At 48.6% G+C, this 143,627-nt stretch overlaps 1 protein-coding gene across 1 annotated transcript; it reads right to left on the bottom strand.

Annotated features, from left to right (window-relative positions):
- Nucleotides 1–45,298: 45,298 nt before the first annotated feature.
- LOC137428136 (uncharacterized) lies at nucleotides 45,299–140,754 on the bottom strand. Its single transcript, XM_078777469.1, has 13 exons — nucleotides 140,628–140,754; nucleotides 137,657–137,937; nucleotides 131,854–131,961; nucleotides 121,888–122,085; nucleotides 121,444–121,557; nucleotides 121,164–121,217; nucleotides 120,951–121,040; nucleotides 110,482–110,573; nucleotides 103,316–103,388; nucleotides 91,455–91,736; nucleotides 83,695–84,372; nucleotides 80,473–80,646; nucleotides 45,299–45,442 (listed from the first exon to the last, which is right to left on the bottom strand). The coding sequence occupies exons 1-13, from the start codon at nucleotides 140,752–140,754 to the stop codon at nucleotides 45,299–45,301; spliced, it is 2,415 nt and encodes an 804-aa protein (XP_078633595.1).
- Nucleotides 140,755–143,627: the final 2,873 nt, after the last annotated feature.

The following is a 143,627-nucleotide window of genomic DNA, read 5'->3' as shown; positions in this document are numbered from 1 at the left end:
CACAGAAACACACCCACAGGATAACCGAATCCGGAAAGAATTCTCAAACTACACATACAGCCGGTAGGGAGCATTATTTACAAGACTACGCTGCTATTTACACTACGATCCAGGACCTGTTTTTGGAGGAACACATGCAGATGTTATGCATAGAGAGAGAGCGCGCTTGCCAACATCGATACACCAACCCACGAGTGCTCTGTGGCCGACGGCCTTTAATAACGTGCAGAGCACCCTTCCCGAGCATCAAAAGCACCACCCCACCACCAATCGGTGCAGTCACCATTGTTCATTGGAATAAAAATAAATTCGACAACCCCTAACCCTGCAGGTGTCTCTTGCTCTTCTTGTGGTGCACTTGGTGTTAACTAAAGGTGGTTCACCTGTATGGCATAGGTGCCACGTTGACCCATAGGTCCATCCCCGGGTGGTGCTTGGCCGCAAACGAACTGCGGTCCATTGTGGGTGGCCACAAACATTGCGGTCCATATGGTGTATCGATCCCGGCAGCAAACAGCGAAAGTGCAGGCCCACAACTGCGCAGCCAGCACCTCTCTCTCCTCTCTCTCTACCCCAAAGCCAGATCCTCGGAGGTGGGAGACAAAAGAAGCAGACAAGTGAGTAAGGTGGTAAGGGCGCAAAAGTGCACGCAATGTAAGGTGATGCACACTGGGGGCACATGGGAACCAGGTGAGACAGGTACGTTCCTATCGTACGCCCCCCCCCCCCCACCAGGTAACCTACATGGCCCCTCCCTTACCCCTTACTGTATCCACAAAACACAACACTACCCATAAACATCTACTTTACAAATCAACAAACATCCCTACTGTCTTCCCCGTTCCTCCCATAAACCAAATTCGTCTTCTCTCCCTCCTAACCAATCAAATTTGCCATTTTCAACTCTCATCAAAATTTGCCATCTCCAACTGCACATCAAAATTTGCCATTACCAATTCATCATCAGTCCCTCCTAGGGAGGGAGAGATGGAATCACCCCAATGTCTCATCCACGTCGTGATGCGTCTCACCAATCCACACAGCAATTCGCATTTCCTGCAACAAAACAAAGAAAACACAGGTGTGGAGTCATCATCATCACCACAGGTAAGTGGCTGCGTATGGTGCGACAGGTTCATCAATCCTAACTATTTCCTAAATGACTTTAACAACTTTACACTACCCGGGGTCTTTCTCCGGCCAAACCATTGGCCCTCTTACACTATGGGTTCTAAAAACCAATTCCCATTGGCCAAACTGTGGTGCTCTTCAATTTGGGGTCTCACTCCCCCGATTCATCTCCCGGTGCCCTCGTACAATTTCTGGGCTGCGACGTGTACCTCTCCCAGTGGGTCTACCCACCTGCACACCTCCACCACTGCAGTTGCCTCCGAGCTTACCTGCTCCTTACCCTAACCTAACTACCAGGGGAAGGCCCTCTGGCACTCTCCCCACTCGGTGCCCTCTCTGGCACTGGGCTACCCGGGTCCGTCCTCCGGATCCTCGGGCCCCATCCACAACTCTACCGGCTCCCAGAGCCCACCTGCGGCCTCACCTGGCCGACATCCTCACAGTGGTGGAGTGCCCAACCAACTACACACACTAACAGGCTACACGCCCAGCCATTTCCACAACACTAATGCACCCATCCACAACACCATTCTGCAACCGCACCACAAATGCCAATATCCAACCACAATTTACCTGTACCCTCTACCTAACACTTACACTACCCGCCCCGGGTATCCGTGATAGGGGTCCACTCTTCCCCCATCCACACCTTCGCACCACGCACACCACTCCGTACCACTTACTCCAGCTCTCTCCACACACCTGTACTTGCACACCTGTGCTCTCACACCTGGTGCCACCTGCACCCTTCTCTCCCCAAGCGCATTCGCGCTGATCCACAACACTCATTACTCACACACTGCTCCACACACCTGTCCAGTTGCACACCTGTGCAATCACACCTGTACAATCCTCACACACACAGCATCATCTCAGCTAACTACTCCCTTCTGAAACTTGCGCTTCCCAGTCGTCCCTTTAAACTATTGCGCTCCCACGTCATTATCATCCATACTAATCTACCTGCGTCCCCACTACAGGTATCAGTCACTAACTAACCTTAACGTTACCTAAGGTCATCTTCTCTAGATCCCTACACACAATATCCTAACCCACCCGGGCTAGTTTTCACTGCCATACACCCCATAATCTAGTGCTCCTTTGCCCCCCCACATGGAAAGGGTGGCAGGGATGCCATCCCACCACGTCGGGGGTCTCTCACTACCAATTTTGCACATCAAATTTCAACAAATCAAAAATTTGCCAATCACTACCCATCATCTGCCAATCACTACTGCCAATCCCTTGCCAATCATCAAATTTTGTTTTTCTCTAATTTTGGGTCCAAAACACTAACCTCATCACCCAGTCGACTCACTAATACCTCTCGGTGCGCCAATTCCTGTCCAAAGCCCGGCTTCGTAAAGCCAAGCCATGGATGCTGGTTGTTTTGTGCCTGCGGCTGGATGCGTCCGGCATTCGGGGCAGGGACGGGGGCTTACCCGTGCCGAGATCCCACGCACCATCTCGGCACGGAGCCATCCAATGTCCCGCTCTCGACCTGCCGGCACGTCTCACCAAAAAGTGGTCGCCATGACGACCCTTTCTATCGGGCTGCCAGCTCCGCCTAGTGGAGCACGGACGCGGCCGTTCAAAGCGAGGCCCGGCACGCACCGAGGGCCCGATTCGGCTATAAGTCGTTCTAAACTCTATCCCGTCTAACGTCGATGCTTCACCTGGACGCTTACACCCCGCAGCCCGTTCCTTGCTCACACATCCAGCCGTGCCCATGCTCCTCGTACCTTTCCTTACACACCCAGGTACCCTCATTCCACTCACAGCCTTGGTCACACACCTGACCACCGAACACTTTGGCACACATTCGTTGCTCGCACACCTCACCAATACACCGCTTCGCACCCCCTCCTCGGTCACCTCCTCTGTGACAATCACAGGTGTGCTCTCATTCGCACACCCAACCACGTGCCTCACCACCAACTCCAGCGTGCATTCCCACTCACGCTCTACCATTCCAGGTGTGCATCCTTCCATCCCAGGTGTACATCCTCGCTCACCTGTCACAACTAACTCACGCTCCATGTCACTCTCACTACTCTCACCTCCATTCCTGACAGCGCACTCACCCTTACTCTTGACAGCGCACTCTTTCCTCATGCACCTGTCCATCACACACCTTTCTCGCGCACACTCTCCCGTTACACCCTCTGTAACACTCACCACAGGTGTGCATTCTTCCTTGCCTTTGGCAGCGCACTCTTTCCTCATGCACCTGTCCGTCACACACCTTCCTCGCGCACACTCTCCCGTCACACCCTCTGTAACACTCACCACAGGTGTGCATTCTTCCTTGCCTTTGACAGCGCACTCTTTCCCCATGCACCTGTCCGTCACACACCTTTCTCGCGCACACTCTCCCGTTACACCCTCTGTAACACTCACCACAGCACGCTTCCATGTGCTCCCTCGCACACGCGCTACGACCGACTCACTCTCGCCAGCACCCTCACTCCTTGGCACGCACTTTTTCCTCACACACCCCAGAGTCGGACTTCCTCGCACACCTCCTTTTTCGCACACCAGACCTTTCGCACACTTCACCAGTGGCCTCTCACGAACACCCGGGTCCATCTCGACCCCCAAGCTCATTAAATCCCCTGGCGCATCATACGCACGACCATATTGGTCACCACTTACACCGGGTCCTCTTCCTCTTCGCTTCTCCTCCATCACCTGCGAATCCCTCATCCGGTTAATGAGCACATCATCACGATCCAAACACAGACTTTGGACCAATTCTTTTATCTCCTCTTTTATCTCTTTCTTATCCCCTCTCCGTCGCTTCTTAATTTCGCTCATCCCTTCTTCCACTTCTTCTAATTTGTGCTTCACCTCTTTTATTCCCCGGTACGTCTCCTCAAGCTCGTCCTCCAAGGCTACCTTGACCGTTTCCATGTGCGTCCTCACCTGCCGGTCCTTCGTCTCCATTACCTCTATCACCTCGTCCAGCCTCGTTGTCAGTCCCTTACGTACCATCTGACATTCCCTCTTCGTCGCTACCAAGTCATCTTTTAGTTCTTTCTGTGTCGCTTTTAAACCTCATATTACCGCTGTGTTCTTCTTTACCTGTTCCCCCAACTCCTTTTGTCCCACTGTCAGTTGTTCTACTCCCAGCGTCAACTCCTCTATACCCCCTTGCAATTTTACAGTCCCCTTTCTCACCTCCTTCTCCATGCGCTCCTTACAGTGCCTCACCTCCTCGCGCACTCCTCCGACCTCCTCACTCACTCCTCTTCTGATCTCCTCTCCCATCACTTGCATCTCCTGCCCAGATGCCACCCTCATCTGCTCCATTTCCTCCCTGTGAGCATCCAGTTTGGCTTCTACCCCCATTCTGACCCCCTCTATCTGCTGCCCCATTTGGTTAACTTCCCTTTCCGCTTGGTCCCTCATGTCCCTCAATTTGCCTTCCATGGTGTTTTCTAACCCCTCTAACCCTTTTTGCATCCCTTCCATTTGATTCTCTTGAGCGGCCATTCTGTTTTCTACCCCCGTTAACCCATGTTTCACTCCCTCTATCTGATTCTCTTGAGCGGCCATTCTGTTTTCTACCCCCATTAACCCATTTTTCACTTCTTTTATCCCGTTGTCTAACCCCTCACCGGTACCCCTCGCTTCGTCCCTCATTACCCCCAATTGCTCACTCTGAGCCCTCGCTTCGTCCCTCATTACCCCCATTTGGTTACTCTGCAGTTTGAGGGACGCCTGCATTTGCGCCATAAATTGCTCCATGAGGACCTGCATCTGGGCCATCCCTCCCACTTGTGCAGCGGGTGCGGCCGCCGTAGCGATGTGCGAGGCGCCATTTCGCGCGTCTGCTACCCCCGCTGTTTCGCTCTCCTCACGTGTCTCAATTTGGTCCTGGACCGACCCTGCTTCACTCTCCCCTACCGGACCCCAGCCGTCTTGATCCGCCATAGCGCGACTTTCAAAATTCGAGTTTCGTAACACAAATCCAAATTTTGCTGTTATAATTTCGTCGAGCGCAGTAACCGCGGGACCGCGCTCCGGATCGATTTTGTCGAGCGCAGTACGCGCTCCGAATCGATTTTCCCTCCCAAAATTTGGGCCTAACTAATTTAGTCCCGGGTCCGAATCCCACTCCTGACACCAATTGTTACAGACACGACTTTGATGTTAAGGTGGGCCGAGCGGAATGGCCGTCGTGTCCGCACAAATTACCCGATTATACTCGACGTTGACGGAGCCGCGCTACGCTGGATCAATAAAGGAAAAGAAGACACCCGGCTGGATTATAATGACAGACACCAATGTTTCGATTCTCAATTATATTCGTACGGAAAGGTTAGATTACAGGGGCTAGAGGTATATCACAGGAAGACAGGCACTTAGACACACTCTTATATTGACCCCGGACAGACGACAGATAAACGGGACAACGGCTGACTCACACGGGGGTTGATGGCAGGGAAAGGCAGGTATCGGTGGCTCCAGGTGCGCCTGGGCTCGGGGGCAGAATCCACACGGTTCGGTCCGGTCCAAAGATGCGGGGAGGTCACAGCGCTCGGAGGTAACGTTCTTTCCCAGGCGGGTTCGCTTCCTCTCAGCGATCGCAGGCAACGTTCTTTCTCAGGCGGGGCGCATCTGACTCAGCGCTCGCAGGTACCTCTTTCTCCAGCTGGGGCGCCTCTGACTCAGCGCGCGCAGGTACTTCTTTCTCCAGCTGGGGGCGCATCTCACGTCACGTCCGCTAAGTCGCCACGTATATCCGGCGGGGAGTGACACGCCCTCGGCTCGTTAGCTCCGCCCCAGATGGAATCGGTCCGCCCTTCTGATTGGGTGCGGGGGGTTACCAGGCTCCGCCCTTGAGGAGGAGCTGACAGCCAGCCCCTCCGTGGTAACCCCGTGGAGCGCGTGGTCAATGGCGCTAATCGAGCCGGTGTGAGGACGCATCCTCCCCCGCGCCGCCGCCATCTCCTCTGTTGTTGTTGTAATTGTTGGGGAAGAAGATGGAAGGAGGTATGGGAAAGGTCCTAAACTCACTACTGATGCCATATAATCACATTCTGGTGCAACGAAGAGTCAGAATTAATGGAAACGAGTCCTTAACTGACATAGATTAAGAATAACTAGCAAGATGTCCGAAAGTTGTCTACGTGTGGTGCGGTGGACCTGGGCACGACATTTAATGGGGGAATAAGGGGAAGGTCGGCTCTACTGAGTGTTATTTACATGCAATGGGACTAGGGAATGGGGGATTGGGGAAAGTTGGGGAGTATTGGAGAAAGAGGGGAATATTTACAAGCGGATATGGAGGCCAAATTCCATATTCGCAACAATATATATATATATATATATATATATATATATATATATTGTTACGGACGCGGTTTGGATGTTATTTTTGACCGAGCGGTTGGTATGACCGCGACCGAACAGTTATTCCCCGACTAGACCCCGATTCCACCCAGACGTTGACCAAATCGCGCTATGCTAAATCAATGATGGAAAGGACACAACGACTGGGATAGATGAAACGACGCAAGGGTACAGTTCTCAAGACCTCCGGAGGAGGGTATAATTACAGTGGTGGAGAAAAGGGGGTAGATTACACGGTAGTGAGGTAAAGACACAGAAGAGATAGGCACTTAAATACCGTCTTATCTTAACCCAGACAGACCACAGACAAACGGCACAAAGCTGACTTACACAGGGATTGATGGCAGGAAGGGACAGGTAGTCGATAGCACAAGGTGCACCCTGGCTCGGGGACAGGATAAAGCACGGTCCAGTCCAGAGATGCGGGGAGGCCTCACAGCGCTCGGAGGGTACGTCTTGCTTGCTCCAAGCTCAGCGCGCATCTGACGTCACCTCCCTCTCCCTGCGCATGCTCAGCGGGGAGTCACACGCCCTCGGCTGGTTGGCTCCGCCCCCCTGGGGCCGGTCCGCCGCTTCCATTGGGTGCGGGGGTTACCGGGCTCCGCCCTTAATGAGGAGCTGACAGGGAGCCCCTATTTGGTAACCCCGTCGAGCACATGTTCGATGGCGGCTCGTTGGGAAGGCCTCATGCCCTCCCAACACCCCCTACCAACCAAGCCGGAGTGAGGACGCGCACTCCCTGTGCACGCCGCCGCCGTTGCTGTTGTTGTTGTTGTTGTTGCTGAACCGTGAGGAAGAGCTGCGGGGAGGTATTGGGAGGTCCTAAACTTCCTAACGGTGCCATACAATCACATTCTGGTGCAACGAAGGGTCAGAATTAATGGAAACGAGTCCTTAACTGACAGAGACTAAGAATAACTAGCAAGATGTCCTATAGTTGTCTTACATGAGATGCGGTGAACCTGGGCACGACATTTAATGGGGGAAATAGGGGGAGGTCGGGTCTACAGAGTGTTGTTTACAGAAAATGGGACTAGGGAATGGGGGATTGGGGATAGTTGGGAAGTATTGAGGAAATAGGGGAATATTTACAAGCGGATATGGATGGATGCAAATCCCATATCCGCAACATTGCACCCTTCTCTACCTCGGGGCGTCCCGACCCGATAAATTTTTACCTACTTTAGTGTGGCACTCAGATGTAGTTCCCTCTACTATTAACTCAACCCTGAGTGCGACAGTTTTACAGATGTTCACAAATGAGTAAATATGTCCCCCTGCGACGTTGCACCCTTCTCCTAACAGAAACACACCCACAGGATAACCGAATCGCGGAAAGCATCCTCAAACTAAACATACAGCCGGTAGGGAGCATCATTTTTATTTACAAGACTAACCCAGGACCTGTGATTGTTCTTTCTGGGGGGGGGGGGAGACAGTCTGCTCTGCATCAATGCACCATTAAAGCACCCAAAAACGCACCAATACACACCCAAGCACCAATCGGTGCAGTCATCACTGTTCATCAATGTTCAATAATAAAAATAACCAAACAACCCCTAACCCTGCAGGTGGTCTCTTGCTCTTCGGCTCCCTCTGCTGGCTATTTACTTTCTTCCAGATGTTGTCATTTCCTTTCATTTTCTTACTGGCGGCCTATTTGAGCATAAAATGAAATGCACCCAACGTGTCCATTTTTATTTATTTATGGCCCACAGGGCCGACTAGTGTGGTTCACCTGTGGGGCATCGGTGCCCTGTGGCCAAGGTCCACCAGCAAGATTTCGGGCCCTCATGGCCGGTTCCAGCAGAGGGGCCATGCCCCAACCCATGGGGTCCATAAGTGGTGCTCGGCCACAGACATGTGGTCCATAATGTGGTGCATCGATGCAGACAGCTGGTTCTGAGAGTTCCGGGCGCACAATGGCCGACTCACGCACGCTCCCCTCGGCGCCCAATGGCGCACAGGTCATGTGGGAGAAAAAAAGGGAAAGACAAATGAGCGAGGGGTAAGGTCACAAGGGTACACGTCAATAAGGCAATGCAAGGCGAAACGCGTACGGAGAGCGAAATGAGAAAGCTCGTCCCTACCGTACGTCACCCCCCCTGTCACCTACACTACCCTTGCCCTTACCCTATATTTACAAAATCTACACATTTACAAATTCGTCGCTACTGTCACGTCTTCCCCACATTTCCCTTACACCAAATTCATCACCACAATCCCTCTAGCCAAAATTTGCCATCACCCAATTCGTCATCAATCCTCATAAGGAGGAAGAGATGGAACATCAAGCACAATGTCACACCCACGTCATGATGCGTCTCACATTCCAAACATCTGCATAATAAAATAACAAAACATGGCATGGTGTGGAGGTACGTCATCTCAGGTGAGTGCATGTAGATGGTGCGAGGAGACTTCAATCCTAACTATCCTCTAAATAACATTAACACACTTTACACTACCCGGGGTCTCTCCCTGCCAATCCATTGGCCAACTTACACTCTGGGTTCTAAAAACCAATTCCCATTGGCCAAACTGTGGTGCTTCTCAATTTGGGGTCTCACTCCCCCGATTCATCTCCCGGTGCCCTTGCACAATTTCTAGGCTGTGACGTGTAGCTCTCCCAGCAGGTCTACCCACCTGCACACCACCACTGCAGTTGCCACCCGAGCTTACCTAGCTCCTTAACCTAACCTATCTACTGGGGAAGGCCCCTCCTGGCTCTGTCACCCCTTGGTGCCCTCTGGCACTGGGCTACCCGGGTCCGTCCTCCGGATCCTCGGGCCCCATCCACAACTACCGGCTCCCAGAGCCCACCTGCGGCCTCACCTGGCCGACATCCTCACAGTGGTGGAGTGCCCAAACCAACTACACACACTAACAGGCTACACGCCCAGCCATTTCCACCACACTGATGCACCCATCCAAATACCATTCTTCCACCCGCACCACAGATGCCAATATCCAACCACAATTTACCTATACCCTCTACCTAACACTTACACTACCCGCCCCGGGTACTCGTGAAAGGGGTCCACTCTTCCCCCATCCACACCTTCGCACCATGCACACCACTCTGTACCACTTACTCCAACTCTCTCCACACCACTCATTCTCTGCTCCATATATTTCACACACCTGTACTTGCACACCTGTGCTCTCATACTTGGTGCCGCCTGCACCCTTCTCTCCCCCAAGCGCATTCGCGCTGATCCACAACACTCACGACTCACCATGACACTCATCCGCAATGCTCTCTCATTCATCACTTGTACACTCACACACACCTCGGAGCATTGCCTCACCGATGCCTCATTTGAAGCTGCTCACCAGCACTTCCATTCATATTGCATCATCTGCTCTGTCTACTCCCTTCTAAAACTCGCGCTCCTCTGTCTTCCCTTTAAACTATTGCGCTCCCTCATCTATCTATATTGCGCTCCCTCCCTATCTATCTATAATTCCAGTAATCTCTGTGTGTATGTTTGTATGTTTGTATGTTTGTATGTTTGTATGTCTGTGACCGCTGTTTCTCGACAACCACGGGTCCGATATACTTTAAACTTGCCAGGTATATTGCTGGGGACCCGTGGATGTGCCTTTTCAAGGTTTCATATTAATCGGACAAGTAGTTACCGAGCTATGTCCAAAAAACGATTCAACCAATCAGAGAGCAGCGAGCTATCACGTGTGCCGAACGTGGCGAACAGACTCTGCCTCAGACGGCACATTTGAGAGCGTATTCATTTATTTCACGTTGGAAAACTATGTTGCCGTTAAACTATGTTTTAAAACTAATTAAAACTACTATCTATAATTCCACGGGTCCGATAAAAAACACCGTACTCGCAAGCCGTTCGCTTTGGACCAAACCATTTCATGTAAATAGAGGGGGGGGATATAATTTTAGATATATATATAGTACGGGCATGCCCTAGTCATTATAATCCACACTAATCTACCTGCGTCCCCACTACAGGTATCCTTGTCACTAACTAATCTTAACGTTGCCTAATGTCATCTTCTCGGGCCCTACACACAATATCCTAACCCACCCGGGCTAGTTTTCACTGCCATACACCCCATAATCTAGTGCTCCTTTGCCCCCCCTCGCCGTGAGGGATGGTGGATTGCCCATCCCACCACATCGGGGAGGTCCCACTATCAATTTTGCTCGTCCAAATTCCAACCAATTTCAAAAAATTTCCATTTACTGCCAATTCTACCCACTATTATAAATTTCGTATCAAATCACTACCATCATCATCACAGTCCGCTATATCCTAGCCTCGGTGCGTCATGACATCATTAAACTCGGTTCGTAAAGCCGAGCAATGAATTCGGGTGGTTTGGTCGCCTGCAGGTTGAATCCGTCCGACTTTCAGTTCAAGGGAGGTGGTTTGGTTGGGCCGAGGTTCCACGCACCATCTCGGCGCGGCACCTTGCGGTCCCGGGCCCGATGGCTCAATCTCCCCCGGTCGGAACCCCGTCCCCACGAGGGGGCACCGTTCCGCTTCCTCCCACTCGCCCTTGAACCGGACCGGTCGCCTCGCCCGCCAAGGCCCGGACTCGACCGTGCGGGGCGGGGCCAAGCCCGAATCGGCAACGACGCTTCGAAGAGAAACGACGCAGCTTCGATCCGCGCCGGGCCTCGTATCCAACAAAGCACACCGCGCCCCGAGTGCTCGCATCGGCTATCCGTCGCCCTAACCGCTAACCCAGTTACCGTCGATGCTTCACCTGCATGCTCACACGCATACGCTACCCCTTTTACCCTCACAAAACCCGGCGTTCCAACGCCGTCCGTACATTCCACTCTCCCTGTTACACACCACACCTCTCGTGCACACCTCGGTCCACACCTCTCCTCCGTTACGTCCTCCGTAACACTCACCATGGGCGTGCACTCTGGCATCCACCCACTAACGCGCTCAGATGGGCTCTCCCACACTCGCGCCATGACCAACTCAGGTGTGCTTCCTCGCACACCCTCAACCATTCCAAGCGTGCATTCTCGCACCCGCTCCACCACCAACTCACTCCTCGTGTCACTCTCACCCTCGGACGTACACTCCGTACACCCCGACGTGCATTCTCGCTCGCACTCGGTTTCACTCCCATACGTTATAACACACCCACTCGCCGACGCACACTTTTTCCTCACACGCGTGCCATTTTTACTCACACGGGACCCTTCACCAACGCCCGGGTGCCATATCGATCCCAATCGCGCGACAATTCTTTTGTCGCTAAACATCCTTTTACAAAATCTCCCAGCACAATACACAGCACGTCTCACCTTCGGGGTTCTTCTTCCTCCCTGCACCAAAACCTGCAAACTTCCATTCGGGTTAAGCACAGCATCGTGATGTGAGCAGGGACTTTGCACATTTTCCATTTCTCCCTGCAATTCCCGGGCTACCTCCGTCATCTCTTCAATTTTAATTCCCAGCACTGCTTTGTCTTTGTTCCCCTCGACGACCGTTGGCTTTAATAAAACACCCTCTACCTCATCGGTCGCCGGCTTTTCCAAACCCCGTGTCGCGATTTCTACCCCCGTCATTGTACCTGCGCTTTCCTCCGCTTCGCTCAACCGGCGCTTCTCGACCCGCGTTACCTCCTCATGCACCCCTGGGACCCTTTCGCCCACCATGCGATCCATGGTCTCCCCACATTTTTGCATGCGGTCACCCATTCTGTTGGTTATTGCTTCAATTTGGTTTCCCAATCCGTTCGTTATTGCTTCCATTTGGTTTCCCAATCCGTTCGTTATTGCTTCCATTTGGTTTCCCAATCCGTTCGTTATTGCTTCCATTTTATTACTCAATTTCTCCCCCACTATTCTCAGCATCTTGGTGAATTGCGCCATGAAGTCCCCCACATCAAAGCCCGCTGCTACGGTCATCGGCGCGGCAAAATTTGGTGCCGCTGTAACCACGTGCGCGAGAGCGCCATTTTGTGCACCTGATACCCCCTCAACCACACCTTCTTTACTCTCCTCCACCATTTTCCCCACTTCTTCCCTGGGGTCCTGGGTCGATTCTACCCCACTCTCCTCTACCGGAACCCAGCCGTCTTGATCTGCCATAGCGCGACTTTCAAAATTCGGGTTTTTGTAAAACAAAAGCAAATTTCGGTACTTTATAATTTTGACCAAATTTTTTCCTAGATGTTTTAAAAAAAATTTGGGTCGGACCTCGAATCCCACTCCTGACACCAATTGTTACGGACGCGGTTTGGATGTTATTTTTGACCGAGCGGTTGGTATGACCGCGACCGAACAGTTATTCCCCGACTAGACCCCGATTCCACCCAGACGTTGACCAAATCGCGCTATGCTAAATCAATGATGGAAAGGACACAACGACTGGGATAGATGAAACGACGCAAGGGTACAGTTCTCAAGACCTCCGGAGGAGGGTATAATTACAGTGGTGGAGAAAAGGGGGTAGATTACACGGTAGTGAGGTAAAGACACAGAAGAGATAGGCACTTAAATACCGTCTTATCTTAACCCAGACAGACCACAGACAAACGGAACAAGGCTGACTTACACAGGGATTGATGGCAGGAAGGGACAGGTAGTCGATAGCACAAGGTGCACCCTGGCTCGGGGACAGGATAAAGCACGGTCCAGTCCAGAGATGCGGGGAGGCCTCACAGCGCTCGGAGGGTACGTCTTGCTTGCTCCAAGCTCAGCGCGCATCTGACGTCACCTCCCTCTCCCTGCGCATGCTCAGCGGGGAGTCACACGCCCTCGGCTGGTTGGCTCCGCCCCCCTGGGGCCGGTCCGCCGCTTCCATTGGGTGCGGGGGTTACCGGGCTCCGCCCTTGACGAGGAGCTGACAGGGAGCCCCTATTTGATAACCCCGTCGAGCACATGTTCGATGGCGGCTCGTTGGGAAGGCCTCATGCCCTCCCAACACCCCCTACCAACCAAGCCGGAGTGAGGACGCGCACTCCCTGTGCACGCCGCCGCCGTTGCTGTTGTTGTTGTTGTTGTTGTTGCTGAACCGTGAGGAAGAGCTGCGGGGAGGTATTGGGAGGTCCTAAACTTCCTAACGGTGCCATACAATCACATTCTGGTGCAACGAAGGGTCAGAATTAATGGAAACGAGTCCTTAACTGACATACACTAAGAATAACTAGCAAGATGTCCTATAGTTGTCTTACATGAGATGCGGTGAACCTGGGCACGACATTTAATGGGGGAAATAGGGGGAGGTCGGGTCTACAGAGTGTTGTTTACAGAAAATGGGACTAGGGAATGGGGGATTGGGGATAGTTGGGAAGTATTGAGGAAATAGGGGAATATTTGCAAGCGGATATGGATGGATGCAAATCCCATATCCGCAACATTGCACCCTTCTCTACCTCGGGGCGTCCCGACCCGATAAATTTTTACCTACTTTAGTGTGGCACTCAGATGTAGTTCCCTCTACTATTAACTCAACCCTGAGTGCGACAGTTTTACAGATGTTCACAAATGAGTAAATATGTCCCCCTGCGACGTTGCACCCTTCTCCTAACAGAAACACACCCACAGGATAACCGAATCGCGGAAAGCATCCTCAAACTAAACATACAGCCGGTAGGGAGCATCATTTACAGTTGACGCTACTTTTATTTACAAGACTAACCCAGGACCTGTGATTGTTCTTTCTGGGGGGGGGGGGGGGAGACAGTCTGCTCTGCATCAATGCACCATTAAAGCACCCAAAAACGCACCAATACACACCCAAGCACCAATCGGTGCAGTCATCACTGTTCATCAATGTTCAATAATAAAAATAACCAAACAACCCCTAACCCTGCAGGTGGTCTCTTGCTCTTCGGCTCCCTCTGCTGGCTATTTACTTTCTTCCAGATGTTGTCATTTCCTTTCATTTTCTTACTGGCGGCCTATTTGAGCATAAAATGAAATGCACCCAACGTGTCCATTTTTTTTTATTTATGGCCCACAGGGCCGACTAGTGTGGTTCACCTGTGGGGCATCGGTGCCCTGTGGCCAAGGTCCACCAGCAAGATTTCGGGCCCTCATGGCCGGTTCCAGCAGAGGGGCCATGCCCCAACCCATGGGGTCCATAAGTGGTGCTCGGCCACAGACATGTGGTCCATAATGTGGTGCATCGATGCAGACAGCTGGTTCTGAGAGTTCCGGGCGCACAATGGCCGACTCACGCACGCTCCCCTCGGCGCCCAATGGCGCACAGGTCATGTGGGAGAAAAAAAGGGAAAGACAAATGAGCGAGGGGTAAGGTCACAAGGGTACACGTCAATAAGGCAATGCAAGGCGAAATGCGTACGGAGAGCGAAATGAGAAAGCTCGTCCCTACCGTACGTCACCCCCCCTGTCACCTACACTACCCTTGCCCTTACCCTATATTTACAAAATCTACACATTTACAAATTCGTCGCTACTGTCATGTCTTCCCCACATTTCCCTTACACCAAATTCATCACCACAATCCCTCAAGCCAAAATTTGCCATCACCCAATTCGTCATCAATCCTCATAAGGAGGAAGAGATGGAACATCAAGCACAATGTCACACCCACGTCATGATGCGTCTCACATTCCAAACATCTGCACAATAAAATAACAAAACATGGCATGGTGTGGAGGTACGTCATCTCAGGTGAGTGCATGTAGATGGTGCGAGGAGACTTCAATCCTAACTATCCTCTAAATAACATTAACACACTTTACACTACCCGGGGTCTCTCCCTGCCAATCCATTGGCCAACTTACACTCTGGGTTCTAAAAACCAATTCCCATTGGCCAAACTGTGGTGCTTCTCAATTTGGGGTCTCACTCCCCCGATTCATCTCCCGGTGCCCTTGCACAATTTCTGGGCTGTGACGTGTAGCTCTCCCAGCAGGTCTACCCACCTGCACACCACCACTGCAGTTGCCACCCGAGCTTACCTAGCTCCTTAACCTAACCTATCTACTGGGGAAGGCCCCTCCTGGCTCTGTCACCCCTTGGTGCCCTCTGGCACTGGGCTACCCGGGTCCGTCCTCCGGATCCTCGGGCCCCATCCACAACTACCGGCTCCCAGAGCCCACCTGCGGCCTCACCTGGCCGACATCCTCACAGTGGTGGAGTGCCCAAACCAACTACACACACTAACAGGCTACACGCCCAGCCATTTCCACCACACTGATGCACCCATCCAAATACCATTCTTCCACCCGCACCACAGATGCCAATATCCAACCACAATTTACCTATACCCTCTACCTAACACTTACACTACCCGCCCCGGGTACTCGTGAAAGGGGTCCACTCTTCCCCCATCCACACCTTCGCACCATGCACACCACTCTGTACCACTTACTCCAACTCTCTCCACACCACTCATTCTCTGCTCCATATATTTCACACACCTGTACTTGCACACCTGTGCTCTCATACTTGGTGCCGCCTGCACCCTTCTCTCCCCCAAGCGCATTCGCGCTGATCCACAACACTCACGACTCACCATGACACTCATCCGCAATGCTCTCTCATTCATCACTTGTACACTCACACACACCTCGGAGCATTGCCTCACCGATGCCTCATTTGAAGCTGCTCACCAGCACTTCCATTCATATTGCATCATCTGCTCTGTCTACTCCCTTCTAAAACTCACGCTCCTCTGTCTTCCCTTTAAACTATTGCGCTCCCTCATCATTATAATCCACACTAATCTACCTGCGTCCCCACTACAGGTATCCTTGTCACTAACTAATCTTAACGTTGCCTAATGTCATCTTCTAGGGCCCTACACACAATATCCTAACCCACCCGGGCTAGTTTTCACTGCCATACACCCCATAATCTAGTGCTCCTTTGCCCCCCCTCGCCGTGAGGGATGGTGGATTGCCCATCCCACCACATCGGGGAGGTCCCATTATCAATTTTGCTCGTCCAAATTCCAACCAATTTCAAAAAATTTCCATTTACTGCCAATTCTACCCACTATTATAAATTTCGTATCAAATCACTACCATCATCATCACAGTCTGCTATATCCTAGCCTCGGTGCGTCATGACATCATTAAACTCGGTTCGTAAAGCCGAGCAATGAATTCGGGTGGTTTGGTCGCCTGCAGGTTGAATCCGTCCGACTTTCAGTTCAAGGGAGGTGGTTTGGTTGGGCCGAGGTTCCACGCACCATCTCGGCGCGGCACCTTGCGGTCCCGGGCCCGATGGCTCAATCTCCCCCGGTCGGAACCCCGTCCCCACGAGGGGGCACCGTTCCGCTTCCTCCCACTCGCCCTTGAACCGGACCGGTCGCCTCGCCCGCCAAGGCCCGGACTCGACCGTGCGGGGCAGGGCCAAGCCCGAATCGGCAACGACGCTTCGAAGAGAAACGACGCAGCTTCGATCCGCGCCGGGCCTCGCATCCAACAAAGCACACCGCGCCCCGAGTGCTCGCATCGGCTATCCGTCGCCCTAACCGCTAACCCAGTTACCGTCGATGCTTCACCTGCATGCTCACACGCATACGCTACCCCTTTTACCCTCACAAAACCCGGCGTTCCAACGCCGTCCGTACATTCCACTCTCCCTGTTACACACCACACCTCTCGCGCACACCTCGGTCCACACCTCTCCTCCGTTACGTCCTCCGTAACACTCACCATGGGCGTGCACTCTGGCATCCACCCACTAACGCGCTCAGATTGGCTCTCCCACACTCGCGCCATGACCAACTCAGGTGTGCTTCCTCGCACACCCTCAACCATTCCAAGCGTGCATTCTCGCACCCGCTCCACCACCAACTCACTCCTCGTGTCACTCTCACCCTCGCACGTACACTCCGTACACCCCGACGTGCATTCTCGCTCGCACTCGGTTTCACTCCCACACGTTATAACACACCCACTCGCCGACGCACACTTTTTCCTCACACGCGTGCCATTTTTACTCACACGGGACCCTTCACCAACGCCCGGGTGCCATATCGATCCCAATCGCGCGACAATTCTTTTGTCGCTAAACATCCTTTTACAAAATCTCCCAGCACAATACACAGCACGTCTCACCTTCGGGGTTCTTCTTCCTCCCTGCACCAAAACCTGCAAACTTCCATTCGGGTTAAGCACAGCATCGTGATGTGAGCAGGGACTTTGCACATTTTCCATTTCTCCCTGCAATTCCCGGGCTACCTCCGTCATCTCTTCAATTTTAATTCCCAGCACTGCTTTGTCTTTGTTCCCCTCGACGACCGTTGGCTTTAATAAAACACCCTCTACCTCATCGGTCGCCGGCTTTTCCAAACCCCGTGTCGCGATTTCTACCCCCGTCATTGTACCCGCGCTTTCCTCCGCTTCGCTCAACCGGCGCTTCTCGACCCGCGTTACCTCCTCATGCACCCCTGGGACCCTTTCGCCCACCATGCGATCCATGGTCTCCCCACATTTTTGCATGCGGTCACCCATTCTGTTGGTTATTGCTTCAATTTGGTTTCCCAATCCGTTCGTTATTGCTTCCATTTGGTTTCCCAATCCGTTCGTTATTGCTTCCATTTGGTTTCCCAATCCGTTCGTTATTGCTTCCATTTTATTACTCAATTTCTCCCCCACTATTCTCAGCATCTTGGTGAATTGCGCCATGAAGTCCCCCACATCAAAGCCCGCTGCTACGGTCATGGGCGCGGCAAAATTTGGTGCCGCTGTAACCACGTGCGCGAGAGCGCCATTTTGTGCACCTGATACCCCCTCAACCACACCTTCTTTACTCTCCTCCACCATTTTCCCCACTTCTTCCCTGGGGTCCTGGGTCGATTCTACCCCACTCTCCTCTACCGGAACCCAGCCGTCTTGATCTGCCATAGCGCGACTTTCAAAATTCGGGTTTTTGTAAAACAAAAGCAAATTTCGGTACTTTATAATTTTGACCAAATTTTTTCCTAGATGTTTTTAAAAAAATTTGGTTCGGACCTCGAATCCCACTCCTGACACCAATTGTTACGGACGCGGTTTGGATGATATTTTTGACCGAGCGGTTGGTATGACCGCGACCGAACAGTTATTCCCCGACTAGACCCCGATTCCACCCAGACGTTGACCAAATCGCGCTATGCTAAATCAATGATGGAAAGGACACAACGACTGGGATAGATGAAACGACGCAAGGGTACAGTTCTCAAGACCTCCGGAGGAGGGTATAATTACAGTGGTGGAGAAAAGGGGGTAGATTACACGGTAGTGAGGTAAAGACACAGAAGAGATAGGCACTTAAATACCGTCTTATCTTAACCCAGACAGACCACAGACAAACGGAACAAGGCTGACTTACACAGGGATTGATGGCAGGAAGGGACAGGTAGTCGATAGCACAAGGTGCACCCTGGCTCGGGGACAGGATAAAGCACGGTCCAGTCCAGAGATGCGGGGAGGCCTCACAGCGCTCGGAGGGTACGTCTTGCTTGCTCCAAGCTCAGCGCGCATCTGACGTCACCTCCCTCTCCCTGCGCATGCTCAGCGGGGAGTCACACGCCCTCGGCTGGTTGGCTCCGCCCCCCTGGGGCCGGTCCGCCGCTTCCATTGGGTGTGGGGGTTACCGGGCTCCGCCCTTGACGAGGAGCTGACAGGGAGCCCCTATTTGATAACCCCGTCGAGCACATGTTCGATGGCGGCTCGTTGGGAAGGCCTCATGCCCTCCCAACACCCCCTACCAACCAAGCCGGAGTGAGGACGCGCACTCCCTGTGCACGCCGCCGCCGTTGCTGTTGTTGTTGTTGTTGTTGTTGCTGAACCGTGAGGAAGAGCTGCGGGGAGGTATTGGGAGGTCCTAAACTTCCTAACGGTGCCATACAATCACATTCTGGTGCAACGAAGGGTCAGAATTAATGGAAACGAGTCCTTAACTGACATACACTAAGAATAACTAGCAAGATGTCCTATAGTTGTCTTACATGAGATGCGGTGAACCTGGGCACGACATTTAATGGGGGAAATAGGGGGAGGTCGGGTCTACAGAGTGTTGTTTACAGAAAATGGGACTAGGGAATGGGGGATTGGGGATAGTTGGGAAGTATTGAGGAAATAGGGGAATATTTGCAAGCGGATATGGATGGATGCAAATCCCATATCCGCAACAATATATAATTGTTATGGATCTCCGACGTCGGCTCTCCCCTTTTCAAGGGGGGATTAATCCCCTTGTCTTTTATCTGGCCGACGGGATCCGGAGTTATGACGTTCCTTCTGGACGGCGTTAACTAGGGTTGTAAGCCGACTTCTTATTACCTACTTTCTAACGCCGCCCAGGAAGCAAGAGATAACTCACGCCCGAATCACGGATATTGATGGAATATTGTCAAGCGGATAGCAATCTGCGATCCGAGCTGTTAACCAAGACTAGACCCGATTATAGCGGTTCCTAATCGTGCCACGCTAACCCAATGGAGAAAAGACTAGGATGATCGAATTTAGGAAGAACAAGGCAATTTATTTACAATGTACAAAGAAGAGGAAAAGAAAGAATGTACAAGAAAGGAGGAAGAAAAAGTACGCAGGGCAGCCTTAATAACAGTCTTAACTTATTCCCTGGACTCGGGCCCGTTCACTCTCAGATTCGGTCTCAGACTTCAGACTCACGCGGGGACGTAGAAGGTCGGGTGGAAGGTCCGGCGATGGCGTTCCCAGCTCGTCCGGTCCCCGACTCGTACCAGCAGACGATGGTGGAAACCCGGCAGGCAGCTCTCCACGTAGTGTAGCGCGAGCGGACAATTATAGTGACGGGGAAAGGTAAGCTGGGCTATTGGCGTACGCAATATGTGTCCCGGCGCTTTGACACACGCTACCGGTATTACTCGCTGCAGGCGCCCCTCCCCAATGTCCTTCTGCACGCTGCAGTTCTCGGCAATGCATGCCATATGCTCGCCCGCTGTAAAGCTGGTTGCCACAACGCGTCTCTCCCTCTCGTAATCAACTCTCGTACCAGTTCTTTTGCACAATGCGCTCGCCCATTCAGCCCTCTCGTAAAGCGCAATTCCTTCAAGTCTTTATCACGCGAGTCCTTTACACACTGCACTTTCCTCACGAGGCCGCTTAGCACAAGCTCCCTCTGTAAGTCCTCTTTAATGAGCACTGCTGCGTAAGTCCTTCTCATCAGTACTTTTGAGGGCTTTGTGTTCACGCTTTTATAAGCCACGCCAGCGAACGCCCTCGAAGCCAAAAACCACGCCCGGTCAGGCGACCTCACTTTAGCCCTGGTTGGCTGGTGATGGTCTTACCGGCTCCGCCTTGATGGCCGCTTGACGTGGCCACACCTCCTCCCTCTGCTCCGCTCCGCCCCTTGGCCAGACAGAAGCCAGACAGTTCAATCCTGGTTTCATCAGACCACAGAATCTTGTTTCTCACAGTCTGAGAGTCCTTTAGGTGCTTTTTTGCAAACTCCAAGCGGGCTTTCATGTGTCTTTCACTGAGGAGAGGCTTTCGTCTGGCCACTCTGCCATAAAGCCCAGATCGGTGGTGTTGCAGTGATGGTTGTCCTTCTGGAAGTTTCTCCCATCTCCACACAGGATCTCTGGAGCTCAGCCAGAGTGACCATCGGGTTCTTGGTCACCTCTCTTACCAAGGCCCTTCTCCCCCGATTGCTCAGCTTGGCCGGGCGGCCAGCTCTAGGAAGAGTCCTGGTTGTTCCAAACTTCTTCCATTTAAGAATTATGGAGGTCACTGTGCACTTGGGAACCTTCAATGCAGCAGAAATTTTTTTGTAGGCTTCCCCAGATCTGTGCCTCGACACAATCCTTTCTCTGAGCTCTGCAGGCAGTTCCTTCAACCTCATGGCTTGGTTTTTGCTCTGATATGCATTGTCAGCTGTGAGACCTTATATAGACAGGTGTGTGCCTTTCCAAATCATGTCCCATCAATTGAATTTCCAATCAAGGTGTCGAAACATCTCAAAGATGATCAAGAGAAATGGGAGGCACCTGAGCAAAATTTCAAGTGTCATAGCAAAGGGTATGAATACTTAAATGTCAATGTGATACTTCAGTTTTTTATTTTTTATAATTTTGCAAAACTTTCTAAAATCCTGTTTCCTCTTTGCCATTATGGGGTATTGTGTGTAGATTGATGAGGGAAAAAATGAATTTGAACGATTTCAGCATAAGGCTGCAACATAACAAAATGTGAAAAAAGTGAAGGGGTCTGAATACTGTTGCGCAACCGCAATTAACACCACAGTTGCGGAGGCCAATTGCGAGGCTTTAAACTCCCGAGGCGAAAACTCAATAGCGGGTTCCAATCAAACCAAAACCAAAGCGCACAAGATGGAGGGGAACGGCAAGGGTCCCGCAGCCTTAACTATTAAAATCAAACAGGAAACTGCGTTCAGATATATACAGAAAATAATATAAGGATTTATTAACGGTTCCGAGAACAAAGAAATGTGATTCTCTAAACCCCCTATATGGAGTACTCCCACTCAACAGAGTTATTAAACAAACCACAGGGCAGACGACGAAATGAACAAAGAGGGTGTGTGTGTGTGTGTGTGTGTGTGTGTGTGTGCATTCTTAGCTTTGATCGCTCGGGAGCGTGGCGTGGAGATCGTGCAGGCCTCGGATGGCTAGGACCTGACACGTGGGCAGGAGGGGTCTCCCCGACGCGACTCGCTCGCCGGCCCCAGTCCTCTCGCCCCGCAACTCTCAAATGTTCACCCCGTCCAAAGGACCACGGTTTCTGGGGCTGTCGTCTCTGCCCGGCGCTTTGGAGATCGTGAGTGGTTGGCGATGGTACGCAAGAGGCCACGAATACGGCCACCAACGGGGCGAACCTCGGCACAACAACCACCCATGCAAGCACGCGATCCGATCGTAGGGAGGATGGAGGGAACGAAGGCAGGAAAGAACGAGAGGGAAAAAATGTCCATTGCACTCTATCACGACTGAATCCTCTCAGCTCCCCCAAATGGTGTCTGCTCTGCCTCGTGTCCCACTCCGAACTCCTCTTCTTCTCCTTCATGTCGTCACTTCCCTCACACACCGTCCCGCCCTCTCGTGACGTCCATTCGTCCGCCCTCCCCCATGACGTCAAAAGATCCACCCCCTTCTCATCGTGTCTCAGCCTGCCCGTTTTGGTGTGTGTTGTTTCATTGATGTGAAAGGGAAGGGAATTAATTAATGTAGGTGTGCTAGGGGCATGAATTCCTACTGTCTAGGTGTGGTGCCAAAAGGGACATTGGATTGACCACAGGGGTGGGAAAACACACAAAGTTACCCTTATCGTCCTAACTACTTAGCACTTCCTGTCCCCGTACAGGAAATATATACGCAATTATCCCGGCATACGCCTACACATACTAACTTAAAGGTACATAGTGGGTTCTAGCTATCGCGACATCCCGGAGCATTTTACCTACTCAGATCTACTCTGCTCTACATATTGCTCTACCAAATTCATAACAATACTTTCTGCATGCACTGTATTTACTCTTCTTGTCATGCCAATCAAAGTTAGTTCTTGTCTTGCAGATATGAAGTAGGAGTAGAGCTTGAATTCAGAAATAGGAATGCGCCACACAGATGAGGATGAGATCGCCAATTCTCTGGAATGTCGACGGTGGGATTTCTTAGGACTTTTGACAGCAGAATCTCTCACAAGATCAACATTCCCTTGTGTTACGTGGTCCCCTCGGTGACTACCTGGTCTCGGTGACCCCCGGACCGTGAGAGGAACTTCGCCAGAAAGTTGTATCATATATGCGCTTTCGCCACGCAATCCATATGAATTCCACCCAAGGGAAAACTGAGTTTCAATGATATATTTCAAGGGTAATGATACCATACAATTTCAATGCTACAATCAAGGATATTTTCCCCGAGCAATCCACCATCAACAATTCACAATCCACAATCAATCCCCTAGATGATTAAGATGGCCATCTTATATATGTGTGTCCCCGTTTGTACTCACGACCCCCTTTGGTCTCTGTCCCTCACAATGTCTCTGGGCCCCTCCTGACCAAGATGATGGTCGGCTTCGCCGCACTCGGGCGGTTGAACGAACCCCGGGTGGACGTGTTTCCACCGGGCCTGTATCGTACCGGGAACCCCGGCTGCAGCCCCCTCGTGGCCACGCGAAGCGGGTACTGTAAAGCAAGCAAAAGCCACACGCCGCTTGCAACGCGTGTTAGGCCCCAACGTGCGACCCGTACGCGTCTTTGTAGACAGTGCCGCGAACAGTGCCAGACGCTGGGTCGGTGCACGGCCCCACGGCAACTTGACGTGTCCACCGGGTAGGTACACGTCCCGGTAACTCCTCTCGCCAGACGGGCTTGGGAACGCCGCTTTTTCCACGCGGCTCAAGATCGATCCCACCTTTCGTCGGAGCGGGGCGAGGAAGAAGAATCCTCGTCGCTTCTCTCGACCTCGTGTCGTTTCTTCTTCCGTTTCCGGTCTCTTTTTCCCGAAGGGCTCCTGACCCTCCAACCACAACAACCCTTAATCGACTACACAGTGATAAGCAAAGACCTGAATAGGAATTCACATACATTCCCCTAAATATGTAACACTTGGTCCTTAGTAACACTTGGTGGGCAGCTGCTGTTGCCTTTATTTTGGTTTTACATGCTTCCATGTGCTTGGAAGTGCCCCACAAACCGCTGGATGCTCCCATTGGAAGGTCCATTACGGGTGTGAACATGGTAAATCTGACAGTATCGTCGGCACACCTGCACCTAGGATTTTGTCTCATACCATAAAGTCACGATTTTCCCTTTTTGTTCCACTGTGAACACCATAGTTGACATAGGGTCCTCCTGACTACTTGTTGGAAATGGCATACCACCACCACCTTAACATGCAGGAGAGAAGGGTATGGCATTAGAAACGACAGAATATCAGGCTGCTCAAATAGTCCGCTTGTTTGAATCACCTTGTGTGTGCTCTTCCACTTCAACAGGTTTACACTAGTGGGGTGGCTTAGCCCAAATATTCAAAAGAATTGTGCATTTTGTGAAACAAGCACCATATTTGGCACAAATGTACATTAATATGTTGCGAACATTTTCCGATATTGGGCCACTTGAAATTCCGTAATTTTTTTTTTCAAATTTCGTAATTTCAAAATTTTCGGGTGACACCGTCACAATTTCGGTCTTCGAGGCCGGCCGATAGGCAAAGTGTGACCGGAAGGGACGAGGTTCTCCTGACCACGTGGCCCTCGATCTGGGAAGCGAGAGGCGTTCCATTAGTGGACGCGCCCCTCACGCCCGACTTTTGGGCGGCCCCGGCAGGCCGTTTGTTTTGACGTTCCGTGACAGGCCCCGCACCCCCACCTCCGGGCCGACCGGAAGCTTGTGCTGAGTACATCATACCTGAACAACTCAGTGAGGCAGAACACAGCAGTGCACACCAGGGTGACCCCTTCAGTGCATAAACCAATTAAGCTGTCCACTGCAGGGCATATAGAAATGAAGTTATTTTCTGCATATAATAATAATATAAGTTCAGTTCTATATAACAATTTCTGTTATCACCACTACCACTACAACTACCACTACTACAAGCTTTGTCTGGAATTTTGTGGACTAACAGACAAACAGACATACAGACAAGCTGGGATCAAAACATTACCTCCTTCCACCATTGAGTGTAGAGGTAAACATCATGGAAATTATATCATGCCCTAGATTTAATTCATGCTTACCCGTGTATTTGCTTCACTGGTTCACAAGGTCTTTTGCATACATGTAATTCAGACTCTCGTCTTCATTGCTGACCACACAATGTTCGCAACATATTAATGTACATTTGTGCCAAATTTGGTGCTTGTATCACAAAATGCACAATTCTTTTGAATATTTGGGCAAAGCCGCCCCACTATATCGGCCGGCCTCGAAGACCGAAATTGTGACGGTGTCACCCGAAAAATTTGAAATTACGAAATTTGAAAAAATTTGAAAAAAAAAATTACGGAATTTCAAGTGGCCCAATATCTGAAAATGTTCGCAACATATTAATGTACATTTGTGCCAAATTTGGTGCTTGTATCACAAAATGCACATAAGGTTTGCTATGCTGCTACACTACACTGAATAGTCAAAGTTTAACGTCAAAGGTCGGGGATTGTGAACTTCTTTTTGGCGGTGCCTCACTCACAGACCTCTGGCATCCTGCACGCTTCATCCTCTTTGCATGTGTGTTTGAGTGTGTAATTTGAAACGCAGTTATTATGGAATTTGATGGGCAATTTTGGATTTTTGTCCAAACGTTTTCGCAAATCTATTTGCAAAGCGTCTTCCCGTTCAATGCTCGATTCAGTGATCTTCATGATCCTTGCATGTAGGCCAGTAATAAGTACACCTGTTTTGCTGCCTCTGCATCCATCTTGAAGATTTGCTCATTGTAATCCTGCAAGAAGAGGAAATGCACGTTAGTAGGTGGTGCAAGCAATAGTCTACAAATTATATACTAAGAAGCTATCCACTCACTATTTACTCATAGATTTTTTACTACAATCATGGCCATTTCAGAGGTACTAAAGCTTGAAAGATGAACTTAAGTAACAGGCTGAAGTGTCATTAAAATTGTGAGCAAATATATTGCTGAAGCGCGGTGCTACGCGCGCTACTTGCTTACCAAGAAGGAAGCGGACAACGCGGTAAATCAAAAGAGTCTTTATTGAAAGAGCCCTACTGTAGCACTGGAGTGCTCGGGGCTGCGCACTCCGTATATATCCCGAGGCCACGCCTACCCCTCGGGCGTGGCCGACGCCCACTTGGTGCGCGGAATGATGCCATCACGCCAGTGAGCTTTCGTGTCCGCCACACGCGCCCCCCCAGAATTCCCGCGCACCTGGAGGGTCCGTTTGCAGGGCAAACGGATGACCCGGCCGAAGCGCCCTCTGGCGACTGGCGGCGTCCGGGGTGCAGGGATGCCCGCTGGAATGCCTCCGGCTGCACCCAGGATGGGGGCCGAGCCACCGGCGGTGGGTGGTCCACGTCGAGGTGGGCCGGCTTGAGGCGGTCCACGTCGAGGTGGGCCGGCTTGAGGCGGTCCACGTCGAGGTGGGCCGGCTTGAGGCGGTCCACGGAGACGCGGTCAGGAGTACCGCCGATGTCCAAGGTGAAATGTTTCACCCCGGTCTCCAGCACGCGGAAAGGCCCGTCGTACGGGGGCCGCAGTGGTGTCCGGTGGGCGTCGTGCCGGACGAAGACGTACTCCGCGGTGCGAAGCTCCGGGGCGACGTGCGTAGGTGGGTGCCGGTGGTGCGCCGTCGGCACCGGGGCGAACCTCTGGGCGGTCTCCTGCAGCGCGGAGCGCTCCTGCGCCGCGGACCATGATGCCGTGGGATCGGGGAGGAACTCGCCCGGCACCCGCAGCGGTTGTCCGAAGACCAACTCCGCCGCGGATGCGCGCAGGTCGTCCTTGGTCGCCATCCGGAGGCCCAGCAGGACCCTGGGGAGCCTGTCGACCCAGCCGTCATCGCGGAGGGTGGCCCGGAGCGCGGCCTTCAACAAGCGGTGGAAGCGCTCGCACAGGCCGTTGGCCTGGGGGTGGTAGGCCGTGGTTCAGTGCAGCTGGACCCCAAGCCCCCGCGCGACCGCCCCCCAGAGCTCCGAGGTGAACTGGGGGCCGCGGTCGGACGAGATGTCCGAGGGGGCGCCGAACCGGGCGACCCAGGTGGCGATGAACGCCTGCGCGACGTCCGCCGCCGTCGTCGCCGCCAAAGGCACGGCCTCCGGCCACCGGGTGGTGCGGTCCACCATTGTGAGGACATGGGTGAAACCCTGCGAGGGGGGCAGAGGTCCCACCAGGTCCACGTGAACGTGGTCGAACCTACGTTCCGGCACCGTAAACGGGGCCAATGGGGCCTGGGTGTGTCGGTGCACCTTCGCGCGCTGGCACGCGAGGCATGTCCTGGTACAGCCGCGGGCGGCCTTCCGGAGGCCATGCCAGACAAACTTGTCGGCGACCAACCTCTGGGAGGCCCTCGTGCCCGGGTGGGACAGGCCGTGGATGGCGTCAAAAACATGGCGCTGCCAGCCCGCGGGCACGATGGGGCGAGGCCGCCCGAGGGAGACGTCGCACAAGATGGACGTGCCCGCACCGTCGAATGGCACCTCGGTGATGCGGAGGCCTGTGATGGCGGTCCGCAAGGCCTGGACGCCGGGGTCGGCGGCCTGGTCCGCCGCCATCCGGGCATAGTTGATGCCGAGGTGGACTGCGTGGGCGACGGACCGGGAAAGGCAATCCGCCACCGGGTTGTCCTTCCCCGCGACGTGCCGGATGTCCGTCGTATATTCAGACAAGGCTGAGAGGTGACGCTGCTGCCGGGCCGACCACGGCTCGGTGACCTTGCCCATCGTGAAGACCAGTGGCTTGTGGTCAATGAAGGCCGTGAACGCACGGCCCTCGAGCAGATGGCGGAAGTGCCTGACCGCCAGGTGAAGCCCAAGCAACTCGCGGTCGAAGGTACTATAACGGCGTTCGGGCGGGCGAAGCTGCCGGCTGAAGAACGCCAGCGGTTGCCAGGCACCACGCACCCATTGCTCATGCACCGCGCCCACCGCGTAGTCCAAGGCGTCGGTGGTGAGGGCGATCGGTGCATCGGGCGCCGGGTGCGCGAGCATGGTGGCGTTAGCCAAGGCGAGCTTCGCGTCCACGAACGCCGCGTCCATCTGCTCGGTCCAGGTAATGTCACCTTTGCCCGGCTTCACTCGGAGGGCCTCGTGCAGGGGGCGCAGGAGCTGGGCGATGCGGGGCAGGAACCGTTGGTAAAAGTTTACCATGCCCAGGAACTCCTGGAGCCCCTTGATCGTGCGGGGGCGCGGAAACCCCTTCACCGCCTCCACCTTGGCTGGTAGGGGGACGGCCCCATGCCTGGTGACGCGGTGCCCCAAAAAGTCGATTTCGGCGACGCCGAACCAGCACTTGGCGGGGTTCACGATGAGGCCATGCTGGCCCAGGCATTCGAAGAGCATGCGGAGATGGTGGAGGTGCTCTTCACGGGATGCGCTGGCGACGAGGATGTCGTCCAGGTAGACGTACACGAAATCCAAGTCACGCATGACGCTGTCCATTCATCGCTGGAATGCCTGAGCCGCATTCTTCAACCCGAAGGGCATGCGAAGAAATTCGAAAAGTCCGAATGGCATGATGACGGCCATCTTCGGGATGTCCTCCGGCCTGACGGGGACCCGATGGTAGCCGCGTATGAGGTCCACCTTTGAAAAGAAGGACATGCCCGCCAACCGGGCGGAGAAGTCCTGAATGTGGGGGATGGGGTAGCGGTCGGGGGTGGTGGCGTCGTTGAGGCGCCGGTAGTCCCCGCACGGTCGCCATCCCCCGCCGGGCTTTGGCACGATGTGGAGCGGCGACGCCCAAGCACTCTCGGAGCGCCGCACGATGCCGAGCCGCTCCAGCGTAGCGAACGCCGCTTTAGCTACCGCGAGCTTCGTCGGCTCGAGTTGGCGTACCCGGGCGTAGACCAGTGGCCCGGCGGTGGGGATGTGGTGTTCCACCCCGTGCTTGATGGCCCCCACCGAGAAGGTGGGCCGCATGAGGGCCGGGAAGCTGGCGAGGAGGCGGGTGAATTCGTCCGCTGCCGGAAGCGTACAGATCAACCTGGCCAGAACCGAACCGCTCAGCAAGCCGCTCGGCGAGCCGCTCGATGAGCCGCTCCGTGAGCTGCTCAACGAGCTGGGCAGCGCGCAAGCGAGCGAGCTGAACGTCTCGGCCTGGACGGGCCGTCTGTGCTTTACGTCCACCAACAGCCCATTTGCACACTGGAAGTCCGTGCCAAGCAATGCCATGGGCATGTCGGCAGTGACGAACGACCACCGGAAAACCTGCCCTCTGAACCGCAGAGAGAGGCAGCGTTTTCCGTATGTGTGTATGGATGTACCGTTGGCCGCAAGCAGCGCGGGGCCCCGGCCCGCGGTTTGCTTGTCGGACGTACCGGCGGGAACGACACTCACCTGCGCTCCTGTGTCGCACAGGTAACAGCGCCCGGACAAGGTGTCCATTATGAACAGTAGGCTGTTTGAACGGCCGGCGCTCAGTGCCACTACCGAGGGCCGGCTCGGGCGTTTCCCGACCTGCTGAATGAGCACGGCGGGCGACACTGCCGAGCCTCGTGGCCGAACTTGGTGTGAAACCGGCACCAGGCTTGCAGTTTTTTCCGTGGCGGCGGAGGTGGGCGTGGCGTGGCGGCCACCACGAGGCGCCCCTCGGAGTAGGGGTGGTCACCCGCAGGAGGTTCAGCGGCCATGCAGTGCGTCGCTTAGTAGGGGTGGTCACCCGCAGCAGTTTCGGGCTCGGAGTAGGGGCGCGCAGCTGCAGCCGCCGCAGCCCCGGGAGCCGCGACAGCCGCACCGAAACTCACCCGCATGTCTAAAGCCGCGAAGAACTTGTCAGCCTCGGCAGCGAGAGCTCGGGGTTCCATTATCATGGAACCGGCCAACGCGAGGCATACTCGTGCCGGCAGCTGGCGTCGAAATAGCACTCGGAATAGAAAATCCGGGGTTTCGTCGCCCAGCAGCGACAGCATATGGTCCATTCGGACCGACGGTCGTGTGTCGCCGAGCTCGTGGAGGTCCAGGAGGCGGTCGGCCCGTGCGTCCTCCGTGAGGCCGAACGTGGCGAGGAGGAGACGCTTGATCGCCTCGTACCTGTGGTCGTCCAGTGGGTTCCTCAGGACAGACACGACCCGGGCGGCTGTGCCGGGCCCGAGGGCGGAGACGACGTGGTAGTATCGCGTCGCGTCACCTGTGATGCGCCGAAGCTGAAACTGGACTTCGGCCTGCACGAACCAGACCTCGGCTTGGGCCTCCCAGAACTCAGGGAGCTTGACCGCATTGTTTGCCATTGCTATGGCATGTTCGGATGGTCAGCGACGGCTGAGCCAACGTCGGGGTCACCAAATGAAGCGCGGTGCTACACACGCTACTTGCTTACCAAGAAGGAAGCGGACAATGCGGTAAATCAAAAGAGTCTTTATTGAAAGAGCCCTACTGTAGCACTGGAGTGCTCGGGGCTGCGCGCCCCGTATATATTCCGAGGCCACGCCTACCCCTCTGGCTTGGCCGATGCCCACTTGGTGCGCAGAATGATGCCATCACGCCAGTGAGCTTTCGTGTCCGCCACATTGCAGTCATTAGGCCAACAGACACACTTCGGGGCTATAATTACATTTGTCGTTCTCTCTCTCTCTCTCTCTGTCTCTCTCTCCTTAATAAAGCAAATTTTGTCACAATTGTAAGGAGTATATCACATGCTTAATCCTTGTGATTGCAGCACAACAAGGGCTCTTGGACAATCGAGGCTTTTGGGTAACATCCCTTTGGTATAGCCAATTGGGCTCATGAGACCCTACCAAGACTCAAAAACTGAAATTCCTTAACACTTCTGTGTGTTTGTTTGAATTCTCTGCCAAATAAGGAGCTCATCTTGTAACCCGGATAAATTAAATGTTAGTATCTACAATAACTGTTGAGTGGCATTTCAGTGAAATGGTAGAGAACGTGGTAGAGCAGCAAAAGATCACATGAAAATCAGTGAGGGTTTTAGCATTGCACTCAGTAAAAGCTCAATAATTATAAATGACATCCATGTTTGTCTGGTATTGCAAGATATTGTTACCCCACATATGTTAAGTGATAAGTTATTAGAATTTTTAATAACGTGTGTGTGTGTGTGTGTGTGTGTGTGTGTGTGTGTGTGTGTGTGTGTGTGTGTGTGTGTGTGTGTGTGTGCACGCACGAAATATGTGCAACATGTCATGCACAAGAAACACCACCACACAACATGTCACACAAGTGTGTATACAATACAACATGTGCACAATATGTATACATGTATATAACGCATAAAAATAGTGTGTGCATACAATACACAGCAGATGATGGCACACAAAACAAAACAAAACATGCCAAAGCAAAACCAAAAGTAACACCAAAAGCAAATGTGTGTAAACCATAATCGTGCATGTGTACATGCAAATCACAATCCATGCATGTGTGTGTGCGTGTGAGCTTGCATGCATGCATCATTGCCACAGGTCCTCATTTTTCTCAGGCCCCCCTTCCACTCGGGTCTGCCAAATTTCAGGCCCCCCTTCCACTCAGGTCCTCCAAATCTCAGGCCCCCCTTCCACTTGGGTCCTCCAAATCTCAGCCCCCCTTCCACTCGGGTCCTCCAAATCTCAGGCCCGCCTACCACTTGGGTCCGCCAAATCTCAGGCCCCTCTTCCACTCAGGTCCTCCAAATCTCAGGCCCCCCTTCCACTCGGGTCCTCCAAATCTCAGGCCCGCCTACCACTTGGGTCCGCCAAATCTCAGGCCCCTCTTCCACTCAGGTCCTCCAAATCTCAGGCCCCCCCGTCCACTCGGGTCTGCCAAATTTCAGGGCCCCCTTTCACTCGAGTCCTCCAAATCTATATATATATATATATATATATATATATATATATATATATATATATATATGTGACTGGCTCTGGCAAAAGCAGACGCCTGGGGGCATTTCTATTTGCGAGAAAAAGCCAAAGAGAGTCAAAATATGATCACAGGGACCAAATTGAGATTTTTATATGGATAGAAAGAGTAACTTCTCTAGATTTTTATGCACCAAAACATTTTTTCAAGAAACAACAGAAAAGTTGTGAAATTCGACGAAGAATCTAAAATGTCATACTCAAAATGTGCTCAGAAAGTCACGATTCCTCGGTCAAAAAGACACGAAGATCGCGAAATTTCGATGATTTACTACGAGCCCTACATCGCAACTTGAAGGAGATCCATGACATACATGTTTGGTATGAATGAAAAGCTCTACGTGTGCACATTTGTGCGTGTGAACTGTATTGTGAACTTTGAACCTAATTATCTCCATTGTTTAAACGAAAATATAATTGTCATTAAAATACCATAACTTCGTTAATTTTCGTCCAATTAACATAATGAATGTATCAAATGAAAGAGAAAAGCATGGGGAATCAGATGATATAAAAATGTCAATTTTGATTTTTGCCCCCAAGTGTCTGCTTTTGCCAGAGCCAGTCACATTAGTTGCACGCAAAATGTAATTTGAATTGTTGTCTATCGGCCCCCAAACTCTGTATGCCATCTTTGAAAGTTTGACAAGCCCTGGTAAAGGGGAATTTTGTATTACAGGGCAGCTTTCTACCTTAGTGACAGAATTGCTGTTTATGGCAAGGGTTTCGTACGCCATTGGTCAAGCTTCATACTCGTCCCACCTAAACCCTGGAATGACTGGATAGATATTACACTCCAATACCTTCTAATATTTGGCTACGAGATGTGCTATGCACCTGACAGTGAACACATTTTCTGCTAACAGAACTACTCAGACACTCAGTCCGACTCTCTCTTCCATATCTCTAACAATTCCAACGGTTACCATGGCAGTTGCATGTAAATTGACTCCAATTGCATGTAAATTGACCCCCTCCAATCCCTCCCTCTGAGATGAAAAGGTTTCTTAAGGGCACATTCCGAAAAAGGAATGTTGTTATAGGAACCTTTTTTCCGGAGCTACCTGATTTTATACATTCCGCTAGATTGATGGTAAAACGGCCCCATGTTTTTAATTTCAATTCCTCCCAACGTCACCGGTTAAAGAAATGTATAGAAAAAGCTAAGAATGAACTGCTACCAAAAAATTGAGTGGTTGTCACTCCTCCTTGTGGTTGTAATGAGTTTTTCCATTTGTAGCTTGAATATCAACGGCGGATGTAGCTCTGTCCGTAAAGTTCAAGTAAGGGATTTTTTAGTACAGAAGAAAGTTGACATTGCCCTCTTACAAGAGACCCATGCCAACGACTGCTGTGTCGCAGAGTGGTGTAGGCTCTTCCCTGGCCTTTCCTTTTTTAGTAACAGTGACTCCCGTAAAGGCGGTATAGCAATAATTCTTAGCCCTTCCTTTTCGCCCTCATTGCTTAAATTTAACGAAATACACAAGGGATCCCTAGCATCCCTGGAATTCCACGACTGCAGAAAATTTTATACTATTTTTAATATCTATGCCCCAAGTACGCCTGTAGCTCGGCGAGATTTTTTAAATAACCTTGGGACACACCTGACGTCCCTCGACAGCCAAAATTCCCTAAAAGACCAAGACAATCATGTTTGTATTGGTGGAGATTTTAATTGCACCCTCCAACCCCAACTAGACAGGAATAGTGCAGAGCCCCATCCTGCCTCCACAATCCCCCTCACCAAATTTTTAAAACAAATGAATTTCACAGATATATGATGGCTACAGCACCCATCAATCAGGCAATACACATGGTGTCGATGCATTCAGAATAATATTGTACTCGCTCGCTTGGACAAGTTTTACGTTAATCCTCCACTTGAACGCCTCGTTCTGTCATCCCAAATTTGCCCATCAGGATTCTCGGACCACAGTGCAACATTTCTCAAAATTTCTGCCCCCTGCCCGAAACACAAGAGTGCTTTTTGGAAATTTAATAACAACTTACTTGATGATAGTACCTTTAAGGACCTTTTTCCGGAAATTTGGAATATCCTGGTTGCCTCCCTAGGGAATTTCTCAAACCTCAGACAATGGTGGGATAATGCCAAAACGCACATCAGACTGTTCTGCCAACAATATCGTGCGTATGGTATTCAAGAGGGGAAAAAAACAACCTTACTTGAAGATGAAATCCTGGAATTACAGGAACAGCTCCAGGGAACTGCAAGTGTGAGCTACCAGGAAGTGAGGCAGCAAATTCATGGAAAAACGGCCTTACTGAATTCCATATCTGAAAGGCGAGCACAAAATGCTTTATTGCGCCTGAAGATGAGGTACATACACGACCTTGATGCTCCAACCAAATTCTTCTTCAGCCTTAAAAGGGGGGCCTCTTCGTCAATGATTACACGCTTGCTGCATGATGGGGAACTCCTTTATGAAGATGGCAGAATCAGGGAATGTGCCCGGAAGCATTTTAAACAACGGTTTATGCGGCATGACATTAACCAGGAGGCAATATCTGAACTTGTTTCTAACCTTCCAACATTGGCGGAGGATCAGAAGCAGCAGTTGGAGGATCCTCTTAGTTTACCTGAGCTCACCGCTGCCTTGAAGGCCTTGGAACCCGATAAAGCCCCTGGACTGAATGGGCTGACTAGCGAATTTTCCCAGATTTTTTGGGACGCCATTGGACCTCACCTACTTCAGGTATTGAATGAATGTTTAGAGGACGGACAACTGCCGTGGAGTTGCCGGAGAGCAGTCACCACTTTAATCCCTAAGAAAGCGGACACTCAACTTATAGAGAACTGGCGTCCTATTTCTGTTTTATGTACGGATTATAAAATTTTAGCCAAAGCCTTGTCTAATCGAATGAAACCTTTTATGAATGTACTAATAGGAGAGCATCAATCCTTTTGTATTCCTGGGCATACTATTTTTAATAATGTTTTTCTTATCCGTGATACCATTCGGTTTTGTAACAATTTTAACAAGAATGTTGGTCTGTTTTTCATTGACCAAGGCAAAGCCTTTGATTGTATTGACCACATGTACCTTTTTAGTGTTTTGGAGAATTTTGGTTTTGGACCTATTTTTATTTCGTATGTTAAACTTTTGTATTGTAATATATCCAGTGTTCTTAAAATTAATCAAGTATTGTGTAGCCCCATTGCTGTGCAACGGGGAGTACGGCAAGGTTGCCCACTATCTGGACTTTTATACTCTCTTGCCATCGAACCTCTTCTGCTCCAATTACGTACGCACGTTTCTGGCTTCACTGGATAAATTCTTACCACACCGCTAAAAGTCTCTGCTTAAGCAGATGATGTTTGTATTTATATAAAAAATATTGCTGATGTCACTGCGGTGGCCCAGGCATTAAAGACATATTGTCAGGCTTGTTCAGGCCAGGTGAACTGGAAGAAGAGTGAAGCCCTTTGGATAGGACCTGGAGATTGCCCGCCAATTGTCCTACCAGGAGGAGTGAACTGGCAGAAAAATGGCATCAAATACCTCGGTATTTTCCTAGGAGACAACACCTTTGAGCAGCAGAACTGGGTCGGATTACCGGATAAGGTAATGGCAAAACTGGCCCGTTGGAAAGGACCTCTCTCTCAACTTTCTTACCGCGGAAGAACTCTCGTCATTAACAATCTTGTTGCCTCGATGCTATGGCATAAGATGATATGCCTACAACTGCCCGGGAGCCTTCTTATTACACTCCAAAAGAGCATTGTCGATTTTTTCTGGAGCGGGAAACACTGGCTCCAACCCCCCGTGGCATACTTACCACTCACTGAAGGTGGCCAAGGTCTCATTGATATCCGCAGCCGGATTATGGTCTTCCGGCTTCATATCGTGCGCCAACTTATATATGGAGATGAAGCCCTACTCTGGAGGCCCCTGGCTAGCTGCATATTGCAGCTTACATGCAAGCTGGGCTACTGCCGAGAACTTTTCTTGATGAACCCTCATCAAATCGATTCATCCTTGCTGCCCACCTTTAACAAGGGGTGATGAACGCCTGGCAAGCCCTGTCCTTTTCCCGTGAAATGGCAACATACAACATGGAAATGTTGTTGAATGAGCCCCTATGCTACAACCCCTTCCTAGAAAACAGCTTAAATAATAGGGGACTCGTTCAACGTTTTGTTGATGCCAAGCTGCTGCGAGTGAAAGACCTCATGACAGAGTCTGGGAGCTGCTGGTTGAGTGCTGCTGCTGTGGCACAAAAAACTGGAATAAAATCTGTCAGGATCATCTCTCGGTTCCTTCAAGGGATAGCCACAACGTATCATAATACCTGCGAGGAACTTGGACCTTCCCCCGAGGAAACAACAGGTGACTTCCCCAAACTCCTGGTCTTCAGCCCACCACTTAATCTGTCCCCTGGCCTGAACAGCCCTGATGATACTGCATTATCCCTTCCCTCCTTTCCAAAGAAAACTTTGTACAATGCGTACGTTAAAATTTTATATGCAAAAACATTTTCTGAGCACCCGAGGCTTCGATGGCGGGACCTTTTACCCCCAATACCCCCCAATTGTCCCAATTGGTGAAGTTTTTATCTCTTGCCTACTCCAAAGTATGTTGGAGATATTCAATGGAAGCTTGTACACTGGATTTTACCTTATAATGTTTTACTGAACCGGTTTTCTACTGCTAATTCTAATCTGTGCCCTTTCTGTGCATCCGTTGAAACTTTACCGCATATATACCTTGAATGTGAACGATTACAACCTCTTTTTAACTTCCTCCAGGAACGCTTTGTGAAGCTCGGTTCTCTCTTCAATCACAATGTTTTTATTTATGGTGTTCTAGGACCGTCTTCCCTTAGGAATGTGGTTTTAATGAACTTTTTAATTGGTCAGGCCAAGTTTGCAATTTACAAGTCCAGGAAGAAAAAAATGGGAAACGTTTCTGGTTCTTCATATGATGTACTGCTCACCTTTAAGGCTCTTGCAAGTGCAAGATTGCTCTTGCAAGTGCAAGTTGCAAGCCCACTCCTCCCTCCAGGTCTTTAAAACAGCTGTTCACCACCATCTCTTATCTTCCCCCATCCAAAACCTTGATCTTTTCTACCCCCGCTAATTCACCCCAGATCCTCCTTGTTTGAAATTCCAACTTCTTTCCTGGAAGTCCTGGCAGTGTCCATATGTTTTATACCTCTCCCACTGCCCCCTTCCCACGCCCCCCCCCCCCCCCCAAAGCCCTCGCCCTCTCTCAGATCTCTCGATGTCTCCATGTCTCTCGGTCCCTGCTCTCAAATGTTGTGTTTGTGTCCTTCCCCCTCTCTCCCCATCTTGTCTACCGCTCCCTATGTTATATGTTTTATGTGTCGGTTTGTCTTTCTGTGTGATTAATGTTCGCTTTTTCACGAGCCTCGATCTTGTATACAAAAAAAGAAAAAAGAAAAAAAAAAAGAAAAAAAAAAAAAAAGATTAAAGCTAGAGTACCGGTGTTTTAAAATGAACAAGAATTTAACATGTTTTAAAGAAAAATAGGCTTTTAATGATGTCATATGCAAACTTGATGATGATGATGTGATAATAATTTCTCCTTGAGACCATTTTAATTATTGTGTTTCTTTCTTTGTGACTGTACATAACTGATCCTTTTCACTTTTGTAATAAAAGGAAGAAACAGTCAGTCTTTCTCTTTCTCTCTCTCTACACACACACACACACGCACGCATGCACGCACGTTTTTTACATCTCATTTGACACCAGCCTTCACAAACACTACTCCATTAGCAACTGAATACCTGAGCCACAGTTGGTCATTTTGCAAGGCTTGCAATAAATGTGTGTCCATCTTCATACGAGCCAAAAAACATAATGTGGCAAAACTAAAGGATGAACTCTAAATGATGAACTTCCTTCTTCATAGCAGGGTTTATTAGGCTGGGCCAAATCGGAGGTGATTTTCCTAATTCAATGTAATTTACCTAAAAGTTGTGAGTGAGTATCAGGAACAAAATCATGAAAAAAAATTTCAAAAATATTGACGTTTTACGGTCAGACAGCCCGTTACCATAGCAACAGTTACAGACGACTCAAAAAATGCCTAAATTGACGATTTCTCAAGCTGTGTTTGACCCCCAGAGTTGATTCTGGTACCAAAAGATGCAGAATTGAAAGCCAAGGATGATTGGATAGCTTAACAATGTCTGTGACACAATTCAATACCACGTTTATCCAAAAAACAGATTTTTGTCTGAAATTTCAAGCATATTTATGGGAAAAAATTGAAACTTTTGCTTTTTAATCATAGGATAACCATTAAGCAGATTAAATTTACTTTAAATTGTCTTTTACAACCTTGTATTGTCCAGTTTTTATTTCTGTTATAACGTTGTTTAAATTTGGCCATCTTCATTTCAATAAAAAAAAGTTAACAAAAGCAGCTTACAATCATTAATTTTAATGCCTGCTTTCGGTTGTTACTGTAACCATTCATCAGGGCGTTCAAGGCGCTCTTGCACACATCAAGGATAGGCGCTCTTGTCTTCGATACAACGGCAGTGAACTCTGGGGTCAAGAGTGGAGTCGTAGTAAGACTGGAGACTGAGTTTGGCAGGAGTCTTCTGCAACTGGCGTGTCGGCACCACATCCACGAATTGGTTGGAGGGGCGTCTTGCTCAATAGTGTATGGCCCCACCACAGGACCTAATGAACAGCTGTCCAAGCGACTGCTCAACACTTGGAGTGAATTGGACCAGGGCAACTACACATTGGTCGAGGTGTCTGCTCAACAGAGAGAGCTGGCTGGCCATGTACATGCCACCATCACCTTCCTTCAGACGTGGATGGACAATAGCACAAAGGAGACTCTTCGACACGACTACCTGGAGCTGGCACACCTCACACTGCTGTTTCTTGGAGGGACTGTCCCTGATGGTATGAGGACCATCACTATCAAAGCTCCTGGGGCATTCCACCACGCCCGTTGGATGAGCAAGACTTTATACACTATAAAGGTGGCACTCTTCCGTTGGCAGCTGGGAGATATCTACACACCCGAAGAGCTGGAAGACATAACCAGTCTCGCTGCATTCATGTCAGTCTTCTACACTAAAGCGTGGTTGACATGTACCAGTGCTGCAGATGCACCATCTAACGACATGTACCTGTTGAAGAACCTCCTCAAGGCTGAGGCCAGTATCGCAAAGAATCCAACAAAGTGGCCTGCCAAATTTCTGTCCTTTGTGACTGTGGCCCGAGAGAAGCTACAAAACCATTTGTGGTACCTCTCAGAGAGATTGGTCTCTTTGGCACTCTTCTCGGACAGAACGTCATCTGACAAGCAGACTATGAGAAGGGCTATGCTCAGGTACCATGGGACTGCACATAACATGATACAGGAGATGCCAGCCTCACAGCAATTGGGGAGTAAAGCCCTCAAAGACTTTGTTGGTTACGACTCTTGGAGCATGTTTGAACTCTTGGGTATTGACTCCAGTTTTGTCAAGCTCCCCGTTGCACAGTGGCCCACCTCAGACAGCTATCGTCATGGCAAGGAAGTTGTGGCCAAACTCCCAGTTGTCAATGACGCAGCAGAGCGGACACTTGGACTCGCCACAGATTTGAACACTAACAAGGCCCCCAAATCTGAGGCGCAGCTCCAGGCTCTATACAGGGTTGTGAAGGGCGTCAGGGAGAAGCTGCATGGACTGGCAACATCCACTGAGGTTGTGACTAAGAAGTCATTGGCCTCCATTGATTACAATTGGGACTAGGTTTTTTATTTTGTTATCAATGTTCAATGTCAGACCTTAAATTTGAGACAAAAAAGCTTAATCAATGACAAAAGTTAATTTAAAGTACATTTAATTTGACTATAGCTCTGATTAATGATTATCCTATGATTAGAAAGCAAAATTTTCATTTTTTTTTCAAACAAATGCCTTAAATTTGAGATAAAAATGAGTTTTTGGGATAAAAGTTGTATTGAATTGTGTCACAGACATTGTTAAGCTATCCAATCATCCTTGGCTTTCAATTCTGAATCTTTTGGTACCAGAATCAACTCTGGGGGTCATACACAGCCTGAGAAATCATCGATTTTAAGAATTTTTTGAGTCGTCTGTAACGGTTGCTATGGTAACGGGCTGTTTTACCGTAAGACGTCAATATTTTTGAAAAAAAAATTTCATGGTTTTGTTTCTGTTACCAGCCACAACTTTTAGGTAAATTACAACCTTGTAGTATGAAAAATTGAAAATCACCCCTGATTTGGCCCAGCCTAGCCGGTTTATGCCTTGTTCAGTCTGGTGTGTTTCCGCTTACAGACACATCTCAAGTTATATATAGTAGGATTGTCCTTTACCGTAGGGCACTAATCATCTATTTGGAAGATAGATATCACTCCAATGCCGAATATGGGTGCAAAATAGAATCTCTCAACTTCAGGCCATTTCTATTAGTTCCACTGACAAGAAAAGTCATGGAATCCACCATCGTATGCCAACATCGTCTTTCCTTTTCCTACCCGATTTTCGAACATCATTTTGGATTTTGCATATGCTGATTCTTCTCTCGAAACAATGATTAAAGGCCCTGATTCTCAAGCAAGATGTCACGTATCGATGAAAAATACCAATTCTGGCTCACCCATGATATTGTTGCGGATATGAGGATTGTATTTTTTTTATTGTGTTGAATTGTGGTAAATTGCTGTGTAACATTGTTTGATTCTGGCCCCTCCTGCCTCCAGTGTTGTGTAAAGGTTAAAAGGGCGTCCCGGTAGTTAATTCCATAAAGCACACATTGAAGGACATGATAAAACCCTTGTTCAGTAGCTTATATCTTTATTATGTGTTTTAGATTAAGGCTTTGTCTTCCATTAACATGACACTCCATTGCACCAAGTGAAAAAGATAGATTCCCTTCATTCCCATTCCCCAAAACCTCCATTTCCCCTTTCGTCAATTGCCATTCGCATTGCCAACCAACAATTGCCGCCATTGACCACGAGGCAGGGTTGGGGAAGAAAGGCGGGTCCCCACCTTGTCATAGAGGGGAGGAGTGAGTCAGCAACACTCAACCAACCACGAACAAGGGGTTGGACTTGGAGAGGGTGTGGAGAGAAACATCAAGGAGGTTCGCGAAGGTTGAGGGGCGGGGCCTATATAACCCGCCGCGGGACGTTCCCCAAGCAGATAAGCTTTTACGAGATGAGCTATGACAAGAGCTGAGTTGTGAGGTCCAAAAGCTGAGCTGAGCTGCGTGGTGAGGTGCAAAGGAAAGAGCTGGGTCGTCAGAGGAGAGCTGAGTTGAAAGGGCCGCGAAGGAACGGCGGCTGCTAAACGCGCCGATCGTGCTGCAGGACCCCTTGGACTTTCCTCTCCTTCCAGCCATTCCTGCCTACAAGTTCCCCATTCGTGTACGTGAGTTTGTTCTGTTTGTTCTGTCCTGGGTAGTCAATTAAGTCTGTATAAGCTAGTATTTTCACTGTCACCTGCTTTTTCATGTCCCTGTACATAACCGTGACTGCTCCTTTTTGCTTGTGTGTGTAATAATAAATCCCGTTACTCTTCTGTACGTCTTCTTCTTCCTCTCTACATTCGGTCGTTTTAGAGTTTTCCACATTGAATAGCTGTGGCGCGATTGGGCCAACGTTTGGGTGAATCGGGGAAACTGTTAGGTCGCGGGGCCTCCGCTCCGCAAACATAACATCCTTAACCGCGAACCATAACAATATTGTCCTGTCCGTGGCCGATGAAGACCGGTCTCAGACGAATAGCCGAGACAAGCTTTAACTCCAAGGCGTATTTTGAACCTTGGCGGGATTGTTTTTGGCACGCGCGGGAAAGACCCGAAGCCTTATCTGATCGGAAACACACGGTGTTATTCCAAACCCACAAAACAAAGAAACGAACAAGGACAGAAAGTAAAATTCAACAAATATAAATTTATTTACCACAATATAGAAGACAACGAAAGGTGAGGAAAACTATAATTGAGATGTCTCCACTCAGATTCGTATACAAACAGGGGGGAGGGGGAGGGGGAGGAGATAAAAGAAAATAAATAATGTTTCATTTCAAGCCGGCCAGCACTTAGGTAGCTTTGTGTCCCCAAATGGCTGGTAAGGCTTGCTGGTTGTCGCCTCGAACCACCACGCGGGAAACGCACGAGATGGCACTGAAGCGCGCCTGTAGCCTCCCCCTCAGTGCACAACTATCAGCGATCTCACCTACATTCCTTTCGGTGCACGACCCTCAGCACCCTCAACTGTCGTCTTCATAGATTGGGGAGTTAACTGGATTTTAATTCTTCATAGTCATCATCATTTGAAAAGTTGAGTTGCTCGTGTTTATGCAATAAATTTTTAAAAGGTACATACATGCTGTTGTTGCTTTTTTGTGACACGGTACGATTGGTTAAGCACATTTAATAAACTGTAAGCTCATTCCTTCAATACATTGGAAATGGTACCTGGTGTTGTCGTTTTTTAATTTATTTGTAAGCATTTTAAAAAATAAAACTGTAATCATGTGCATTCGCAGTCGAAAACATTTTAAACCTTTAAAATTGTCCCCTCTGAATCAGGAACTGCCAGGAACCTATCCCCCTTTTCCCCCATTGAAACAATGCCCCTATATTCGTCAATTCGACATTCGTGGCATTTTCCAGGAAAGTAACCCCCACGAATATCTGAGTCCGACTGTATTTGTTCCCCCTTTTGATTATGATCAATCTTTTTAAGATTCATTTTAGCCCCGTAAATTATTTAAATGGAACATTTTATTTTATAAATACGAGCTCTGAAACTAAGTCCCACTATTTTTGCTCTATAAATACAATGGATTATACTGTGACTAAAACCTTTGTTTCTCTGCCTTTCACACCTATTCCTGAACACATGAGAATAATTCCAACATAGAACCACATAATGGACATTTCTAGGTATAAGAAACTTTTCCGAAAAAGAAAGTAGAGACATCCTTGAAAATATACAAAAATTAGGGAGAAAATTGTTCTAGAAACTATAAAACAATATATTAGTACAAATTAGAAACAAAATATATTTTAATATTTGACAAATATTTCGATCATTTCTTTATTAACGGTGAACTTCTGGCGATTTGTAAAAATGTCTTAAGATGAAAAAGAAATCTCCTTGTTATGCTTTCAAAGTCTCGACTCTCAACTCAACACTGTTACATATTCGTCACTTCCATCTTTGTGGTTTTCATCTACTTGAAGCATTTTTAGTTTCAGGTACTATTATTGTTACGGTTTCGGTGTGAAATGGAGATAACTGTTTTCAAAGGTAAAAATAGTGTTTCAGAAGAAAAACGAAATGGGAGAAGAAGAAACCGGAAATAAGGAAAAGAGGCGGGCAATGGGAATCGAGAGAGATCGGAGAAGAAAGGCTTCTATGCTTCGTGGTGGCGAGCAGACGTTTTGGACATTGGTCGCGAGCGAATGTTGGTTTCCCCGGGAAAGGGATTCCCATGACAGTGTCGTTATTGCGGTTGCAATTAAACCTGTGTGACGGGTTTTGGTTCCGAGAGTGAATCATTGTTGGAGAGCAAGCTGACGCCTCCATTATCGGCCGGTCTGCCATTTCACCTCGCACAAGCCATCCGCCCTGTTCCACGTGTGTGTCGTGGGTTTTCCCGGAGCGACCTCAGCCTGGGAACAGCTGATTGTTCATGTCGGGTTCATTGTCGGTGAACGGAAGGTGTGAGTTTCCACTCACCTTTTGGGTGAATTATTACCGGACCGATTTCGGCCCGACCTCTCACCTCGCGGCTCTTCTGCGGCTTTGACTGTCGACCGACCTGGGTTCACGTCCCAGTACGACCTTTTCGTGTTGATCGCCAGAGCGGGGATCGACTTTGGCCTTGTGTCGTGACAATCGTCGCTCTTCTCATCGCTCTGCACGTCGCGCTGCCGCCGTTCTGCACGAACTTTGGGGACTGTTACAGTTCACTCACGTTGGAGTACTGTGAGTTGTTGATTAAGGAACATATTGGTGGTACCATCATAGGAATTGTATGGTTTAGGATGTGCAAGTGAGAGTTGCCTTGTACTTGCGTTAAGTGTTATTATTGTGTGAGTTTTGAATACAATACTTTGTTTTGTATCAATTGCTTGGTGTGGTTCTACCATTCGTCATTGGGACACACACCTAATAGCACATCTTTCTGCCGTGACTCCTTTCGAAGCTTGGAGGTACACTGTGGCCGGGGTTTTGGGAGGAAGCACGTAACAACACTCACCTCAATTTTCCCATACACCTCTTTTCTCACCTGGGGAGCTGTCTTTTTTTCTTTTTTTTTCTTCTTTTTTGTATACTGAATCGAGGCTCGTGAAAGAGCTGACAACCACGAGGGAAAGACAGCACAGGGGGACTTCGAGGGAAAGACAGCACAGGGGGACCCCGAGGGAAAGACAGCACAGGGGGACCACGACGGAAAGACAGCACAGGGGGACCGTGAGGGAAAGACAGCACAGGGGGACCGCGAGGGAAAGACAGCACAGGGGGACCGCGAGGGAAAGACAGTACAGGGGGACCACGAGGGAAAGACAGCACAGAGGGACCGCGAGGGAAAGACAGCACAGGGGGACCACGAGGGAAAGACAGCACAGGGGGACCACGAGGGAAAGACAGCACAGGGGGACCACGAGGGAAAGACAGTACAGGGGGACCGCGAGGGAAAGACAGTACAGGGGGACCGCGAGGGAAAGACAGTACAGGGGGACCGCGAGGGAAAGACAGCACAGGGGGACCATGAGGGAAAGACAGCACAGGGGGACCGCGAGGGAAAGACAGCACAGGGGGACCACGAGGGAAAGTCTTCCCGAGGTAGTTGCCTTGTGCACTTCCCAACAGGAAGCCATCACCATCACCTCATTGTTATTTCTCCCATTTCCACTACTAAGCTTTATTGCACACATGATTGAGATCCTGTTCCCACCCTTCTCCGACAATTTGTCTACATGCGCACTGGTGTATCCATTTGTTGTTGTCTCACCATTTCCCGTTTGCCTTGTTTTAAACGAAATTAAACTTGAGGAACAATTTTCTGGTGTTTCCCGAAACTCCTTTCCTTCCTCTTTTGGAACAATTTAACATATTCTCAAGTATATTGTTATGTCTGTGGGATAGGGTAGATGGTAGTTAGATTAAGGACTTTGACCACTTATCTTCATGATCGTTCTAAATTACCTTGGGGATGGCTGGCAACCCCTCGTTACTCAACAAAAGTCATTTTCAAGCCTCGGTTGCAAAAAGCCTCAGCTGCAAGAAGGAAGAGTTGAAGAGTCGGTTAGATAAGGTGTGCATAGTTTTATCTTGTTTCTCCTCATCAATCACAACCAGCTTTTGTCATTTTCTAGCTATTCAGTGGTTTGCTGTCGCTCAACCTGCAGATGATATGTTATGTCACATAGCTGCTTCCGACAGTGCTGCAGTTGGCAGCGCAGTTGATTTTCACGATGCTGCCGCTCCCGACTCTCACCACATAACCATTGCAAGCGTGCCTGCCAGGATGGACACAATTCACATAACCCATAAGTTGACAAAAATAAGTAACCAAACAAAACAAAACCAGAGCAATGTGCCTGTGTCACCAATATGTCTCCGCATAGTCCCACAATGGGTAGATGCCCTCGTTCACTGTCCTATAAATAAACAAGTTTGATTTAAATCCCTTTAGATTTTAAAGGTTCCAGGTTTAATCCAATATGGCTGCCAAACCATGTGACCTATGATGTCATAAATTGAATATTTCAATACAAATGTGTCACAGATCATGTTTTTTTCGTATACAAGATGGAGGGATTGGAGGCTCGTGTAAGAGCTAACATTAATCACAAAAAAAACAAACGGACACATACACAACAACAACAGGCATTTTAAGGCCATTTTCCCTGCAAGAGCGGGGGTTGGCCTTGCGGTCCCCATGACAATCTTCTCCATTTTGCCATATTTCCTGCATCTCCCCTTGTCCGCATTTCTTCTTCCACCATCTTTAGCCAAGTCTTTCTTGGTCTTCCCAGTCCTCTACTTCCTTCTACATTCATTTCCATCATTCTTCTCAACCAGTCACTTTCATCCTTCCTCAACAAATGACCAAACCATCTCAACCTGTTCCTCTTCACAGCATCCATCACAGGCTCTATTCCCATCATCTTTCACAATTCATCATTTGTCTTCCTCTCTCTCAACGATACTCCACACATCCACCGAACCATTCGCATTTCCACCCTTTCCAGCCTTCGTTGCTGCTCTACGTTCATTACCCATTTCTCGCTCCCATAAAACATCAAACATAAACACATATTAAAAATACTGTATATAAAACATAAAACATATAAAAAACAAAACAAAAAAACAAAACAAAAACAAAAAACAAACATAAAACACAAAACATAAAAGACACATATAACACATATTATAAAGGGAGCGGGAGGCAAGATGGCGAAAAAGGGGGAAGCACACAAGCACAACAGCAGAGAACAGGGACATCGGGAGATCTGTGGGAGGGAGAGGGCTTGGGGGGAGGAGGCATGGGAAGGGGGGGGGGAGGGTACGAGAAGTATAAAACACATGGACACTGCTAGGACTTCCAGGAAATAAGTTGGTATTTCAAAAATGTGGATCTGTGGTGAATTAACAGGGGTAGAAAAGATCAAGGTTATGGATGGGGGAAGATAAGAGATGATGGTGAACAGCTGTTTTAAAGACCTGGAGGAAGGAGTGGGATTGAAGAGAGTGAGTGAGTTTGTTCCAAAGTCGGGAGAAAAGAGGAATGAAAGAGTGAAGGTGAGCAGAGAGTCTTGATTTTGGCAGTTTCACCAGAAGCGGGTTGCTGGCAGATCTTGTGCGACCTGTAGGAATATTTGGGAGACAGAGCACAGACAGAGCTGGGGGAGCTAGGCCGGAGAGGAGTCGGTAGAAGACAGAAAGTCCACCAACCTGCCTGTGGTGAATGAGTAAAAGGCCCTCAGAGTTAGCTTTATCGTAGGAGATTCCAATGATTCGGAAAGCTTTGGTTTAAACAGCGTGAAGCTGAGCTAGGTGTGAGGCAGGAGCACCGGCCCAGATGGGAGAGCAGTATTCCATTGAGCTGCAGATGAAAGCCTTGTATGTGGTGAGGAGCACAGGTGTGCCAAGGAAGGACTTCGCATGATGGAGGATGCCCAGTCGGGGACTGGCTTTGGAGGCCAGCTTGGAAATGTGGTTTTCCCAGGAAAGATCATGTCAGATAGTGAGACCCAAAAGCTTGAGTGACAGAACTTCTTGGAGAGTATTGTTGAGAAAGTAGATGGGAGGGTTGTCCAGTCGGTCTTTTCGGAGAGACATCGTAAGAGTGTGAGATTTGTCAGGACTGAAAGACATGTTCCACTTGTTTGACCAGTCTGTGATTTTGTCCAGGTCTGCAGAGTGAGGAGGCTGCAGACTGCCGATCTGAGGGATGAGATATGGAGCGGCAGAGAGTAGTCATCAGAAAAGAGATAGAGACGATTTCCAGAGAGTCGGAGAGATCATTGATGAAGACCAGAACAAGCACAGGGCCCAGAACACTGCCTTAGGGAACTCTAGCCTGAACAGGTAGGGAAGATGAGAGAAATCCATTCAGGGTCACACGTTGACTATGACCAGAGAGGAATACCATCAGATTTCCATGGATACCATCGGAGGAGAGTTTGGTGAGCAGAGCGGGGTGCCAGACCGTATGGAAAGCACGTGATATGTCAAGGGAGACAGCTCTGATTTCCTGTTTCGCATTGAGGAACTCCATCCATTGTTGAGACAGCAGAAGCAGCATTTCCAGAGTAGAATGACTTGGTCTGAATCCAAATTGATGATCAGAAATCAAGCCATTGGAGAAGAGGAAAGATTTCATATCTGAAGCAATGATGGATTCCATGACTTTGCTGATAATTGGGAGCAGGCTGATTGGTCTGTAGTTGCAAGGATCTGTTTTTGCACATATTTTGTGTAAAGCGGTAATGTTGGCTGGTTTCCAAGCTGATGGCAGATGACCTTGAGCAAAAGAGAGGGTGAAGAGAACAGAGAGAGGGTGTGAAAGAGCAGTAGAACAGGATTTTAGGACTCGTGGGCTGATGCCGTCAGGTCCAGTTGCAGAATCAGAGTCAAGGTTTGACAGAAATTTCTCCACCTTGTCAGGAGAGAAGGACACAGAGTCCAGGAGCAGCTGGGTTCGACTGGGTACGGTGGGTACAGAGAGAGACAGGTTTGGGCATGCAATTTCAGATTTTTCGGATAAGGAATTCGATTAAAACATTTTTGTCTAGTATACCACTTCACCTATGATATCATCATTATTATGCTTTTGTTCCACATTGGGAGTCCTTGGAAATGTGCCAAGTTTCAAATTTTTCCATTCAGTGGTTTCCGAGAAATACTTTTTTAATGATTTGCATTAAATCCAAGATGGCTGCCATACCACGTGCCAAATGCCATCATAATTATCATAAAAAACATTCTGCATGGGTGTCACTCCTACCCTGAAAGTTTCGTCTCAATCGGACATGCGCTTGCTGAGAAAAACTAGGTTTAGCCCGTACGGACGGACAACCCAAAAACAATGCCTCCGGCCACCTCAGGGGGCGGAGGCATAAAAATCATTTCATTAAACACAATAACACAAATAAATTTGGTTCATAATTTAAGTGTAAAGATAAGCATGACAAATATAGCAAGGTGGAACGAGAACGGCACTCAGTAGAGAGCATACCTCCGCCTGGTGAACAGTTTGTTTGTATCCCACTGATAGGCCGGATCTGGATTGGAACCTGAACCAAAATATAATCGGCTTGTTCTTGTCACCTAACCAACTCGTCCACCAAGTTTATTCATAACTCGTCCATAACTTTTTTAAATAGCATGTCATGTATCGCTTTTTGCCCGATCTCTCAATAGTGAAGAATCACTTTAAAAATAAATAATTCTCGTATCTGAATGCACATTCAAATATTCACCAAAATCGAAACGATTAGTCTTTGTCACACACACAACATGTCCACGAAGTTTCGTCCAAATCCGTCCATAACCTTTTGAGATATCTGCTATGTATCGGTTTTGGCCCGATCTCCCAATGGTGAAGAATCACTAAAAAAAATTCTGGTAGGCAGATCAGAATCCGGATCTTCACCAAAATCGAAGCTCTTGGTCCCTTTCACACACCCACCTATCCATCAAGTTTCTTCTGAATCCACCCATAACTTTTTGAGATATACTGCTCACAGACAAACAACAACACAACAACATGCATTTTAAAGGCCATTTTCCCTGCTAGAGCGGGGGTTAGCCTTGCGGTCCCCATGACAATCTTCTCCATTTTGCCCTATTTTCTGCATCTCTCCTTGTTAAACCCCTTGCTCGCATTTCTTCTTCCACCATCTTTAGCCAAGTCTTTCTCGGTCTTCCCCGTCTTCTACTTCCTTCTACATTCATTTCCATCACTCTTCTCAACCAGTCACTTTCATCCTTCCTCAACACATGACCAAACCATCTCAACCTGTTCCTCTTCACAGCATCAATCACAGGCTCTATTCACATCATCTTTCGCAATTCATCATTTGTCTTCCTCTCTCTCAACGATACTCCGCACATCCGTCGAACCATTCGCATTTCCACCCTTTCCAACCTTCGTTGCTGCTCTACGTTCATTACCCATGTCTCGCTCCCATAAATCATAACACTTCTCACACATGCAGCATACACCTTTCCCTTCAGCTTCAACGACACTCCCCTCATCATCAGCACGCCACTCAATTCCCGAAACTTCTTCCATGCACATCTCACTCGAGCAACCGTTGCCGAGTCTGATCCACCTTCTCCATTCAGCATGTCTCCGAGGTAGCAAAATGTTTTCACACCTTCCAGCTTCACACCGTCTCCAAGTTCCAACTCAACATTTCCTCCATCTGCAGCTCCCTCTGTGCACACCTTACATTTGAATGTAGCTGCCACACTGGTTAATGACCCTCTCAGACCACTACATTTTTGATGAACCCACTCAGCGCACATTGTACACTGAATGGAGTTCACTCCGACACCCTTCCTACACACAGCACAGGGCCACTTCCCAGTTCTTTCCACCTCACCACATGCTTTACCACTTGCCATCACCTTTGTCTTTCTGATATTCACCTTCAGACCTTTTGTCTCCATACATTCCTTCCACGTGTTCATCTTTTCCTTCAGTCCATCCATACTTTCCGCAATCAACACCAGATCATCTGCATACAACAACTCCCACGGTAAACCCTCCTTTACGTTCTGAGTCAGCACCTCCATCACAGCTACAAATAGTAGTGGACTTAGTACCGACCCCTGATGCACTCCCACCTTCACCTCAAACTCACCACTGTTCCCGTCCTTCGTCCTTACAGCTGTGCGCGCTCTTTTGTACATTGCCATCACTACTCTGATCAACCATTCCTCCACTCCTAACTTCCTCAATGCCCATGTCAATACTTTGCGTGGAACCCGATCGAATGCTTTCTCCAGATCAACAAACCCAAGAAACAACTTCTTCCTCTTCTCCATGTACTTCTCCTGCAACTGCCTCACAATGAAAAGCGCGTCTGTCGTTCCTCTTCCTGGCATGAATCCAAACTGCATTTCGTCAATCTTCACTTTCTTCCTTATCCTCCTCTCCAACACCCTTTCCAATACCTTCATTCCATGCTCCAATAACTTTATCGCTCGGTACGAGCCACACTCCAGAGGGTCACCTTTCCCCTTGTATAGAGGGACGAGGGTACTCAGTTCCCAATCCACTGGAATGCGGCCTTCTTTCACCACCAGATTACAGATCTCTGTCATTCTCTTCACACCCCAACTTCCTGCTGCCTTCAACATATCTCCCACAACTCCCGTCGGCCCTCCCGCTTTTCTACCCTTCATTGCTTTTATCACTTCCTCAACTTCCTTCTCAGTTATCTTCTCTGCCGGTCCTAAAACTGGGTTACTCTCTATGTTGCCATCCCATTCATTCTCTGTATTCAACAGCATTTCCATATATCTTTTCCATCTTCCTTTAATGCCATCTGGGTCGACAACGATTTGTCCCACTTCATCCTTCAAACAACTCACCCCCATCACATCACACCTCTCTTTCGCTATCTGCTTTGCAATCCTGAATACTGCTTTCTGACCCTCTTCCGAATCCAAGCGTTCTCCAAACATTTTCCAAAATGCCTCCTGTGCCTTTGCTACCTCTTTCTTTGCAGCCTTCCTGGCTGCCTTATAACTTTCATGCTCTGCTGTTTCTGCTCCCGTACCCTTTGCCTTCTGCCACTCCTTGAACTTCTTCCTCTTCTCGTCAATCCTCTTTCCAACTTCATCATCCCACCACCATGTTTCCGAGTGCCTCGGTGGTCCTTTTGTCCATCCACATACCTCACCAACGGCTCCCAACAGACTAGCTTTCATTGACATCCAACCACTTTCAAGCTCAATCACATCATCCTCGACCCTACTCAGCCTCTCTTTTAATGCCTCCCTTCCTGTCACCTCTTTCAACCTCCACACCTTCATTCTTGGTTGGTACTTCACCCGCCGAGCTCTCCTCGCACCTTTCACCCTTACGTCGCAGACAACCAAGTGGTGCTGTGAAACAGCCTCCTCCCCCGGGATCACCTTTGTGTCCCGGAGGTGCCCCCTATCTCGCCTACGCACCATCAGGTAGTCAACGGTTGTCGTCGACCCACCTGACGTGTAAGTAACAAGCTTATTATCCTCTTTCTGGAACTGAGTATTACAAATCAACAAATCAGCTCCATCAGCAAACTCCAAAATCCTTTTACCTTCTCCATTTCACACACCATATCCGTAACCCCCATGAACTCCGTCAAAACCATCCATACTCCTTCCCACATGTCCATTTAGGTCTCCTCCTACCACAACAACTTCCTCATCTTTCACGTTTTCCATCAGCTTCTCTATCGCACACCAGAACTTGTCCTTCTCTTCATCGCTTCGACCAACCTGCGGAGCATATCCCGAGATGACGTTCACCAAGAGCTTTCCAATCATCATTTTCACCATCATCAACCTATCACTCATTCTAGTCACACTCACCACACTGTCTACAAACTCCTCAGAAAACAGGACACCAACACCATTCACGCCCTCCGGGCACCCTTGCCACACAAACTTGTATTTCTGTCCCTGCCTACCCTTCACCATTCTCACACCACTTCCTTTCCATCTCATCTCTTGCACACAACATATGTCCACTCTTCTTCTGACCAATACTTCCACCACTTCTCCTGATCTCCCTGTCATTGTCCCTACATTCCATGTCCCAAACCTCAGAAACCGATCTCCACTTCGGGCTGTACCCTGCCCACATGTGGTTGTAATTGTCATGGTTGTCTTTTTTTGGTTTGTCACAGACAAACAAACAAGCAAACAAACAGAGAAAGAGACAGGGTTGAAACATAATCTCCATCTACCTTCGGTGGGGGAGGTAATAATAGCTTTCAACAATCTCTGGAACAAAAAGAGCATGGACAGTATTTGCAAGTTCGGTGCATTGCTGAGATCAAGAGCAAGTCAAATTATTTTCTTTACACAATACAACTGATGGAAGAACAAGGCGACACAGGAGGTACGAGTGGACAGTGGTGCAGTGGGGAAACAATTCCTGTTTACCTTTGTTTCCGCCAGCCACCTGCAGGGTTCCACTTGTCTTTTACTCTCAGCCACCACCTGGAAAGTCAGTGTCATTGATTGTAAGAATACGCATTACATGAGGTGCCATATTTTAGGATGTTGTATTACAATGTGTATAAAGTCAGCTTCCTCGAGTATAAGAGGTCACATCAATGTATGATGTGGGAGACAAAGCATGTGACAAAATGAGATGGAAGATAGCAACAAAGCATATACAGTGCATTCAGAAAGTATTCAGACCCCTTCACTTTTTTCACATTTTGTTATGTTGCAGCCTTATGCTGAAATCGTTTAAATTCATTTTTCCCCTCATCAATCTACACTCAATACCCCATAATGACAAAAAGAAAACAAGATTTTAGAAAGTTTTGCAGATTTATTAAAAAGAAAAACTGAAATATAACATTTACATAAGTATTCAGACCTTTGCTATGACACTTTAAATTTAGCTCAGGTGCCTCCCATTTCTCTTGATCGTCTTTGAGATGTTTCTACACCTTGATTGGAGTCCACCTGTGGTAAATTCAATTGATGGGACATGATTTGGAAAGGCACACACCTGTCGATATAATGTCTCACAGCTGACAATGCATATCAGAGCAAAAACCAAGCCATGAGGTCGAAGGAACTGCCTGCAGAGCTCAGAGACAGGATTGTGTCGAGGCACAGATCTGGGGAAGCCTACAAAAAAATATCTGCTGCATTGAAGGTTCCCAAGAGCACGGTGGCCTCCATAATTCTTAAATGGAAGAAGTTTGGAACAACCAGGACTCTTGCTAGAGCTGGCCACCCGGCCAAACTGAGCATTGGGGGGGAGAAGGGCCTTGGTAATAGAGGTGACCAAGAACCCGATGGTCACTCTGGCTGAGCTCCAGAGATCCTGTGTGGAGATGGGAGAAACATCCAGAAGGACAACCATCACTGCAACACTCCACCGATCTGGGCTTTATGGCAGAGTGCCCAGACTGAAGCCAAACAGTTCAATCTTGGTTTCATCAGACCACAGAATCTTGTTTCTCACAGTGTGAGAGTCCTTTCGGTGCTTTTTTGCAAACTCCAAGCGGGCTTTCATGTTTCTTTCACAGAGTAGAGGCTTCCGTCTGGCCACTCTGCCATAAAGCCCAGATCGGTGAAGTGTTGCAGTGATGGTTGTCCTTCTGGAAGTTTCTCCCATCTCCACACAGGATCTCTGGAGCTCAGCCAGAGTGACCATCGGGTTCTTGGTCACCTCTCTTACCAAGGCCCTTCTCCCCCGATTGCTCAGTTTGTCCGGGCGGCCAGCTCTAGGAAGAGTCCTGGTTGTTCCAAACTTCTTCCATTTAAGAATTCTGGAGGTCACTGTGCTCTTGGGAACCTTCAATGCAGCAGAGATTTTTTTTTGTAGGCTTCCCCAGATCTGTGCCGCGACACAATCCTGCCTCTGAGCTCTGCAGGCAGTTCCTTCGACCTCATGGCTTGGTTTTTGCTCCGATATGCATTGTCAGCTGTGAGACATTATATAGACAGGTGTGTGCCTTTCCAAATCATGTCCAATCAATTGAATTTACCACAGGTGGACTCCAATCAAGGTGTGGAAACATCTCAAAGATGATCAAGAGAAATCGGAGGCAACTGAGCAAAATTTCAAGTGTCATAGCAAAGGGTATGAATACTTATGTCAATGTGATGTTTAAGTTTTTTCTTTTTAATAAATCTGCAAAACTTTCTTAAATCCTGTTTTCTCTTTCTCTTTGTCATTATGGGGTATTGAGTGTAGATTGATGAGGCAAAAAATGAATTTAAACGATTTCAGCATAAGGCTGCAACATAACAAAATGTGAAAAAAGTGAAGGGGTCTGAATACTTTCTGAATGCACTGTATAAGGGCAAAGGGATGGGTTGATATTATTTTTAAATATTTTTTTTGTATACAGAATCGAGGCTCGTGAAACAGCTAACATTTATTTCACAAACAAATCAAACAGACAAACAAAATATATGAAAAGAGGGGGCGGTAGACAAGATGGGGAGAGAAGGGGAAGCACATAAAAACAACATTTGAGAGCAGGGATATCGGGAGATGTGTGGGAGGGAGAGGGCTTGGGGGGAGGAGGCGTGGGAAGGGGGGGGAGGGTGGGAGAAGTATCAAACACAAGGACACCAAGGACTTCCAGGACAGAAGTTGGTATTTCAAAAAAGTGGATTTGGGGTGAAATTAGCGGGGGTAGAAAAGATCAAGGTTTTGGATGGGGGAAGATAAGAGATGGTGGTGAACAGCTGTTTTAAAGACCTGGAGGGAGGAGTGGGATTGAAGAGAGTGAGGGAGTTTGTTCCAGAGGCGGGAGAAAAAAGGAAAGAAGGAGTGAAGGTGAGCAGAGAGTCTTGATTTTGGCAGTTTAACCATAAGAGGGTTGCAGGCAGATCTTATGCGACCTGTAGGAATATTTGGGGGACAGAGCCCAGAGAGAGCTGGGGGGGAAAGGCCGTAGAGGAGTCGGTAGAAGATGGAAAGACCACCAACCTGCCTGCGGTGAGTGAGTGAAAGGCCCTTGGAGTTAGCTTCATCGCGGGAGATTCCAATGATTCTGAACGCTTTGGTTTCAACAGCGTGAAGCCGGGCTAGGTGTGAGGCAGGAGCACCAGCCCAGAGGGGAGAGCAGTATTCCATTGAGCTGTGGATGAAAGCCTTGTATGTGGTGAGGAGCTCAGGTGTGCCAAGGAAGGACTTCGCACGACGGAGGATGCCCAGTCGGCGACTGGCTTTGGAGGCCAGATTTGAAATGTGGTTTTCCCAGGAAAGATCATGGCAGATACCCAAAAGCTTGAGTGACAGAACTTCTTGGAGAGGATTATTCAGAAAGTGGATGGGAGGGTTGTCCAATCGGTCTTTTCGGAGAGACATCGTAAGCATGTGAGATTTGTCAGGATTGAAAGACAAGTTCCACTTGTTTGCCCAGTCTGATTTTGTCCAGGTCTGCAGAGAGTGAGGAGCCTGCAGACTGCCGATCTGAGGGATGAGGAATGTAGCGACAGAGAGTAGAGTCATCAGCAAAGAGATAGAGAGGATTTTCAAGAGAGTCAGAGAGATCATTGATGAAGACCAGAAAAAGCACAGAGCCCAGAACACTGCCTTGGGGAACTCCAGCCTGAACAGGAGGAGGAGATGAGAGAAACCCATTCAGGGCCACATGTTGACTAGGACTAGAAAGGAAGTCTGCCAGCCATGCGTGGAGATTTCCATGGATACCAAAGGAGGAGAGTTTGGTGAGCAGAGCGGGGTGCCAGACCGTATCGAAGGCACGTGATATGTCAAGGGAGACAGCTCTAATTTCCTGTTTGGCATTGAGGACCTCCATCCATTGTTGAGAAAGCAGAAGCAGCATGTCCAGAGGAGAGTGACCAGGTCTGAAACCAAATTGATGATCAGAGATCAGGCCATTGGAGAAGAGGAAAGATTTCATATCCGAAGCAATGTTATATTTCATTGTTACGGTTCTATGCCGCCCTTCTTCCCCTTACCAAGGGGGGATTAATCCCCTTGTTCTTGCTGGGCTTGGCCGAACCGAGGCTTGATACGTCCCTTCCGGACAAACGCAGAGTAAGGTCTCGGGACCACTTCACGCTCGTACATAATTCCCTGCGCCGCCCTGGAAGCGAGGAAGCAAGCCTCGCACGAGCCACGTGCGGTTTGAGTACGCCGAGCGGATTGAGTACCACGTGGTCTGTGCAGTCTTAATTAGTGGAACCCGATTTGAGCGGTTCTACTCGTACCACGCTTTGCCAATGAAGAAACCACAGAAATGATCGAATGGAAGAAAGGAAGAACACAGGTTTAATTATTCCCACACATATGTACAATGATCGGGGATGCAGTGACACAGAGCAGCCTTAGTCAATCTTAACTTATCCCTTGGACTCGGGCCCGTCACACTCACACAGGGAATTGCAGATAGGTAGATGGTCAGCCAAGGCGTCGACGTGGTCGTCCAGAGACGGCCCCCGTCCGGGTCTCCACGGTCCCGGCACGTCCCGCGATGATGGCAGCAGGCAATGACAGGAATCTCGTAGCGCGTCTCCCGAACAAAGCAGATAACGAGGTGGAACGGCAAAGGGTGGGACTTTCAGCGCGGCTGGCTATTACACAGCCGTTTTCCTCACTCGCGCGACTTAAATGCACTGTATAGCGATCGGCCTAAAACTCAACCGAGCGTCACGTATTAATAGCGCGTCTTTTGGTTCATGCGCATCGGGCTTCGCCCGCGTATCTCGTACAGTTCTCGGACGCTCACAACTCCTCTTCCTCGATCCTCTGAGCTGGTTGGTCAGTGTGCGCGAGTTCTTTGCTCATCAAGTCTTTCGCTGAGAGTCCTCCGCTTCAGTCCTTTGCATCGAGTCCTATCAGGCAGCAGTCCTCTCGCGAGTCCTCCGCTTCAGTCCTCGTGCAAGTCCTCTGCTCATCAAGTGTTCCCGTGCTAGTCCTTCAAGCCGTCCTTCCGCACTAGTCCTTCAAGCCGTCCTCCCGCGCTAGTCCTTTGCGAGTCAGTCCCCCCGCGCTAGTCCTTTTGAGGGATTTGCGCAGTGGGTTTTATAGCTACGCCCCCCCCCCCCCCCCGAACCTTCTGGGACACTCTCGAACCTTCTCACCATGCCCTGTGATGCAACGCCGCTGCCACCACCTCTGAGCCCTGATTGGCGGCTCGTGCTTAACATCAGCGCTTCTGCCGCTCCGCCCTCGGCTGCGCGCCGGTCTCCTAGCCTGCCTCGTGTTAACTCGCCCAAAATGAACCAACGTTAGCGCAAAAGGGCATGAGGCTATGGACGTTGGATAGTCGGTGGCAGTAGGGCATATTCTCCTGACTCTACTTCAATGCAGAACTAACAATGGAAAGGAACTAAGCTTCCAAATACTAAGACATAACTATACTATCGCGAGGCTACATGTTGCTTGTGTGACTAACTATGAGGGGGAAATTTTACCCTTTATTAAACTCACTTTACAAACTCAAAACTGCAACAATATATATACATATATATATGGTATATATTGTTACAGACGCGGTTTTAGATGTTATTTTACCGAGCGGTTGGTATTACCGCGTCCGAACAGTTACTCCCCGATTAGAACCCGATTCCACCCGACTTTGACCAGATCGCACCACAGATATTCAATCGGGAAACCTCTAAAGCGACCAAAAGAGAATGAAAAGAGAAGAAGACAGAGTACGGAGGAAGAACAGATTTATTATACACACACAAGCAATGGATGGAAGAAGCAGTCACACAGCGAATCGTTAACTTACACTATTCATTTTACTTAACCCCAAGACAACGAGTAGGACAGACGACGTTCACACTTACACGGGGGATATTGCAGGCAGGTAGGGCTTGAGGTGGATTGCTGGAGAGGGAGGAGGGTCGGAGGCAGCAGCTCTCAATTCCTCGCGGTTTTTGGCGGGAAAACCCTTCGTCGCGTATCCGCTGCCGATGCTTTAGACGTCACGCGCTGGCTCGGGCACACCTGCTCCTCTCCTTCTGGTGGAGCCGTGTCCCTCCTTTCAGCGCGTCTCTCCAAAGCTGGTTTCCTTTCCGAGTACCTCTCCTCTTTGGCTTGGAGCGTTTCGCATCTCACCGCTCCTCTTGGTGTCGCCTCTTCGCTCATCTCCCAGGTCATCTTCCAGGTCATCTTCCAGGTCATCTGGTAAAGCAGTCCCTTACAGTCGCTTTTATAACTCGGGGCGGAATCAAGCCGCCGGCTGCGAGGGCACGCCTACCGGGTCGCTCACCGCGGTGCTGATTGGACATGCGACCCTCTGGCTCACTCCTCCCCTCTATGACGAGGTGGAGACACGCCTTTCTTCTCCGAGATTAGCACATGGGCAATGGCGGCTTGCGGGATTGAACACAACTCGCACCCTTTTTAAAGGAACTTTGGAGAGCGGAGATGTTTGGGGAAATTGCAAGGGCCTATGCTTATTTTGTTTGATACAATGCAAAGTCATTCTAGTGGGAAACACATATTTAGCCTACATAGAATAAGGAAATACACTATTTAAAAAGATATATCGTGACCTGCGTGTAAGTTTCATGGAATTAACTAGGAGGACGGCTGCGACCATTATTTACATTACCAGGGTGTTACCATACTTTTGTAACGTTCACATTGTAACGTTTTCACATTCGTTACACTTCCTCCAAAATTGTTACACTTCTCAAAAAACCGTTACACTTCTCAGAACCGTTACACTGCACCCTCCTTTCTTCAGGCCTGTGCTCGGGCCTACTAAACTTTAACTTAGTGTGACACGTAGGTGTAATTCCCTCTACAATTAACCTGACCCTGAGTGTGACAATCTTAAAACACCAATAAGTATGTCCCCCTATTGCATTGCACCCTGTCTAACAGACTCAAGCCCACAGCTAACCAAATTACGGAATTATTCTCAAACTATACATTTACGGTGGGGAGCATTATTTACAATGACGTGATTTCTTATTTACAACGCAACCCAGGACCTGTGTTTTTTTTTGTTTTTTTGTTTTAGGGAACAAGAAAAAGAAATTCCTGTGGGGAGGGAGGAGACAGCACGCATTGCATCGATGCACCAGTACCAATACCACCAAAGCACCCAAAAGCACCAAAAGCACCACAAGCACCACAAAGCACCAAAAGCACCACTCGGTGCGCAGTCACCATGGTTCTTAATAAACACAACAAAACAACTGGTGGTGGTCTTCACTTTCTCTGCTGGGCCGATGTTCTTCCCGACGTCTTCTGGCTTCATGCGGCCTATTTGGACATAATAAAAAGCACAACTTGTGTTCGTTTTTATTTAGGGCCTCAGGGGCCAACTAAGGGTGGTCCACCTGTTTGGCATAGGTGCCACCTTACCGAGGTCCGCAAGCAAGATTCCCTGGCCACTATGGCCGGTCTCCAACAGAGGTGCCCTGCCCCAGAACCTGGGGTCCATCAAGTGGTACTTGGCCGCAGAACAGCGGTCCATAAAGTGGTACATCAACGCAATGCATGCTGGTTCTGGGAAACTCGGGCGCACAATGGCCACCTCACGCATGCTCCCCTCGGCACCCAATGGCGCACAGGTCATGTGGGAGACAAAAGAAAGACAATTGAGCGAGGGGTAAGGTCACAAGGGTACACATCAATAAGGCAATGCAAGGCGAAATGCGTACGGAGGGCGAAGTGAGAAAGCTCGTCCCTACCGTATGTCACCCCCCTGTCACCTACACTACCCTTGCCCTTACCCCATATTTACAAAATCTACCCATTTACAAATTCGTCACTACTGTCACGTCTTCCCCATATTTCCTCTATACCAAATTCGTCACCACAATCCCTCGACTTCAAAATTTGCCATCACCACTCCGTCATCAATCCTCATAAGGAGGCAGAGATGGAACATCAAAGCACAATGTCATACCCACGTCATGATGCGTCTCACAATCCAAACATTTGCATCATAAAAAATAATCAAAACATGGCATGGTGTGGAGTACCTGTCACCTCAGGTGAGTGGATGCAGATGGTGTGAGGAGATCCTTCTTCCTAAATATCCTCTAAATGACTTTAACACACTTTACACGACCCGGGGTCTTTCCCTGCCAATCCATTGGCCAACTTACACTATGGGTTCTAAAAACCAATTCCCATTGACCAAACTGTGGTGCTTCTCAATTTGGGGTCTCACTCCCCCGATTCATCTCCCGGTGCCCTCGCACAATTTCTGGGCTGCGACGTGTAGCTCTCCCAGCAGGTCTACCCACCTGCACACCTCCACCACTGCAGTTGCCACCCGAGCTTACCTAGCTCCTCACCCTAACCTAACTAACTGGGGAAGGCCCTCTCCTGGCTCTGTCACCCCTTGGTGCCCTCTGGCACTGGGCTACCCGCGTCCGTTCTCCGGATCCTCGGGCCCCATCCACAACAACTACCGGCTCCCAGAGCCCACCTGCGGCCTCACCTGGCCGACATCCTCACAGTGGTGGAGTGCCCAAACCAACTACACACACTAACAGGCTACACGCCCAGCCATTTCCACAACACTAATGCACCCATCCAAAGACCATTCTTTCACTCGCACCACAGATGCCAATATCCAACCACAATTTACCTGTACCCTCTACCTAACACTTACACTACCCGCCCCGGGTATCCGTGATGGGGGTCCACTCTTCCCCCATTCACACCTTCGCACCATCCACTCCACTCCACAATTTCCACCATACTCACTCCACGACCATCCATTCCTATACTCCATACCATTTATCCCACTCCTGACACCAATTGTTACAGACGCGGTTTTAGATGTTATTTTACCGAGCGGTTGGTATTACCGCGTCCGAACAGTTACTCCCCGATTAGAACCCGATTCCACCCGACTTTGACCAGATCGCACCACAGATATTCAATCGGGAAACCTCTAAAGCGACCGAAAGAGAATGAAAAGAGAAGAAGACAGAGTACGGAGGAAGAACAGATTTATTATACACACACAAGCAATGGATGGAAGAAGCAGTCACACAGCGAATCGTTAACTTACACTATTCATTTTACTTAACCCCAAGACAACGAGTAGGACAGACGACGTTCACACTTACACGGGGGATATTGCAGGCAGGTAGGGCTTGAGGTGGATTGCTGGAGAGGGAGGAGGGTCGGAGGCAGCAGCTCTCAATTCCTCGCGGTTTTTGGCGGGAAAACCCTTCGTCGCGTATCCGCTGCCGATGCTTTAGACGTCACGCGCTGGCTCGGGCACACCTGCTCCTCTCCTTCTGGTGGAGCCGTCTCCCTCCTTTCAGCGCGTCTCTCCAAAGCTGGTTTCCTTTCCGAGTACCTCTCCTCTTTGGCTTGAAGCGTTTCGCATCTCACCGCTCCTCTTGGTGTCGCCTCTTCGCTCATCTCCCAGGTCATCTTCCAGGTCATCTTCCAGGTCATCTTCCAGGTCATCTGGTAAAGCAGTCCCTTACAGTCGCTTTTATAACTCGGGGCGGAATCAAGCCCCCGGCTGCGAGGGCACGCCTACCGGGTCGCTCAACGCGGTGCTGATTGGACATGCGACCCTCTGGCTCACTCCTCCCCTCTATGACGAGGTGGAGACACGCCTTTCTTCTCCGAGATTAGCACATGGGCAATGGCGGCTTGCGGGATTGAACACAACTCGCACCCTTTTTAAAGGAACTTTGGAGAGCGGAGATGTTTGGGGAAATTGCAAGGGCCTATGCTTATTTTGTTTGATACAATGCAAAGTCATTCTAGTGGGAAACACATATTTAGCCTACATAGAATAAGGAAATACACTATTTAAAAAGATATATCGTGACCTGCGTGTAAGTTTCATGGAATTAACTAGGAGGACGGCTGCGACCATTATTTACATTACCAGAGTGTTACCATACTTTTGTAACGTTCACATTGTAACGTTTTCACATTCGTTACACTTCCTCCAAAATTGTTACACTTCTCAAAAAACCGTTACACTTCTCAGAACCGTTACAATATATTGTTGCGGATCTCAGAGTACGGCGCTCCCGTTAGCAAGGGGGGGGGGGGGGGGGTTAATCCCCTTGTCTTGTTAAGCTGGCCGTCTCCGGTCCTGGAACTATCCCGCTCCTTTGCAGGATGAGATTGGCCAGGGTGATTGGTCAAAGGTTTCCCAAATACCTTCACCAATCTCTCCGCAAAGCAGGGAGTTGAGTCCCTGCTCGAACCACGGATGTGATGGTAATTGCCAAGCGGTTTAGCAATCCACGATCCGAGCCGTTAACAAAAGGACTAAACCCGATTTAAAGCGGTTGGCCAAATCGTGCCACAGGTACTCAATTGGGGACAGGACGCAAGCGATCGGATGAGAGGAACCAAAGAATAAGAATGGTGAAGGAAGAACAAATATGGTTTATTTACTACACTACAAGAGGAAACGAAAGAAGGGAATATACAAGAAGAAGGAAATAAAAGGACATAGGGCAAGCTTATCTAAACAGTCTTAACTTATCACGACCCCAGGACAAACAGACAGACTCACACGGAATGGTAGCTGGTAGGGGAGGAAGGTCCAGGCAGATGGTTCCAGGTGATGGGATCCGTCCAGGCTCTGGGTCCGCAGGCGTAGAATGGCAGGCAGCTTCGCGTATCGCTGGCGCGCGACCGGACCTTACATATGCGAGGGGTTGGAATCTCCGTATGTATAGCGTGCCGAACACTCTCAAAACCAACGGCAGTTCGGATCACACGATCGTCCCAAGCGATCCCCCGCGCAATGTTCTTATCATTCGCCGCCTCTGTGCTGTTCTCTCGAGTTTGCCGATCCTCTGCCGATCTTCTCTCCTCGCAACTGCTGATCTCCCCCGCATCTGCGTAAAAGGGCTTCGCGCTCGCGCTTTTATTACCAGCCTCGCATATCAAGCCGCGTCCGCTTCGCTCCGCCTACCGGTGAACACGCCTCGGCCCGGATTGGTCACGAGGGTTCATTGGTACCTCCCCTCGTGACGCGTTGATGGGGCCACGCCTATGTTCCTGGCCTCTCCTCCCTTTTTCTCCCACTCTGCCATGTGGCTAATGGCGGCTTGGGGCCAGCTTCAGCTCAAAGGCAGCGAACGCTGCTGGCAATGGCAGCTTGGGCTGAGCTTTAGCTCAAAGGCAGCAAATGCTGCTGGCAAAGGCGCGCCATACAATTTGGAGAGGGTAAAGCCGCAAAATGAATAGGATGGGAATTTGAGAAGGGGGCTAGGTTATTTGATTAATACAACGCAGATTCAACTGTTGGGAACAGATGCTTACCTGAAACACATACTAATGAAATAACTAAAGAAGAAGACTATGGTTTGCTACGTGTTGCTCGTGGCCTAACTAGGGTGCGACCTTTGACCTTTGCACCAAAAATGGGAATATTTACAGGGGATTATTTATAAGGGAATGTTACAGATATTTACAAAGTGGAGGGTTCTAAAAACCACAACACTGCACCCTCATTACCTCCAGGGCCGTCCCGGCCCGAAAGAACTTTAACTTAGTGTGACACTCAGGTGTGGTAATCTCTACTATTAACTTCACCCTGAGTGCAAAATTTCTAAAACAACTAAGTATGTCCGCCTGCTGCGTTGCATTCTATCTAACAGATTCACGCTCACAGGATAACTGAATCACGGAATTGTCTTCAAAACTACACATTGACGGTGGGGAGCATTATTTACAAAGACACTACTTGGTATTTACACGCGAACCCAGGACCTGTCTTTTGGGAAACAAAAAGAAGATGTTTTGATAAGAGGAAAGGCACACACTGCACTGCACCGATACCACCAGCACCAATAAGCACCAAAAGCACCAAGGTGCACAGTCGGCACCATCCAGTGCACAGTCATCACATTTCAATTATTATTAAAGGATGACGTCTTCTTCTTCTCTGCTGGGCCGATGGTTCTGGACGACTTCTTGCTTGCTGCCTAGTTGGTAATAATAAGAAGGCACAAAACGTGTCCATTTCTTTAATTATGGCCAGCAGGGGCCAACTAAGGTGGTCCACCTGCATGGCTTAGGTGCCACCTTTACCGTGGTCCGCAAGCAAGATCTCCCTGGCCACAATGGCCGGTCCCCAGCAGAGGTGCCAGGCCCCAAAACATGGGGTCCATGAATGTGGTGCTCGGCCACAGACCTGTGGTCCATATGGTGGTGCTTGGCCACAACAACGTGCGGTCCATAAGTGTGGTACCGGTCAATGCAGGCAGCAGCGAGGGTGCGGGCACACAACTGCGGGCACCTGCACACTTTCCCCTCAGCACACAAAGATCACGGTCCATGAGTGGGGAAGGAAGACAAAGCAGGGTTAGCGGGGTGCAAGGGCGCAAGGGTACACATCAACACAAGGTAATGCAGAGGTGAGGTGCGCAGGAGAGCGAGCGGAGAAAGCTCGTCCCTACCGTACGTCCCCCCTCTGTCACCTAATCTACCCTTGCCCTTACCCCATATTTACACAATTTACAAATCCGTCGCTAACGTCCTGTCTTCCCCATATCTCCCCTCTATATCAAATTCGTCATCAATCCCTCTATCAAATTTGCCATCAATCAATTTATCATCAATGCCTCCTAAGGAGGAAGAGATGGAACATCAGCACAATGTCACCCCACGTCATGATTTGTCTTACATCCAAACATTGCAAAAATCACATGGTGTGGAGTCTTATCACTTCAGTGAGTGGATGCATATGGTGCAAAGGGATTTTTAATCCTAACTATACTCTAAATGACATTAACACTTTTACACTACCTGGGGTCTTTCCCTGCAAAACCATTGGCCATCTTTTACTCTATGTGGTTCGAAGAACCAAACTCCCATTGACCAAACTGTGGTGCTCACCAATTTGGGGTATCACTCCCCCGATTCTTCACCTTGTGCCCTCGCACAATTTCCGGGCTGGGTCGTGTGGTGCTCCCAGGTGGTCCGCTCACCTGCACACCTCCGCCACTGTAGTTGTCTCCCGAGCTTACCTGCTCCTTACCCAAACCTACCTGGGGAAGGCCCTCTGGCGCTCTCACCCCCTACCGCCCTCTCTGGCGTCGGGCTACCCGGGTCCGTCCTCCGGATCCTCGGGCCCCATTGAACTCTACTGGCTCCCAGAGCCTACCTGCGGCCTCACCTGGCCGACATACTAACAGTGGCGGAGTGCCCATTTAATCTTTCTCACTAACGGGCCACACGCCCAGCCATTCCACTTTACTCATGCACCAATCACAACACTCCTTTACTACTACACGCACCACAGATGTCAATCTCCACCACAATTTACCTAACCAATGAGGACGTGGCAAGGTGTAATATGAGCGCCCAAAAGAATGACATCAATAAAATAAATGGGAAAATGGACATCCAGAGAGACGAAGCAAGGAGGCACATTTAAAAAATGGGTGATTAATTGGAAAACAAAATGGGTGGCCAATTGAGAGAAATGGGTGGCCAACTGAAAGAAATGGGGGACAAATCCACCCGGGAATTGGAAGAGGTGAAAAACGGGCTGGGGAGCAAAATGGACACCCGAAAAAACGAATTGAGAAAAATGATGGTGGTGTCGAAAAAGGAAATAAAAGAGGCAGGGGAGGACATAAGACGCAAGTTGAGCAAAGAGGTCGCATTGGTACGCGAGGAACACGTGGAAAGCGAGCTTGGGCAGAGTGCAGTCAAGTTGACGGGGGCTATAGAGATCGCGACACGGGGTGTGGAAAGGCCGACGGCCGCCAAATTGGAAAAGCAAATTTTAAGCGCGCCGGCGGTTGTCGAGGAAAAAGAAATAATCATAGTTGAAATTGGGGTTGAAGAGACGGCAGAGTTAGGAAATGTATCGTGGGAGGAAGAAATGGGATTTGCACAAAGTCTGGATTCGCATTGTGATGTCGTGCTTCCTAACAAAAATGGAAGTTTGCAGGTGCTGCCGTGGAAAAGGGTCCCGAAGGTGAGTAGGAGTGTATATGGCGCGAAAATGTTTGGCGCGAAAAGATTTTTGGTGCGCTTGGGATCGCGACGTAACCCGGGCGCTCGTGGAAGGTCCGTGTTGCGATGTGTGAGGGTGAATGGCACGCGTGTGCAAACGGCACCGAAGCGCGAGTGTATAACGGAGTGTAAGTGGGAAGAGTGTGTCGAAGATGAGTGGGAAACAGAGTGTGCGATGGCCGAGAGTGAGAGAGGATGCACACCAGAGCGTGTTGGAGAGCGTGTGCAGGAGTGCACACCAGAGCGTGTTGAGGAGAGTGTGCAAGGATGCACACCAGAGCGTGTTGGAGAGCGTGTGCAGGAGTGCACACCAGAGCATGTGATTGGGTGTGTACCAGAAGAGTGCACACCTGTGGTTGTTACTGAGTGTGTAACAAAGGAGTGTGCGTGGGGGTGTGCGATGGCCAAGTGTGTAATGGAGTGTGCGAGTGGTGTGAGTGCACCTGAGTGGTGTGCACCTGAGTGTGCAAGAGAAGAGAATGCACGAGCGAGTGCAGTAACGGAATGCATGGGGTGTATGGGAGGCGCTGGAGCGCCGCGTTGTGCGAGTGAGGAGTGGGTCGCGTGTGGGTGTGAGAATGCGACTCGGGCATCGATGCAGACTGGGGCAGCGTTTAGGGCGACGGATAGCCGACGCGAGCCCTCGGTGCGTGGTGCACTTTGTGTACTGCGGGGACCGGCGGGGATCGTTGCCGCGGCGGCGTGCATGATTAGTGCCAGGCCCTGCCCTGTATGGTCGGTGCCGCGCCTTGGCGGGAAAGGCGATCGGCACGGTTCGAGGGGGGGTAGGAGAGGTCGGAGCTTCGCCCCCTGGCGGGTGCGGTGCTCCGACCGTGGGAGGTTGGGCCATCGTGCCAGGGACTGAAAGGCTCCGCGCAGAGATGGCGCCTGGAACCTAGGCCCAACAAAACCTCCTCCCCTGAATCGAAAATGCCGGACGGACCCAACCAACAGTAGACCAACCACCCGCATGCATTGCTCGGCTTTTCGAAGCCGAGCTGTGAAAATGTATTTCCGCACTGAGAGGCTCATAGTGCAGTGGACGGATAGTAATGGCGTAGGCGAATGGTACCCTGCATGGGGGAGTGGTAGATCTACCATCCCTCACATTTTTTTGGGGGCACATGAGCAATAGATTATGGGGTGGCAGTGTAAACTAGCCGAGGGCGGGCTAGGATAATTGTTAGGGATTTAGAAATGACAGTAGGGACAAGATTTAAGTAGGGACATGGTACAGGTAGAGGGGACGTAGAGAGATTAGATGGATGATAATGACGAGGGTGTGCTTAGTGTAAGGGAAAACGGGGGAGCATGAGTATTAGGGGGAAAAGCAGCTAGTTAGATGATGCTGTGTGTGTGTGTAGTAGTGTGGAGAAATTCTTTGTGTGGATGAGCTTGAGCAAATGAGGAATTGAATGGGAATCACTGTGTGTATGGAGCTTGAGATCGAGGCACAAATGAGGCATTGGTTGGGGATAACCAGTGGTGGTGTATGAGTGGTGTATTGAGGACAAGTGGAATTGTGTTGAGTGAATTGACTTGCATGTGGTGCAAGTGGAGAAAAGGTGTAAGAGCACAAGAGGTGTGCAAGAGAGCTTGGTGTGTGTGAGAATATTTGGTGTGGAATGCATGGTGCGAAGGAGTGAATGGGGGAAATGGACCCCTTCACGAATACCCGGGGAGGGTAGTTTAAAGTTGGGTAGAGGGTTTAGGTAAATTGTTGGATATTGACACCTGTGGTGCAGGAAGTAGCAGGAAGTGCTTGGATGGGTGCATGAGTCTGTGGAATGGCTAGGCGTGTGGGCTTTGTTGGTGCGTATGGTTATTGGGGCACTCCGCCACTGTTAGTTTGTCGGCCAGGTGAGGCCGCAGGTAGGCTCTGGGAGCCACTCAGAGTAGTGTTCAGTGGGGCCCGAGGATCCAGGAGAAGGACCCGGGTAGCCCAATGCCAGCGAGGGCATCAGGGGGTGAGAGAGCCAGGAAGGGCCTTCCCCAGTTTAGGGTAGTCGCAAGGAGCAAGGTAAGCTCGGGTGGCGACTTCAGTGGCGGAGGTGCGCAGGTAGTTGGACCTGCTAGTGGAGCCACACGACCCAGCCCCGAAATTGTGCAAAGGCGCAGTAGTGAAAAATTGGGGAGTGAGACCCAAATTGGAAGGCACCACAGGGTGGGTCAATGGGAATTGGTTTTTCGAACCACATAGTTTAAAGATGCCAATTGGCAGGGTATGACCCTGGGTAGTGTAACCGAGTTAATGTTATTAGAGGATAGGTAGGATGAGAAATCTCTTCGCAACATCCACATCCACTCACCAAGGAGACGGAACTCCACACCAGGTTTTGTGAACGATTTGAGTGGGTAAAGACGCATCATGACGTGGAAGTGTGACATTGTGTGTAATTCCATCTCTTCCTTCTTTGGAGGGATTGGAAGATGAATTTGGTTTAGAGGGGGACATGGGAGAGAGGACGTAGAGATGAATTTGTAAAGTGTAAATACAGGGAGGGCTAAAGGTACTGCAGTGTAGCTGACATGGGGGGTTACGAACGGTTAGGGACGAGCTTGCTCTGCCCCCCCCCCTCCCGCGCCCCTCATGTTGCATTGCTCCTATTGATGTGTACCTTTGCGTCCTTTCCTTTGCTAACTGTGCATTGTCTCTCCTCCCCACCCATGGACCCATTTTGGAGGGGGAGTGTGCAGGAACACTGAACTGTGCAGTTGCACCTGGCTACACCTGTGCGGCACCCCTGCTGCATTTTGCTGCACCACAATGCACATTATGGACCACACGTTCTGTGGCCTTGCCTTTTTGCTGAACAGTCATTTGCTGCAAACTTACCTTGCACCTGCGGACCACTGGTTTTAAGTGGCGTCGATGTCACGCAGTCGGACCACATGAGATTGGCCCTGCTGGCAATAAAAATGGACACGGTTTGTACATTGTATTCTGGTGTGCCAGGAAAGAAGACCTTTAAGTTTTTTTATTATTGCACACCAAAGATGAAGCAGGAAGCAAGAAGATGCAGCCAAGCAGCAAATGTGATTTTTAAGTATGACATTTGAAATGTGAACTTTTTGTGAAATGTGAAATGTGTTTTGGTGCATTGGTGCATTGCTGTTTTTTCTCCCCTCCAAACTTCTTTCCAAAAAGAACAGGTCCTGGGTTATAGAAATGTAAGTAATTAGGTTTAGTGTTGTAAATAAGATGCTACCCACCGGCTTTATGTTTAGTTTCAAAACAATTCTGCAATTCGGTTAGCTGTGGGTGTGAGTCGGTTAGAGTTAGTTACACAACGCAGTAGGTGGGACATATCTAGTGTTGTAAAACTGTCACATACAGGGAGTTAGATTAAATGTTAGAGGGGAACCACATCTAAGTGTCACACTTAATTTAAAAACTAGTCCCAAACCTTTCTCAAAACCTGTCATTCTCACTTGTGTGGGTTCGACTCGGGGACGAGTCTGGCAAGGGAGGGGGGCAGTGCTGCGGTTTTGAGATTGGCACATTGAAGGCATTAAAGGTTAAAGGTTTGCCCCCCATAGTTAGTCACACAAGCAACATATAGGCCCATTTGTAGTATAGTTATGTCTTAGTATGTGTAAGAATAGGCCATTTCCCCTCTTAGTACCTGCGTTATGTAAAGACAGGAGAGTAGGCCCCATTCATTTTGCGTCCACCCTCCAATTCTACCTCTATGGGCGTAATCCATCCCGCGCCCCATTTGGCTGTCCCCTAGTCAAGCTAACACGAGGTAGGCCTAAAAAGGTGGGGGCGGCGTTGAGTTCGGGAGCGGCAGAGGCGAAGATGGTAAGAGCCACCAACCAATCAGAGCTCTAGCGGCATGGCGTGAGAGGGCGTGGTAAGGCGCGTCTGGTGAGTTTGAGAAGGTTCGCGGGGCGTGCCTATATAAGGCGCTGCGCAAAGCCCTCAAAAGGATTTGAAGGGTTTTTGCTTAAGGACTTGAAGGTCTTGATTGAGAAGGACTTGAAGGGTTTTTGCTTAAGGACTAGCGCGGGAACACTTGATTGAGAAGGACTGGCAGAGGATAAGTGCAGTGGCGAAAGGACTTGCAGAGGATACGCGCGTTGTTTGAGGACTTGCGCAGAGAGAGAAAAGAAGAGGTGTTGAACTGTACAAAGTACGCGGGCGCAGCCAGACGCGCCGGTAACGCATATAGCGCATTTCCAGCCACACGAGTAAGCGCGGCCATAGCCGCAAGTGAATAGCCGGCAGCCGCGCCAAAGTCCGCTCCCTACCATTCACCCTGCGATAACCCGCTCCGTTCAGACGACACGCAGCGAGCTCCTGCCTTCACCTACTTCCATCTCCAAGGGACGTGCCGGGGACCGGAGAGAGAGCTGCACGGAAGCCATCCCTGGACGCGCTGGTGAACATCAACCTGCTCATCAGCAACCCCCGTGTGAGTGTGTGTGAGACGGGCCTGTTTGTCCTGGGTATTAAGAATAAGACTGTATAATCTGCACTGTGTCTCTTCATCCTGTACTGTACATATGTGTAATAGTAATTAAACCATTTGTTCTTCCTTTCTTCCCAATTCGATCGTCTTTGTGATTTCGCCATTGACTAAGCGTGGTAAGAATAAGAACCGCTTGAATCAGGGTCTAGTAATTAATAATAGCGCGAATCACGTGTACGCAAACCGCTCGGCGTATCATCAACACACATGGTTCGTGCTGGGCTTATTTCCTCGCTTCCAGGGCAGCGTCAGTACTTAGGTAACAGCGAACTTGGTCCTGCAACCCTATTTAGCGCTGTCCGGAAGGGATGTAATAGGTCCTGGGTCGCGCCAGGTCAGTCAAGACAAGGGGACTAATCCCCCCTTGGTAAGGGGAGAAGGCCGGCGGCAGATCCGCAACAATATATATGTATATATGTCCTTACTTTTTCCACATGCAAATTTGCATTTATGTTTATTTAAATTACACAATGGACTACAAAATGTAAATGTTTCATGATATTTGTTATATTATATCACCTTTATCTGTCAATATTGTTTAAATGAAGATCAAATAGCTGTTTGTTGAAATATGTTGAAAAAGTCAAAACTTTACATGGGGTGTACTTACTTTTTCACGTGACTGTGTGTGTATATATATTACAACCTCATTACGTTGGAGAACCAGATTACAGATACCATTATTAGTAACTCCCAGCCGCAACCAGGTCGACTCCATATGATGAGTGGATACCAGAGATAACGTTACCGTGTGGCAGGCGGTGCTTATCGCTCCCAGCAAGGTGCAGCAGCAGCTGTATGGGACACCTTGCTGGCGGTTCTCCACTGATGATATGAAGGTCGCATAGTGACTGATATATATATATATATATATATATATATATATATATATATATATATATATATATATATATATATATATATATATATATATATATATATATATATATATATATATATATATATATATATATATATATATATATATATATATATATATATATATATATATATATATATATATATATATATATATTGTAACGAATTTGAGAAGTGTAACGGTTTTGAGAAGGGTAACGGTTTTGAGAAGTGTAACAATTTTGGAGAAAGTGTAACGAATGTGAAAAGTATGGTTTTGTTGTGTGTAACACCCTCGTAATGTAAATAATGGTCGCAGCCGTCCTCCTAGTTAATTCCATGAAACTTACACACAGGCCACGATATATCTTTTTAAATAGTTTATTTCCTTATTCCATGTAGGCTAAATATGTGTTTCCCACTAGATTGACTCTGCATTGTATCAAACGAAATAAGCGTAGGCCCCCTTCAATTTCCCCAATCATCTCCGCTCCCCAAAGTTCCTTTCAAAAGCGGTGCGAGTGGTGTTCAATCCCGCAAGCCGCCATTGCCCATGTGCTCATCTCGGAGAAGAGGGGGGTAGGAGCCGCCAACTCACAGGCGTGGCACGTCGTCATGATCAAAGGAGGAATCGGACAGCCCTAACAGCCAACCAGCACCGCGGTTAGCGACCCGGTAGGCGTGCCCTCGCAGCCGGCGGCTTGATTCCGCCCCGAGTAATAAAAGCGACTGGAAGGGACTGCTTCGGGAGATGAGAGAAGAGATGAGATGGGAGATGACACCGGAGATGACATGAGCTGTGAGCTGTGAGCTGTGAGCTGTGAGATGAGAGACGCTCCAAACCGAAAAGGAGAGATACTTGGAGAGGAAACCAGCTTTGGAGAGACGCGCTGAGAGGAGGGAGATGGCTCCACCAGAAGGAGAGGAGCAGGTGTGACCGAGCCAGCGCGTGACGTCTACAGCATCAGCAGCGTCGACGCGACCGAGGGTTTTCCCGCCAAAAACGCTAAGAATTGGGAGCTGCTACCTCCAGCCCTGCCGGTTGCAGGGACCTGACCCTGCCTCCCTCTCCAGCAACCCACCTCCGCCATTCCAGCCTGCAATTTCCCCCATGTAAGTGTGAACGTCGTCTGTCTTGAATGTTGTCCTGGGGTTAAGTAAATTGAATAGTATAAGTTAACGATTCACTGTGTGACTGCTTCTTCCATCCATTGCTTGTGTGTGTATAATAAATCTGTTCTTCCTCCGTACTCTGTCTTCTTCTCTTTTCCTTCTCTTTCGGTCGCTTTAGAGGTTTCCCGATTGAATATCTGTGGTGCGATCTGGTCAACGTCGGGTGGAATCGGGCCAATTGGGGATCCTGTAACGGTCGCGGTTGGACCATCCGCTCGGCCCATCATAACATCTAAACCGCGATCCGTAACAATTGGTAGTCAGGAGTTGGGATTCGAACCTGGGACTAAATTTATTTAGCTCAAATTTTGGACACCAATTGTACTATTGGCCGTAACAATTGGTGTCTGGGAGTGAGATACGGACCCGAAGCGCGCTTAACGCGCTCAAAATTACAAGCTGCCGAAATTTGTTTTTTTTAAAGAAAAACCCGAATTTTGAGATCGCGCCATGGACAATCAAGGCGATCGGATGTCGGTGGGGGAGATAGACGGGTTAGGGGTAACCCAGGACTTAGGGGAAGAAAGGGAGGCGGAGAGCAATGGCAATGTGGTTGAGGGAGTATCAGGCGCACAAAATGGCGCCCTCGCGCACGAGGTTACGGGCGCGCAAAATGGCGCCTCGCACATGGCCACGACGCCCGCGACCGTAGCAGCGCCGCTGGTGGATTCGAACCTTTTTTTCCTGCAAATGAGGGCCCTTATGGGACAAATGGGAGACCAAATTGGAGGTTTTAAAAACAGTATAGAGGCTCAGGGTGAGCGATTGGAGGGCCAAATGGGGGTAATGAGGGACGAAGCGAGGGGTACCGGTGAGGGGTTAGACAAGAAATTTGGGAAGTTAGACAAAAATTTTGAAGGGTTAGACAACGGGATAAAAGAGGTGAAAAATGGGTTAATGGGGTTAGAAAATAGGATGGAGGACAAATTGCGGGAAATAGGGGAACAATCTGCCAGGGAAATCAAACGAATGGGGAACCAGATAGAGGAGGTGCAAATCGGGTTAGAAAGTAAACTGGATGCTCAGAGGGATGAATTGGGACAGATGAGGGTGGCATCTACAAAAGAGATGGAGGAGATACGACGAGGTGTAAGTGAGGAGGTTTCGGGGCTACGCGAGGAGGTAAAGCGAGGTGAGAAGCGTATGGAGAAAGAGGTGAGAAATAATACGGCTAGGTTACAGGGGGGAATAGAAGATCTGACGGAGGGAGTAGAACAGCTGACAGTAGGACAAAGGGAATTAGCGGACCAAGTGGAAAAGAACACTGCAGTACTCGGAGGGTTAAAGACGACACAAAAAGAAATTAAAAACGAATTAATAGCGACGCAGAGGCAATGTCAGATGGTACGTGAGGGACTGACAATGAGGGTGGACGAGGTGACAGAGATAATGGAGACAAAGGACCGGCAGGTGAGGATGCACATAGAGACGGTCACGGTAGCCTTAGAGGACGAACTTGAGGAGACGCACCGGGAAATAAAAGAGGTGAAGCAAAAATTAGAGGAAGTGGAAGAAGAGGTGAGTGAAATTAAGAAGAGACGGAGGGAAACTAAGAGGGAGATAAAGGAGGAAGTAATGGAATATGTACAAGGTCGGTGCTCAACTCATGATGTGCTGCTCACTAACCAAATAAAAAGTTTGCAGGTGGCAAAAGAGGTGCGGAGACGAGGTGCCAAGGTGAGTGGCGAAATATTCGGCAATGTATATGATGTGAGGAAAGCTTCAGTCGGCTTGGGGGTTGATTTAGACCCGGGTGTTCGTGAGAGGCCGTTGGTGAAGTGTGTGACAGGTCAGGTGTGCGAAAAAAGAGGTGTGCGAGAATGTCCGACCATGGGGTGTGTGAGGAAAAAGTGCGCGCCGACCAGTGAGTGTGCTGTCGAGAGTGAGTCGGTCATAGCGCGTGTGCGAGGGAGCACATGGAAGCGCGGTGTGGTAAGTGTTACGGAGGAAGTAACGAAAAAGTGTGCGCAAGAGTGTGCGCGGGAAAGGTGTGTAACGGACAGGTGCATGGGGAAAGAGTGCGCTGTCGAGAGTAAGGGTGAGTGCGCGACCGAGAGTGGAGGTGAGAGTAGTGAGAGTGACACGGAGCGTGAGTTGGTTGTGACAGGTGAGCGAGGATGTACACCTGGAATGGAAGGATGCACACCTGGAATGGTAGAGCGTGTGTGGGAATGCACACTTGAGTTGGTCGTGAGGCACGTGGTTGGGTGTGCGAGTGAGAGCACACCTGTAATTGTCACAGAGGGGGTGACCGAGGAAGGGGCGCGAGGAGGTGTGTTGGTGAGGTGTGCGAGTGACGAATGTGTGTCAAGGTGTTCGGTAGTCAGGTGTGTGACCAAGTCTGTGAGTGGAACGAGTGTACCTGGGTGTGTAAGGAAAGGTACGAGGAGCATGGGAACAGCTGTAGGTATGAGCAAGAAAGGGGTAGCGTATGCGTGTAAGCATCCAGGTGAGGCATCGACGGTAACCGGGTTAGCGGTTAGAGCGACTTTTAGCTGAATCGGGCCCTCGGTGCGTGCCGGGCTTCGCGTGCCGCGAGAACCAGCGGGGATCCGAGCCACGGCAGTTTCGAAAGGACCGCCGTACGCGATCCACGCTGTGCCTCGCTTGGAACGGCCGCGTCCGGGCTCCACTAGGCGGAGCGGGCAGCCCGATAGGAAGGGTCGTCATGGCGACCACTTTTTATTGAGACGTTCCGGCAGGTCGAGATCGGGAAATTGGATGGCTACGCGCCGAGGTGGTGCGTGGGATCTCGGCACGGGTAAGCCCCCGTCCCTGCACCGAGTGCCGGACGCATCCAGCCGCCGGCACCAAAGAACCCGCGTTCATTGCTCGGCTGTACGAAGCCGAGCTTTAGAAGGGAACTGGCGCACCGAGAGGACCTAATAAGTAGACGGGTGATGAGGATAGTGTTTTGGCCCCGAAATTAGAAAAAAAAGCAAAATTTGATGATTGGTACGGTGATTGGCAGTAAATGACAAATTTTTGATTGGTTGGAATTTGGACGAGCAAAATTGAAAGTGGGACCTCCCCGATGTGGTGGGATGGGCAGTCCACCATCCCCCCACAGAAGGGGGGGCAAAGGAGCACTCGTTTATGGGGTTGATGGCAGTGAAAACTAGCCCGGGTGGGTTAGGATATTGTGTGTAGGGATCTAGCGAAGATGACATTAGGTAACGTTAAGATTAGTTAGTGACAAGGATACCTGTAGTGGGGACGCAGGTAGATTAGTATGGATGATAATGACGTGGGAGCGCAATAGTTTAAAGGGGCGACTGGGAAGCGCAAGTTTCAGAGGGGAGTAGTTAGATGAGATGATGCCGTGTGTTTGAGGATTGAACAGGTGTGATTGCACAGGTGTGCAACTGAACAGGTGAATGGAGCAGTGTATGAGGGAGTAGTGGTGATTGCGTGTTGTGCTGACCAAATGGTCCAGGAAGAGGAGGAGGGTGCAGGTGGCACCAGGTATGATTGCACAGGTGTGCAACGACAGGTGAATGGAGGACAGGTGTATGGAATAAATGGTATGGAGTATTGGAATGGATGGTCGTGGAGTGAGTATGGTGGAAATTGTGGAGTGGAGTGGATGGTGCGAAGGTGTGAATGGGGGAAGAGTGGACCCCCATCACGGATACCCGGGGCGGGTAGTGTAAGTGTTAGGTAGAGGGTATAGGTAAATTGTGGTTGGATATTGGCATCTGTGGTGCGGGTGAAAGAATGGTCTTTGGATGGGTGCATTAGTGTTGTGGAAATGGCTGGGCGTGTAGCCTGTTAGTGTGTGTAGTTGGGTTGGGCACTCCACCACTGTGAGGATGTCGGCCAGGTGAGGCCGCAGGTGGGCTCTGGGAGCCGGTAGTTGTGGATGGGGCCCGAGGATCCGGAGGACGGACCCGGGTAGCCCAGTGCCAGAGGGCACCAAGGGGTGACAGAGCCAGGAGGGGCCTTCCCAAATTAGATAGGTTAGGGTGAGGAGCTAGGTAAGCTCGGGTGGCAACTGCAGTGGTGGAGGTGTGCAGGTGGGTAGACCTGCTGGGAGAGCTACACGTCACAGCCCAGAAATTGTGCAAGGGCACCGGGAGATGAATCGGGGGAGTGAGACCCCAAATTGAGAAGCACCACAGTTTGGTCAATGGGAATTGGTTTTTAGAACCCATAGTGTAAGTTGGCCAATGGATTGGCAGGGAGAGACCCCGGGTAGTGTAAAGTGTGTTAAAATCATTTAGAAAGTAGTTAGGATGAAGTCTCCTCGCACCATCTGCATCCACTCACCTGAGGTGACAGGTACTCCACACCATGCCATGTTTTGATTATTTTTTATGATGCAAATGTTTGGATTGTGAGACGCATCATGACGTGGGTGTGACATTGTGCTTGATGTTCCATCTCTTCCTCCTTATGAGGATTGATGACGAATTGGGTGATGGCAAATTTTGGATAGTGGGATTGTGGAGACGAATTTGGTAGGGGAAATAAGGGGAAGACGTGACAGTAGCGACGGATTTGTAAAGGTGTAAATTGTTGTAAATATGGGGTAAGGGCAAGGGTAGTGTAGGTGACAGGGGGGGTGACGTACGGTAGGGACGAGTTTTTCTCACTTCGCTCTCCGTACGCACTTCACCCTGCATTGCCTTTATTGACGTGTACCCTTGTGACCTTACCCCTCGCTCATTTGCCTTCCCCCCTTTTGTCTCCCACTTGAGGACCTGTGCGCCATTGGGTGCCGAGGGGAGCGTGCGTGAGATGGCCATTGTGCGCACGAGATTCCCAGAACCAGCATGCATTGCGTTGATGTACCACTTTATGGACCGCTGTTCTGCGGCCAAGTACCACTTGATGGACCCCAGGTTCTGGGGCAGGGCACCTCTGTTGGAGACCGGCCATAGTGGCCAGGGAATCTTGCTTGCGGACCTCGGTAAGGCGGCACCTATGCCAAACAGGTGGACCACCCTTAGTTGGCCCCTGAGGCCCTAAATAAAAATGAACACAAGTTGTGCTTTTTTATTATTTCCAAGTAGGCCGCATGAAGCCAGAAGACGTCGGGAAGAGCATCGGCCCAGCAGAGAAAGAGAAGACCACCACCAGTTGTTTTGTTGTGTTTATTATGAACCATGGTGACTGTGCACCGAGTGGTGCTTTTGGTGCTTTGTGGTGCTTTTGGTGCTTTTGGGTGCTTTGGTGGTATTGGTACTGGTGCATCGATGCAATGCGTGCTGTCTCCTCCCTCCCAACAGGAATTTCTTTTTTCTTGTTCCCTAAAAAGAAAAAAGAAAAAAAACACAGGTCCTGGGTTGCGTTGTAAATAAGAAATAACGTCACTGTAAATAATGCTCCCCACCGTAAATGTATAGTTTGAGAATAATTCCGTAATTCGGTTAGCTGTGGGCTTGAGTCTGTTAGACAGGGTGCAATGCAATAGGGGGACATACTTATTTGTGTTTTAAGATTGTCACACTCAGGTTAAAAGTAGAGGGAATTACACCTACGTGTCACACTAAGTTAAAGTTTTGTAGGCCCGAGTACGGGCCTGAAGAAAGGAGGGTGCAGTGTAACGAATTTGAGAAGTGTAACGGTTTTGAGAAGGGTAACGGTTTTGAGAAGTGTAACAATTTTGGAGAAAGTGTAACGAATGTGAAAAGTATGGTTTTGTTGTGTGTAACACCCTCGTAATGTAAATAATGGTCGCAGCCGTCCTCCTAGTTAATTCCATGAAACTTACACACAGGCCACGATATATCTTTTTAAATAGTTTATTTCCTTATTCCATGTAGGCTAAATATGTGTTTCCCACTAGATTGACTCTGCATTGTATCAAACGAAATAAGCGTAGGCCCCCTTCAATTTCCCCAATCATCTCCGCTCCCCAAAGTTCCTTTCAAAAGCGGTGCGAGTGGTGTTCAATCCCGCAAGCCGCCATTGCCCATGTGCTCATCTCGGAGAAGAGGGGGGTAGGAGCCGCCAACTCACAGGCGTGGCACGTCGTCATGATCAAAGGAGGAATCGGACAGCCCTAACAGCCAACCAGCACCGCGGTTAGCGACCCGGTAGGCGTGCCCCCGCAGCCAGCGGCTTGATTCCGCCCCGAGTAATAAAAGCGACTGGAAGGGACTGCTTCGGGAGATGAGAGAAGAGATGAGATGGGAGATGACACCGGAGATGACATGAGCTGTGAGCTGTGAGCTGTGAGCTGTGAGATGAGAGACGCTCCAAACCGAAAAGGAGAGATACTTGGAGAGGAAACCAGCTTTGGAGAGACGCGCTGAGAGGAGGGAGACGGCTCCACCAGAAGGAGAGGAGCAGGTGTGACCGAGCCAGCGCGTGACGTCTACAGCATCAGCAGCGTTGACGCGACCGAGGGTTTTCCCGCCAAAAACGCGAAGAATTGGGAGCTGCTACCTCCAGCCCTGCCGGTTGCAGGGACCTGACCCTGCCTCCCTCTCCAGCAACCCACCTCCGCCATTCCAGCCTGCAATTTCCCCTGTGTAAGTGTGAACGTCTTCTGTCTTGAATGTTGTCCTGGGGTTAAGTAAATTGAATAGTATAAGTTACCGATTCACTGTGTGACTGCTTCTTCCATCCATTGCTTGTGTGTGTATAATAAATCTGTTCTTCCTCCGTACTCTGTCTTCTTCTCTTTTCCTTCTCTTTCGGTCGCTTTAGAGGTTTCCCGATTGAATATCTGTGGTGCGATCTGGTCAACGTCGGGTGGAATCGGGCCAATTGGGGATCCTGTAACAGTCGCGGTTGGACCATCCGCTCGGCCCATCATAACATCTAAACCGCGATCCGTAACTATATATATATATATATATATATATATATATATATATATATATATATATATATATATATATATATATATATATATTTATACATACACACTACTGGTCAAAATTATTAGAACTCCTCAATTTTTCCAGTTTCTATTGAAATTTACGCAGTTTAATGTCTCAATGTACTCTGAAATTAAGCATAGAACAAATAAACAATTGAAGATAAAAAGGAATCATGGATTCATTTTGTTTAACAAAATTTAATTTAAAATTTTGACTCGGCAAAGTAGCCACCTTTTGTAGTAGCCTCCCTGCCTCCCTGGCTCAGCCGCTGTACCAGTAACACGGGCAATGTCAATTGCATTCAAAATATATAAAAACAAGACCCAGTCACGTCTCTCACCCGTAATTGGAGGGAATAACCAATCAGCCGTCACCTAATAAATTACCACAGGTGGTTCGGATTATCAAATAAATTAAGTCCAATGCCTGCAGCTGTGGAGAAACCTGCTTTCTACTTCTGGCTTTTAGTTGCAGTCTGTGAAATAATGTGTTACCTGCTGCACTGCTCCCCCACAGTCTCGGTCAACTAACCTTTTTTCTTCGCAATGTCAGCCCATCCCTTGGGAAAGGAATCAATCCATAAACACATTTCTGTTTCACTGGCGTTCATCAGCATGGAGAGTACTCTCCCAAAAGTTAAGCTGGCAAGCTTACGTCCAGTGAAAAGGTACTATTTGGCATTTAATTTGACTGGTGGACCAACAAGAACAAGGCATAATGAACGACTGAAGGTGACAGGAACTTGCAATTTGGTAACGCTTGCAGCGATAACTCAGACTCCTCACACAAGTTCCCGTAGGATTTTTAATGCCCACCACCAACCAGTGATAGCAAATGGATTATCCAGCTAAACAACCATCCAATGGGTGGTGCACATTGTAATGTATTACCTTACATTTAAAAAACACTAGAATGACAGTTTTATAGCTCGGTTGAGATTCAAACTCCAGCGAGATATCTCAATGATGAATATGCATACCTCGAGGATATCTGGCCAGCCATAGGATACTAAAGAACATGAAAATATTAATTTTACATACGTGCAGATCTGTCGAATCCTTGCACATCACTTGGCACAATTCCTGAACCTCTTGCTCAAATGTCATAATAAAAGACTCAATGTCAGCCTCCAGCATCACCACACGTTCTCGCAGCTCATTTTCAGACTGCATCAGCTTTGCGAAGCAATCTGCATTACATGCCATCACTTTAACCTAAGTGAAGAATTCCAAAATTGGAAATGTGTCAGATGAGAGGAACACTTTACTTGCACCACACTCATTTTTCAATGAATGAATGAATAAATCAAACAAACAAAATCTAAAAATCATTTGAACACTGGAGACAACACTTCGGAGATTGATTTTGCTTTAACCTTAGAAACAACACACAGCACATATGACGCTTATATGATGGAACACAGATGATGCTATTATCTTTGGCAGAGCATAATCAGCAGTACTGTAACAAAAAAATAACAAGTGGTCACAACCACGATTTTATGCCTTGTGATGGTTTCTCTGTTTTGTTTGTTTGTTGGCCACATGTTTGTCACCGTCTGTAACCTCATTGAACTCCTTCTCAACTTCTTCTTCATCCCCATTCCATTGCAATTCTCTGTACCACCCTTATTTCCATCTCCTCTATCGCTGACATTCATTCTTCTCAAAAAGTCCCGCAAAAACTCGTCACTATATAAATCATTCTCAGCTCATTCCTCATGACATTCAGTAAAAACATATATTCTTCTTTTCTCTCACCTGACATTTTCTGCCCCTCCTGCACCCTGACACTGTCAACTCAAGTCTTGTAAATGACAACTTAACATGTTTCATAGTCCTATACTATCATTTCCAATTGTCTTTTCCTATACTGCTTCCTCTTCCCAATTATTGTGTGCAATTCCTCGATTGCTCGCAAACACACGGCCCCATCTCCCATCACAATCGTGCAGTGCTTGTTTTCTTCGTGTCTTTCATTACCATCACGTAAATCCCAGTCGCGATGTCATTCTTCATCATGCTGACCACATAATCCTGCAAAAGACGTTTTGTATCCTTGATTGATCCTGTGGTACCAGGATGATGCTGGAGGATCCGGGTGATCCTGCGGGGTCAGGGTGATGAACGCCCTCCTGTCAGCACCCTTCCCTACATCTCCTTCATGTCTGTGTCCCCTCGTATCCATCCTTGCTCTGTGCCCACCTACACCATGCCTTCCCTCTCTTGTCGTGTCTCAACCCTCCAAGCCCTCAGGAGTACTTTTAGCTGTGCTTTCCTTTCTTCAACCACATCTTGTTTGCCAACGTGCTGTACTGTCCTCCTATAGCAGTGACATCTCAATTTACCTACCAGAGAGTTCATAGCACACCTTACCCCACACAGTGTTCAAGTATATACTTCAATCAAAATGGAATAATGATTTTAAAGTTTGTTTCAAAAATTCCACAACTTTAGGGTTATTGAAGCAGTCTTATGCGCCACCCTTACTTACACACCATCTTACTTAACATGTCCAAATATTGAAAAACTGGAAGATTTTAGAAGGAATAGTATTTAATGAAATTTAAATAAAATAAAGATTGTAACGGTCATAATAAACTAGAGCAATGCGACTGTGTCACCAATATGCCTCCGCATAGTCCCACAATGGGTAGATGCCCTCGTTCACTGTCCTAAAAATAAACAAGTTTGATTTAAATCCCTTCAGCTGTTTTCAAGTATGACATTTTCATCCACCAGCCATGACAGGTTTCACATCGATCGGTGAAGCGGTTTCAGAGAAGGGATTTTTTTAAATATCGGCTTTCACACTAATATGGCTGCCACACCATGTGACGTATGACCTTTTAAAAATGCACACTCTGCATATGTATGGGTAGGGGATCACGTTTGTGAAGTTTCATATTGATCGGATAAGGTTCGTTTTTCTATCCTCCCTTCTGAACCTGTTAATGACCAACTTTCCTTCCAACATGTTCCTCCACTGCTTCAATTGCTTAATCCGATCATGTTTGTGTGAGAATCGACCATTCTCTGACTGTTATCAGGGAGCTGCTTAAGTCCTGCAGGGTATGGCAGTTCACTCAGGCCAACTGGCAGTGATGGAAAGCTACCCTCTCACTTCAGGATTGGTCTTCCATCTCTGCCATCCGCAATAATAAAGCCACCAATGAAATGTTCCACTTAAGCCTGCTATCTCTCACATGTGGTTTCTGTACATGCGACTATGTTTACCTGCACCATGTAGGCGAGAAGAAAATCATTTTCATCCAAAGGAGGATGCCTCATAGCCAAAGAAAGTTGATTTCAGACCATTTGAACAAATTATCAGATCATCAGGCTGCTGTCAAAGCAGACCATAGAGGCAAAGAAGGATGCCACACACAAGGCTATATATGTAATTGACAAATTAAAAGACACCATGACTGCGGCGTTAAAGATGGTGCTGTGTGTTGCACAGGAAGTTGATGTCAATTTCTAGCTGGAACTGATCGGAAATCTACAACTGTAAAATACAAGTGAACTTCCAATATTAATTGTCTTAATTTCTTTAAAATAATTACTTGCTGAAAAGAATGCTCGTTGTCGCAAAATCGAGCAACCTGTTTTGGTAGCCCATAACGGTTCATGAACAGTAGAAAACAGTAACTTGAACAGCAACATGAACAGTAACTTGTATGCCAGATTTTTTTTTAAAGGCACAAAGGCATGGATGTTTCAGGTAGATACCCTTCATCAGGGGAAGAGACGGAGATGCAATAATACGTTTTATTTTCCCACACTGGTAATGAGAATGATGCAGGTATGATAATTTAGTGCATACATCATGAATGACATTTTAGTGAGCATGGGGAGTGGGGGTGGGAGAGGATGAGGAAAGTTGGGATAAGCAAAAAAAGAAAAACTTCATTTAAAAAAATATATATATATTTAATGTATTGTTTGGATCAATGAGGAAAGAAAGAGGAGGGAATCAAATGTAGAAGGAAGTCCTCCTTTCTTTCTTTTTCGTCTAACCTTTGTGCCTACCTGGTATTCCCCTATCACTAGCTGAACACGATGAAAACATATTCAACATCTCCTTTGCTACAATGTCTGTAACAAAGTTCATACCATCATTCTTTAATTCTCACGATTCTAGATATCACCACTTCAGAACTGGACAAAAAGTTCTTCAATGATAATTTAGGAAAGCATTCAGTGAAGCAAATCCAAGCACATTGTATTCTAGCTTTAAAGAGTTTCGTTTAGTCAGCATACCTTAGGAGCTTGAACTGTATCTTCTAAAGAAGGCTGTTCAGACAGGGTACGATTGATCAAGTTCTGTGCCTTCTCTTCTTGTTGTGCCTTCATCGTCTTGCTGGTGGAATACTGCCCTTCAGTTTCTTTTTGCTTTTGGCACTGCCGTTCCTTCTCAAGCTGAATCATCAACTTCATCACTTCTTCCTTCAGACGGCAAATCTCCTTACGAGCAAAGGTGGCCTTACATTCTGCTTCCTCAGCTCGACGTTTTGTGATGTCAATAATTTTATAAACTTCGTCGTTCTTGCAGCGGTGCTCCAACTTTAATCGGGTCACTTCATCCTGCACCTTTTGACGTTCGGCTTCAAGACAAACGATTTTTCTTTCACAATGGCTCAATATAAGTTCTCGTTTCCTGGCACTCTTCCGCTGGTCCAGCATCTCAACATCAAGCTCTTCAGCTCGTTTGAAGGTCATCTGCAGTGCAAGCTCAAGTCGCTGTGCTTCTTCGTTTTGAGTCTTTCGCCATGTTGCTGCTAGCGCCAACTCCTGTCGAAGAGTTTCAGCTTGCTGTGCCGCAGCACTGAGTTGACAACGTGCTGCTTCAGCATCTCGTGCATTTTGGCCACCGAGCTCCTCGGCCGCTAGGCAACGCGTCTTCCATTGGCGAAGTGCTTCCCGGGCCTTCATCTTCAGCTGGTGAAGTCAGTGCAAGCAAAATTACACCCAAACAAAATTAAGATGCAAATAAATCGATGTTCTTTTTCTTTCTTTTTTTTCAACAATCAATAATTTACCAAAAACATGTATTTAACCAATTTCAATTGCTACATACTGTTGTTGCAGTTGTATTGTTAGAAAGCCCATCTACTCCTGACCAATCAGAGAACTTTGTTAAGTCATGTGTGTTAGCGACATTTCTGTAATTTAATTGGCACATTCAAAAACAGCACTAATGCCAACAACATGACAGAGGCAGAAAATAAACGGCAACATTGTCAGGAGATATGTCTATCTATAATATTAAAGGCTGTGTGAGCCTGTGAGCGTGTGTGTGTGTGTGTGTGTCAGTGTGTGAGTGTGTGTGTGTGTGTGTGTGTGTGTGTGTGTGTGTCCTCCATAACTCCAAAACCATGAAACCTAGCGACCCCAAACTTTGCATGCATACTTATTGAATTCCAAGGCAGTGCATGAATGAAAATTGGTTGTTTCAGTATGTTTAAACAACTTTTTTGAAGATTATTTAGAGGGTCTCATCTCAAAAAAAGACAAATAAACCTGACCAAAATGGCAGTACACCATCCTTGTCAGCCCTCTGTCACATCGCTGGGTTCTTACGCTGCCATTTTGTTTCGACCTATTCAAACGGCCTTGGCTTGGAAACACAAACTACTCTCACAGACTAATTCAAAAATATAATCAAAATCTGGATTTGAGGATCGGATCCAATACACTAAATAAGTATCGAAATCTGGAGTGAAATCTGAACAATTTAAGACATTAGCTATTCTTATAACTAACTTTATATCTTTTACTAAGCTTTAAGCATAGCTGTCCTTCTTTCTTCTCCATATTGCCAAAGCATTAACCTTATCTTTTTTGACTGGTCCATCAATTATTTTGAGTCAAGAAAAGATTAAGAAATGTGTCCAAAAGTGTAACTTTATTGAGTGCAACAAAAATAATTAAACAGAGGGAATTCCGTGAAGACTGCCACAGTGCCACAGCATGGGTACTCCGTGGGGTAATCCCCAGAGTTAGGAAGGCAAAATAAAGCAAATTAAAGATTTATTTTAAAGAACGGTTAACATAATGGGAGGATTAAAATGAGTAAAGCAATGAGACAAGTGAACTCCATGCACTAATCATCGAATGCCTGATCTTCATCAGTACGACTTGTTTGCCAAGCCTGACGTTCCTTATCAACCGTTTCAATGGAGTGCTTGTTTTGAGTGCTTAAGCCATTTGGTGAGCATTCTAAAAGCTTATTGGTAAGTTCCCCTCTCCTGCTCTGCCACCTCCTTTTCCTGCTCCCTCTCCCCATCCTCCAGCTCCCTGCTAATCCCTCCAAATGCTCCCCTCTCAACCCTCCTCCTGATGCCTACTCACTCCTCCTCCTGCTCCTCCTGCTCCCCACTCACCTCTCCTCCTGATCACTGCTCACCACTCCTGCTTCCCCGCTCACACATCCTCCTGATCCCCGCTTATCCCTACTCCTGATCCCCACTCACCCCTCCCACTGATCCCTGCTCACTCCTCCTCATGCTGCCTGCTCACCCCTACTCTTGCTCCCTGCTCACCCATCCTGATTCTCACTCACTCTCCTCATACTCACCCCTCACCTTCCTCCTGCTCTCCCCTGTCACTCTCCCCCTGCTCGCCTATCACCTTCCTCCTGCTCTCCTATCTCCCAGTCCCTCTGCTCCCTCCTGCTCTCCCATCTCCCAGTCCCCCTCCTGCTCTCTCCCCTCCCAGTCCCCCTCTTCCCTCCTGCTCTCACCCCTGCCCTCCTCTCTTAATATCCCCATCAGCGAGGTGACCCTGCATTTCCCGGCAACACCGAGTACCTTTACTAGTTGTAAATGTAAAGCAGGCAGGAGGTAGATGGAGGGAGTGAACGTTATCCATTTCATTCCACTTTGAAGGCTGAAGACCCACACAGACAAATGAGTTGGATAAAGGACTAAAGTAAAATCCAGCTCAATGTTGAAAGTATTACAAGGACCATATTTGTATATTTAAAGGTAGACATTATATTCATGGTAAGCAACATTGTATGGATTATGGCACCTAATTGTATATGTACAATCAGGTCACTCCATCCCCGTCCTCTGGTCGGCTCAGCGCACTCCCACTCATCGTCCCAGCGCACCTAATCACGGCAACGCACAAAATCGCACCTCCTGCCTGCGAACCCTGGCTAAATCACCTGAATTCATCCCCGCTGTTCAAAACAACATCAAGCTCACCCTGTTCAACACCCGGTCCCTCAACAACAAATGCCTCATCCTCAACGACTACATCCTGGAAAACAAACTGGACTTTCTCTGTCTCACCGAAACCTGGCAACAACCACTGGACTACTACACGCTCAACCTCACCACACCCAATGGATATACCTACGTCAATAAACCACGCTCGGAGGGCCGAGGTGGTGGAATTGCCGATATCCACCGTCAAGACATCAGGACCAGCCTCATCCCCATCGCCTCATCCTCATCCTTTGAACACCTGGCTTTTAAACTCTCTGGTCGCACGCAGTCAGTCATGGCTGTCGTCTACCGCCCTCCCAAACCACACCCATTATTCCTGTCTGACTTCTCCTACTTTCTGACCCAGCTATGTTCCCTCTCCCCCTCAATCCTCCTCCTTGGTGATTTCAATATCCACATGGACTCCACTGACTCCACAATAACCACTGACTTCACTGATTTACTCACTTGCTTTAACCTCACTCAACATGTCAACTTTCCTACGCATATCCGTGGTCACATTTTGGACCTTGTCTGCTCCACTGGATTAATTTTGCACCATCTCTCTGGCTCCGACCTCACCCTCTCTGACCACTTAGCCATCACTATGACCATCAACATCCCCACCCCAACACCAAGACATTATCGCACTATCAACTTCCGTAAGCTAAACGCTCTTTCACCTACCTCATTCTCATCCACCCTCTCTGAAAAAATGTCCACTTCTCCCTTCATTGACCTCCACACCCCTTCCGACCTCACTGACTACTACAACCACACTCTCTCCTCCTGCCTTGACCAGCTTGCGCCTGTAAAAACCAAAACAGTTTCTTTCACCCATTCTGCTCCCTGGTTTACCCCTGAACTCCGCCTGATGAAAACTCGTGCTCGCCAACTTGAAAGGCTCCGCAATAAAACAGGTCTCACAGTTCACTCCCAAGCCTACAAGGACCACCTACAACACTACAAAGATGCCCTCTCCCACGCCCGCTCCGCCTACTACTCTCAAATTATCCACTCTGGCTCCGGAAACCCAAAAGCACTCTTCTCGACAATAAACAAACTCCTCCGCCCCCTGGACACCACCACCCAGTCATTCACAGTAGACAACTGCATCTCCTTCCTTTCTTTCTTCCAACGCAAAATTGACAACATCTACAACAGCTTGACCACCGCCGCACCCGCTCCCCCTCCAACCACCTGCCCCCCCTTATCCTGCCTTCCCCTGTCTCAATTCTCCCCGGTCTCCCCTACTGACCTCTCTGAACTCCTCATAGGAATGAAAACTGCCACCTGCACTCTTGACCCCATCCCTTCCAGCTTTGTCAAGGCCTCCCTCCCTGCTCTCTCTCCACTTATCATTGCAACAATAAACTCCTCCCTGTCTACAGGCATCGTCCCACCATCCCTCAAAATTGCTGCTGTTACCCCCATTCTAAAAAAACCTGGTCTAAACCCTGACACCCTAAACAACTTCAGACCCATCTCCAACCTACCCTTTCTGTCGAAAGTTTTGGAACGCGCTGTAGCCACTCAACTCAAACATCACCTCTCTGCCAATAACCTGTATGAAACATTCCAATCCGGATTCCGCTCCAACCACAGTACTGAAACTGCTCTCCTCAAAATCACCAACGACCTTCTCCTCTCCTCTGACGCTGGCAACCTCAACATTCTCGTCCTCCTCGACCTCAGCGCTGCCTTTGACACCATCGATCACACCATCCTCCTCACCCGACTTGAATCCACCTTTAACGTTACCGGCACTGCCCTCTCTTGGATTAAATCATACCTCTCTGACAGACGCCAGTTCATCTCCATCAATAACTGCAAATCCCCCACTGCTCCCCTCCCCCAAGGTGTCCCCCAAGGTTCAGTTCTTGGCCCCCTCCTCTTCATCCTTTACCTGTCCCCCCTCGGTCACTTAATCCACCGTCATGGTCTCCAATTCCACTGCTTCGCCGATGACATCCAGCTTTTCATCTCCACCAAGTCCGTCTCCACCGACACCCACTCTATCCTGACAAACTACATCTCTGAAATAAAATCCTGGCTTCAAATCAACTTCCTCAAACTTAACTGTGATAAATCTGAAATAATCATCATTGGCCCAAAAACGCTCACAAAATCCACCCATAACTTTGCCCTCAACATCGACGGTATCCCAGTATCCACCTCCCCTCTCATCCGGAATCTTGGCGTCATCTTTGACCAAACCCTCTCCTTCAACAAATACACTAAACAGATCACAAAGACAGCCTTCTTTCACCTGAAAAACATCGCCCGTCTCCGCTCATCCCTCTCCTCCACGGCTGCAGAAACCCTCATCCACGCCTTCATCACCTCCCGTCTGGACTACTGCAATAGCCTCCTCTATGGTTCACCCTCAACAATCACCAATAAACTCCAATACATTCAGAACTCCGCTGCCCGTCTACTCACCCATTCCCGGACCCGTGACCACATCACCCCCGTCCTTTACAAGCTTCACTGGCTCCCCATCTCCCAGAGAATCCAGTACAAAATCCTCCTCTTGACCTACAAAGCCCTCCATAACCTGGCCCCATCCTACCTGGCTGACCTCCTCTCCAGACACACTCCCACCCGCAACCTCCGCTCTGCTGGTACCAACCTCCTGACCCCCCCCCATCCGGACCAAATTCAGATCCTGGGGGGACAGGGCCTTCTCCATCGCTGCTCCCACCCTCTGGAACTCACTACCTCACACCATCAGAGACTCCTCCTCACTCACCACATTCAAAACATCACTCAAGACCCATCTGTTCAGCACTGCATTCAACATTCAACCCACAGCATTTAACCCCTGACTATCACTTCTCCTTCTCCCTCCTTTTGCTTTAAATATTTCCCTATTGATTCTTGTCTTTTTGCAATTGTTGTTTTCATGTTTTGTTATGCATTATGTTTTGCACTCTGTCAAAGCGCCTTTGGGCTTCATGAAAAGCGCTATACAAAATAAATGAATTATTATTATTATTAATGCAGCTTGTACTACTGTCCCATTCTCCTTTGTGCAGACTGTTTTTCAGCCTACACTCCCTTTCATGTTTTTTTTTCATTCCTTTATCTTCAGGGGTATAATTGTATTCATTCTGATTTAACAATGCTATTTGCTTAGTCCTAAAGCAGTGGAAATTTGTGCTCCCTATGGTTATCAACTTTCAAGGCAAATTTAAGTGAAAAAGATTGTAAAACATAATGCCGGTGGCTGGGAGCATTTAAAAAATAATGAGAAACTACAGGGGAAAAAATACGCATTTCATGCCACCATACCACTTTAGAGTCCAATAAGCATTTACTGAGATGCAATATATTTCCTTGTTTTGTCATCTCCTTTACTGCACCTTCAATTTGCTGGATGTAACAATTCCATCCCACTCATATTATCTTCATTCAGCAACTTCTGAAAAAGGTTTTTACCCCCTTTTTTCAATTTCCTCCTTCCTAACTACGAGCTTTCCATCATTAATTTTCAAACGCTTTATTCCTATTTCATCCTTTCCTATCCCCCATCATTTGCTTCCCTATCCTAAAAAACCCTATTCCTTGTATAACCTATTTAGTCCAGTCTGCTGGCATTAGTTGGTGAACGTTAAATATCCCATGGTATTCTTCGCGAAGAGTAGGTGAGCTATTACTGGCACCATGGACAAATACCAAATTCCTGCCCAAACCGAGAGAGGGCATTGATTGACCTCTGCTCTCTCCGTTCACTTCAGTGCATGCTGAACCACCGGTGAGAGAGGCCGAGGTCACGTCACCTTTGCATAAGGGCAGGGTGTGGACGAGAGTGAGGGCATGAGCACGAGCGAGACCAAGGTAAGCACAAATGTGGTGAACGGGGAAAGTGTGAGGAAGGCACATATGAGTGAGCTTTGTAGCAATGACGGGAATTAATACGGAAAGAAGAACAACACCTGGGGGAGTCCCCATTAGCAACGGAATGGTTATAGCGATAGAACCAGGGCAACTCCCTACAGAGGTGCAGTTAATGGTACCGGCTCAGGTTGAGCCGAATAGCACAGACTCGGGGGTGCCGCAAGACAGAGCATGCATGTGTGCAGGGTCCCAGAGCACAGTTAAGGGTAAGAGGAGTACGGTTAAGGTATAGAGATCAGAAAAGAGCACGATGACAGACGACAGTGTTAGATGGGCATATAGAGTGGCATAGAGCGACAGTGTTAGATGGGCATAGAGACTTTCCAATTTGATGTTCAAATTGTGTGGAAAAAGAGAAATTGGAATTATAAAAGCTCAAAATGGGTATGGTTTATTTGGACTGAAATTTACTTGACTATACATTGGAATGCCTTCCTCCTTCTCCCTTCCTTCATCCCAACATGATTAGGGATCAGTAAACGAATGAGTGCTTAAATGATGATAAGTAGGGGCGGGTGGGGTTAGTTGGAACATTTTTCATGAGAATTCTTCATTGCATCATATTGTTTTGTTTGGAAAAAATTAAAGACATTCCAGTATAAATATATATATATATACATATATACATGCATATGTCCTACAATTACAACATAGAGAAATGCTAACATTTTATGGGGTTAGTTGGAACATTCATCTTTCTATGGTTTTAGAGGCCTAACCTAAACGTCAGTCGCACTAATAATAATGATTGGTGTCGCTGAAGTTCAGATTAAGCCTTAAAACCATAAAATAATTAATTATTTATCCTCAGATAAATATGTTCATTACAATTGGTTTTGACACAACTCATGGTGTGGATCTCAAGCAAATCATGGTGTTAGGAATAACTAATCCTGTCATTCTTACCTCTTCACACTTTTTTTCTGTGCTGGCTAGTTGTTCGGCCTTTGACAAATACGCGGACAGCCTAATCACCTCACCCTCACCATCAACGAGTCTCTGACCCTGTTTCATCGTTGGTTCTTCTGCTTCATGGTTGACCTGCATTAGCCTCGTGGGCTGTTCAGCTTGTTGAAGTTCTGTCTGTTGCTGTTTGTGGCAATGCTCATACAAGGCTTCTTTCTTTTTGAGATGCTGCAACATCTGCAGCTGTTGTCTTTCATACATTCCCATGTTAGTAGATGGCACCTGTAGGGCAAACACTGTGTCGTATTTCAAAGCTTATGTGGGGACTTTAAAGAACATCATGAATAAGCTACAGGTGGAAACCAGAACGGTACTCGGTAGAGAGCATACCTCCGCCAGGCTAAATAGTTTACGTTTTGTATCCCACTGCTAGGCCAGATCTGCAACCAGACAACCAAAATCTAATCGGCTAATTCTTGCCAACTACCCAACTCATCCACCAATTGTTTTTTGTATACATAATCGAAGCTCGTGGAAGATTTGAATGAGTACACTCAACGGATCAGTACGCAACAGGACAAAAGGAACAGTAGAGAGAGAGGGGGGAAACACCAACAGCAGAGTTGAAGGCCTTGGAAACAAACTTGGACAAACAATGGACGTGAGGAGGAATGAGGGGCAGGAGAGGATGCAAGGGGTGTAAAACATGGATACAGAAGGAAACTCTCAGGAGGGAAACTGGAAATTTGAAGGAGATGGGATTGGAGATGTGGGTGGAAAAGAGGTTAAAAAGGGTATAAAAGATCATGGTTTTGGATTGGGAACAATCAGAGGTGGTGGTGAACATCAGTCCTGAAGACCTGGAGGGAATAATGACATTGAAGAGAAATTGGAATATGGTTCCAAAGGGGGAAAAAGGTACAAATGAGTGGAGGTGAGCAGTAATCCTGGATTTAGGAAGTTTCACCAGAAGGAGACTGATGGTGGACTGTGTGTGGCTTATAGAAGCCTGGGGTTGAGAGGGGGGGTGATGGGAGGGGGGGGGGGAAGGAGTGTGACAAAGCTTGGAAAGAGAAGAGGGTGTACGACCAGAAAGGAGACAACAGGGAGACCACCGACCTATCTGCGATGCCAAAGTGATAAGCCCATAGACTCAACTTCATCATGAGAGATTCCAATGATCTTTAAGGCCTTAGTTTCCACAGTCAAGCTTAGCTAGATGTGAGGCAGGGGAGCCAGCTCAGAGGAGAGAACAGTACTCACTCCATCAAGCTGCGGGTGAAAACCTTTTGGGGAGTAGGATTTCAGGTGTGCCAGATAGGAGTTGTCGACTGTGTACAATGGAGAATGTCCAGTCGGCGACTGGTTTTGAATGCCAACTTTGAAATGTGATTTACTCAAGAAAGATCATGGCTGATAGTGAGACCCAGACGTTAGAATGACTGAACTTCCTCAAGAAGATTGTCAAGAAAGTAGATAGGAGGGTTTGCTAGATGTCCTCAACACAGGATTCAGTGTACCATAGGCAGGAAGGAGTGTAGAGTAATTGAAAACGAGATGGGATGAATCTGTGTATAAGAGAGAGCAGGTTTCTGTGGAAGAATTCTGAGGCAGACTTAACAACAGGGGCAGTAGATCTGGAAGACCCATCCTGAAGAGAGATGGCTGCTTGTAGTCCCAGCAAATCCGTCTGAGGAGTGAAATTCCAGACTCGCTGGCATTTGAATAGTCAGGGAGGTACTGACTTTTACTAGCATATGAACAGATGAACCAATTGGAGTGGAGGAAGAGCAGGGGACATTTGCGGCAAAGTTTGTCATCACCAAGTCCACAAGGGTGGATTTGCCATTTGGAGAAATCCATGTTGGAAAGCCGAGTCAGTCCCATGGAGTCACAGAAATACTTTGCTAAAGTGTAAAGGCTGGTGAGAGAAGTACCAACACCTAGCCAATTTTCATGGTCACAATTGAAATCGTCACATATGAGGAAGAGAGAGAGTTGGGATGAGTGGTTAAAAGTTTGTCCATGTTGTCTGAGAGAGCAATGTAGATGGAGTTGTCACTGTTTGGAGGATAGTACAACACACAGACAAACAAGAGGTGGTATCTCCCATCTCTGGGAAGTCGCAGCCCGAGGTTTTCCTGTGGGATGGGTGGTGTAAGATCAGTACAAGAGAGTGAGAAATTGAGTTATTGATGTAATGTGCAACTCCACCACCGAGGAGATAAAGATCATGGGATGGTAGATAAAGGTCATGGGATGGTAGATAAAGGTCATGATAAAGATCAAGTCGGATCCGGCAGAAAAGATCACATGTTGAAGGCATGGCGAAATGCGGCGCTGTATGAGCATGGGGAGTGTTGGTGGACCAGGCGCTGAGCTGACAAACAGCTCTGAAAAATAATCCTAGTAAAAAAGAAGAAGAAACATACGTATGTCATGGAGGAGAACAACAACATATGAATCATTTATGCAAGAAATACAAATTTTGGCTATCTGTCCGAAACATTTTGAAATATCATGCTATATATCATTTTTACCCACTATATATCATATATTTTTGAGCCTGGTGTTGGGCTAGCGGCTAGGGTGCCGGCTTAGGATCCTAGGATCCTGGGTTCGAATCCCAGTCGATCGCTGAATTAACGCCAGGGGGGTTGACTCAGCCTGTCATCCTTCCGAGGTCGGCTAATTGAGTACCAGTTCACTGGTAATTCCCTGTTTGTCGTTAAAGGCGGCAAAAAGGGTTGGCGTCAGGAAGGGCATCCGGCCATAAAACATTGCTTCAAAAAGGGGACCAAAAAACAACAACAACCACGGTTCCCGAAAAAGGCCAACCCCTGCTTTGCGGGGAAAAATGGCCTCTAAAGGTGTTTTTTTGTTTTTTTTAATCATTTTTACCCCCATCGACGCCCGCGCCCGCACTTGAAAATAAATAAATAAAAACTCCTTATCATACAACTAAACTATCCACTAAATTTGGACCGAATCCTTCTTTGAGATATCTTGCTTTTTGAGATATCTTGCTCACAGACAGACTGACAGACAGACAGGAATGAAAAATAACGTCTGTCCACCTTAGGTGGTGGAGGTTAAAAAAAACATTGAATTAAAAACTTTGATGTGAACTCATTGCTATATCTGATCTCAATTAAAGGTCACATGAAAATTGAAAGTCAGATGGGAGAGAGAGCACAAGAGAGAAAAATAGAAAAGAGACAATATCAGATGCTTCTAACTTTGGTTAAAGTCTGCAAAATGATTTTTTTATTAAAGGACACAAGACTTTTGACCTTTTGAACCCAACATCAAATCAGTTCATCTATGTATTGCACTCCATAATTTTGCCAGGTTTGGATGAAATGAATTCAGTGGTTCACAAGTTAGAGTGGTAACAAAAAATTGACAACAGACTGATGGATTAACATACAACCCAACTACAACGGCACTTGGAAGTACGCATACCTCTGCCAGACTGATTAGTGTTTTATGTTTTGTGTCCCATCGATAGGCTGGATCTGAATGCGGACCTGAATTAAAATCAAATCTGGTTGTTCTTGTCACCTAGCCAACTCATCCACCAAGTTTGGTCATAACTAGTCCCAAACTTTTTGAAATATCATGCTGTAGCGGCTACCGCTGGGTTTTCACAATCGCCTTGCACCTATCAAGGACGCGGAGCGATCACCATGCCGGGCTCGTCCAGGACGCCCGGGCAGGCTCGCCCTCAACTTGCCAGGCCGCAGCCAGGACGCTGGGCCACGCCCCCTCTCGCCTTTCCTGGGCAAACGCTCCGGGATAATTTGTATATATATTGCTGCCCGATAAACGGGCTTTTCAGAGTGCCTGAGTGTTTGGTTTGATTAAAGCAACTCGGATGAATTCCAGCTTTTTGTCGCATCCATTCTTCCGATCGACGTGGGAGCCCCAGCTCCTTCATTGGTGACCTAACGACATGGACACGGCAGTCGCCCTTAAACTGCCTACCTTCTGGGAGGCTCACGCGGCGGTTTGGTTCGCACAGGCGGATTCCCTGTTCGCCCTGCGAGGCATCACGGCCGACGACACCCGCTTCCACCATGTGGTAGCAGTGCTCGGTTCGGCCACCGCGGCCCGCGCCCTGAGCCTCCTCGAGAGCCCGCCAGCCGCTGACAAATACGGCGCGATTAAGAAGCTTCTCCTCGACGCTTTCGCCCTCCCATCGGCGGAACGTGCACGGCGCCTGCTCGACCTGCCCGAGCTCGGCGACACGCGCCCTTCCGAGCGAATGGACTACATGCTTTCACTGCTCGGCGAGCACTCTCCGGCATTCCTGTTCCGGGAGCTGTTCCTCCGTCAGCTGCCTAACCCGGTACGCCTCGCCCTGGCAAGCACGACGATCACAGATCCCCGGGCCCTTGCCAGAGAAGCCGACAAGATCTCCGCCGCAGGACAGCGCATCGCAGCGGCGACATGGGACCCACCGCCATCCGACGCAACACCCATGGCGCCCGAGCACCCGGCACGGTCGACGACCGAACTGCCGACGCAATTGGCGGCCGCTACACCGAGCCGACCACCTCCAGCACGACGACCGGGGCCTCCACCTGACCAAGCGTGGTGTTACTATCATGCCAGGTTCGGACAGAAGGCCCGGACATGCCGACCCCCGTGCACCTTCGGCAGGCCGGGAAATGGCCGGGCCGGCGTTCATTACCAGCCATGAGCGCCGGCCACACGGGCAACTTACTGTTCATCACGGATAAAGCGTCCGGACGGCGCTTCCTGTGCGACACCGGCGCCCAACTGAGCGTCATACCCGCCTCTGACCAGGACAGGCAATCCGCGGTTTGCGGCCCCTCCTTGGTTGCGGCCAACGGATCGACCATCCGCACCTTCGGCCCACGCAACGTCACCCTCTGCTTCGGCGGCCAATGCTTTGCTTGGACGTTCGTAACCGCAAACGTGCCCATGGCTCTGCTAGGCGCCGACTTCCTCTGTGCACACGGACTGCTGGTGGACGTCCAACGGCGTCGTTTAATCAACGCCGAAACCTTCAGCTCCCTGGTATGCACATTGAGCAGCTCCGCGCCGACCGAGCTGGCATGCGCCGTCCCGGCGGCGAACGAGTTTGCTCGCCTGCTCACGGAGTTCCCGGCCCTCACGCGGCCGACGTTTTCGGCCGTCGCAGTACGGCATGGGATCGAGCACCACATACCAACCACGGGCCCGCCGGTCTATGCCAGGGCCCGCCGCCTCGACCCAGCCAAGCTCGCCGTGGCGAAGGCCGAATTCGACGCGTTGGAGCACCTCGGCATCGTGCGGCGCTCCGATAGCACGTGGGCCTCGCCACTGCACATCGTGCCAAAGCCGGGGGGTGGATGGCGCCCGTGTGGCGACTACCGCCGTCTCAATGACGCTACCACCCCCGACAGGTACCCGATCCCGCATATCCAAGACTTCTCCGCCCGTCTGGCGGGACGGGTCATTTTTTCGAAAATTGATCTCATACGGGGATATCACCAGGTACCTGTCAGGGCGGCCGACGTCCCTAAAACGGCAGTCATCACGCCGTTCGGCTTATTCGAATTCTTGCGGATGCCGTTTGGTCTCAAGAACGCGGCTCAGGCGTTCCAGCGCTTGATGGACGGCGTGCTGCGTGACCTGCCGTTCCTTTTCGTTTACCTGGACGACATCCTCGTCGCCAGCACGTCCTGGGCCGAGCACCTCCTCCACCTCCGAACACTGTTCGGGTGCCTCAGCGAGCACGGCCTCATCGTCAACCCGGCCAAATGCCACTTCGGCACGATGGCCGTTGATTTTTTGGGCCACCACATCACCAAGAACGGGGCCGTGCCGCTGCCAACCAAGGTCGAGGCCATCACCACGTTCCCGCACCATAAAGGCCCTGCAGGAATTCCTGGGAATGGTGAATTTTTATCACCGCTTCGTGCCCCGCGCTGCTCAACTCATGCGGCCCCTCTACGAAGCCCTCCGAGGCAAGCCGGCCAAGCACGACATCGCCTGGTCTGCAGCAATGGATGCGGCCTTCCAAAGCTCAAAGCGGGCCCTCGCCGACGCAACACTGCTCGCTCACCCGGTGCTCAACGCTCCCATCGCCCTCACCACGGATGCCTCCGACTACGCGGTGGGCGCCGTACATGAGCAATGGGTGAACGGGGTTTGGCAGCCACTCGCTTTTTTCAGCCGGCAGCTCCGGCCGAACGAGCTCAAATACAGCACGTTTGACCGGGAGCTCCTCGGTCTACACCTGGCCGTCCGCCATTTCCGCCACCTCCTGGAGGGCCGACCTTTCACGGCGTTCGTCGACCACAAGCCGTTGGTTTACGCCATGGCCAAGGTCACGGAGCCGTGGTCGGCCCGCCAACAGCGCCACCTCTCCGCCGTGTCGGAGTTTACCACGGACATCCGGCACATCGCCGGCAAAAACAACGCCGTGGCCGACTGTCTTTCCCGGGCCAGCGCGAACGCGGTCCACCTGGGCGTGGACTTTGCGCTTATGGCGGCGGACCAAACCACCGACACCACGGTGCAAGCCCTCCGGGCGGCGGACACGGGCCTCCGCCTGGCCGACATCCCCTTCGCGGACACTGTCCTGCTCTGCAACGTCTCCCAAGGCCAGCCTCGCCCCATCGTGCCCGTCACCTGGCAACGCCGCATCTTCGCCTCCCTCCACGGCCTTTCCCACCCGGGCCGGAAAGCTTCCCAGAAGCTGGTGTCGGCGCGATTCGTCTGGCACGGCCTTCGTCGGGACGTCCGCGATTGGACCAGCACCTGCACGGCCTGCCAACGGGCCAAGGTCCACCGACACACCCAGGCCCCGCTGGCACCTTTCACCGTGCCCGAACGACGTTTCGACCACGTCAACGTGGATCTGGTGGGCCCCCTCCCCCCGTCACGGGGGTTCACACACCTGCTCACCATGGTGGACAGGGCCACCAGGTGGCCGGAGGCCGTTCCCCTCGTCTCCACCACCACCGCCGACGTGGCGCAGGCTTTCATCGCCACCTGGGTCGCCCGCTTCGGCGCACCGGCGGACATCTCGTCAGACCACGTCAGACCACACAGACCACAGTTCACCTCCGAGCTGTGGGGCGCGGTCGCCCGCAACCTGGGTGTCAAGCTCCACCGTACTACGGCCTACCACCCCCAAGCAAACGGGTTGTGCGAGCGATTCCACCGCTCCATGAAGGCCGCGCTCATGGCCGGCCTTCAAGACGGCGGTTGGGCCGACCGGCTGCCGTGGGTCCTTTTGGGCCTCCGCACGGCCCCCAAGGAGGACCTCCAGGCATCCACCGCCGAGCTTGTCTATGGCCAGGCGCTACGCGTCCCGGGCGAATTCGTGCCCGACGCTACCAGTCCCTGGTCCGCAGCTCACCAGCGCTCGGACCTCCAGGAGGCCGCCCGACGGTTTGCCCCCGTACCAACATCCCACCATGGTGACCCCCAGTCCTACGTCCCCCCAGCACTTCGCACAGCGGAGTATGTTTTTGTGCGTCACGACGCACATCGGGGGCCACTCCGGCCGCCGTACGACGGGCCCTTCCGGGTGCTGCGACGGGACGACAAGTCGTTCGTCATCGACATCGGCGGCAGGTCGGACCGGATTGCGGTGGACCGCCTCAAGCCGGCGCACGTGGACGTCGACCACCCACCACGGGTGGCCCTTCCGCCACGGCGAGGCCGCCCCCCGTCCACGGTGCCCCCCACTCGACCGCCCACCACCACACCGGACCCCCTCCCACGACCCGCCAGGGGTCGCTTCGGCCGGGTCATCAGGACCCCCCTCAAATTGACCCTGCCGGTGCAAGTCGATTCTGGGGGGACGTGTGTAGCGGCTACCGCTGGGTTTTCACAATCGCCTTGCACCTATCAAGGACGCGGAGCGATCACCATGCCGGGCTCGTCCAGGACGCCCGGGCAGGCTCGCCCTCAACTTGCCAGGCCGCAGCCAGGACGCTGGGCCACGCCCCCTCTCGCCTTTCCTGGGCAAACGCTCCGGGATAATTTGTATATATATTGCTGCCCGATAAACGGGCTTTTCAGAGTGCCTGAGTGTTTGGTTTGATTAAAGCAACTCGGATGAATTCCAGCTTTTTGTCGCGTCCATTCTTCCGATCGACGTGGGAGCCCCAGCTCCTTCAATGCTATATATTGTTTTGACCCCATCTCTCAAAGAAGAATCGCTCAAACAAATATTTTATTAAATCCTCATATTCGGATCCGGATTCAGATCTTCACTAAAATCTAATTGATTAGTCCTTGTCACACACCCAACCTGTCCACCAAGTTTCGTCCGAATCCATCCATAACCTTTTGAGATATCCTGCGTACAGAAAAGCAGACAGACAGAGAAACAGGAGTGAAAACATAACCTCCGTCCACCTTTGTGGTGTAGAAGAAGAAACAAGAACCACCTTTAGAGGCCATTTTTCCCCACAGAGCAGGGGTTGGCCTTTTTCAGGCACCGTGGTCCCCTTTTTGAAGCAATGTTTTATGGCCGGATGCCCTTCCTGCCACCAACCATGTTAGTTGCCTCTTGCGACACACAGGGAATTACCAGTGAACTGGTACTCAATTTGCCGACCTCTGAAGGATGACAGGCTGAGTCACCCCCCTGGCATTAATTCAGCGATCGACCGGGATTCGAACCTAGGATCCCAGGATCCCAACCCGGCACCCTAACCGCTAAGCCAACGCCAGGCTACCCAGATGGAATGGTACGAGTTGAGCGAGGTGAGAGCACAGCACCCCCTGCTGGAAGGATCCTCCAATTAGTTATTCTCTGAGATGGGGGGTAAAGATTTATTGGCTAATAATATCAAATCGATGAGGGTTTTTATCACAAGAGCCTGTTTGGGTATCAGCTGGAACATTAAATACTGGTAAAGGTGAGCTGCATATCCTGGAAGAGAAGTTCACAGGATATGCATATGACATCACAGACCAGTATTTGCCCCAGATGCCCAACACCATGAATGCAGTCACGTGAAACAACGGGAGACTACAAAGTGCTAAGGTGGTGGGTGATTGATTTCCACAACTAGCATCAACTCATGTTTGCCATGGACTTCAATATGGCCGGGTCTTAATCCCTCAGAACACCTCTATGACACCCTAGGTAGAAATTTCAAGCCCAGTCCCGTGCACTTGAGAAAACCTGAGAGAAAATCTGAAAAAAAACTTGCTCCTGCATAAAGGTGGAACCACATTCCCAAGAATAGCATTGACAAGGTTATCAGAAGAATGTGATAGAATGATCAGCAGAAGTTTAGCAAAGCACATGACATTGGCACCAAGTCATATGCTATGTAGATACCAGATGCAAAGTTGAGATGGCAGCCAATCCACAGAATGTTCAACCATGTACACCTAAGTACACTCTTGCATACATTGGAGCCAAAGGAACATGTGACTTTAATGAGACATCCAAAAGCAGGAGCTATTTCCATTACATGAATATTTATACAAAACTTTACAAACTGTACCATGGGATTGCAGCATTATGATGGCAGTGCGCCACAATGGCAACACCAAAACAGACTAATACGCAGCACATTAAAACGACTTTAAGCAGATCTGAAAGATTTTTTTGTTGTTGTTGTTTTTTTGTATACAAGATCGAGGCTCATGTAAGAGCGAACATCAATCACAAGAAAACAAACTGACACATAAAACATATGATAAAGGGAGCGGGAGACAAGATGGGGAGAGAGAGGGACGCAAGCAAGTACAACATTTGAGAGCAGGGACATCGGGAGATCTGTGGGAAGAAGAGGCTTTGGGGGGAGGAGGCATGGGAAGGGGGAAGGGTGTGGGAAAGGTATAAAACACATGGACACTGGTAGGACTTCCAGGAGATAAGTCGGTATTTCAAAAAAGTGGATCTGGGGTGAATTAACGGGGGTAGAAAAGATCAAGGTTTTGGATGGGGGAAGATAAGAGATGGTGGTGAACAGCTGTTTTAAACACCTGGAGGGAGGAGTGGGATTGAAGAGAGTGAGGGAGTTTGTTACAGAAGCGGGAGAAAAGAGAAATGAAACAGTGGAGGTGAATAGAGAGTCTTGATTTTGGCAGTTTCACCATAAGAGGGTTGCTGGCAGATCTTGTGCGACCTGCAGGAAAATTTGGGGGGCAGAGCACAGAGAGAGAGCTGGGGGAGCAAGGCCAGAGAGGAGTCGGTAGAAGACGGAAAGACCACCAACCTGCCTGCCTGCGGTGAGCGAGTGAAAGGCCCTTGGAGTTAGCTTCATCGCGGGAGATTCCAATGATTCTGAAAGTTTTGGTTTCAACAGCGTGAAGCCGAGCTAGGTGTGAGGCAGGAGCACCAGCCCAGAGGGGAGAACAGTATTCCATTAAGCTGCGGATGAAAGCCTTATATGTGGTGAGGAGCTGAAGGACTTCGCACGACAGAGGATGGCCAGTCGGTGACTGGCTTTGGAAGCCAGCTTGGAAATGTGCTTTTCTCAGGAAAGATCATGGCAGATAGTGAGACCCAAAAGCTTGAGTGACAGATTTTCTTGGAGAGGATTGTTGAGAAATTAGATGGGAGGGTTGTCCAGTCGGTCTTTTCGGAGAGACAAAGTAAGAGTGTGAGATTTGTCAAGATTGAAAGACATGTTCCACTTGTTTGATCAGTCTATTTTGTCCAATTCTGTAGAGTAAGGAGGCTGCAGACTGCCGATCTGAGGGATGAGGTATGCAGCGGCATAGAGTGGAGTCATCAGCAAAGAGAGAAAGAGAGAGAGAGAGGATTTTCCAGAGAGTCGGAGGTATCATTGATAAAGACCAGAAAAAAACACAGGGCCCAGACCACTGCCTTGGGGAACTCCAGCCTGAACAAGAAGGGGAGATGAGAGAAAACCATTCAGGGCCACACGTTGACGATGACCAGAGAGGAAGTCCACAAGCCATGCGTGGAGATTTCCATGGATACCATAGGAGGAGAGTTTGGTGAGCAGAGCGGGGTGCCAGACCGTATCGAAGTCACATGATATGTCTAGGGAGATTCCTCTGATTTGCTGTTTGGCATTGAGGACCTCCATCCATTGTTGAGAAAGCAGAAGCAGCATGTCCAGAGTAGAATGACCTGGTCTGAATCCAAATTGATGATCCAAGATCAAGCCATTGGAGAAGAGGAAGGATGTGATATCCGAAGCGATGATTGATTCCCTTACCTTGCTATTTAAACATAAAAACATATTTAAACAAAACCGTGAAAAACAATCTGAGAAAAGTCCCTGAAGTTAGGGCGTTGATCAGAGAAAGGAGAAAGGGTTAAATGAGTATGGAGGAAACTAGAATTGGAAAGGCGAGTATTGGCTGGAGATGGAAGGAAGAGGTGGAAGAAAAGAAGATAAAGGCGGCAGGGAAAGACAACAAGCACGTGGAGTGAGACAACAAACACAACAATTTTTCTTTTTGTATTTAAAACGTTAGACAAAGGGTAGATGTTCGGGGAAGTTAGGCAAAGAAGAGAAAATCTAAGAAATTAGCAATACAGCAAAGGAAAGAACTTAAATTCACAAAACACGAACGGGGGGAGGGAACCCTCAAGTTACCTGGCCTCGCACGCTATGCGAACAGAAAACGATTAATTATACACAAGTTTGCACGAATTGCAAACCAACACTAACTAGAAACACACAGTAAGTAACACATACACAATAAAATAACGAGTGGAAATTTGACAAAGACACGAATGGGTAAATACTTAAACTTTGATGCCATGCAGAGGTCGAAGTCGCTTCCTCGCCCGAGGGACCGGAAGCAGAAGTCAAATTCAAATAACAGCTTAACAGCTTAAAATAACAGTTTAAATTCAAATAACAGTGCAGTGAAATAATAAGTGGCTAACATACCTCATCAGTCGTGCCCGACATCCTGACCATATCCGATAGTTCTCGCAAATATTGCTGAGTATCATGTTCTATTCTAGAAGAAAAGTAAACATACATCAGAGAATAGAGGGCATGAATATTTACAAAACACAAACATACAAACAAATACACATAAATGTGCAATACACAAATAAGTAAACAATAAAGATGTTGTGCAAAGCAAGTCAAAATAAACTAGAATAAACTCGATAGCTGTGATCACAAAGCAATGGCCAAGGATAAGCCCCCTCCCCTCCCCCCAGCACCCACAATCTAATGATGGCCATATTCTTTTCGGACCGCCATATGACCATGACCTGCAACATTTAGGGATAGAGTGTAAACTAAGAAATGATGGTATGAAATACATGATGGTCTTATCGAGTGTTACGTAATATTTTAGGGGGTTTCTGTTGAAGCATTGCAGAGTGTTAAGAATGGGTCGGGGGTGGGTTGCCAGATTTAGGCAAAAAATGGTTTTGTAATTTTGAATGGCCCCTCGACAACAAAGCCGTGTCGGTTGCTGGAAATATGGAGATCACGTACCTCCTAGTTATGGGGGGGGAGGAAAACTGGCTTGCAGGCTATGCCCATGTGTGGGTGACACGTGCCTGAAATTTTCCGAGAGCACTTTTCCCCAGGTGCGGGGTATACAAGGGGCAGGTTATTTGTGTGAAAATACAGTAATCAAATATCAGGTGCACAACTTCAATGCAGGTCCATTGTCATGCTGCGAGAACATCTTGGAAAACCAAGGAGTCTTTGAGATTCTGCATTGGCAAAATTGAGCGATGCCAAAAAACGTTATTTTTCAGACCTCGATTTGAACTTGACCTTTAACCTGGAGTATGATGTAAATGAAACGTAAATGTGCCTTGTCTAGGCTATCTAGAGGGCAATTTCATTCTGATCAGACAAGCCTTGCATTTTGGTGAAACATGTTAAAATGTCTACAATTAGGTCATGACCTTAAATATGACCTTAAATGACACTTAAAATATGACCTTAAAAGGTATGACCTAAAATAGGTCAAGGTCCAAAAAAATTTACGTCAACCCCGCATGTATTTTATTCCCATTATTGATGAAAATTTTGATTTCAAAAGTCCTCGAATATTGGCAGAAAAAAATGAATAACCTAAATGATGGTTTAGTACTCCGAGTGGTTCAAGACCTTGACCTTGGAAACAACTTCCACATTATCTTCAATGTCATTCTTCCCTCTAGATCTTCAAGACAGCTCTTCAATACCATCTCAGATGATCTCCCATCCAAATCCATGAGCTTTATTACCCCCTATGAAACCCCTTCCCCAATGTTTTCCAGTTTCAAATTTCGGAGAGTTTGCTTATATATCCATCTTATATATCCCTTGCATTGTTCCCTACCGTTCATCTTTATCCGCATCCCTTGTTGGCTGTCTCCATCTATTTTGTCCCTTGGCCCTGCCATTGGCATTTCCTTCCCCCATCTCTTCCCCCGACTTGGAGGGGTATGATGCAAATTGATTGTAAATGCGCCTTGCTCTCGTCTATCTAGATTCTAGAGTGACCAATTCCATTCTGATTGGACAAACATTAGTCGAGTTATGGTGATGAATATAAAAATGTGTTGATAATTTGGTCTTTATCTTAAATTAGGTCACGGTCAAAAAATGTCAACTCCACATACTTTCTATTCCTATTGATGCAAAATGTCATTCCAGAAGTCCCAGCCGACTTTGAGATACAGCTCAGAAATTGGCATTGAAGGAAGAAGAAAAACAACCTCAATGGTGGTTTAGTACTTCAAGGGGTCTACGAAACTCTATGGTGCCATTAAAAATTGGTGGCACTAATTGTCGAAACAAACCCTTATAACAGCGATCAGTTTTTTATACAACAAATTTGGCTGAAGCATTTTCTAACTGCGGCCTAGTATGTTTTGTACGTGTTCTGAATGGCCTTGACCTTTGACTAATTTAGACCAAATTTTACACACATATACTACGACACATACATGCAAATAAGATGTGTAGGTTTCCATTTGACTTTTCTTTCTTTTGTCGTGGAATAGCTAGAACACAAAGGATCAGGATGCAACAGAACAAAAGGAACAGCAGAAAGAGATGGGGGAAGGAAATGCCAATGGCAGGGCCAAGGGACAAAATAGATGGAGACAGCCAACAAGGGATGCGGATAAAGATGAACGGTAGGGAACAATGCAAGGGATATATAAGATGGATATATAAGCAAACTCTCCGAAATTTGAAACTGGAAAACATTGGGGAAGGGGTTTCATAGGGGGTAATAAAGCTCATGGATTTGGATGGGAGATCATCTGAGATGGTATTGAAGAGCTGTCTTGAAGATCTAGAGGGAAGAATGACATTGAAGATAATGTGGAAGTTGTTTCCAAATGAGGGAGAAAGAGGAACAAATCGTGGAGGTGAGCAGTGATTGTGGAATTAAAAAAATAAATTTAAAAAATCATAAAGGTATGGCAATTATAAAATCACAAAAAGTCCCATTTCACTTCAATGCGGTGAAATTGTCATCATGGAAATCATTGGCATGTCAAAACGGCTAAACCGATCATTATGACTTTGGTGAACCAATTCAGCGACCCAATATGCAAATTCTGTTCAAATTTTAAGTCAATCGGATGCAAATAGGCGATTTTGTGACCTTGACCTTTGACCTTAGATGATAGGCTTCAGTGACAATATGTAAACTCTGTTCGAATTTCACATCAATTGGGTGAAAATTGATGATTTTATGCAACGTTCACCTTTTGACCTCAAAAGCAATATGCTTATATATTTTGATTGGTGATCAAATTCAGAGACACAATATGCAAATTATGCTCAAACTAGCAGTGTACCCACCCGGAGGGTGGGTAGGGTTTGCTCATTACTTCCTGAAAAAGTATATTCTGTATATTGTAACAAGACTATTGAAGTTTGTGTAGTGTGAGTCTTGCCATCAATATACAGTCTGAAATGGCTTAAAGGGTCCAACGGGTCTATCGGTTTTAAAGGGTACAAAAGGTCTAACAGGCGTGTAGGGGTTTAACAGGGATGAAGGGGTCCAATGATGGCAAAGGGATCTAATGGCGGTGAAGGGGTATAATGGGGGTGAAGGGGTATAATGGGGGGTGAAGAGGTCTGAAGGGGTCTAAAGGGTTTAAAGGGGTCCAACGGCCCTAAAGGGTCCAATGGGTCTACACAGTCAAGCATAGGTGGGTCGACTAAGGCTTGAGACCGTGTTTTCAGTTGTATATACTGTAGATGTCAAGAGCCTGGTGCTGGCTTCGCGGTTAGGGTGGCGGCTTGGGATCCTAGGATCCTGGATTCAAATCCCGGTCGATCGCTGAATTAATGCCAGGGGGGTTGACTCAGCCTGTCATCCTTCCGAGGTCGGCAAATTGAGTACCAGTTCACTGGTAATTCCCTGTGTGTCGCAAGAGGCGACTATAACAGGGTTGGCGGCAGGAAGGGCATCCGGCCATAAAACATTGCTTCAAAAAAGGGGACCACGGTGCCCGAAAAAGGTCAACCCCTGCTCTGTGGGGGAAAATGGCCTCTAAAGGTGGTTCTATACTGTAGATGTCAAAACAATTGGATGAAAATTGTTATTATTTGACCTTGAGCTGTTGACCTGCAGACCTAAAAAAAACAATAGGCTTTTAGCATTTGACTTGCTCCACCAATTGGTTAAGTTTCTTGAAGATCGGTTGAGAATTGTGACCTGTAGTCGACTAATACTCAGGAAACTAATACTGTATACGAGAAGGAGCTGATACTCTGGATTCCCCACCTTTTGGGTTGTATGTGGAATATATGTGTGTAATATGAAAGTTATATCTTGAAAGGTTTCTGAAATATTACGTACATAAGCTGAGTTATCAAGATGGTTGCCATGGCAACAGAATTCATCCCAGCACAGCCATTGCTCTTTTGTACGCAGCCCGTGGTTGCTGGTTGCATCATTTCATGGAAGCGTGGCTATGCCACTGATGCAGTGCCTGTGTTACCAGTAAGCTAACACTTATTTTGCCGAACTCAGAAGGATGACAGGCTGAGTCAAACCACCTGGAGTTATTTCAATGCCACGACAGGGGCTTGGACTCAAGACCCAAAAATCTAAAGCCAGCCACCTTAACCGTTTAGCAAACCCCAGGTTTAATCGCAGCCATGATGTAATCAGGCTGGGATAATGTCACGAGGAATAGATATCTGCAATACGTGCCAGTGGATTACTCTACATACCTTGTTGTGCCTTTGGGTGTACAGCTGCACTGACATGAGTTTTTACATCCCGATAGGAGGTGCCTCGTGCTTCCTGTTTCTACAATGCAGAAACTATTATTTCATCTTGTATTTTTATTTTTATCAATTCATTGCTGTTTCGGTTTGGTGCGTGACATCTTCCAATCACACCTGTTTTTGGAAGTTTTTTTTTTTTTTGCAAGGTGAGTGAAATACCTTTTCTGGCTTGTTGAACAGCTTTTGAAATGTCGCGTATGTTACGAGAAAAACTACTACCCCCATTTTCATTACTACCACCCCATAAAAAAAACTCAAAATAATGATGAGATTAATATTAAAACGCAGAAGGCAGCCTGAATGATCACAAAGAGTGGAGATGCAACCGCTGACCACCGGGTGTTAACAACACAGTTGCTCTTACAGCACCTCAGGTTGCCGCGAATGGCATATCGGAAGGCACCAAGCCTGCATCTCCTGTTTTATATCTGCGATTATTATACAATTCAGAATAATGATGAGATTAATATTAAAACTCAGAAACCAGTCTGAATAATAATAACTAGCCGAAACCCGTGGAACATCCACGGAAGGGAGGATGTGGTGTATGGATAGAGTGTACCATTATGGATGGCATAAGGGAACGCTCATGGGATCTTCTTCTTCCGTTAAGCTCCAATTTTTTCTCTTTAAGTTAAGTCCAATCAGTCCTCTCTGTTCGAAGTGCTCAGGCCATGCCTTCCCGCTCTCATACTTTTATTTCCGTTCAGTGTAGAAAGAGATTGACATATCGTTCGTCTGTTTTCAGCTCGTTATCTTTAAGCTTCCATACGTCTCGCCACCTGCTACACCTCTCTGAGTTACGAGGATTTATGCAACGCACCCCGAGTATCGCAACGTCACTCCATTTAACTTTATTAAAATGACGATAAAGACGTGAAACCCGTGGAACATCCACGGAAGGGAGGATGTGGTGTATGGATAGAGTGTACCATTATGGATGGCATAGGGGAGCGCTCATGGGATCTTCTTCTTCCGTTAAGCTCCAATTTTTTCTCTTTAAGTTAAGTCCAATCAGTCCTCTCTGTTCGAAGTGCTCAGGCCATGCCTTCCCGCTCTCATACTTTTATTTCCGTTCGGTGTAGAAAGAGATTGACATATCGTTCGTCTGTTTTCAGCTCGTTATCTTTAAGCTTCCTTACATCTCGCCACCTGCTACACCTCTCTGAGTTACGAGGATTTATGCAACGCACCCCGAGTATCGCAACGTCACTCCATTTAACTTTATTAAAATGACGATAACGACGTTTCCTTATATATCCTAATTTAAAATGTTCAAGGGAATAAAAAGACCATTTGGTTCACACCACCCATGTTCACACCACTCGACTGTCCAATCAGCGGACGGCTGGCATCGCCTTCGCCCAGCAGACGCCAATACGATGGCGTCGTAAGATGGCGTCGTATCGGCAGTTAATCGGATGCTTTTGGGCCCCAAAGTCGACTAATTCAGATTTTTCGAGTGTGGCTGTACGTGATAAACAAAGAGCGCGGTTCGTAGATCGTAAATCCATTAGTGCCGTGGGCATCGGGTCACTGGGTGCGGCGTAAAAGGGATAACAAAGTCGAGTCCTTACGCTATTATTATATAGATGAGTGGAGATGCAGCCTCAGACCATCTGCTGTGAACAACACCACTGTTCTTACAACACATCCGGTTGCCGCGAATATTGTGTTTGAATGCGCCAGGCCGGCATCTCATGTTGTGCATCTTTGATTATTATTCCAGGTATGGATCGATTTCTCTCAAAATAGTGAATATTGAGGCACGATGTTGTTGAGTTTATTATCAATGTTGCAAGTAAATTCGCATAGTGCATTATTGGGTTGTTATTAGTTAAGGCCTACAATCTCGGGAAAACAATGGAAGCATTTAGTCAAACCATCTCTGTCAATCCATCATACCAAATGTGTTCTGGGACAATGATGGTACAGTGATACCGTGATTGATTACGTTGTTTGGTTAGCGATGTTATTTGTTGGGATATTAGGATTAATGCAAGCATTCTGTGCATGAGTAATTGAACAGTCAACACCACTGTTCTTACAGCACATCCGGTTGCCGCGAATATTGTGTTTGAATACGCCAGGCCGGCATCTCATGTTGTGCATCTTTGATTATTATTCCAGGAAAAGAATTTGGAATTGGAATGGCGACTCTGCTCTGATCCATCTACCTCATCACCCTGCATCATCACACCGGAATACTGTTATGGTGCAACACGTACACAAAAGTACATGGACGAATGATCCATCATGGACGGATGATCGGTCGGTTGAATGGAGCTCATTTTAATGTCCCCAGTCTCCGATCTGTACTTGCGATCCTTCAATTTTGCAAGTAATAATAATTTGCACTAAGTGCAAAACGACTATGTACAATTATGATTGTAAAATGTATATGCATTCGGATTAAATTTGTGACTGGGATTGGTAAAGAGCTGGCTGAGGTGGACTGAGCACCTGGTGCAGATAGATGTCGAGAGAATGGCAAAGAAAGCAAATCGCTTGAGGGAGCAAGGTAGGAGGAATAGAGTTACACCTTGGCTGAGATGAGAAGATCCTGTGAGGAGGGATACAAGTAAGATGGCGGTTGCGGGAGAGATAGAGGGCAGTGGAGCAGTATTGTACAATTAAAGGTGGGGCAACAGCAGCTTGGTACCATTACACCTCACCCCATACAGGGGAAAATGCGGAAGAAGAAGGATTTAAGCAGTATACTATTGTTTGAAACCATTCCAAAATGGTCATTTTAATCAACCTTTCATTTTAATCAAATGCATCAACATTTTGCCGCATTGCCATATAATATGAAATATCAAAATTTCACAAATCAGCCTAACCTTGTCCTTCGCTCTATTTCTCGTTCAAAGTCATTGGCAAGCTGCATGTGATCGCTGCTAAGGTCTTGCAACGAGTGGTAGACACTTTGGATCTGCGACAGAAACAACAAAGCCCAAGCAGTCAGTTTGCAATATTTCCATCAAATAGACTTCAAAGAAACTATTCGTCATTGTCATACTCGCACGAGTTTTGCTTGTTCTGGATTGAGAAACCAGAAATTGTGAGGCTAAGAATGTTACAGCTTGACTGAGTAAAAGTGTTATCACTCGTAATATTATTGATATACCTTGTGCATAGTCTATGCATAAACAATTATTGCATTCACTCATTGCAATCGTTCCTTTTTTTCCTTATTATTTCGCCTTTACTTAGTTTTTCTTTCAAAATTGAATTTATCCTTCAAAGCTGTCATGGCCAAATATCTGGGGAAATGATATCATGGAATTTACTCCCTCTTTTTGTCCTGAATAATGGAATGTACTGCAGCTTGAAGAATGGCCCGCAGTTCAGCGCATGTGGCAAGACTTCCTGGGCGATGCTGAGCAAATGTAATAAACTTATTGGTCCACATGCGGTGCATTTGCTCACTTTGCTCACTTGTCGCGCCTCGGGCGAAGCTGATACAAACACAAAACTGCCCTTATTGTCACGCTACATTTATTTATCTGTTTGTTTATCTGTCTGCTCCCTTATGTCTCCCGTATATCTTGAGAACGCAGCATTGTAGGACCACCAAACTCCGCAGACATAACGGGGACGCATCGGGAGTGTCACAGGTGGGTGGGGCAATTTGGAGGGGGAGATCTTTGAAACTTGCATGATCACAAACAAATTTTGCGGACAATAATGGGAAGTGAAATAAGGAAGTGTGAGAGTGGGTAATATTCGGTGGTGAGGGAGTAGGGGGTGGGGTTCTCTATTTTGGTGTCCAGGTATTCCGTCAGCCCTATGTAGCGCCATAATATATGTGTATGCATATATATGTTTTTTTGTGTTTGTGTTTTTTTGTTTAGAGGTTTTAATGGTTGAAGTGGGGAGGGGATTGGCATTGTCTGAAGCAGGACATAAATCCAACTCATAAAAATTATTTGTCCGAGATCATTATTTCCTTTTAATGATGTGTATATTTGCATCAGGAATAAGACAATTGGTTTCGGGTCATATATTGTCACATATCTTTTCCTCATATCTCGTGGGATTGTGAGTTGCATAGGTGACCATGATGGGCCATGACCTGCTCTTGGTAAGATATATTTTCTGCATACCTCATGGGATCGTGAGTTGGACAGGTGATCATGACAGGTGGGGAGGTTGTTTGAAGGCTTGGAGTGGGCAAAGGATAGACGTCATAGGGTTGGAAGGGGGAAGGTGCGGATTTAGTTTTGGGAGGCAGAGGCTGAAGACTTGGGGTTTGTGAGGGTGGCAGTGGGTAAGGTGGGGAAGGGGGTGAGGGTGGGGAGGGGTAAGTTGAGGACTTGCATTCACATTTTACATTACGTGGAATTTCCACGAGTCCCTGCTAGCTTAGACCTATTGTTTGACAAGGAAGGTTCACGAAAATAGGGAGGGAGAAAGTGGGGTCTTAGAAACAGACACTTGGGCAAGGGAGGTAAAAAGCTTTCTGAACACTTTGCTCGACACGGTCTCTTTAATTACATCAATTACAACACTCTTATTCTCACATACACAAGGAAATAAGTATTCTAAAGTGTGCTCCATTTACCCCTAAGCCACATATAACCACTTTTAAGAAGATGTAAGCACTTTATTTGATTGTGACCAAAGTTTCAAGGATAGCGTAGGCCCCATTGGGAGTAGAGTAGGTCGGGTGGCTGGAGGTTTTTGGAAGAAAGTACGGGTTAGTCGTTTGTTGTCTTGAGAATTTTGGGTGGGAGGGGGAGCGGGGGATGTAAGACGTAGACCCTCTTCCCCCCCCCCCCCCCAAGAACTTGGCACTTGTTTTATCATTTCATCGTATCAACGATAGTCTCGATTATAGAGGTCTATATTTTTATAAGGTAAATATCTGACTAATATTTTGTGTGGGAGGTAGGATCTACCTTTTTAAGGGTGTAGTACTGGTGAAAAATTGAGAAAACTACATAGGTACCTTTGAGAGGCCTTTACACAAAAACAAAGTCAAGTTAATATCTAATTTTCAGTTTTTCTTGAAAGATATAATCTTGGCTTTAACTCAGGCCAGTTTCAATGCTTCTTTGTCATATTACATGCATATAATTTGCATAAATTAGACCGTCAATAAAAAACAAGGAAAAACAAAGAACACATTTCTACTTCTATCTTCTATGTCACCTGTCATTCTTTTCACACAAAACTTGGTACATGTATTATACATGTGTTACTCTACTACCTGATGAGAGGATTTTGTGAAATTATGTCAAATGTTCAATAATTAGCTAATTATGCCAATTACCAGATAAAACTTGGTTGTCCTTCAATAAATCCACAATGGCTACTCCTATAAACAAAAGCCTTCATCATTTTAAAGGAAGTGATATTCTGAATATCCTGTCCAAATTTCAGCCCAAAAGAATGATGCATATTAAAGTTATCTATATAATAATACCGTAAGGACTCGAAATTGTTATCCCTTTTATGCCGCACCCAGTGACCCGATGCCCACGGCACTAATGCATTTTCCATCTACGAACCGCGCTCTTTGTTTATCACATACAGCCATACTCGGAAAAATCTGAATTCGCCGACTTTGGGACCCAAAAGCATCCGATTATCGGCCGATACGACGCCATCTTACGACACCATCGTATTGGCGTCTGCTGGGCGAAGGCGATGCGAGCCGTCCGCTGATTCGACAGTCGAGTGGTGTGATGGGTGGTGTGAACCAAATGGTCTTTTTATTCCCTTGAACATTTTAAATTAGGATATATAAGGAAACGTCTTTATCGTCATTTTAATAAAGTTAAATGGAGTGACGTTTTGGAAACGTTTTTTGAAGTTTGAAGTTTTTTTGAATCGAAGTGAAGAAGTTTTTGAAGTTTTGATTTTGGAAACGTTAAATGGAGAAACAGTTTCACAGGAAGAGAATACGATGCGATGAAGAAGAATCCATCTTTATTTTATTTTTTTGAACCACAAAAGATTGAAGCTCCACGAAGTCAAGAATGTGAAACTACGTGAATGTAATAAAATAAAAATATACATAAACGACACAGTTCTATGGAATTTTAAATCGATTCATTTTCACATGAATAAAATGAGGCGCAGATGAAGAAGATGACTGCATCACCGGAATTCACCTCAGGTTTTTGGCGTATCTTTCAAGTTGTTGTGATTTTGTGAAAATCCTGAATATTCCTTTGGTTTTGTCGACACGTTTCGTTGAGAAGACGATCAACAAAACATTTTCCTTTTTGATTGACAGGTTACAAATGTGTTCTTGAATAGCCGAAATGTCGCGTTTTTAAATTCAAGTTGAATAGAATAGGTCTTGAGGCCTTTATTAATAATCTATATAATAATAGCGTAAGGACTCGACTTTGTTATCCCTTTTACGGCGCACCCAGTGACCCGATGCCCACGGCACTAATGGATTTACGATCTACGAACCGCGCTCTTTGTTTATCACGTACAGCCATACTCGAAAAATCTGAATTAGCCGACGTTGGGGCCCAAAAGCATCCGATTAACTGCCGATACGATGCCATCTTACGACGCCATCTTACGACGCCATCTTACGACGCCATCTTATGACGCCATCTTACGACACCATCTTGCCTCGCCATCTTACGACGCCATCTTACGACGCCATCTTACGACGCCATCGTATTGGCGTCTGCTGGGCGAAGGTGAAGCGAGCCGTCCACTGATTGGACAGTCGAGTGGTGTGAACATTGGTGGTGTGAACCAAATGGTCTTTTTATTCCCTTGAACATTTCAAAATTAGGATATATAAGGAAACGTCTTTATCGTCATTTTAATAAAGTTAAATGGAGTGACGTTGCGATACTCGGGGTGCGTTGCATAAATCCTCGTAACTCAGAGAGGTGTAGCAGGTGGCAAGACGTAAGGAAGCTTTTTTATTCCCTTGAACATTTGAAATTAGGATATATAAGGAAACGTCTGTATCGTCATTTTAATAAAGTTAAATGGAGTGACGTTGCGATACTCGGGGTGCGTTGCATAAATCCTCGTAACTCAGAGAGGTGTAGCAGGTGGCGAGACGTAAGGAAGCTTAAAGATAACGAGCTGAAAACAGACGAACTATATCCCTTCCGTGGATGTTCCACGGGTTTCACGTCTTTATCGTCATTTTAATAAAGTTAAATGGAGTGACGTTGCGATCAGTGAGTTGTATACGAAGAGATAAAAGGATGGCATTGACTTCGAGACGGTACGTGATAGTTGGCTGCGGCTGGCTGATGCCACGTTTTTTTTCTTCTAAGTGCCATGGATGCAGATGGACATAATAAAGGTATCGGCTGATCTCTCATCGTAATATTACCCGATGGAAATGAACTGTTTCTTTGTTTGTCATTTCCTGTGCAATAATGTCAAATTGATAAGTCAGACATCCTTTTCTATTGACAGCTGCTCTCCTTTTCGATGACATCGTCTATTGATATGCATGTTCTTCTTTCATATAATTTTACACATTCACAATCAGTATTTCAATTCTTGCAGACATTGGAAAGGAAGTTGACTCACAGGCCAACTCTCTGGCTCAATCACAGGCTGACGCACAGGCGATGTAATTGTGAGTAGCATTTTTGCACAAGTGAAAATTGATCTTTCTTCCTAACTCTTACTCGGACAAGCAAATCCCCGATGCCATCCATAATGGTACACTCTATCCATACACCACATCCTCCCTTCCGTGGATGTTCCACGGGTTTCGGCTAGTAACAAATAATTCTACTTCCGGTTATTGAGGGGCATGTATGATGTTAGAAAATTTGAATTTTTCAATAATTAGGGGTACTTCTATGACCTCTAATAGCATGATTCTTGTTTATAAGACTATAAGGAAACTTTTCAGCAAAAAAAAACAAAAAAAAACACCTGTTCACCAGTACTACACCCTTAACTCTGAAAAACTCTCCTATGACAGTCCTAGTTTATTTGAAATATTACCATTACCATGTGTGTGTGTGTGTGTATGTATATATATATTGTTACAGACGCGGGTTTTAGATGTTATATTGACCGAGCGGTGGTGTATTTAACCGCGTCCGAACAGTTACTCCCCGATTAAAACCCGATTCCACCCGACGTTGACCAGATCGCCCCACAGATATTCAATCGGGAAATCTCTAAAGCGACTGAAAGAGAATGAAAAAGAAGAAGAAGAAGAATACGGAGGAAGAACAGATTTTATTATACACACACAAGCAATGGATGGAAGAAGCAGTAACACAGCGAATCGTTAACTTACACTATTCATTCTTACTTAACCCCAAGACAATGAGTAGGACAGGACGTTCACACTTACACAGGGGATAGATGCAGGCAGGTAAGGCTTGAGATGGATTGCTTGAGAGGGAGGCAAGGTCGGGAGGCCGCAGTTCGCAATTCCTCGCGGTTTTGGCGGGAAACCCTCCGTCGTGTATCCACTGCGGTAGACGTCACGCGCTGGTTCGGCACACCTGCTCCTCTTCCTGGGGGTGGAGCCGTCTCCCTCCTTTCAGCGCGTCTCTCCAAAGCTGGTTCCCTTGCCGAGTACCTCTCCTCTTTGGCTTGGAGCGTTTCGCATCTCACCGCCTCTTGGTGCAGTCTCTTTGCTCATCTCCCAAGGCCTCTTCAAGTCATCTCTTAAAGCAGTCCCTTACAGTCGCTTTTATCACCTCGAGCGAAATCAAGCCGCCGACTCCGAGGGCACGCCTACCGGGTCACTCACCGCGGTGTTGATTGGCTGTTAGGGCTGGCTCACTCCTTCCCTCTTATGACGAGGTGGAGACACGCCTTTCTTCCCCAACCCTACCTCGTGGCCAATGGTGGTTTGAAGAAAACCGGCCAAAATGCGGAAGGCAATTGGAAGGGAGGTTTTGGGGAAATTGGAAGGGCCTACGCTTATTTTGTTTGATACAATGCAAAGTCAATCTAGTGGGAAAACACATATTTAGCCTACATGGAATAAGGAAATACACTATTTAAAAGATATATCGTGACCTGCGTGTAAGTTTCATGCAATTAACTAGGACGCCGACTGCGACCATTATTTACATTAACAGGGTGTTACCGTACCTTTTGTAACGTTCACATTGTAACGTTTTCACATTCGTTACACTTCCTCCAAAATTGTTACACTTCTCAAAAACCGTTACACTTCTCAAATTCGTTACACACTTCTCAAAATCGTTACAATATATAGTATTGTAACAGATTCAGTCACTTATTGGATGACACAAGGCTGCCAGAGATTAACTACCAAGACATTCTGCACACATGGCGACAACTTTTTGAACACCCTTTGTATATGCAACGTGCTTGTAAGCTTGTGAAAAAGTCAAATATAAGTTTTATTAAGCAGTCACTTTTATCATCATTATTTTATGCATACCATGAATACTTGTAAGAAAGAAAAAAACGAGTCCGTCTCTCAATTGGATTTTGCCCACTTAGCTCTACACCATTTTCCACCACAAAAACAACTGGAACGTCACTCGGTAGAGCGCATGCCTCCGCCAGGCCGAACAGTTTGCGTTTTGTATCCCAGTGATAGGGTGGATTTGGATCCGGACATGACAAACATCGAATTGGCTTGTTGTCACCTAACCAACTCGACCACCTAGTTTTGTCATAAATCGTCCACAACTTTTTGAAACATCCTGCTATATATCGTTTTTAGCCTGATTACTCAATGGTGAAGAATCACGTAAAAAAAAAAAATTAAAATCTCGTATCCAGATCCGGATTTGGATCCTCACCAAAATTTCATGTATTTGTCCTTGTTACACACCCAACCTGTTAACCAAGTGTCTGCTGAATCCGTCCATAACTTTTTGAAATGTCGAGCTATAAATTGGTTTTAGGCCTATTTGTCAATGGTGAAAAATCACTTGAAAAATTCTTAGATTAAGATCCGGATCTTCACCAAAATCTAACAATTTTGGCCTTGTCACACACCCAACCTCTCCACAAAATTTTGTCGACAGACAGAAAGACAGACAACCAGACAGGGACCTCCATCCACCTCTGGTGGTGGAGGTAATAAAGCAGATCAAAACAGAATGCAAAGTGAAGGCACCTGAGTATGTGGAGTGTAACCATTGGAGAAATGAACTGCTTGAAGTCTCTTTGGCTCAGTCACACTGTGACATTCACGCAGTGGAGATGTCGGCCTGCATTGGGCTTGAGCTACAAATTAAATAAAACTGCCGTTATTTACCACAATTTGAGGACACATGTAAAGGAAATACATTTACCAAATCAACTTCAGCACCACTATGCAAAAAAAAAAAAAAAAAATGAAATAATTTGGGGCTGCTTGGTTCAACACCGGCTCAAAGCCACATTGGGCAAATAGTTTGGCAAACTTCATTTCAATCAATCAATATTTTACATTGCACTTTTTATTTGGAAGCAAAATATCAAAGCACTGCACAAAGAAAAAGGCAAGAAAAGCAAAAATGCAGAATAAGCAGCTCAATCAATAAAAATGGTTGATATCTTGACATCTACATCATTTTCATTCGGGAATAAAATCTCAAAGCACTTCACGTGTAAAAGAAAATTTGATCGTAAAAATTCAAAGCAACTATAAAAGATATGGTTTTGTAAAAGTAAACCCACAAAAAGCAAAAGCAACAAGCTGGGATTTCACGAATTCTTTAAAAACCGTAATTTGGGTGGCTCCGTGAATCATAAAAGGCATATTGATAGTTTCGGATTTTTTAAACATTGTACAAGCTTTCTTGCTGGTATGTAAGTTGTGAGTAAATTTGACACATAGGCAGTCGCAAGTTTGTTTTTAGTTTTCAATTGCCATCAACAATATTTATAAATCAATGCGTTGAGGTGCTGGAATCCAGTGAAGATCTAAAGGATTATTATTTTTTGTATACAAGATCGAGGCTCGTGTAAGAGCTAACATTGATCACAAAAAGACAAACCGACACGTAAAATTTATGATAAAGGGAGCGGGAGAACAAGATGGAGAGCAGGGACATCGGGAGATCTGTGGGAGGGAGAGGGCTTAAGGGAGGAGGCATGGGAAGGGGGGGAGGGAACCGATACCGAGGTCTCCAGAACGATTGGAGATATATGATTCGATTTATGAGCTTGAACTACATGTCTGGCTGCAAAATCCGGCAAAGTTTAGGGCCTTGAGAGAAGAGGCAGTTTAACTCAACAGTAATTTGCAATAATGGACGCGCGACGTGACGTCAGCACAAATCAGGGTTACAGTTATTCTTCAATTTAAACACAAGCAGATTCAAGCGATATTATCAAGATTAAAGGAAATTGATTAATTTTTGTATACGTAGTCAAAGCTTGTGGAAGAGCTCGTACTAGTAAATTGACTGGATCAGAATGCAACGGGACAAAAGAAACAGTAGAGCGAGAGGGGTGTAATGCCAACAGCGGAGCCGAAGGTCAAGATAGAGGAGGCAGACGAACAATGGATGTGGAGAGGAATTGGGGGGGGGGGGGCAGGAGATGACATAAGGAATGGACAAGATGGATACAGAAGGGAACTATCAGGAGGGAAACTCGAAATTTGGAAGGACATTGGACTGGAGTGGCATTTATCGAGGATCAGGTCAGGCCAGATAACATCTATGACTTGCTACAGGTACCATGTAAATCTGCACTAACCTGTTTCATGGTCAGGTTATCGGTGATTAAACGGTCTCCCCCAGCAGGTTTCCTTGTGAGGATGGTGTATGGATAAGGACACCCAGCAGGATTAAAAACAAAACCCGTCAAAAGGGCGGAGGAGCTCTTTGTGAGCCTTCCATATCTAGTGTCAAACTGTGTCTGCGGACGTCCTCATTACATTTGGGTTACCTCTTTCTAGGTGGTTAGTGGCAGGATTTGAACTCCAGCCACCGTAAAACACTTAATTCCACAACACACACAAAACGCAAATAAAACGAAGAAAAACACACCCTGTGGGAGTACCTCCCTTGCAGCTGCCCTTTACATGCAGCTCACCAGATGACGGGATTGAGGCAAAGCCTTTGGGACCCATATTCTTTGATGAGAGGAGGAAAATCACGGAGAAATGTTGCTGGGGCGGGTTGTGGTGGTGTGTGTCATGGTGGTGTGTGTCGAGGTGGTGTGTGTCGAGGTGGTGCTGAGGTGTCATCCACCAAACGGCGGTCTCCTCAGGTTAACCTGAGGCGGTACCTTTGGGTGGGTGCCTGAAATGTCCTGACTCTAAAATAGGATGATCACCCGTCTCCGCTGTCATATGAGCTCCAGCATGTGTACATTAGTATTGCAGCACTTTCTGAGATTTGGAGACCGGATAGTGGTGAGATAATGGCAGGTGGTTACACCTACGATTGGTCTGGTCACTCTAATGGTCACCATGCCCAAGGAGTTGCTGGAGCTGTGTTCAATAAATCTGACTCCCATAATAATTGAGGTAACACCAGTCAACAAATGTATTATGAGACTGAGGATAAGATCTTGACAGAGGAGTCTGAAGTGAAGGTCATTTTGAGCAGCTGTACCCAGCTGACTGACCAGCTATTGAGTTGGATGTCAAGGATATTACTATCCCGATGCTGACCATCCAATCAGCTGTGAACCACCTTCATTTGTGGAAATACAGGTTGCAGAGAATCAGTGGAAAAGGGGCAAAGCTCCAGGAATTTGTGGCATCCATGCTGAACTTCTCAAGGCTGGTGGAAATGCTGTTCTCATGTTGTTGCATGCAGTTCTATGCTCCAGAGCACAGGCATCATCCCAACTAACTGGAAGAGGGGCCTTGTTGTCCCTCTCTGGAAAGGGAAGGGTGGTCGCCAGGACTGCAACAACTACCGAGGGGTGACGCTGCTTTCAGTGCCGGGCAAGATCTTTCCTCGGATAATTCTTCATAGGGTTCGCCTACATCTGCTCGAGCACCAGTGCCCAAATCAGTCTGCTTTTACACCAAATAGGTCATCGATTGACCGTATCCTTGCTCTTTTGGGTCCTCACCAAACACAGGCGAGAGTTTCAGCAGGGGGTGCTTGCAATCTCTGTTGATCTCCGCAAAGCATTCGATTCAGTAAATCAGGATTCCTCTGGAGGAGTCTCGGTCTTCGCAAGGTGACACCAAAACTGATCAATCTGATTTCTGAACTCTAATCTGGTACTGATAGTGCTGTGAGTTGTGGTGGTTCAATGTCTGACTTCTTTCCAGTTGTTACTGGAGTTTGTTTGTCAGGGGTGGGTATTGACCCACACACTTTTCAGTGCTTGTATGGACTAGATTCTGGGGAGGATATCAGAGAGATCTAGCTGCGAGGCATCATTTGGGAATGTCAACATCTCCGACCTTGATTTTGCAAATGATGCAGTCATCTTTTCGGAGACTCTGCATATCCTTATGGGGGCCCACAAGGCGCTGAATGAGGAGTTGGAGCCACTGGGATTATAAATCTCACAAGTCAAAACGAAGATACAGCCTTTCAATGACATCTTGGATGCTGCTATATTGTCTGCACCTGTTTGTGGCGAGGATGTTGAGGTCACAGACAGATTCACTTACCTTGGCAGTGATAGTCGTGTCTCCGCATATTGTGAGCCAGAGGTCGATAGATGTCTGGGTCGGGCACCGGGATTCAAGGATTCAAGGATTCACTGGATCATGAGGTATGGTGCTGTCGGTACCTATGCAGGAGGATGAAAGTCCGAGTCTTAATTCCTTGGTGCTTCCAGTCTTGCTCTATGGATGTGAGACTTGGACTGTGACCAAGGATCTGAGACAAAGACTTAACTTCTTTGGTACCGGGTATCTTCGGAGAATCCTTTGCTATCACTGCACAGACTTTTCGTCCAACACGCATTTGCTGAGAAAGACTCAGATGAGATTTGTTGCTGTATATTCCGTGAGCATCAGCTGCAGTTGTATGGACATGTGGCTCTTTTTCTTTTTCTTTTTCCTAGTACAAAATCAGGGCGATGGGGTGAGCTTGCAAGAGTGTCAATTGCAATTTCTACTGAGATGTGCCCACTGCGATGCACTGCCAGTCGTGCTGATCCAGTCAAAGGATTTTCTCCAGTATTTGAGCCAAGGGAGGGGGAGCAAGCCCACCTGAACACCCCACCCTCACCCCCATGGTTGCACCAATGTCTGGAGGCAAACACCAGGCCAGGTGGAGGGATATGGAGTGGTACCAGCCACATCAGTGGTCAGCTGGACAGGCTGTGCTTTGGCCTGCCTCCTTAAGAGCCAGAGGAGGAGAGGAGGGAAGGAATATCATGCAAGCTACCTGGCCAGCACCAAACGTATGAAACGACGAGTCCGGGAGCTCAGGCCTGAACAGGAAATGCATGGACTCTATATTTTGGTCCATGGTGCCAAAAGCAGCTGATAAGTCCAGGAGCATTTGAACTGTAGCTAATGCTTGGTCAGCTTTACATGGGATGTCATTCATGACCTTCATAAGGGCAGTCTCTTTCTTATGTAACTGCTTAAAACCAGACTTGAAAATAAAGGGCAGTCTCTGTGCTATGTAACTTTCTAAAACCAGACTCGAAAGGTTCTAAAAGTATGATCACGATGTAGGCATTCCAAAAGCTGATTGGCATTAGTAATTTGGACAATCTCAGGAAAATAAGGAAACAATGATATATGAAGCAAAAACATAAAGTAGAGAAATTGTTTTCTTTGAATCACCAAAAACTTACTATCACCTGGTGTTGGCCTAATGGTTAGGGCGGCGGGCTCAGGATCCTAAGGTCCTGAGTTTGAATCCCGTTGAATCAACGCCAGGTGGGTTTGACTCAGCCTGTCATCCTTCCGAGGTCGGCAAAATGAGTACCAGATAACTGGTTATGGAGAGGCATTGCATCAGCGGCAGACGCACCCACTGATAAATGATGCAACCAGCAGCAGCGTGGCTGCACACGAACCACCCACCCACCAATAATTTACTGAACAACATGTTCGCGAAAAAAAACGATTCAAACAAAAAGAAGTATTTCATAACAAGGACAAAAGGGAAGGATGCAGGGCACGTTTGCTCAGTGCACTTCAAATACGCATTCTGAGTATTGCGCTGCAATACATGTCCCCTACCAAAGTTCAAAGTGGCATAACTTTGTCAAAAATGATCGAATATGCAAATTTATGCACGTTTGATGCTGGTTTTCAAACTTGATCTGAGGTATGCTGAGACACGTGTGTCATGCCTCGCCTCGTTGATAAGCCCGGAAGGTCGCTCCGTGGAGCGGCCTGCACGTATTGCACTGTGTGAATTATATAAATTATTACCAACTCACGGTCTGAGGTACTGGCGATTCAAGAGATATCCATTTTAAAAAATATTTTCGTTTAATTAACGATATCTGCCAAACCACGTGCCCTATCGCAAATTCCAAAAAGACATTTTAGTAGACTGACATGCTGAACAGATCTGTGAAGTTTCCCCTCGATTGGATCAAAAATGAGGGAGGAGCTCGGTTTTAAACGTTCATGCTTAAAAACGTCATAACTCTGAAACCATGTGACGCGTGACGTCATGCTCGGTAACTTTTTTGTTCGTCATGGGTATGCGATTCTGCCTGTAAAGTTTGTCCTCGATCTGTTCAGCCGTTGCAGAGAAAAAGGGGTTTTCGTGTTTTCACGAAAAACAATATGGCGACCGAACCACGTGACCTGTGACGTCATAATTACCATTAAAATATTCTACAGACCGAGTCCATCATATGGTGAAAACTTTATCTCAATCGGTCCTATTATTGCAGAGAAAATGTTTTTTAAAGGAAATTAAAACTTTAAATGGCACTGAGTTTAAGGATCATCAGAATTATCAGAATTACCAAAGTTCAAAGTGCCATAACTTTGTCAAAAATGATCGAAACGTCGTGAAGTTCGAACTTGATCTGTAACTTATCATGAGGAAACCATGTGCCAAGTTTGAAATCATTAGCATTAAGCGTTTAGAAAAAAGTCCGGAAAACTGTTCTTTGCGTGACGGACTGACGGACTGACGGACTGACGGACTGACGGACTGACGGGTGGCGTGCAAACCTATAGTCCCCTCCGGTGTACACCGGTAGGGGACTAATAAGTGCTACCTTAGCCTGAAAGGTAGCATCAAATTGCTTGGGCAGTGAAAGATTGAAGACAGTGGAAAAGGGCTTTTGACGATATTATGAAGTTTATCAATAGTGAGTAGTGAAGAGGTAAGAGGGAGTAGTGAAGAGAAACACAATGAGTAGTTATGAGGTAGAGGGAAAAGGTGTGGTGTCGCAATGGGAAAAAAGATCGAGGAGGTGCAGAAATTTAAGTGCCAGTGTCAGTTGTGCAGCAGGATGGCGAGCTAGATGGAGAGATGTGCATCGGGATACAGGCAGCATGGAGAAACTGGAAGCAGGTTTCAGGAGTGCTTGTGATAGAAACATACCGGAGACTGAGGGGAAGGTGGACAGAACGGTAGTGAGGCCGTAGCTGTTTTACGGCACGGAGACATGGCCGATGATAAGAAGGTCCGAGCAAAGATTAGATGTGAGATGAGGATGCTGAGATGGTTGTGTGGTGTAATGTGAGGAGATCATGTGAGGAACGAATACATCAGAGGAACTGTGAGGTGGTTTAAGGATCTAAGAAGGTACAGGGAAATAGATTGAAATGGTATGGGCATGTGATGAGAAGGGATGAGGATTACTTATATTAATGGAGTTAATATTTCGGTAAGCATCCCATGGGTTCAAAGGTAAAAACCATAGATGGTGCTGGGTACATTTTAGATGTGAGCAGAGTTCAACCATCCAAATTGATGCCAAAGCCAGGGTTGTGTTGTGCATAGGCCGGACTGGGATGAGAACACAGTTGACTCAGAGCCTCATGGTATGGGGGCCTGGCCTCCATATAGCATGGCTCTTATAACATGGCATCACAGTGTGTGTGTGTGTGTGTGTGTGTGTGTGTGTGTGTGTGTGTGTGTGTATGTGTGTGTGTGTGTGTGTGTGTGTGTGTGTGTGTGTGTGTGTGTGTGCGCGCTCAGAGTTTGGCACTGGGAATTAGAACACCACTACATTTGGCCAAAGAACTATGAGCTGTGCCTCTCTCTCTCTCTTATGCTAACCCAAGGTATGCGTTTTTTTTAACCTCATCGATCCCCTTTCGTCTTGGGGGGGGGGGGGGGTGGGGGAGGGGCAAGTTAAAAACAGAAAGGAACTCCCAATGTAATTCTCTGTGAAATTGTTCACCCGTGTCTTTATGTCCATATTCCTCTGGTTGACTTTGGGTCACCCTTCGACGCTTTGGGTCACCCTTCGACGCTTTGGGTCACCCTTCGATGCTTTGGGTCACCCTTCGACGCTTTGGGTCGCCCTTCGACGCTTTGGGTCACCCTTCGACGCTTTGGGTCACCCTTCGACGCTTTGGGTCACCTTTCGACGCTTTGGGTCACCCTTCGACGCTTTGGGTCACCCTTCGACGCTTTGGGTCACCCTTCGACGCGAAGTGAGCTCCGTTATCTTTATGTTGACTCTTTAAATACCTCGGAGAGACGATACATAATCCATGCATGCCTGTGTACATTGTAAGTGTACATTGTGTACATTGTAAGTAGCTTTTGTAATACTAGGGCATTGCCCGTACGTGGGTGCCCGTTCCTTGCCAATGCCCGTACTATATATATATCTAAAATTATATCCCCCCCCCCCCTCTATTTACATGAAATGGTTTGGTCCATTCGCAACGACCACAGAACCCCCCCCTCTATTTACATGCAATGGTTTGGTCCAAAGCGAACGGTTTGGTCCATTCGATGTGATTCGATGATTCGATGTGAATGGTTTGGTCCATTCGCAACGACCACAGAACCCCCCCCCCCCTCTATTTACATGAATGGTTTGGTCCATTCGCAAAGCCAAAGCGAACGACCACAGAACCCCCCCCCCTCTATTTACATGAATGGTTTGGTCCATTCGCAAAGCCAAAGCGAACGACCACAGAACCCCCCCCCCCCCCCCCTCTATTTACATGAATGGTTTGGTCCATTCGCAACGGCAAAGCGAACGGCGAACGGCTAAATCGCCATAGCTCGGTAAGTACTTGTCCGATTAATTTCAAACCTTGAAAAGGCACATCCTCGGGTCCCCAGCAATATACCTGGCAAGTTTCAAGTATATCGGACCGGTAGTTGTCGAGAAACAGCGGTCACAGACAAACGTACAGACGTACAGACGTACAAACGTACAGAGATTACTGGAATTATAGATAGATAAGTCAACACTGACAACTTATTACTTTGGATGCATCACAGAATGGCGTTTGTAAATATGTCTCGAGTCGTTGGATTAAATAGTTTATTTGTGCAAACGGGATGGTGCTGTCTGTTATTAGCACGCCCATGGTGCCTGCTCCAACTTGCGTGAAACAAGCATTACCACAAGTGCAAAGGTAACATCACTCGGATAATCCTTGTTAATGAATCACAGAAAGATCTTTTACACCATTGGGACTATGGTGCGTCAAGTTGACCCTTTGAACCATGCCAGGACCCCAGGTAATGATGTAATTCGTAATTGACGCATAATAACAGCAACAGACCTTTCGCAGGCTTTTCAAATTCAACGCTGGAGAGAGGAGATGGGTGAAGCTTTTGGCCACTTTGGCTCGCTCTCTGGTAACGCAGCTGTCGAATGGACTCTTCCAGGCTCACGCGAAGCTGAAGTCACAAAGCCAAATGACCCAAGACATTTCATCAGTAAATGTAAAGTAAATGAATCAAAAGCAGAGACCAGTTCAAGTACCGAGTGCTTCTCATTCCACTCGCACACACAAGTTGGAAATAATAAGTGGACTCTTTGCCAATTTGAAGAGACACTGATTTGAATTCAAAAACTCTAATTACATCCTCTTTGTTGACCTCGCTCACTAAATACAAACTGCCCATACAAATAGGCCCAGGGTTTTTCTTTAGGTTTTCCAGTTGTGTTGCAAATGGCAATGAAAACCCACATCAATTGGCACATACCACTTTACTGCAGAAGCGAATTCGCTTGTGTGAACTCAGAGCCTTGAATAATTCATGATGGAGATAAGAACGAGAAGTTTAACACAATTGGGAAAAACCCTTCAACAGAAAAATGAAAAATCGGTCAGAGACCGAGGACTTGCCGGAATGTACTTTTTTATCGGCCATTTAGGACAAATATGGCGGCCGAACCACGTGACTGATGACGTCATCATTAACATATTTTATTCCCCATGGAGAGTTCTTTACAATGAGCCATGTCTCAATTTTTTCTATTCAGGACTTTCGGAGATATGGAGGTGTTGTAGCGGCTACCGCTGGGTATACACAATCGCCTTGCACATACCGAGGACGCGGAGCGATCACCATGCCGGGCTCGCCCAGGACGCCCAGGCATGCCCGCTCTCGACTTGCCAGGCCTCAACCGGGACGCCCGGGCGCGTCCGGGCATGCCCGCTCTCGACTTGCCAGGCCTCGTCCGGGACGCCCGGGCATGCCCCCTCTCGCCTTTCCCGGGCAAACGCTCCGGGATAATGTCTATATATATTGCTGCCCGATAAACGGGCTTTTCAGAGTACCCGAGTTGATTTGAGACAATAAAGAAACTCGGACGAATTCCAGCTTTTTGTCGCGTCCATTCTTCCGATTTACATTGGAGCATAGCTCCTACATTGGTGACCCGACATGGACACGGCAGTTACCCTCAAACTGCCTACCTTCTGGGAGGCTCACGCGGCGGTTTGGTTCACCCAGGCGGACTCCCTGTTCGCCCTGCGAGGCATCACGGCCGACGACACCCGCTTCCACCATGTGGTAGCAGCGTTCGGCTCCGCTACCGTGGCCCGCGCCCTGAGCCTCCTCGAGAGCCCGCCAGCCGCTGACAAATACGACGCGATTAAAAAGCTCCTTCTCGACGCTTTCGCCCCCTCATCGGCGGAACGCGCACGGCGCCTGCTCGACCTGCCCGAGCTCGGCGACACGCGCCCGTCCGAGCGAATGGACTACATGCTTTCGCTGCTCGGCGAGCACTCTCCGGCATTCCTGTTCCGGGAGCTTTTCCTCCGTCAGCTGCCCAGCCAGGTACGCCTCGCCCTGGCAAGCACGACGATCACGGATCCCCGCGCCCTCGCCAGGGAAGCCGACAAGATCTCCGCGGCAGGCCAACGCATTGGAGCAGCGACCTGGAGCCCACCGCCGTCCGAAGCAACGCCCATGGTGCCCGAGCACCCGGCACGGTCGACGACCGAACTGCCGACGCAATTGGCGGCCGCTACGCCGCGCCGACCACCTCCAGCACGACGACCGGGGCCTCCACCTGACCAGGCGTGGTGTTATTATCATGCCAGGTTCGGACAGAAGGCCCGGACATGCCAACCCCCGTGCACCTTCGGCAAGCCGGGAAACGGCCGGGCCGGCGTTCATTACCAGCCATGAGCGCCGGCCACACGGGCAACTTACTTTTCATCAGGGACAAAGCGTCCGGACAGCGCTTCCTGTGTGACACCGTCGCCCAACTGAGCGTCATACCCGCCTCCAATCAGGATAGGCAGTCCGCGGTTTGCGGCCCCTCCTTGGTTGCGGCCAACGGATCGGCCATCCGCACCTTCGGCCCGCGCAACGTCACCCTCTGCTTCGGCGGCCAACGCTTTAATTGGACTTTTGTAACCGCAAGCGTGCCCATGGCTCTGCTAGGCGCCGACTTCCTCTGCGCACACGGACTGCTGGTGGACGTCCAACGGCGTCGCCTCATCAATGCCGAGACCTTCAGCTCCCTGGTATGCACATTGAGCAGCTCCGCTCCGACCGAGCTGGCATGCGCCCTCCCGGCGGCGAACGAGTTTGCTCGCCTGCTCACGGAGTTCCCGGCCCTCACGCGGCCGACGTTTTCGGCCGTCGCAGTACGACATGGGATCGAGCACCACATACCAACCACGGGCCCGCCGGTCTACGCCAGAGCCCGCCGCCTCGACCCAGCCAAGCTCGCCATGGCCGGAGCCGAGTTCGACGCTTTGGAACACCTCGGCATCGTGCGGCGCTCCGATAGCGCGTGGGCTTCGCCACTACACATCGTCCCAAAACCAGGGGGTGGCTGGCGCCCATGTGGCGACTACCGCCGCCTTAACGACGCTACCACCCCCGACAGGTATCCGATCCCGCACATCCAAGACTTCTCCGCCCGTTTGGCAGGACGGGTCATTTTATCAAAGATCGATTTAATACGGGGATACCACCAGGCACCTGTCAGGGCGGCCGACGTCCCAAAAACGGCCGTCATCACGCCGTTCGGCTTATTCGAATTCCTGCGAATGCCGTTTGGCCTCAAGAACGCGGCTCAGGCGTTCCAGCGCTTGATGGACGGCGTGCTGCGCGACCTGCCGTTCCTCTTCGTTTACCTGGACGACATCCTCGTCGCCAGCACGTCCCGGGCCGAGCACCTCCTCCACCTCCGAACACTGTTCGGGCGCCTCAGCGAGCACGGCCTCATCGTCAACCCGGCCAAATGCCACTTCGGCACGACGGCCGTTGATTTTTTGGGCCACCACATCACCAAGAACGGGGCCGTGCCGCTGCCAACCAAGGTCGAGGCCATCACCACGTTTCCGCGTCCCCGCTCCATAAAGGCCCTGCAGGAATTCCTGGGAATGGTGAATTTCTATCACCGCTTCGTGCCCCGCACTGCTCAACTCATGCGGGTCCTCTACGAAGCCCTCCGGGGCAAGCCGGCACAGCACGACGTCGTCTGGTCCGCAGCAATGGACGCGGCCTTTAAAAGCTCAAAGCGGGCCCTCGCCGACGCAACACTGCTCGCTCACCCGGTGCTCAACGCTCCCATCGCCCTCACCACGGATGCCTCCGACTACGCGGTGGGCGCCGTACATGAGCAATGGGTGAACGGGGTTTGGCAGCCACTCGTTTTTTTCAGCCGGCAACTCCGGCCGAACGAGCTCAAATATAGCACGTTTGACCGTGAGCTCCTCGGTCTCCACCTGGCCGTTCGCCATTTCCACCACCTCCTGGAGGGCCGACCCTTCACGGCGTTCGTCGACCACAAGCCGTTGGTTTACGCAATGGCCAAGGTCACGGAGCCGTGGTCGGCCCGCCAACAGCGCCACCTCTCCGCCGTGTCGGAGTTTACCACGGACATCCGGCACGTCGCCGGCAAAGACAACGCCGTGGCCGACTGTCTTTCTCGGGCCAGCGCGAACGCGGTCCACCTCGGCGTGGACTTCGCGCTTATGGTGGCGGACCAAACCACCGACACCACGGTGCAAGCCCTCCGGGCGGCAGACACGGGCCTCCGCCTGGCCGACATCCCCTTCGCGGACACTGTCCTGCTCTGCGACGTCTCCCAAGGCCAGCCTCGCCCCATCGTGCCCGTTACCTGGCAACGCCGCATCTTCGCCTCCCTCCACGGCCTTTCCCACCCGGGCCGGAAAGCTTCCCAGAAGCTGGTGTCGGCGCGATTCGTCTGGCACGGCCTTCGACGGGACGTCCGCGATTGGACCAGCACCTGCACAGCCTGCCAACAGGCCAACGTCCACCAACACACACCCAGGCCCCGCTGGCACCTTTCACCGTGCCCGAACGACGTTTCGACCATGTCAACGTGGACCTGGTGGGCCCCCTCCCCCCATCACGGGGTTTCACACACCTGCTCACCATGGTGGACAGGACCACCAGGTGGCCGGAGGCCGTTCCCCTCGTCTCCACCACCACTGCCGACGTGGTGCAGGCTTTCATCGCCACCTGGGTCGCCCGCTTCGGCGCACCGGCGGACATCTCGTCGGACCGCAGACCGCAGTTCACCTCCGAGCTGTGGGGTGCGGTCGCCTGCAACCTGGGGGTCAAGCTCCACCGTACTACGGCCTACCACCCCCAAGCCAACGGGTTGTGCGAGCGATTCCACCGCTCCATGAAGGCCGCGCTCATGGCCGGCCTTCAGGACGGCGGTTGGGCCCACCGGCTGCCGTGGGTCCTTTTGGGCCTCCGCACGGCCCCCAAGGAGGACCTCCGGGCGTCCACCGCCGAGCTTGTCTACGGCCAGGCGCTACGCATCCTGGGCGAATTCGTGCCCGACGCTACCAGTCCCTGGTCCACAGCTCACCAGCGCTCGGACCTCCAGGAGACCGCCCGACCGTTTGCCCCCGTGCCAACGTCCCACCACGGTGACCCCCAGTCCTACGTCCCCCCAGCGCTTCGCACAGCGGAGTACGTTTTTGTGCGTCATGACGCACATCGGGGGCCACTCCGGCCGCCGTACGACGGGCCCTTCCGGGTCCTGCGACGGGACGACAAGTCGTTCGTCATCGACATCGGCGGCAGGTCGGACCGGATTGCGGTGGACCGCCTCAAGCCGGCGCACGTGGACATCGACTAACCGCCACGGTTGGCCCTTCCGCGGCAAGGCCGCCCCCCATCCACGGTGCCCCCCACTCGACCGCCCACCACCACACCAGACCCCCCCCCCCCCACGACCCGCCAGGGGTCGCTTCGGCCGGGTCATCAGGACCCCCCCTTAAATTGACCCTGCCGGTGCAAGTCGATTCTGGGGGGACGTGTGTAGCGGCTACCGCTGAGTATACACAATCGCCTTGCACCTACCAAGGACGCGGAGCGATCACCATGCCGGGCTCGCCCAGGACGCCCGGGCATGCCCGCTCTCGAATTGCCAGGCCTCGTCCAGGACGCCCCCTCTCGCCTTTCCCGGGCAAACGCTCCGGGATAATGTGTATATATATTGCTGCCCGATAAACGGGCTTTTCAGAGTACCCGAGTTGATTTGAGACAATAAAGAAACTCGGACGAATTCCAGCTTTTTGTCGCGTCCATTCTTCCGATTTACGTTGGAGCATAGCTCCTACAGTGTAAAGTTTTCCGGTTTTTCCAAGATGGCGGCCGAACCACGTGACCAATGACGTCATCATTAACATATTTTATTCCCCATCGAGAGTTCTTTACAATGAGCCATGTCTCAATTTTTTCTTTTCAGCACTTTCGGAGATATGGAGGTGCAACGTTTTTCGGTTTTTCCAAGATGGCGGCCAAACCACGTGACCGATGACGTCATCATTTGGGCACAGTATATTAGAGGGCAAGACAAATACGTGTGTGTGCAGAGTTTGGCAATTCTACGTGCAACGGTGTAGACGTAGTGCTGCAAACAGACAGACAGACAGACAGACAAACAGACAGACAGACAAACAGACAGACAAACAGACAGACAAATAAACGAACAGATCAACATACTTGCCGAATAAATATGCTGATGGACTCTGTGGGGATGAAGCTGGAGCCATTATGAAGGCCGGCAATAGATATGCGGAACTGGAAATGATTATGAGAACAGAGGACACACTGGGTGCAAATTGCACATAACATGTGACACAATCACACGTGATTAAAAATGAAATCATAAATAGTACAGCCGTGTGTGATGGAGTACATTATGATCGGTTGTCAAGCAAGCAATCCGAAAGTGCCATACCTGCAGAACTATAAAAGTATAGGCAGCGGTATTGCAGCGTGGTGAATGTGTGGTGAATACTAAGGCTTGTGGGAATGAAATATCACATGACAGGTGTATAGAAATCAAAGGTATAGTGAGTGAAGGATACTCCAGTATGCAAGATTCTGAGGAGGATTATGCTAAACTGGTACTGTTGGCAATATAAGCGGTCAAGGAAGAAAGCACAACCTCTTTTAAAATGATGTTAAGTAACTCGGGGTATGTTGTCCAGGTGATGATGGGTAGCTTACCAAAAGCCTCTGCTGAGGCGAGTCAGCCAAATGAAACTTGGCCCAGGTGGGTGGCTGAAATAAAACACTAATGACCAAACCTGGAATTAAGGTACGGTACTGAAGGAATGAAGGTATTACCAAACCTGGAATGAAGGTACAACCAAACCTGGAATGAAGGTACAGCCAAACCTGAAATGAAGGTACATGTGGGGTACAGGGAAGTTAGTAAAGTGTAAGCCCCGAGGCTGGACCATGTGCTGGCATAGGATAGATTGGTTTTTTTTAACCTGTAACAAGGACTTCACATTTCGTTGAAGATTGGCCTGCTTTTTGGCCACGTTATCATTGACCCTCTTTGTGGTATCTTCCCCTGACCTCACCCACCATTGCAAGGCAGTGTTGTGTGCTGTCAACAGGTTCGATTAGTTGGAATAAGGATGTCACATGATATGTCCTACCTGTCAAGCCAGCAAGGGTCAGACAAGGTGAGATGAAGCGACCATCAAAAGGATCGATATGATGTCGCTCAGCGTGTGACACAAATTTCATTTCCTCTTCCCACCCCCCCCCCCACCCCCCCCCCCCCCCCCTTCCAGGGTTTCGTCTCTTTTGCTTTCTTTTTCTTTTCTTTTTTCTTCTCTTCTCTTATTTTTCTCTACATTCTCTCTTTCATTGGAGGGGTGTTATGGTGTAAATCTCTATTTTGCCTGGTTTACCTCTGTTGGTACTGGAGCTGTGCTCTTTTGTCAAGGACATTTCACTGGGCTGAAGTCTCCGCACGGTCTGCCTGTGTTGGTCTGTTCTGCTCTGCTCCGTTCTTGAAGTCCCTCGTGGACATTTGAGCTTTAATGAGGTTTGCCTGGTTCGTTTACAAGTTGAGGATGTGTTGAGGATGCCTGGTTCATTTACATGTTACCTTAGAAAGGGTTGAGGAGCAGATTTCTCCTGCGGAATGTGAAGTAACCATCGTAGTGTGAGAGACAGCACCCATGGAGGCGTGGGGTACACCCAGCAGAGAAAACCCTCCCCTCTACTTTCTCAACAAACCTCTCAAATAAATTCTGCCACTCAAGCTTTTGGGTCTCACTATCTGCCATGATCTTTCCTGGGAAACCACATTTCCAAGCTGGCCTCCAAAGCCAGTCACGACTGGGCATCCTACGGGCATCCATTTTCTTGGCACACCTGAGCTCCTCACTGTCGTGAAAATCAACCACAGACACGACTTGTACCTTGGGTAGGTTTAATATCATTTAGATCTGTGGTAACATCCTGTAAAATACATTCATGCAATAGACATCAGAATCGGAGTATTACAAGGGCAATGACCGATATCAATATGCAAAGCAAAGGCAAAAATAGGCAAAGCAAGCAAGTCCGGCATATAGGTGCGTACATACCATTCAAACTACAGGACTATATGTCACAGTAAGTGTTGCTGGAGTGTCCTTGCGCCGCGGTTGTCCCGGGTCTTATAGACGCCCCTTTAGTGGAATAAGCGAGCACTCCCGGGTTCACCTTCAGTATAATTTCACTACATTCTCCCCGCCGTTAAAACTATACTGCCGCTAGGCAGGTCGCAAGCAAGCGTCAGCAATAATCGAATGGGGTACGTCAATCCACGTCAGTCGGTCCACCCGTAGCGGTCGGGGCGGCGAACTACCCTGCCAGTTCGTGTCCGGAGACTACCGGGTACGGCGTCCCCAAGCCCGGAGTCCCCCGTGTCGGAATAGCTGCCGGAGGTGGGTGTCGGAAGGGGAACCCCAGAGCCATCAGGCAAGGGAGTAAGCGACGACGGAAGTGACGGCAGTAGTTCCATAGAGGAAGCTTCGGTAGAGTCCATAGACTCGTAGATTGGTTCGTCGATATCCCTGTCGTCGACCCCACAAGGGGCGAGATGGTGTACTGAGACAGTAGACTCGCGTCCGTCTGCCGTTATCACACGAGCATGCTCGGGATTAGCCTGGAGTACCCGCACCTTATCAACAAGGGGGTAGTACTTGCTAGCGCGAACCGCTCGTTTGAGATAGGCCGGCCCCGGCTCAGCGAGCCAGCTGGGTAAAGATTGGATACTACCCGAGCTTCTAGGGTGGTGGAACAGTCTTTCGTGAGGAGTCTGGTTGGTGGCGGTACATAGGAGAGCCCGGATCGAGTTTAGAGCCGCAGGTAGCGACCACACCCATTTATCGAGGCCCCGGCCGAGGGTCCTGAGGCTTAGCATGACGGCCCTCCATATAATCCCATTAAAGCGTTCGATCTGCCCATTCGCCTGGGGCCGGTACGGGGTGGTGTAGCTCGAAGCGACATTATTTTGGAGCAAGTAGCCCCTCACCTCCTGAGACAGGAACACCGCACCCCGATCGGTATGCATGTAGGCCGGATACCCAAACATAGAAAACAAATTCTGCAGGCACCGTATAACCGTGGCAGCCGACATATCCCCACACGTATAAGCAAAGGGGAATCGCGAATACTCATCAACGATAGTGAGCAGATAACGAGAGTTACTCGACACCGGCAGCAGCCCTTTGAAGTCCATCGCCAATCGCTCCCACGGTCTAGTAGCCCTAACCAGCGTCCCCATAGGAGGGTTGTAAAAACGCGGTTTGAGCTCCGCACAGATAGTGCAATCACGGCAGATCCGGCGGATGTCCTCAATCGAGTACGGCAGATTACCACTGCGCACAAAATGCGCGAAACGCGCTACCCCGGGATGACACATAGTGCCGTGCAAAGCGTGCAGCCCCTCCAAAGTGACAACCCCCGCGCAAGTGGCCAGCCTCGATAAGGCGTCGGCGACCAGGTTATCCTTCCCCGGGCGGTATTTGATGGTGTAGCAGAAGTCGGCGAGTTCGATACGCCAGCGAGTGATTTTCTCATTCTTAATGCGTTGAGCATGCAAGGTGTCGTACATGAATGCAACGCTTTGTTGGTCCATGACGATTTGGAAACACCGCCCGAGCAGGTACGGCCGCCATCGCCGAATCGATTCGACGATCGCGTACGCTTCCTTTTCGACAGATGAATGCCTCCGCTCAGCGGAGGTGAGAGTCCGCGAAAAGAAAGCCACAGGGCGTCCCCCTTGGGAGAGAGTCGTCGCTATCGCATGATCCGAGGCATCACTTTCCAAGACGAAAGATGCACTCTCGTCAATTGTCGCTACAGCGGCGCCAGCGATGTCGGCCGGGCCCATGGGGAACATGTCGCAGGCCATGAGGGGGCGGAGCTTCGCGGAGAAATTTTGCACCCACTTTGAATAGTGGACGAACAGCCCAAGAGCGCGTTTCAGTGAAGCCCGATCGCTAGGCGGAGCCATATCGAGCAAAGGTCGCAGACGCTCCTTATCCGGAGAGACAGAGCCATGGGTCACGGTGTACCCCAGAAGATCTACCGTGCGTAGAGAGTAACGACACTTAGCCTCATTCATGGTTAGGCGATATTTTTGCGTGACCTCGAGGAAGCGCTTCAGATTAGCGTCGTGATGCCCCTGGTCATACCCACAAACCGTAAGATTGTCCAGATAGACAAAGACATCGGTCAAGTTCTCCTTCGTAACGAGGTCATCCATAGCCCTCTGAAAACAAGCGACCCCGTTAGTTACCCCAAAAGGGAGTCGAGTGAACTGGTACAACCGTTGACCCGATTCAAAGGCTGTATAGACGCGATCAGCCCTAGAGATGGGGACCTGATGATACGCACTACGCAGATCGAGAGTGCTGTAAACGGAGTACAGGGCCACCTGGCGTACCAGTGCATCCATCCCCGGTAAGGGGTAGGCATCCAGCTGTGTAAAACGATTAATCGTCTGTGAGTAGTCGATTACCATGCGCCGGCGATGGGCCTCACTTCGCACTACTAAGACTTGGGCCCGCCACGGCGACCGACTGGGTTCTATAATACCGTCCTTTAAGAGCTGGGCCGTTTCTTCCGCAATGAATTGCGCGTCTGCACGAGAGTAGCGCCGCAATTTTACGGCTACAGGGGTACAATCAGTGGTGAGGTTGGGGAACAGCGAGAAAGGCTCCACGTCCATCTGAGCGAGGGCGCACACAGCAAGCGTGTCCGGCCCACCGAAGTCCATTTCCAAACATCCATGTCACTTAAGGAAATCGTGTCCTAACAGAACGTCGGCACATAACGCAGGTAATACCATGAGATACACGTCTGGGAAAGTGCGTCCATTTATCACAAATTTTAATCAACATGCCCCTTTTGTGCTCAGCCGAAGTCCTTGGGAGGCCATGAAGATCCATCTTGTAGTCCCGAGAACCAGCCACCCAGGTTGATGCACTAGTCGTTGATCGATAAAACTATCCGTAGACCCCATGTCGATTAAGGCTCGCGCAAAAACGCCCTCGACCTTGAGCGGAATGATGGCCTGCGCAAGGCCGGAAGACCCGGCAGGTATTGTGCCGTCCGGGCGAGAAGATTGCACCTCACGAGTGGATCCCACACCGGCTGCAGTTTTCCGGTCGTTCAGGCAGCCCGGGGAGGACCCCCGTGTCAAGGGCATAGTTGGCCGCACTGGAGCAGGAGCATGTAAATCGTAAAAACCACTGTCTGAGGACGTTCCCACGCCGGCTGCAGTTTGCCGGTCGTTCGGGCAGCCCGTGGAGGATCCTCGTGACAAGCGCATAGTCGGCTGTGCTGGAGCAAGGGCGGGTAATTCGTAGGAGCCGCCGTCAGAGGGCGCTCGAGTCCCGTGCAGCGCTCGCTGCGAATCCAGAGGAGTTTGCAAAGCAGTACCCTGTTGCTTGTTTGAGGTGGGCGTCCGGACGCCAGCCAAGGCCGATCGCTCCGCGGCCGGTCGTGGTCGCGCCAGTTGTTTAGGCGGCCCGATGTCCCCCACCAAGGACGAGCGTGCAGCCAGGGGCCCACGAGGAGGGGATACTCTCATCAAGGCCGGGCGGGGCGCTCCGCTCGGTGCGCAGTCCGTTGGCTCAGCGATAAGCCCATTCAAGGCCGCGCGGGCTCGCGTACCTCGCGCGGACTTTTTGCAGACCTTCGCGAAATGGCCCTTGGTGGAGCACAGATGGCATATTGCCTCCCGAGCCGGGCTTTCTGATCTAGGGTGCTGCCGATTGCCACAGAAATAACACTTCGCGTACCGTTCAGGCCGTGGCCGGGCAGCGGTAGCAGCAGTCAGGCCAGAAGCCGAGTCCGCTTCAGGAGCACCCAGAGACTCGGCCGTGGTCGAGTCCTCCCCCATATCCTCGGCGGTAACCCTCTCCGGTCGCGCGAGTTGAGAAGTCCTCGCCACGACTCGTGGGTGGTCATAAGCGGTAGATTGTTCACGGGCATCCGTAAAGACGTGAGCCAGCCGTAGTGCCTCCGTGAACGTCAGCTCCGCGGTCTCCAGGAGTCGGAGCCTCAAGGCTCCAGAGCTGATTCCAGAGACGAAAGAATCTCGGAGAAGGTCATCCTGGACTTGCTCGTGTGTCCGTACCTCCTGAGCGCTGTCCGCAAGGTGTCGCAGCTCCTGTGCGTAGCGATCGATCGATTCCGATGGTTGTTGTCGCCGCTGAGAGAGCTGGTGCCGGCCGTACACGGCGCTCCGTTTCTTTATGTATATTCGCTTTAGCTCGGCCAGAGCTGTAGCGTACGTCTCAAATCGAGCAATGCACCGGTAAACGCGGTGGTGGACTTTCGACTGTAACACGGACAGCTTAGCCGCGGCGGTGGGCTCTGTTTCATATGCTGCGAAATAATTCTCCAGCGTTTTGAGCCAGTGGGTGAACTCCGACCCCGACTCCTCGGCTTGTGCGTCGGCGTCGAGAATCGGTACCATGATCATCTTGGGTTCAGCCATTTTGTAGATATAAATGATATTAAATGTCGTGAAAATCAACCACAGACACGACTTGTACCTTGGGTAGGTTTAATATCATTTAGATCTGTGGTAACATCCTGTAAAATACATTCATGCAATAGACATCAGAATCGGAGTATTACAAGGGCAATGACCGATATCAATAGGCAAAGCAAGCAAGTCCAGCATATAGGTGCGTACATACCATTCAAACTACAGGACTATATGTCACAGTAAGTGTCGCTGGAGTGTCCTTGCGCCGCGGTTGTCCCGGGTCTTATAGACGCCCCTTTAGTGGGATAAGCGAGCACTCCCGGGTTCACCTTCAGTATAATTTCACTACACTCACCACATACAAAGCTTTCATCCGCAGCTTGATGGAGTACTGCTCTCCTATCTGGGCTGGTGCTCCTGCCTCACACCTAGCTCGGCTTCATGCTGTAGAAACCAAAGCATTCAGAAACATTGGAATCTCCTGCAATGAAGCCGATTCCGAGGGCCTTTCACTCACTCACCGCAGGCAGGTTGGTGGTCTTTCTGTCTTCTACTGACTCCTCTCCAGCCTTGCCCACCCCAGCTCTCTCTCTGGGCTCTGTCCCACAAATATTCCTATAGGTCGCACAAGATCTGCAAGCAACCCTCTTCTGGTGAAACTGCCAAAATCAAGACTCTCCACTCACCTTCACTCATTCATTCCTCTTTTTTCCTGCCTCAGGACCAAACTCCCTCACTCTCTTCAAACCAACTCCTCCTTCCAGGTCTTCAAAACAGCTGTTCACCACCATCTCTTATCTTCCCCCATCCAAAACCATGATCTTTTCTACCACCGTTAATCCACCCAAAACCCACCTCCTTCAAATTCCCTGTTAGCTTTCCTGAAAGTCCCTGTAGTGTCCATCTTGTTTATCCCGTGTACTCCACCACAGCTCTTTCTCGATCCACATATCGTCCCTGTTATTGCCCCCTCTTTCGCCCCTCTTGTCTCCCACGCCCATTGCTATATGTTCTATGCATTAGTACATCAAAACAAAAACAACAAGCGTTATGCCTCGATCCCCCTTCGGGGAAGTGATGTGAGTTGACAAAGTGGAAGACGCAGAAAACATGCTATGATATGATATTTCGCTCACAAGGTTCAGACATACATGGAGGCGGCCATCTTGGATTTTGACGTGGCGACCCAATTTTCTATAGCGTTCTTCCTTATGCCTAGATACACCCACACACCAGATTAGAAGTTTGTACTTCGCTTATTTTTCAAGATATTCATCTCACAAGGTTCAGACATACATGGCGGTGGCCATCTTGGATTTTGACGTGGCGACCCAATTTTAAACAGCGTTCTTCCTTGTGCCGAGATACACCCAGACACCAAATTAGAAGTTGGTACTTCGCTTATTTTTCGAGATATTTCGCTCACAAGGTTCAGACATATATATGGTGGCGGCCATCTTGGATTTTGACGTGGCGACCCAATTTTCAATAGCGTTCTTCCTTATGCCGAGATACATCCACACACCAGATTAGAAGTTGGTACTTCGCTTATTTTTCAAGATATTCAGCTCACAAGGTTCAGACATACATGGCATCAGACATACATGGCGGCGGCCATCTTGGATTTTGACGTGGGTTGCACCCACACACCAAATTCGAATGCGGTCCTTCGCTTACGCACGCACGCAGGCACGCCCGCACGCCCCCACGCACACACGCACGCACGGACGGACGGACGGGAAAACCATAATCCCCCTTTCGCTCCGCTGTGCGACGGGGGACAAAAAAGGTCCAACCAGTGATCCTGGCCCTGTCATGGTTCACACAGCCATGGAAGATCAAATTTCCAGTACTTTCCCATGACAAAAAGGTGTTTTTCAGGACTTTTAAAACAAAATGTTTGATGTAACAAGTGACATTGGCATGTTCAATGGCTCTTGACACACAGGGGTTGTTGTTTCGCCACCTTGTTTGGCAAAACTTCAAACGGACTTTGGCACCCTCTGCGACCTTTGTGTAATTTTTTTCTATGAGCAGGTAAGTCACGCAACAATGTGTAGAGTCACGTAATAGCTTGTCGATACCAATACCAGACTTACCACACCTGTTTGGAATGCACCATGAAGGATATGCAGGTTACAGCTCCCCACATCTAACAGTGACTTGCCATAGTTTGTTTCGTTTCCAAGTTCGACAGTTGACACAAGCCAACATTTCTTGTATTCAAGCCTTCCAAAACTGAATGACATTCAATGTGCATGTCTTCAGCCGTGCAGTGTCCAACAAATCTGGAATTCAATACATCTGGACGTAACTTTGTCATTTTCCCATCGTCTTATGTGGAAGTCCAGTTGCTTCTTTTGATGATTTTTATCCAGCAACTCATTAAATAGGACGACATATCTGCTGTCTACTTTCTGTTTCAAGAGGCTTTGGAAATGGGGTGCAAGGCCAAGCACATTCAAATAGGCGGTCTTACTTTCAGCACACTGAACTTTGAGAGCAATGCTACTATCCGGAAACATTTTATGGAACAGAAGGCCTGTGTCCTCACACGACTTGTATGAATAGCGAGACCCAAAGTATCTGTGCTTTGAAAACACCATCATTCTCTTGTTGCATAGTCTACAATACATGAGCTAACACTTGTGCTGGCTGCACTTGTTAGAGCTTTCATCTGCTCAGTCTGTGCCTGGGATGGATCTGTAATGAAATTCTATTGTAACCATGAAGAAAGAAAAATTGTTTAAATATTTCTATTGCTTAATACATGGAGTAAACTGCAATTAATAATTGTCCTCATTTCCATAAAAATTTTGATGTTAACAAATTATGCTCTCATACGAGGTGGGTTTTTGAACAGTAAACCCTTGTTTTACGCGGCGGGTCACATTTCCTCGCACTTATAAACTCATGCGTCATGTACTGGAGTGCTTTACCGGAATCACCGCCGCTCCCAATGCAAAAAAGGCGGAAATTTCCTTGACCATTTTACATTTGGTTCACCACTAACAACAGTTTTCCACTTGGGAGCCATAGTTAAAATCATGAAGGGCAATAATAACCAAACACAAAGGAATAGATTATGATTCCACGGTACGCAGTGTTGACGTGGAGATGGATACAGTAAAATACTGCACATGCTGCCACCTGTTACCACCTGCACCGCAGCAGCGCCGGGAGTGCACACGACACCACGTTCCAACGGAGACCAGTTCATGGTGGAGCATTTTCGATCCCTGTTACAGGTATCATTGAAAATACCTCGCCTGTCACCCTTTATTGTGTGCTCGTGCCCATTTGGATTTTATTTTATTTCCTGTATCAAGTGTGTTTTCATCATATCGGATCACAGGTGTTTTCATGTTCGTCTATCGTTTGTCACAGGATTCTCAGTTTTCATCATTGTGAAATGATTTCATCATTTTCATCTCCTTCTTATAATAAAATGTTATTCCATAAAAACAAGTTTTGTGACGTGACCGGCCAGTGCATATTTTGCAACCTGAGAAACCATTTAGGTGCAGCTTTATTGGTAAATCCCTGGGAGAGGTTAAAATTGGTCTTAACATTTATATGAGCCTCAACTTGGTATACAAAAAATATAAAAAATAATGTTCTCCTAACCTTCTGTTAATGTGGCAGGGTTTCTTGAACCCTTGGCGATGTTACTAACCATGTCCAAAGCCCTGCTGCACTAAATGCCAGCAGCCCAGAGCATTTTGGTCAAACGAACAATGTACCAATATCCGAGTACAGAAACATTTATTGTGTAACCTAACATATTCAGATATGGATGTCTGCCGGGGACCCCCTGCTGCGTGGGGCCCCTGGGGCCTAAAGAGGGGGGCCAAATAATGGGCTGGATCAAACATTGGGGGTACCACATGAAACCAAGTGGAAATCAACAGGTACATCTCACAGAGCACAGAGTGACCACCGCCAGACAAATTTGCCTCTGCATAGGCCCCCACAGACCCCCCTCAAAGGGTCCCAAAATTTGGGCTGGATTAAACATAGGAGGTACCACATGAAACCAAGTTAAAATGAACAACTACACTCTACTAAGTATTAAAAAAACCATCGCCAGACAGATTGTCTGCTGCCTAAGGCCCGCCAGACACACCCCAAAAGTTGACCCTGGGGGCACTGTGGTAGATTTGGCCTACAACATATATCAAAAGTACCACATGAAACCAAGTGGAAATCAACAGGTACATCTCACAGAGCACAGAGTGACCACCGCCAGACAGATTTGCCTCTGCATAGGCCCCCCAGACCCCCCTCAAAGGGTCCCAAAATTTGGGCTGGATTAAACATAGGAGGTACCACATGAAACGAAGTTTAAATGAACTTTTTAAAGTTTAAAGTTTAAAGTTTAAAGGTCTTGTACAGTGTACACTGTACAACCTTGAGGCTTTGTTTTTCTCTCAGCGCCTGTCGTTTGTGATCCAATAACTTTCGTTCTCTGTTTTCGCAGTCTTTCCACCCCAAAGCCTACTTCCTTATGTAAATCTCAACTCAAAAAAAACAAACAAAAAAAGACATTACCTTCTCTGTGCTCATTCGTTTATTCATTCTTATTCGTTCGTTCGTTCTTCGACCACGTGTTTCTCCCCCATTTCCCCAGATAGATTGTCAAATTTCAACTCGTTATTTTATCGTCCATGCGATATTGTTTGATTATAGTTAGTTTTGGTTTGAATTTCCTGTAACTCGTATTTAATTAATCGTGTTCTGCTCCTCGTGTGTGGCCTTGTAGTTGTACCCCCGTCGGTGTTTTATTAACTTAAGCGTGTTTTGCTTGGCTCTTGGTTTTTTCCCTTCTACCCCGAACATAATACTGTCTAACGTTCTAAATCCCCACCCCCCACCCCCCCCCCCCCCAAAAAAAACAAAAAAAACAAAAACATTTATTTTCTTTTCTCCACGTGTACTGTTGTCTCATCCTGTATTTTCTGTCCAGGTGTGCTGTTCGCCCCACCCCCATTATCTCCTTGCCATCCACCGTTTGCCCTGTTCACATGACTCGTGGTGGTCCCTCTCGGCTCTCCCCCCCGTTGGTATTTTTGTGCATATAAGATTGTTCATAGTTCTGTTTAAATATTATTTAAATATGTTTAACCTTTCCCCTTCTGTTTTTTATTCAGTGGTATATTACAACACGCTGTTTTTCTTCCTATTTAAAAGGCTTTTCTCAATTTCCTCTCCAACTCATTCCACTTCAAAAAAAAGAAATTCAATATCTTATACGTCTCCCTCACTACATGGTCTAAATTCACATTCATTCCATCCCTCCTCCATCGTTCTGAATCGGATTGCTAACTTGAAAATCACAACAAACCCAATTTGTTATCAATGTTCGTCTTTCATTAATCATCCACTTTCTAAACTCCCCTCTTGCCCCTCCCATCCAAATCCCCCCCCTTGCACCTACACTCCGAAACTTCCCCCTTGCCCCTCCACTCTTAAACTCCCC

This window comes from Myxine glutinosa, chromosome 5 (assembly GCF_964187855.1).
Source record: "Myxine glutinosa chromosome 5, kmMyxGlut1.1, whole genome shotgun sequence".
NCBI lineage: Eukaryota > Metazoa > Chordata > Myxini > Myxiniformes > Myxinidae > Myxine > Myxine glutinosa.
This window is presented reverse-complemented; position numbering and strand designations above follow the sequence as displayed.

Excerpts from the sequence above, each read along its gene's own strand:
- LOC137428136 (XM_078777469.1), bottom strand. The coding sequence starts at position 140,754 with ATGGTGTTTTCAAAGCACAGATACTTTGGGTCTCGCTATTCATACAAG. Across the intron at positions 137,938-140,627 it reads CAAAGTTCAGTGTGCTGAAA|CTCTGGCCGAGCTAAAGCGA; the intron begins GTAAGACCGCCT and ends CGTACGCTACAG. Across the intron at positions 103,389-110,481 it reads GAAATAGAGCGAAGGACAAG|AATAGAACATGATACTCAGC; the intron begins GTTAGGCTGATT and ends CTTTTCTTCTAG.